The sequence below is a fragment of the Equus asinus genome, chromosome 20 (genome assembly GCF_041296235.1).
Source record: "Equus asinus isolate D_3611 breed Donkey chromosome 20, EquAss-T2T_v2, whole genome shotgun sequence".
NCBI lineage: Eukaryota > Metazoa > Chordata > Mammalia > Perissodactyla > Equidae > Equus > Equus asinus.
The window spans coordinates 15,773,422-15,892,083 of NC_091809.1; the positions used below are offsets into that span (position 1 = coordinate 15,773,422).

A 118,662-nucleotide genomic window follows, 5' to 3' on the forward strand; every position below is an offset into this window, starting at 1 on the left:
TGGCGGCGTCCCACATACAAAAAATAGAGGAAGACTGGGTGCAGATGTTAGCTCAGGGCCAATCTTCCTCACAAAAGAAAAAATGAAGTCGTAAATAGATGAGAAATAGATGAAAGACATTCTCCTTGCAGAAAGAAAAACAGTAATGCAATGCAGATAAGGCTAAGGTCGTATCTGATGGCCCTCCTCATCTATTTGGTAGGTTTTTATTTTGTTGTGAGTAGAGTCAATCTTCTTTATTTGCAGATTCCATGTTTGCAATTTTCCCCGCTCACTAGAATTATTTGTACCCCCAAATCAATGCTCCTGGCGCTTTTGTGGTCATTTGTGGACGTGTGCCAAGCGGTGAAAGATCTGAACGGCTTGATGTGCACCATTTCTGGCTGAAGGTCACACAAGGTGATCTCTGCCTTGTTGCTTCAGCTCAGGCTGTAAATCCACGTCCTTTGGGGGGGGGGGTCTATTTAGTGCCACGTTTTTTTGCATTTCTGTGGATGATCTCGCTGTTGAAAACGGCCCCCAAACGGCGAGCCAAAGTGCTGTCCAGTGTCCCTGGGTGCAAGACTGGGATGTGCCTGATGGAAAAAAAATACGTGTTTTAGACAAGCTTCGCGCGGGCGTGAATTACGGCTTGTTGGCCGTGAGTTCAGCGTTAACGAACCAACGTTGCGTATTAAACCAGACGAGCTTGAACAGAAACACACGTAAGACCGGGTTATGTACCGACGGGTTGATAGAAATGAAGGCTGCGGCCAGTGGCTGCCAGGAATGAATCCTGCATATCTCCAGAACGATAGGTCGGTATTTGCTAATTCAGTGTTTGCTGCGACCTTATAGAACATAATAACCCCGAATAATGAGAATTGACTGTATATAAATGTACATGGATATGAATGTATGTAAAAGAGACAGCTTTCCTTCCAGGTAGAAACATAGATGCGTTATATGTTGATGTCCATACGTGTGTGTGTGTGTGTGTGTGTCCTCACAGACGTATGTATATGCACAGACACACGTGCATTTCCTTAGCTCCGTCTGCCCTGAGGGTCTAGAAGCAGCAGCACCCAGCGGTGGTGAGCACACCGAATGCCCAGACCTTGGTTTCTAAATCTCACCTAGTGCTGAAAGGAGCCAGGGCTGTTTGGAGAAGTTCTGATTCCGGGGCTGGCACAGGGAAAATAGAAGCCGGAATATCTTGTGCCAGAAAGCAAGGAAGCTGCCCCCCCACCCCCCAAACTGGGGACCTGTCCAAAGGGCAGAGGAGCCAGCCCACTTGAAGGGCCTCCCACAGGCCGAATCTGGGGCAACGTGAGCATCAGGACAAATAATGCTAGTAACGGATTAAAACCCACTGAATAATGGGACCCGTTGACAATACGAATCCAAGCAAATAGAAAGTAATAAATGAGTCGGGGAAGAGGGAAGCACTTCCTTACCACAGAAAGCCAACCGACCTAGGTTTGGGGGAATTAGAAAATCTCCACGTGGCAACCATTACAGGGGCGGCTGATTCGAGTTGGAGCCATCAGTGGCTGCTATGGTCGTGCTTCGAGATTTGATGAGAGGGGGGAATATTGGTGTCATCCGAGAATACCTCCCCACAAAGATCTGATCAACTATAAAGGGGGGAAACATGAATCTAAGGTGGGGGAGCCCGAGAGACACCAACGTGACCCGGTGGTCAAGGTTAACGTCACCAGGGTGGGACCGGTCGTGCCCCCTGATACGCTGCACTGGAAAGAACATGGTTTCTGCCATGTGGCTACCAGGAGGGCTGTAGCAAGGTGGAGGAATTTGGGGGTCGAGTGCGAAACATGACGTGACCTCAAGGTGGTGGCAGCACAGACGAGCTTTCTTGGGACGGGTGTGCGTGCAGGGGAGGCGCCTCACAGCACGAGACCTTCCAGAGGCAATGGCCAGGGGCCACCACCCAGAAGGGGAGGAGGGCAAGGGGCCCCCCAGGGGAGAGGGGATGGGAAAGGGGGCTCATGAGTCTAGGTGATGCTGCCCAGCGGCCAGGTGGGGGTCTCCGGGTCAGAGAGCTCCGAAGGGCAGCGCCAGCTTGTGACTTTTACGGTTCTGGGGTTTATCTTATACACGACATGTGTCAGGTGCAGTTTCACGTGACATACAAAGCAGGCAGGCTCTAAATGGCTGAAAGTCTGCTTATTTGGGCAATATTTAAAACAACTGGATGTGTAAGGACGTAGGTTTGCTACCATCTTTCCCTTCCAAGGGTGTCTAACGTTGCAGCCTAACTCGACACGCCCTTGTGCCCCAGCAAATCATCTCTGCCAAGTTAAAAGGAGAAAACTGAGTTTGGCACATATTTGCAAGCGAACGGCCTCAGGTGAGGTCATCAGAAGCAACTGGAGCAAAGGGAGACCAGCCTCGTTAGACGGAAGGAAGGGCTGCTTTGGCTGGCAAGGGAGGCTGAGCGGGATTTGGGAGCCCAGGGCACTCAGTCATCGAAATCCTCCCAAATTATACCATTCCAATCCTCAGGTACCGCTTTCCTCAAATGCCCTAACTTTCACACAAAGATCTGGCAAGGTTGTGATAATTCAGCAACCTGCACCCGAAAGAGGTAAGAATCATTGGAGGCATCCACAGAAACGGATTCTCTGAACGTGATTTGAGGTGAGAATTTGAACTCAGAGTTTTTTTGTTTTTTGTTTTTTGTTTTTTTGCTGAGGAAGATTTGCCCTTGAGCTAACATCCGCCGCCAATCTTCCTTTTTTTGTATGTGAGCCACCACCATAGCATGGCCACTGACCAACGAGTGGTGTAGGTTCGTGCCTGGGAGCCAAACCCAGGCTGCCAAAGTGGAGCATGCCAACTTGACCACTAGGCCACCGGGGCAGGCCCATCAGAGCCTGCCATTTTGTAAGCCCTCCCGTGCTGTTGTAGATAGCCTGCCTACTCTAGTCCTTGTAATTCTGGCATCTCCCATAACAATCTACTCTTCCTGTCCCTCAGCCCACCAGACCCTTGCCTTTAGTAAAAGAACAAAGGCGGAAAACTTTTGATCTGACAACTTACTATAAAGCTATGTAGTCAAGACAGTGTGGTATAGCTGTGAAGACACACACGCAGATCAATAAGACAAGAGATTCTAGAAATGAAAGCAGACATTTACAGTCAACTTTTTTTTTTTTTTTTTTGGTGAGGAAGATTGGCCCCAAGCTAACATCTGTTGCCAATCTTCCACTTTTTGCCTGAGGAAGATTGTTGCTGAGCTAACATCTGTGCCAATCTTCCTCTATTTTGTATGTGGGATGCTGCCACACCGTGTCTTGATGAGCAGTGTGCAGGTCCACACCCGGGATCCAAACCAGTGAACCCCAGGCTACCGAGGTGGACCATGTGAACTTAACCACTATGCCACCGGGCTGGCCCACAGTCAACTGATTTTTGAGAAAGATGCCACAGTGGTTCAATGGGGAAAGGACAGTCTTTTCAACAAATAATGCTGGAATAAAATGCAAAAATAAACAAATAAAATGCTTTGGAAACTCAGTCCTTTACCTCACTTCATACACAAAAATTAACTCAAGATGTATCATACACCTAAATGTAAAAGCTAAAACTATAAAACTGCTCGGAAAAAAAAAAGAGAAAATCTTGGTGCCCTTGGATTAGGTAAAAATTTCTTAGACACAATACCAAAGCAGAAACCATAAGTGAATGACAAAATTGGACTTCATCAAAAGTAAAAACACTTGCCCTCAGAAGATACTGTCAAGCAAATGTCAACTTTGAAAATGAAAAGACAAAGTATTTAAGAACCATGTATCTGCTAAAGAACTTGTAGCCAGAATATATAAAGAGCTGTTACAAATCAACAACAAAAAGACAAATGACTCGATTTAAAAATGGGCAAAAGATTTGAACGATATACAAATGGCCAAGAGGCACATGAGAAGATGCTCAATGTCATCAGCTATCAGGGAAATGCAAATCAAAACCACAATGAGGGGCCGGCCTGGTGGTGCAGCACTTAAGTGAGCACATGCCGCTTCAGTGGCTTGGGGTTCGCTAGTTTGGATCCTGGGTGTGGACATGGCACCGCTTGTCAAGCCATGCTGTGGCAGGCATCCCACATATAAAGTAGAGGAAGATGGGCACGAATGTGAGCTCAGGGCCAGTCTTCCTCAGCAAAAAGAGGAGGATTGGCAGCAGTTAGCTCAGGGCTAATCTTCCTCAAAAAAAAAAAAAAAAAGAAGACTGAGATAACACTTTATATCCACTAGGATGGCTAAATGAAACACCTGATAATACTAAGTGTTGATGAGGATGTGGAGAAACCGGAACGCTGCTCCGAGCTGCTGGTGGGGATGTAAAATGGCACGATCACCTTGGGGAGCAGTTTAGAAATTCCTTAAAATGTTAAACATGGAGTTACTATATGACCCAGCAACTCAGCTGCTGGGTAGACGCCCAAGAGAGATGAAAACACAAGTCTAGACAAAAGTTGTACATTGTACACGAATGTTCATAGTAGCATGTTCAGAATCACCTAATACTGGGGGGAAATCCACACGCTCATCAACTGATGAATCGGTAAGCAAACCATGGCTCATGCAGATAACAGTATCACTCAACCATGAACATGAATCAACTATTGATACATGCAGATGAACTTACCCTAAACGGTGGAAGCCAGACACAAAAAAGTACACATTGTATCATTCCACTGAGATGCAATTTCTAGCAAAGGCAAAACTATGGAGACAGGAAGCAAGGCTGGGAGGAAGAGGATGGATCGCCCACAGGCACAAAGGACCTTTTGGGGTGACAGAAGTGTCCTACAACTAGATTGTGGGGATGGCTTCACAAGTGTACAAATTAAAAATCGTACTAAAAAAATCATTTTACTGTACTCTTACAAGGGGTGGATTTTATGGTTTGTAAATTATAGCTCAAAAACTCATCCCTGGGGCTGGCAGGGCATGCTCCAGGGGCCACCCCCGGTTCCCCGCTCGAGAAGGCGCCATCATCTCTACAGCAGCCGACGGTGGAGTCACACCGCCCCTGCGGTAACCAGGAAAACCGCTCACGCCCAAGAAGCTGCTGAGTCAGGAAACGGCTGGGCAAAGCAGAGCACTGACGCCACCGAGGCTGGTCCCAGAACCCCATCGTTTCGGCCAGGAACCACCCTGGCTCTCCCCACCCCAGGACTCGCTTCCAAATCGGTCATGATTAGTGGAACCCAAGTCATGTCCAGAACCTTCCCTGTGTGGAATTCTGGGGAATAGGTTTTAGCTTTTAGCCTTTGCTCATTGGAACGGGGTTGGGATCTCCGAGCCCGGATTTTTCATTCCGCTTCACTGAACTGCCTAAGATGCGCAATCTTCTGTGTCTGGCATCTTCCAGGTAGCATTAAGTTCATCTGCACGTATCAGTCATTCATTTACACGGCTGAGTAGTATTCCATTTTATGCATGACCATATATATCCATATGTATATCTTCTTTCGAGAAACGGCTATTCAAATTCTCTGCCCATTTTTAAACTGTTATCTTTTTATTGTGCGAAATAAGAGTTCTTTATGTATTCTGGTTACAAGTCCTCTGTGCTATTTGAATTACTACAGCTTTATAATATATTTTGATTTGGAAAAGACAAACTCTCCCTTTTTCAGGTCCTCCATGCTATTTGAATTACTACAGCTTTATAATATATTTTGATTTGGAAAAGACAAACTCTCCCTTTTTATCGTATTTTCCTTGCAACTTATTGTCTATGTAAACTTGAAAACCAACTCCTCAAATACCATAAAAATTCCTGTTGGGATTTTTACTGAAATTGCATTTATATGGATTAACCTGGATAACTTTCACAATGTTGAGTCTTCCCATTCATGAATATGGTATCGTTTTCCATTTATTCACGACTTTTCTTTAGTAAACTTTACTTTTATACCTAACTATCCAGTACAATTTTTGGTGTATTTAATTCTAGCTTTTGTGTTTCCATTGTGGGTGTGATTTTCCTTTTTTTAGGTAGTTAATGATATAGAAGAACATTGTTGATTTTTGTATATTAATATTCTATCTGGACACATCACTGCTGACCTATTTCTCAAGGTGTTTACGCTTTTTACAAAGATGAGCATATCTTTGACAAATATTTTTTCACTTCAATATTCGTTCCTCATCAAGGAAATACAAATAGTTGATTATGTTGTCCAAAAAATGCTTATGCACAGTAGAGAAATATATGTATTTTCTCAGCGATTCTCACCCTGGCCTCATCATTCTGGCTGTTGTTTGAGAAATGACAAGAAGCTACTAAGTTCAAAAAAGCTTTTCTTTTTATTTTTTTTTAATTGTGGCAAACATAAAATTGACCATTTTATGTTAACCTACCATTTTAACCATGTTTAAGTATACATTTCAGTAGCACTAAGTATGTTACATTGGCTGTGCATGTTGTAACACTGAGACTCTGTCCCCATGAAACACTGACTCCCACCCCTCCCCCAGCCCCTGGCCCCCCATCCTTTCTGTCTCTGTGGCTGTGGCTCCTCTGGGGACCTCCTGTGAGTGGACCACACGGTTCATGTCCCTGAGCATCACGTCCTCCAGGTCCACCCACGTTGGAGCAGGTGTCAGAATTCCTCTTAAGGCTGAATAATCCATTGTATGGATGGACCACATCATGCTGATCCACCCATCCATCGATGGACAATGAGTTGCTTCCTTTTGGCTATTGTGAATAACACTGCTGTGAACACAGGTGTGCCAGTATCTGTTGGTGTCCTTGCTTTCAATTCTCTTGGGTATGTATCCAGAAGTGGAATTGCTGGATCACACGGTAACTCTACTTTTAATTTTTTGAAGAACCAGAGAGGGCTTTAAATGATTTCTTAGTTGATCAATCTCAACAGCATCTAACGATATTTGAAAATGCAGCTGGACACACATCTGGGAGACTATCCTATCCACAGATCGTGCCTGGTGGGCAAATGAATTCATGAGCCCCCAGGCACAGCGACTCAAACTTTCCGACCTTCTGGGAGCCCCAGGTCCTGCTGACCCGGCCCTGCTTTTTGAAACATTCTGCTTCCTTGTCTTCCGTGACGTCCCACCTTCCGTGCCTGCCTCCTCTACCTCATTACTCTTTTTCAGGCTGCCTCGTGAACTCTTTCACTCAAAACCAACAACACTGGGCAGAGACTGTGGAGTCCCTCCAGCTGCCAGACTTGAACCCAAGACTTTGTCACCAGCTCCTCCCTGGGGACTGTCACCTTGGGGCCAATGCGTGAAGGGCCTTCTCAGGTGGACCCCAGGCCCCTAAGACTGGCCGCTGCAATGGGGCAGCAGACCATGTGGCCATCACGGCTTTGGGCTGTGGAATTCACAGTGATGTCACAAGGGCTGGCCACGGCCAGGAACGTTCTGCACCGTACCCCCCTCTGGTTAGAGCAGGGGGGTGATCATTGCTGACAAAAAGAAGCTGGAGACAGGAGGCGGCATGGCCTTCCTGACAACAGAGAGGGGTGCAAATGTGCTGTGGGTGGAAGGTGGGGGCTGAGCACCCAGATATTTCAGCTTCTATCAGCGAAGCGCCAGTCTGCACACTGGGTGGGGGCTGGGCATAGAAGGTACCAGAAAACAATTCTTTACTAACACAGCCAGCAAGACCCCATGTCATCTGGCTCTCACCACCTGCCTTGTTTCATTTCCTTCTATGTCCCCCATTCTTCCTTATCCTCCAGCCCCAATGGCCTTAACCACATTACTCTCTCAGATGCTTCTTTCTCCCTCCTCCGCTGGGTTAACTCCTACCTGTTATTCAGAGAAGCCTTCCCTGACCGCCCCCATGACTGGGTGGGACCCCCTGTGTCCCCACCCCTCCACTCAGCTGTAATTGCATTACAGGAATATCTGTCTGCCCAGTCCCAGGAGACCAGACATCCTCCAGACTGACAAACTGAAATGGCAAGCAATAGGACATATTGGAGTATATGAGGAAGCCATTTGGTGTAAACCTAATTTGGCCTGACTTTGTTTATCCAAAAGGGCCTGACTGTGGCCATTGAGCATGCACTGTCTATCTGCTTAGACATTTTGAGATAAAGATGCAACTTCCCTCCCCCTCCCAACGTTGGCACCTCAAAGATTAAGCATCTTTCCTTAGGCTGGGAACTGATCGCAGCGCTCATCTGGGACCGCCCAGCTCGAGGCAACAGACCTGCCACCCTGCTGTGTTCGCAGAGACAGCAGGCCTATCTGCTGTTTCCATCAGTCGCTGTGCCCACAGAGCAGCCTTGTGACTAGTGTAAAAGGGACATTTCAATCATAAGTGAAACATCCTCTTTGAGGGTATACAACCACCCTGTATACCCCCACTTCTTTGGAGTGCTCTGTTCCTTTGTGGAAAGACTCTCCTGGGTTATAATCCTCACACTTTAGCTCAGAATAAACTCACCCAAATTTTCATTTATAGATTGGTTATGCATTATTTTCGTCGACAAGACCATGAGAACAGAGGCGCAGGGACTCTGGACACCGTCCTCATCCAAGATACTGAGTCCACTGGAGGAGAGAGCTCACGGGGCAGAGATGAAAGCCAGAGGCCGGGGGCTCCTCGGGCCCTGGGTGTGGCTGGTGGGAGGCCATCAGCGAGGCCAGTTTGACGGTGGGGGTCTGGCCCCTCGGGGATGAGCAAGGTCAGGACTGTGTGTGTGTGTGTGTACGGGGTCGGGGGGTGCTGCCTCTCTGCAGGGCTGGGAGTAGGGGAGGGGGGTTGGGAAGGTGGTCAGCAGTTTTCAGAGGCGCCTGGTCCTCGTGGGGCCACCGCAGGGACAGCAGCCTGTTACCGAGCTGCCTGCCTGTTGGTGGGTTTGCTGCTGGGGGCATCCGTCGGTGCACCTGTCCCTGCGTCCTCTCCCGTATCTCCCTGCTCATCTCTGCCTTTCTCCCTCCATCCCTGCGCCCCCTCCTCCCACTCGCCCCCCACTTTCTCCGGCCGCCTCTGCCTCCATCAGAGCCACGCATGCCCAGCCCCTGAGCCCCGGCGTGTCCCTCCCCTCCTCTCCCCTCCCCTCCCACCGGGGCCCGGCCGCCCCTGAGCCTCCCCCTCCCCGGCCCGCAGGCCGCCGCTACTGGACCAGCCGACGCCACGGCGAGGTGCACCTGCGGCAGGAGAGGAACTCCTTCGCCGGCGAGGCGCCCCTCACCGTGCACGACATGGTCATGGGCACGGCCATCAGGTGCACCACCCAGGTCGCGCTCGGCTCCAAGCACAGCAACGGCTGGCACCTGCTCACCTACATGGAGTACTATGAGCAGTGCCGGCGTGCTGCCAATGCCTTCCTCAAGGGCCGGCCTGCGCTTCTGCGCCTGCGCGCGGCGCCGTCCCTCCTCCTGCGCCTGCGCGCCGCTCCGACCTTCTCCCTCCTGCGCCTGCGCGCCGCTCCGACCCGCTCCCTCCTGCGCCGGCGCGCCCCTCCGACCTACCCCCCCCCTCCTGCGCCTGCGCGCCGCTCCGACGGGCCCTTCTTGCGCCTGCGCGCCACCCCTTCCGGCCTCCAGTCCTTTCCTGCTGCGCTTGCGCGCTGCTCCTTCCCTTCCGCTCGGGCCCACGTTCCCTCTGCGTTCTTAGTTTGGCTGGTTTCTGTTGTTTAGGCTGCCTGAGTTCCTGAGTTCGAATCCCAGCCCCGCCAATTCCCGCGTTTTCCTGCTCAAATTACTTAGCCTCACTCATCAAGATATATACATTAAATACGTGGGCTTGTTTGTTAAAAAAAATTTACATAGCCTCACGTGCCTCAGTTTCCCCATCTGTAAAATAGGGATTTAACATATAAATAGGTAGGTATTTATATATGTATAATATAAAAATGTAAAAATTTATATATGAACATACCCATTTAACATTTTATTTTAAATTTAATATAAAATGTATTCTTTTTGTATTGGCATGTTATATATAAATATATAAAATAAAATATATATAAAATATACATTATATATAATGTGTATTATATATAAACATAAATTTAAAATATAAATATATAAATACGTATATTTTATATATAAAATAAAATATAATAGCACATAGCACAAAGGTTTGCTACAAGGATTCAGTGAGTTTACAGGGATCACATGGCCCCTGACACACACGAAGGATTGTATCGACGTTAGCTGCTTTTCTCACGATCGTTGTTATGAATTGTGCCCCTTCTCCAGTGTGGCTCATTTCTTTAGCGAGGGGGCTCGTGATCACCCTGGCTACCCCCACCCCCGCCCACTCTCCATCACAGCCCCTTTTGACGTTTTCTGCCCAGCTCTCAGCGCCACCTGGTGCCCTGGTTGTATCGTTGATTTCTTTCGTTGGGCGGTTCCATGAGGGCGAGGGGCCCGACTGCCCCGTTCAACTGTGGGCCCCCAGGATCGGGAACAGCAGCAGCCCCCCGGATGTGTGTTCAATGAATGAACGCCCATTTTTCAGATTAGAAAAGGGGATAAGAGACGTCAGGGACTTGTCTGATCAATGTAATAGATGAATAAATTATGTGGTAAGTAGATGGGGATCCGGAGAAAACTGAGTCAGGGAAGAGGGTAGATGAGCCATGAGTGGGGGGTGAAATTTTAACATATGGTGGCCAAGAAGAGCCTCCCTGAGAGACGGTGATATTGCAACAAAGACGTAAATGAGATGTGAGCTAGGGGAAGGTGTTCCAGACATAGGGCACAGCCGTGCAAAGGCCCTGGGGCAGGATCATGCCTGGCGTGTTGGAGAAACAGCAAGGAGGTCGTGTGGCTGGAGCAGAGGGAGGAGGGGGAAAGAGGGAGGAGGGAGGGCGGGGAGGGGACGGGCAGGTCGTGAGAGGCCTGCGGGGCTGCAGGGAGGACTCTGGCTTCTCCCCTGAGGGAAGGGGAAGCCTGGAGGGTTGTGGGCAGAGGAGGGTGAGCCCTGACTCAGGGGCTCCAGGGCGCCCTCTGGTGGGAGCTGCGGGGAGAACAGACCGGGTGGGAACAGAGAGAGAGTTGAGGGTTGAGATGAAGATGGTGTCGACCTGGATGGTAGGGGGGAGGGAATGAGAAGTAGATTCTGAAGGCAGAGGTAGCAGCGTATCTTGACGGGTTGTGCGTCCAAGAGAATGAAAGGTGCTGAGGGTGACCCAGATCTCTGGCCTGTGCTGCATGCAGGTCGGAGCTGCCGTGAACTGGGATGGAGGGAGGCTGGGGCGGGGGTACCACCAGCCATTCCATTCGGGCCACGTGGCATCTGAGACGCCTCTTTGACGAGGACACACGTGGGCAGCTGCATCCCAGAGTCTGGCGTGGAGGGGAGAGGCCCCACCCGGATCAGATGGAATCACCCAGTGCCAAGACCAATGAGTGGCGCGCCATCTTGAATTTTCAAGTCAGATGTTGGCACAAATAATCTCGCACAGAGGCGGAGCTGGAGCTACGGAGATGTTCACCCCAACACTTTACCTGATAAAACTGGGGGGAAAAAACTAGAACCCACCTAAGTATCGGGGGGATCATTAAATCATGACATTTCTGTACTACACCCTATTGCAAGGGTGTTACATTCGATACCGTAGAGAAACATTTAAAGACAGGGGAAAATAGTCAAGATGTGTGGTTTTGTGAACAACGATAACCTGTGCACAGTACTGCTGTGGTTTTGTCAAATACTGCTGCGTAAAAATGCCAGGGGACATTTTGCTTATATTTTCTCTGGGTTTATCAATCTCAGTCCTATTGACATTTGGGGCCGGATCATTCTCTGGGGTGGCGTCTGTCCCCTGCATGGGAGGCTGTTCCTCAGGATGCCTGGTGCCTACTCCCTCCATGGCAGCAGCATCCACTCCCCCAAAATACCTCCAGATGTCGCCAAATGTCCCCCCGGGGGGCAGAATCGTCCCCATTGGGAACCCCTGCTCTAGAGGAATCTGTGGTGGCTTAAGGATGGGAGAATGGGTTATTTTGTCTGAGAACAGAAGCACAAATGGTCCACAGAAAAGAGGGCGCCCGGGGTCCTCAGCCTGAGGCTCCTGGGCGGGTGGGGCGGGCGCTGGCTGAGCGTCTGGGTCCCTCACGAGCGCCTCCTCCTGCAGCTGGGCCTGGAGCGCTTCCACGGCGTGGGGATCATAGGCCTCAACTCGGAGGAGTGGGTCATCGCCAGCATCGGGGCCATTATGGCAGGGTAAGAGGAACCTGGGCTCTCCCCAGGGTACATGGAGGCAGGAAGCTGCCAGCCTGGCAGAGGCGCATCCCCCCTCTGGAGACTGTTGGAGTCCCAGCAGAGTCCCCACTTCAGGGAGCAGAGAACGACTGCCATTTAGTCTGTGCTCAGTGGCATTTGTCGAGGGCCCCGCCGTGGGCACCACCCAGCTCACTCTTCCTGACATTCTCCACCTGGTAAACTCTTATACATCCCGTGAAGCCCGGCTCCCATGCCCCCTCCTCCAGGAAGCCTTCCTTACTCCTCGGGGTTCCCCAGCACTGAGCCCTCCCTCCACCCGTCCAGACCACTGGGGACCCCATGGAGGGCAGAGTCCAAGCTTGGGCTGTCCCAGAGTCCCACCTTCAAACGGGGCACGTGTGGGTGCCAGGGTAAGTCTACCACACTCTATGCCCCACCTGAGGGACTTGCTGTCTCCCCTTTGGGCAAAACGGGCCTCCTGGGAGTGCTGCCATGTACCAGCAGGCCCTTGCCTCTTAGCTTCCACTTCCAGAGGCTTCTCTGTTGGCATCGTGTGCACCAACTCCCCAAAATCCTGCCAGATCATCGCTGAAAGCTCGGAGGTGAACGTCTTTATGGTCGACACCGACAGGCAGCTGCGGAAAATCGTCCAGGTCACTGACGCTGGATCCCGTTGTTACCCGCAAGCTCGGAACTGTGGATTCAACGGATGGGATGGTCCCCGAGTTTCCTGAGAAGTGGCCCCCTAAGGAGTGCGCTGTTCCCGCCATGTGGCCCACCCACCTAGCGAGGGAGTGGTGAGAGATCCACGGGCACATGGGGCACCCGGAGGAGGTGGACATCTGAGTCCTGCCCACCCCTGTTCGGCCGCCCCAGGCTGTGGACCTTTTCTTCCCTCCTTCATACACCTATAACCCTATAGCATAAGGAGCCAGCGATGGTACAGCCAAGACCTCGGGGTCAGTGCCTGCCTGTGCCGCAGCCTCAGCAACTCCCTGTAAAATGGGGACCCCAAAAGGACCCACCACACGCGGGCAGAAGCATGCAGTCAAAGACACCACGACACACCCACTTGGATGACTCAAATTTAAAAACGGACAATACCAAGTGTTGACAAGGATGTGGAGCAACCGGAACACTCCTTCACCGCTGGTGGGAACGTGAGATGGTGAGGCCACTTTGGAAAACAGCCTGGCAGTTTCTTATCAGGTTAAACAAACACCTACTCACTGGTCCAGCCGTTCCCCGCCTGGGTGTGTACCCAGGAGAAATGACAACATCCGTCGGCACCTGCACGTGAATGTCTGTGGTTGTTCCATTCACGGTCACCAGGAACTGGAAACAGCCCAAATCTCCATCAACTAGGACCCAGTTGTTTTTCCACAATCTGGAGAAGAAAAAGTGGTTTATCCACATCCCTGAGCATCAGAAAGGATTGGAAGCTCGAGACATGAAATGACGTGGCTGCATCTTAAATGTGCTGAATGGGAAGACGGGAGGCTGTGTTCTGTGTGATGGCGTCTACACGCGGCCCCAGAAAAAGAAAAGCCGTGGAGCAGAAATTAGATCAGCGGTTGCCAGGTTGAGAGGAGGGGGTTGGCCACAAAGGGGCCTGAGGGAACGTTTGGGGATGATGCGAATATTCTGGGTCTCGATGAAGGTGGTGGTCGCACCACCATATATTTGTCGAGGCTTATAAAACAGTCCATCTCAAACAAAGGTGACCTCGGCGGCGTGGAAATGATTCCTCAGTGAATCAAACGTGTGCTCCGGTGGTGGGAATGCCAACTGGTGCAGCCGCGACAGGAAACGGCATGGAGGGTCCTCGGAAAATTGAAAATAGAACTACCCTGTGATCTGGCGAGCCCACTTCTGCGTGTACCGTGCATCCCAAAGAATTGAAAGCGAGTCTCGAAGAGGTGTTTGCACACCCGTGTTCGTAGCGGCATGGTTCATAGCAGCCGAGAGGGGGAAGTCGCCCAAGTGTCCATCAGCGGATGATGGATCAACACGATGTGGTCCATCCAGACAGTGGAATATTCTTCAGCCTTGAAAAGGAAGGAAATCCTGACACATGCTATGACACGGATGAACCTGGGGACATTTTGCTCAGTGAAAGAAGCCAGACACAAAAGACCACATACTGTGTGATTCCTTTTGTGGGAAATGTCCATTATAGGCAAATGCATAGAGACAGAAATAGGATTAGCGCTTACCAGGCAGTGGGGGAGAGGATTGGGGGTAGGACTGCTCATGGGCTTGGAGCTTCTTTTTGGGGGTTGATGGAATGTTCTGGAAGGAGACAGAAGTGATGGTCACCCAACACTGTGAATGAGCTAAATGCCGCTGAACTGCCCACTTTAAAACGGTTTAAATGTTCCATTCGTGTGTATTTTGCCACAATAAAAAGGAGATCGGGGACCCCCCTTGGAAGAAGTGTGGGGGGCTCGGGGCTTGGCTGTCGCTGCTTCCATGTCCTGCGCCCACTAAGCCCCCCGTGTCTGGTGGGTCCAGGGCTACTTGAAGCACCTCAAGGCCATCGTCCAGTACAAGGAGGACATCCGCACCCGGCTGCAGAACCTGTATTCTGTTGTCCTCGCCGGGAGGTCGGGGTGGAAAGCCTTGGCCCCCGGAGTGGAGGCCTCGGGCTCAAGGGGGCCGCCAGGGGCCTCACCCCTGTGAGCCCGCCCCCCGTCTCTCCACAGTGGAGGGGGTTCCTGGACCTGGCGGGCAGCGTCTCGGATGACAGGCTGGACCAGGTCATCGACTCCCAGAAGCCCACCCAGTGCTGTAGCTTGGTCTACAGCCTGGCGGCCACGGGCCCCCTGAAGGCCGTAATGCTCAGCCATGACAACGTGAGTGTCGCGCCGGGTGGGGGGGGGGCGGGAGGGGCCCGGGGGAGGTGACTTTGTGGCTCTGGGTGTCATCTGGACGCAGGAGAGCTCGTAGGGTTGAGAATGAAACGGGCTGCAGGTGACGGCTAAGAGCCTTGCAAATCACCTGGGCCGCAGCAGCCATTGCCCGGAGCCTGTCTTACGAGCGTCCCCCGGAGGAGCAGGAGGTCCTGCTGAGCCACCTCTCTCTCAGCGACATGGGGGCCCAGATCTTCGACGTGTGGATCTCCATCTGCGTGGCCGGAGCACTCTAGCTCGCCCAGCCCGAAGCTCTGAGGGTGAGGGGAGCTCCCCGGCCCCATGGTGCAGTGGGAGCACGCAAGGTTGGGGAGGGTGCCCGATGAGGGGTCTCCCTGAGTTGGGGGCTCAGCCCAGAACTGGAATCCTTGGCTTGCCACCCAACTGGCTGTGTGATCTCAGTCCTTCCTTTCCTTGGGCCTCAGTTTCCCCATCTGTGAAGGGGATGGAGGAGATGGGAACTGGTGTTGTGGGGGAGTGAGAGGCAGACACCCCACTCCTATTAGGGGGCAAAAATTGCCAGAGCAGGAGGCTTAAAGAGCCACTAAAAGCACATGAGCGGAAACACCCCGAGTGTCCACCAACAGATGATGGATACACAAGATGTGCTCCATCCGTGCACTGGAATATTACGCAGCCTTAAAAAGGAAGGGGATTCTGACACCTGCTCCAGCATGGGTGGGCCCTGAGGACATGATGTTCAGTGACATGAGCCAGACTCAGAAGGACACACACTGTGTGGTCCACTCACAGGAGGTCCCTAGAGGGGCCACATCCACAGAGACAGAAAGTAGATGGTGGGGGCCAGGGGCTGGGGGAGGGGTGGGAGTCAGTATTTCATGGGGACAGAGCTTCAGTTTGGGAAGATGGAAATTTCTGGAGACGGATGGAGGGGCTGGTGGCACAACCTTGTGAATGTGCTTCATGCCGCTGAGCTGTGCACTCAGAGTGGTTAAGATGGCAAGTGTCACGTGGATTTTACAGCAATAAAAGTAATAGCACACGAGGTCACTGACATAACATGGTGAGACATGGGTCACGGGTGTGTTCGCTCTCAACGCAGAAAATCAGACAGGAAGTGCTTTAGGCGCCAGGCCAGGAGGCAAGACTGAGGCCAGTCATGTAGGTACTTAGGGGGAAAAAAAACCCAAATTTCTGCAGATTTCTCAATGAAGAAATGGAAGACGCTGTGGACACGAAAATTTGAATTTCATGTCATTTTCGCGTGTCACAAAATATTATCCTTCTTGGAATTCCTCAGAGCCGTTTAAAACTGTGAACGGCACCTCAGCTGGTGTCCGGAGCCCGCTGGCCCCATCCCGGCCTGGCGAACAGCTGGCTCGGTGGGAACCCTGGTTCACGGTGCTCGTGCCCGTCTTAGGCCCCCGCATTTGTTGTTAATGGTTTGGTTGCGGTCCTTAGGGAATCTTTCTTGGTAACAGAGAAGATTTGGAAATAGCGACAAAACCTGAGTTTGTGCCCCCAATTCCCCACAACTGGCCCCCGGCTCTGTCTCTCTCCCCTTCTTTCTCTCTCCTTCTCCTGCCCTTTCTTTCTGTCTCTTTCTCTATCTGTGTCATCTTCTCTCTCTCTCCTCTGTCTCTGTCTCTGTGTGTCTCTCTCTGTGTCTGTTTCTGTCTGTCTCTGTGCCTGTTTCTTTGTCTCTGTGTCTCTCAGTCTCTGTGTCTCTCAGTCTCTGTGTCTCTCTGTCTCTGTGTCTCAGTGTCTCTACTTGTCTCTGTGTCTCTCTGTCTCTACTTATCTCTGTGTCTCTCAGTCTCTGTGTCTCTCTGTCTCTACTTGTCTCTGTGTCTCTCTGTGTCTCAGTGTCTCTACTTGTCTGGCACTAGTTGAGGCGACGTGCGCAGATTTTAGTCTGTGACAGATTTAACACTGCTGGAGCGGGGAGAGGGGTCCAGGGAACGGGACTCCACTGCTGTTCGGGCAGAGGTGACCGGTGCCTCAGAGGGAGCACGAGGGAGTCGGGCATGCCGGGGACTGGGGCAATCCGGCAAGTGGAAATTCACAGAAAGCAGGAAGCGGGTGCATTGACGTGACCGGGCCACTAGGGCTTGTTAAGTGGCGCTTATGCAGGAGAAAGGAACCTTTCGTAGGTGCAAGGAGGCAGGCGAGGGTGCAGGTGCCAGCAGCGTGTACACGGTCCTTGGGCCCTTTTCCTCCCACGAGGATGGGAAACGTTTGCATTTCGAACAGACGGCTCTCGGGTCCCTGAGGAGACAGTTCTGGGGGTAGATTTGCATCCAAAGGGCAAAGAAAGAGCTTCTGTTGCAATCTTCCTAAAGCGACTGCTCTAAGAGCGGGTGCAGGCGCCTGTCTGCCTATGACCGGCTTTGGGGCTGGAACAGACAGTAAATTCTCCTGGTGGCTCCGAGCTTTCTCAGGCGGGAGCTTTAGGGAAGGAAGCCGTCCTGGGGATGCAGGCTTGAGCTGTTAGAAATGATGCCCACGTTTGTTCAGGTCTCGTGTGTGTTGGAGGTGGGGAAGTGGAGGAACCGATCGTTTGTGCTCAGAGTCCACAGTCCTTAGGGCCCACGGCCGAGGTCTAGTCGAGAAGAGGGCTCAGAGGAGCCTGAGCCGAGTTTGGGCGAGGGAAGAGTCTTGTCACCATCTAGAGAGAGATCTGGGCTGTGGGGAGGTGGAAGCAACTTCCATCAAGGCCAGGACGCATGTCCCAAGGGCAGAAAGGGAGACAGGCGGAGCCCGAAGGAAGAGGTGACTTGCCAAGGCCATCGGCCAGCTGGGAGGCGGCATTCAGAGTTCCCTTTCCACGGACCAATGGCAGTTTCTAGGAAACCCGTTCTTGCACTGGACATGTGTTGCGTGATCACCGCCTGCCAGCAGTGTCAGGACGCTGGGGTCACACTGAACGTCAGAATCCCTGCTTCCTGGGCGTGGGGCCTGCTTTTTGCCTGAGGAAGACTGTCGCTGAGCTGACATCTGTGCCCATCTTCCTCTATTTTCTGTGGGACGCCACCACAGCGTGGCTGGACGAGCGGTGCTGGGTCCTCATCTGGGATCCGAACCTGTGAACCCTGGGCCGCCAAAGCAGAGTGTGCGGACTTAACCACCACGCCACTGGGCTGGCCCCTGGGGTCTCTTTTTAAAGGGCGCTGATCCCCTCAGGAAGGCCCCCCTCTCAGGACTTCATCTAAACTTAATCATCCCCAAATGCCAGCCCATGGGGGGTTAGGGCTTCTAACACTGGAACTTGGGGGGGACACAATTCAGTCCATGCAGGGTGCGGCCTGGGTGTCGGCCAGGCCAGCTCTGAGGCCCCGCCCTGAGTTTCCAGACAGCCTGGGGAGAAGGCCGGGTGGGCACTGCTGTCCAGGTGGCCTGGCGGGACCCTGGAGCTTTGAGAGGTGAAGCGCCGGCCCCTCTTTCCGAGGAGATGACAGGCTACTGAGACCCCTCATTCTTCCCTGGATTGTGTAATTGTTCTCTGTCCTGCCCAGACACCTTCAACAGCAACCGGTTCCACCCAAAAGGTGTCTTGAGTTTATCTGCTTCTTGCCTCGTCCCCTTTGCTCGCCTGTGGGCTCCCGGTGGCCAGGGCTGGGTGGTGTGGCGTGCCCGTGTGCACTGCGAGCTTGGCTTCAAGTCGGGGCTCAGCCAGGCCCGCCCGCCCTGGGGGCCCATGCCCTGTCTTTCTTCTCCGTCTGCCCCCTACTTTGGATCTTTGGGACCCTGGGAGCCGAAAGACAGACAGACAGACAAGGCCTGGGATCTGAATGGTTGTGTGCATGCGGGAAGAGGGGCGGAGAGCAGGGGTGTCCCCACCCTGGTGGGGGTCTGTGTCTGGCCATGTCTAACACCCCCCTCTCTGCCCCCAGCTGCAGGAAGTCTCTCCCCAGCACCCACAGGCAGGTGCAGAAAGATGAGGAGGACATTGGGAGCATCCACATTTGGGGCCGGAACGTCTTCATGGGGTACCTCAACGACGAGGAGAGTACCCAGGAGAAGATAGATCTCCACGGCTGGCTGCACACGGGGGACCTGGGCTTCTTGGACACTGATGAATTCCTCTGTCATGGGCAACGACGGGGGTGAGTGAGTGAGACAGGGCCGCAAGCTGCTCTCTGCCACTGGCCGGGCTCCGCAGGGCTGCCGTGGCCAGTGGTGCAGGTTGCACACAGCACAAGGATGAGGGAGCGCTGAAGTCCAGGTTGGAGGAAGGGGCATCCTTTGTCTGTCTGGGATCCGGAAGCCCCCTTGCAAGGGGGCCTGCCTTGGGAAGGTATCCCCCGTCCCACCCCGAGCCCTCACCAGAGCTGACTTGATGTGGCTTTTCAGAGACACAACCTTTCCCTCTTTCCACATCCAGATGTCATCACACTCCGTTCGGGTGAGAAGATCAATCCAAACCCCATCGAGGAGCAGGTGAAGAGGCACGTCCCCATCGCTAGGTCATGCTGGTGGGCCAGGACGCCCCCTATCTGTGCGCCCTGCTCACACTGAAGGTGCCTTGGGGCTGTCTTTGAGCCTCACAGCAATCTGGGACGGCAGCTTATTCAAGATGGGGAAACCGAGGCTGGGAGAGGAGAGGCGACTGGTCGGTCGCTCAGCACCAGGTCCTGGGTACCAGGCCCAGGGCGCTGGCCACACCCTGTTGTGTGGGGGGTTCCGGCCACCCCAGAGAAGGAGCCTGTCATGCTCACCCGAGAAGACTGTCTCAGATCTCCCTCAGCGAGCACTGTGCTCTCACAGGGGTGCATCTTGTCCCCCTACACTGTCTCTGAGCAGGGGGCCATGTGCGCCTGGGGACCATCCCCTCCCAGCGTGGGCCCCGGTCCCGGAACCAGCAGTGTGAAACGGCAGATGGAGCTGAGTCTGGCCCGCCCAGCCCCTAGGGTCTCTGGGGCCGAGCCTCTGTTTTCTCCTCTGTACAATGAGGATGGGGACCCTGGCCTCCCAAGTCGAGGTGAGAGGGACACGTGACCCATGAGGGTGAGCCCTCGGCTGCGGGAGCTGGTGGTGGGGGCAGGGGAGGTCCACCTGACCCCTCGTCCCCGGACGACAGTGCCAGTTCAGCGCGGACACTGGGGAGCCTCGGGACGCACGTGCTGACCAGCGAGGCCATCGCTTTCTGCCGCAAGCTCAAGAGCCAGTCCACCAGGCTGTCGGACATCGTGGACGACGGGGACCCGGTGATCATGGAGTTCATCCGTCAGGGCATCGACGCCGTGAACGCAGAGGTCACCTCCGACTGTGCCAACATCGTCCAGTGGGCCATCCTCGATAAGGACTTCTCCATGGCTGGGGGGCGGCTGGGTGAGCGGGCGCGGGCCGTGGAGGGCTCCTGGAGGGTTCGCACACGCCCGAGACCCCAGGGTGCTCGTGAAAAGGCCGTTTCCCGGCCACAGGCCTCCAGGGGCTGCGTTGTTAACCAGCGTCTCCTCCAGCGAGGCTCACGGGCAGCGCAGGCCGCCGCCCCCTGCGGGGGGCCGAGTGTGGGAGGGACGTTCTCAGGGCGCCTCGGGACGGGCCACTGGCACCTCTTGTCCTCAAGCGAAGCCTCCTGCTGCTCAGACACCACTCGCCCCTCTGCAAACTCAGCCCGCTGACACCTCGTCCCGTGGTGAGGGGGGCTCCTACTGGTTGGGGGGAACCCCACCTCGGACTGGATTCAGTTCCAGGGCCTACCACGAAGCTGAATAGGGCTGTCATGGCCAAGATGTACGAAGATGAGAGTGAGAGCTTTAACGCAGCATCCTAGCAGCCACGAAGGCCTCAGTGGCTTCCTTCTCCATGGAAACCACTGCCACCTCCTCCCTCCCTCTCTCCTATTTGAGCCTCAAGGAGCTGCCTTCTAGAGAGAGGACACTGCTCCCAGGGAGGGGCCCGGCTTTAAGGAAGATGCCCCCGTCTGGGGAAGCGTTTTCAATGGAAATGTCAAAGAATAAAATTGGTTTCACTATAGCGCTGGCTCTTCCCCGGGTGGTCCTGCCCCCCAGAGACACTCGGCAGTGTCTAGTGACATCTGTAGTTATCACGCCCGGGGTGAGGGGGTGCCGCTGGCCGTTGGTGGGGGCAGGCCGGGGGTGCCGCTCAGCGCCCCACAGTGCCCAGCGCGGCCTCCCACACCGGGAAGCATTGCCTGTGCCCGGACTGTCCTTAGTGCTGAGGTGGGCGAGCAGTTTCACACCGAGGGCTCCGGAAGAGTCAAAAACTGACGTGGGAATACTCTCAGGCTTCTGTGACTTTGAAAAATATGCACACTCTTTGAGTGGCTGAGGGCTTGCTGCACAGGCTGGAATCGTCTCGAGATGGTCCAGGAGCGTCTCCTGGCTGTTCGCAATTGCCCACAGGGGCATCCGAGGGCGGGGAGGGCTGCCACCAGCTCCCGTTGACGTAAGGAGGGGGCCGGGGTCCAGGGGCTCACACATCAGGCTCTCTCAGGAGAGAGAGGCTGGACACAGAAGAACTTAGAGCCAGGGAAACAGAGCCATTTCCTTGGAGAAACACCAGGAAATCGCACCTGAGAAGCAAACACGGGGAGTTGGATAGAGTGGTTGACGGCCTGACAGGTCAAGGGCGTGGAAGTCATCACTTCCATCCTCACGAGAAAGATGCTGGAAAACTGGAAATGGACAGCTCTTCCTAGACCCATCAGAGAAGTGTGGTCACAGAGCAAAGCACTACCCCCAAAATGGGAGAGCGGTGGGTGCAGAGAGGGAAGGATTCACGCTCACTGGGAGCAGAAGCCCCCGCTGGAGCCAGCACTGCTGTGAGGGACAATCGATTAATTTCTGGACTCTCTGGAGACCCAGCCTGCGGGGGTGGGGGGAGTGGGGTGCACACGGTTGTGAGTTTTCCTTCCAGGAGCCCCACCAGGTCCTCACGGTGAAGATCTGAGACGGACTCTCTGGAGCTTCTGGCAGGACGGGGGGAGAGTAACTTTCAGGAAAGATGTCCCGAGTGTTCTGTTCTCCTTGACAAAGGCCTGCCCTCAAGGGAAACTATTCTACCGGAGCCTGACTGAAGTGGGGTTTCTCAGCTTAACTGACCCGGGGAAGGAAGCACTCAGCCCCAGCCCTCTCCAGCCTACCTCTCAGCTAAAGGTGGAAAAAAAAAAAAGCTGAGAAGCACTTGTGAAGGTCGCAGTGCTCGGGAGATGAAAACAAGGACTCCTGAAGAAGTCTTAGCTTAGGACCCCTGCAGCTGCAGCAAACTGTGAATGCAGACTCACTCTGAGCCGGAGAACCATCTAATCTCACCGGAGAGGCCCGTTTACCTCAGTTCCTTTTACCCAGGATATCACGTGCAGCTTCCGACAAAAAATGACAAGACGTGTGAAAAGGCGAAAGACAGTCTGAGGAAACAGTGAGCATCAGAACCAGAGCCGGATGGGGCAGAGATTTGGAATCATCAGACTGTGAACCTAAAAGGACTGTGATGAATGCACTGCGGGCCCTCCTGGACGGCACGCAAGGACAGGTGGGCAAGGTAAACAGGGAGGTGGAAACGCTAAGAAAGAATCAAAAGGAGACGCTGCAGATCAAGAACACATCACAGAAACAAAGACGCCTTCAGTGGGCTCCTCAGTGGACTGGAGGTGGCTGAGGAAATAATCGGGGGGCTTGAAGATATGTCAATAGAATCCTTCCAAACTGGAAAACAAAGAGAAGAAAGACTGAAAGAGAGACTTAAGAAAAAAGAAACAGGAACAGAATATCCAAGAGCTGTGGGACCGCTACAGAAGGCGTAACACACGCATAACGGGAGATGGTTAGGGACCTGAAACGTGAGCCCCGGAGGCTCCAACTGACATCGTAGGACGTCCAGAAGGAGGAGAGGCGGCATCCGAAGAGATAACGGCTGAGACTTTTCCAGGACCCCACCAAACGCCAGCCAGGATACATTTTTAAAAATTGGAATTAAAAACAGAATGTTAACGTGAAACTTCAGCACAACGAGATAAAGAAAAATGTTCTAAAACTTAAGCTGATTAGGTCATATGGGAAAACAAACATGGAAGAATATCTGGGAAATTTAAGAAGGATGCAGGGGGACCCACCCCACCAGATAGTATGCAAATTACAAAGCAGTGGTCATTGAAGGCCCAGAGATAGGGCATCTACAGACATGCAGGGTCAGACACAAACGTACATGGGAACTGAGTAAATGCAACAAAGACGGCCTTTCAAATAAGTGGAGGAAAGACAGATTATTCAATAAATGGAGGTGGATTGCCTTGTGTAGCTATTACAGAAATAAGATGGGGGCCCTACCTCACAGCAAAATAAATTCCAGATGGAACAAACTGAAAGGTGAGAAAGAAAAAAAGGGAGGGAGGGAAGAAAAAGGAAAAATATTAACTTCCTGGGAGAAACCATCAGAGAACTGTTTTTTTTTTTTTTTGATCATCCTAGACAAGGAATAAGAACCCAAAAGCTGTTGAAAAAAAAACCCAAAAAAGCTTAATACGTAAAAATATAAGACTTCAGCATGAGGGGAAATGCCATAAACGAAACCGAAATACAAACCGGGGAAATACAATAGATTGCAAAGGTTACATTTCATATTCCAGAACAAGCTCCTGAAAATGCAAACACCAGGAAACCCAATAGAAAAAACAGGCAAGTCCGTTGCCAAAGCCATTGCTTATAGATCCAGCCACACACCTGCACGCACGTGGTTGTGGTATCACGGAAGTGAATGAGGGAAAGCGGTGAAGTGCCCACCAGTAAGACTAGTGATGTAAGTTATGGTGCATTTACACAGCAGACTAACTTGGAACGAACTCTAAAATATATTAAGGAAAAAGCGTGTATGTTTGCCGCCATTTGTGAGAGGAGCTATGCCTTGTTCAGACACAGAGACTGGAACCTTGGACTTGTGCATGCGTCAGCAAAATATAAATTTAAGGTTTGAAGAAACATTTAAAAGGGACAGAGATGCCACTGATAAAAGAAACAAATCACCAAAACGTATGAAGCTGTTTCCGACTAAAAGGCAACAAGAAAAGGAGATGAAAGAGACATTATCCTGAAAGGGGCAGCAACGAAACTTAACGGTTGACTGCTCAGTGGAAACAATGGCAGCCGGAAGATGATGGACTGAGCTTGGAAAGTGCTGGAAGGAAATTCCTGCCAATCCAGAATTCTATGCCTAGCAAAAATATCCTTACAAGATACAGATGACCACGACTACAATATACGGCTATATACTGGAGGGGCTTTGGGGAGAAGAAGAAGGAAAAAAACCCAAAAGATTGGCAATAGATGTTAGCTCAGGTGCCAATCTTAAAAAAAAAAAAAAGACGAAAAAGATGAAATGAAGGTGTTTCTGGATGAGCAGAAGTGGAGCGAATTCATCACTGCACTAAATGAAATGCTAATGAGAATCCTTCGGGCTTCAGGACAATGATCCCAGGAGGAACCATGGAAAGAAAGGAGGAGTAATTACAAGGGGCAATTATGTGGGCAGATGCAAATAAATTCTGACTGTCGCAAGCAACAACGACGCATACCCGGGCTCGAGTCTCGGAAATGCGCCTACTGGCTGTAGTGTTTTAGGCAGGTCAGCTCTTCAATGCCGTTCCTTCATCTGTCGATGCGGATCCTGACAGCAGAGCCAACCTCATCCACCGATTGGTTGTGGAGTCTGTGAGGTCATTGTTAGCACAGCACCTGGCCTGGACTGAGCCCCGTTGTATTTTTAACATGGCAAGTAGTCCTTCCACTGCATGGTGGGGCTCCGGGAACTGTGGGAGCCACTCTAGACCCTCTTTCACTGTGTCCCTACTTTAGGAGCTCAGACCGGAGACTGTCCCAAAAGACGCGAGACTCTCTCTCTGGTAGGAAAGCCATGGGCAAGGGGGGCCACGACCCTGATGCTGGAAGTGGAATTTGTGGCTACGACCAGAAGGGAGAGGAACCACCCCTGAGCACCCTGGCGTGGCCACTCGTCTCCCAGCTGCTGAGTGACCAAGGGATCTTAATTAGGTGCAGCACTCGTAGGTCAGGCGGCCAGAGGGTAGTGACCTGCAACTCTGACCACTCAGGAATGGGACTCTGCTCCTCCAGTGGGACCAGAGCCCACAGAGTGGACAGAGCTGCTTTAAATGGGGCCCGCAAGAGCTTTGTCTCCTCGAGGTTCACTCAGCTCTGCCACAGAGTCCAGAGCAAAACCCACCAGGGGAAACCGGCAGATGGGAAGCCCGGCTCCCGTCAAACAACATCTTTTCCCACATTTTTCTATCCATCTGTCTATTATCCACCTACCCACCCATCTATCTCCCCGCTCACCCATCCATCTACCCACCCACCCACTCACCCATCCATCCATCCACCTATCCACCCATCCCTCCATCCACCCTTCCATCCCTCCATCTATCCATCCTCTCACCCACCCACCCATCCCTCCATCCTCCCATCCTCCTACCCCACATTACTCACCCACCCATTCACCCACCCGTCCATCCGTCCGTCCAGCCATCCATCCATCCTCCCACTCGCCCATCCTGTGCAGTCAAGTTTGCTTTTCAACCCAGACCTTGCTGCCACTTCCAAGGAAAGAAGGTACCATGAGAAGCGGGACATGAGGCTGAATTCTCCACCAACTCGCCCTCTCGGATTTCTGGTGACACCATCTCTACTCTTCCAGGACACCAACCATGCTCACACTCCCCATCCTCACTCCTGCTGCCCACCAGGCTCGGTCCCAGCAGTTTCTTCTCTTCCCGGTCACTGATCTGGGACAGGGAGAGGGGACAAGGGGCCCCACGGCACTTGGTGCTCCCCCCACCAACTCCACAACAGGAGGAACCGAGCGGACACACCAGGCTCTATGCGGAAGTCTGCTTTCCCATCTGACTTTATTTCACTTTTTTTTTCTATAAAACTCCTCCATAATTTCACAATTTAACAAAAAGTTTAAAATCCAGGACAGAAACAATCCTGTAACTTATTACAAACACGATTCTCCTTATTCCTTTTATCCAGGAGTTGGTCTCGGGCCGATGAGTGTCCTGGTTCCTAGTGAGACACATTCTTCGTAAAAACCCCTGTGGGTGAGGAAGGTATTCGATACCTCCTCTTTCGGGCGTCGGTTTACACTTTGCTCAAAGACAGCAGAACACATGGACGTGCACCGGGGGCAGGGGGCTGAACACTAAGCGCCGACTCACGGAGTGCGGCCCCTTCCTATGGAAGCGCCCCCAGAGCCCTCGGGGGCCCAGCTGCCGGGCAGCCGGGGGGCGTGGAGGAGCAGCCGGGGCGGCTGCGGGCGGGGCCCTGGCTGCCTGGCACGTCCATCAGGTGGTCACGGGCCAGTGGGGGGCCCAGGGCAGCTCCAAGGGAGGACAGCGCTGGGGCCTTCCAGCCGGAGGAGGTAACTGAGAAATGGGTTGGTGCTTCCGAAGGCCCTGGAGACAGCAGGAAGGGCCAGACGGGAGAGCCCGGCCCCGGAGCAGGGGCTGCCTGGGTCACCGCAGCCCTCCGCAGGAGATCCTTGTGAAGGAAAAAGGCCAGCGCCCTTGGGAGCACAGAGCGCCAGGGAGCTGCTGCCTTCCGAGCAGCCCACCACAGGCCCGTTCCTTCCGTCCAATGTCGTAGAGAGTTTCCAGAGAAGAAGGGGGGCCCACTTTGGAGTATTGTTGGCCTGCCTGGGGAAGGGGACAGTGACAGCACGGAGCCTGCCACACAGGCCTGCCCTCTTCCTAATACCTCAAGGCAGTGGGGCTGGGAGAGAATGAGAGCAGACGGCGAGGAGTGCCGGCGGCCTCCCGAGAGCTCCGAGGCCTCCCCGAGTTCTGGGAGCTCGCCAGGCAGGCTGGAGTGCGGGGAAGCCTGGGAGGCAGGCCTCCCCCCGGAGCGTTCAGGGTCTGCCTGACAGACAGATCGGAGCAGGGACACGAGAGCCAAGGACCACAGGGAGGGAAGCGTGGCGCTCCCCACGTCAGAACACAGGAGCTGGGGGCGGAGGGGCTGACGGGACTGGAGAGAGAAGGCGAGCCCACCTCGGGACCTCAGTCCTTCTCCCCACATCCTGTTTGGGCAAAAGTGGGGGGCGACTGGAGGAGCCTTGAGTGGAGGACTGGGGGAACAGACGCCGAGCAACAGGCCCCCAGGGGCCCCACCAAGGGGGCTGACTCTGGGAGGGCACTCGGGGCCTGGAAGGAGGGCCCTGGAAGGAGGAACGGCCTGGCCCTTGGAGAATTTCAGGCGTGCGAGGAGTCGAGTCTCCGGGCTCTGGACCGGCGTGAACTGCAGGGCGGGGAGGGGCGGGCGGCCCGGGAGGACCCAGCTAGCCGCCCGAGCTGGCTCCCAGTCCTGACGCTCCTCAAAAAGCGCCACCAACGATCCCACCTTATTTGGCAAAAGCTCATTTTGTTCAAAGTTCGAAGACTCGATTAACAGGAAGGAGGAAGAGGATCCTATGGGAGGAGGAGGCCGAACCGCGGGGCGGACACGAGCCGCGGCCTGCGCCTGGCTGGAGCCCGGGAGCTCGGAGCCCCTCGGCGCCGAGGACCTGCTGCCCCCACGTAGTGTTCACTGGAGGACGAGGCGCCCCTGGAACCACAGAGGGAGGCTTCCTCCCGAGCCCGCGGAGGGACAGCTGGCGCCCCGGCTCGGCCTCCAGCCCGACGACACCACCAGAGGAGACATCTTAACCTACAAGTCCCGCCTTACGCCCCCCCCCCCACCCCCCACGTGCACTGCTGCCACGGAAACGCACCCCGGACCCCGCTCTGTACCTACAGTGCATACATATATATATAATAGAGAGACAACTATACAGCACGGAGTCCCAGCACAGTGAGAGCCGGCAGAGGGCCCGCGTCCGGCTTCCACGGGGGACGAGCCGAGGCCCAGCCTGGCCCCGTGGCCGCACACACACAGCCGAAGCCCTCTGTGTCCTGGGGCAGCGGGGGGTGTGTTCCGAACCATCTGGGGAGGCTGCAGGTGGCACCCCGGCTGCTCAGAGAGGCCTGGGCAGTGGAACTGTGCCACATGCCCGCCACGGAGCAGGATCCTGAGGCCGGGTGAGGCCCCCCGCCACCGGGCACGTGGCTTCCCCTTTGGGAGGGAGGCCCGGCGCTGCCTTCAACATAAGCCGCTTTCCAAGGGGGGCCCAGGTGACGGCCCCTGAGTGTCGGGGAGCAGCAGTGCCGGCCCGGGCCCCCTCAGCCCTAGGGCTCCCGACGAGGTGGTGGGGAAGGCTGGCCGGGAGCCGTCGAGGAAAGTGCAGCTGGCCGTGTGGGCCGAGGACAGGGCGGTCGCTAAGGCAGTGCTGCGGGCGGGCGAGTCGAGAGAGAGGAAGGCAGGCGGGGCCCGGACGTGGCCTCCCAGAACCCCGGTGACGGGGGCCCAGCACCCGGCCCAGGGTCATGTGGCCACCGCCTCCAGGTAACTCTGCAGCTTGCGCACGGTGGTCTCGTCCAGAGAGAAGAGGTCAAAGTCGAAGGTGGTGTTGGTGACGTTGAAGTGGCCGGTCTCCTCGATCAGGTTCACGATCTGGAAGGTGGTGGCAGGGTGGCTTCAGGGGACAGGAGGCGGGCTGGGGTGGCCCCACCCCAGGGGACTCGTCCGAGAGCACCCGTGTCCCAGCCAGGACAGCGAGGGCTCCGCCACATACCTGCTGCAGCACGTTGCGCTCACGCAGGGCCATGAGTCGCCGGTGCAGCTCCACCAGCTCGTCTGTGTAGGCCTGCGGGAGACGCGGGCTCAGCGGGTGGCAGACGGCCTTGGCCCGACTGCCCAGCCCTATGGCGCCCACCTCAGCTCAGGGCCCCAGGACGAGGGGGGCCTGAGTCCCGGGACCAGCACCGCAGCACGCCTGGCCTTGATGGGCCTGGTGGCTGCTCCAAGCAGTTCTGGGGGCCCCGCGGTCCCCTCCCGCTGCCTGCCCTGCCCTGCCCAAGCCCCGCCACCTTGTCGTAGGTGCCCCTCTTGAGGATCTTCTCAGGCTTGCTGCCGGACTCCGGGCTCCTCCGCCCAGACGCCTGCAAGGCGAACCGGGGGCTGCTCTGAGCTCTTGCCCACACGCTCTCCCCCAGCCCACCAGAGGCCCTCCAACCCCCCGGAGCAGCTGCTGATGGCTCGGAGCCAGCCTGTGGCCCTGGGCCCACTCACCCTCCCTCTGCACCCACGACCCTCAGACCCTCGGAGACCCATCAGCCCACCTCCAGGACGTGGAGGGCAGGGACCTGACCACCGGAGAGCCCTCCTCCTCCTCCGGCGAGCTCCTGAGCAGCCCCGGGCTCACCTTGCTGTTGGGTGGGGGTGGTTTCTTCGGGGGAGGTGGCTCGCGGCTGGGCAGGCAGGAGTCGGCACTGTTGTCGCTCTCGCTGTCACTGAAGCTTAACCTGGAGGCGGACAGGGCGCCCATCAGGCATCTGCCACCCGGGGGCCCAGCCAGCAAACAGTGCTCTGGAACAGACCCCATGACACCTGGCCCTAGCCCGGGGGACAAGCGGGTGCCCGACACCCTGGGTCCCATGCTCCCCCAGGGAGAGCAACTCGCCGGGCTCTCCTGGCGACTTAAAGAAACAAGGACATGTCTGGCCGCCCTTGGGGATAAACAGCCCGAAGAGCAGCATGTACATCCTCAGAGGGGCTGTGCGGCGGCCCGTGGGCTCCTGTCACCCTGGGAGGGTCTCTCGGGGCCACAGCAGCAGGGCGTGATGCCCCTGCAAGTCAGACGAGGGCTGCTGGGTCTTGCTCCCTTAATGCGCTTCTGCCCGCAGGTCACTGAGTGGAAGGGCAGTTCCCACGCCAGCTGGCCGCAGCCAGGAGCATCAGCGCCCTCGGGGGCTGGTCCCCACCTGGGGGCCCTGACTGGTGTGTCTGTGGCGGCTCGGGGTCAAACCTCCCTGGGCAGGGCACCGGACAGGTCCTCCACCTCTGCCTCCGTTTCCTCAGCTGTCAAATGAGATCACTGAGAAAACTACGCGAGGATGGGCTCTCACGCAATGACAAAGGCCACTGCTGTCGCGGGAGGGGAGGGCGCGATCACCCTCGCCCAAAGTCCCTCTGTCTTGCAGTCCCACTTCTCACACCATCCCAGACTGCACAAAACATGTTGGCTTGTTTCTTTCAGCTTCTTCCAGAAGCTTCCGCGGCACAGCAAGGGGGCGTGGGAGAGGGAGCAAAACCCCCTACAGCCTCCCCAAAGCTGGAACGGCCCTGCCTTCCCCCTGCTCCCCTGGGGGCCGGCCACACACGACACACTCGGGGAGAGTCTCCGTCTGGGATCTCCAGTCCCTCGGGGACACTGGGGGCTTGATCCAGAGAGGGGAGCCCCGACGATGCCACTTCTCGACACACCAAGAGGGTGGACCCCGCCTCGCCACCTCTCCCCTTCTGCCAGAAACAGGCCTCGCTGTGAACACAGGGCCAGGGCCCCCGCCCTCAGGGCTCCTGTCTTCTCCCCCAAGGTCAAGGGTGTCCGGCCCCCTGGAAACCTTCTTCCACAACGAGCACGAGGCTCTCTCCCCGACCGCCCGGCCCCGGATCACTCTGGGCAAAGGCAGGCGTCTGTCCCCTCGTTGCCCAGGTGATGTGACTGCGTCAGCGGGGCCCAGGCGTGGCTCACCGCCCTGCGCACCCCTCATTCCCCCTCTTCCCTGGGGCCAGCAGGTGGCAGTGGGGGCAGTGGGGCCATGGCAGACTCTGGGCCTCCCCAGGTGGCAGCCCAAGACGAGGTGGGGCTCTGCAGCTCACCGAGCAGCCGCAGCACCAACATCGGGGCCTGTGTGGCCCCTTCCCTGACGATGGACGCAGTGCCCAGGAGGCCCACCCGGGGCAGAAGATGGGAGCACGTCTGCCAATCCTCTCGCCTGCCTGCTCCTGGTGTCTAAGCAGGAGTCCACCCTGAACGTGGCCAGCACCGAACAGGGCGGGGAGCGCCATCCTGTCCCGGGCACTCCCCCTGCTCCCTCCACAGCGAGGTCGCCGTCCCCACCCTCGGCCCCAGAGAGAGCTGGCGTGTGCGGAGGGAAGCTCGCGAGGGACTCTCCCCGTGCCAGAGTGCTGGGTTTCATGGGCCACACTAACACAGAGCGCCCATGAGCCCCTGAGGCCCCCAGCCCCTGGCACCCATGACCGGCCGCCTTAGAGGGGAGTCACTGAGCCCAGAGGCCCTGGCCTCAGCAAGAGGAGGGGGCTGCATCCCGACAGGGCTGCGGACCCCGTGTCTGCCCACACCGCAGGGTCCAGGGCCCAGGCCAGTACCTGCTCCGGGCTGGAGGGTGACAGCACAGCTGTCCCTGAAGTGGGCCCACTCTGAGGGGCTGGGGACCTGGAGGTGTCCAAAGGAGGCACGTCGGTTCACTCCACCCTGGGGCAAGGCCACGCTCTGCCTTCCCCAGGCCAGGGGTGGCCATGGCTGCTCCCCAGGCTGGGGTGTCTGCGGGTCACTAGACAGCTCTCAGAGTCTGTCCTCGTCCCATGCCACAAATGTGGGGAAGGGGGAAAAGGTCCCCTGGTCCAAGAGCAGAGGAACCAGGGCCCCTGCCACATGCCTCGGACCAGGACGGGCCCCCAGGCTGCGGGGCACTGCCTCGCCCCTTCGCTGACAGTGACCGGGCTTCTCTCCCCACCCCTTCCAGCAACAGGAGGACGGATGCCACCTGAGGCCCCTCGGCTTCACCGAAAAGGAGAGAACGCACGGTCCCCAGGCCCCCTTCACGCCCAGGCGCAGCGCCATCCGCCGGGGACACTCGTGTGCGGCCCCGGCTCGCCCCCACGCCCGCTCAGCCCGGCCCGGCACCTGGAGTCCCGTCCTGCGTTCGTCTTGCCGGCAGCCTCCTCGCCTGAGGAAGAGTCGTCCTCGTCGGACTCCTCGGACTGCAGGTCCTCCACCATGGAGCGCAGGGGCCCTGCGGGGGGGTCGGGGGGGGTTACAGATCTGTCTGCGTCTCACAGGGCCCCCTCCACCCCCAGGGCCACATGGAACTGCTCGACACCGTAACCCCTGAAACACAGCCACGCAGACCCACCTCGGAGGTCCCTCTGGCCAGGTGGGGCCTGCCGCCCATCTCCAACAACTGCCCCCGCGGCGGCCCCCTTTCTTAGGACCCTCTGACTCCCCCCACGCCCCCCTCCCTCCTGGCCCTGTTCGCAGGCCTCTGGCCCCTGGGCCCCGGCAAGACCACAGGCCCCCTCCATCGCCAAAGCCAGAGGAGCAGCCCCCTCTGCTGCGGGTGCGGAGATCAGAGCCTCTGCCCAGAGCCAGCACGAGCCAGCCCTGGCCGGCAAGGGTGAGGAGGCCGGAGCCGGGGCCACAGAATACCCCGACCAGTCTGCGCCCCTACTCGGGCCTGCCTAGCCCCTCAGCAACCCCCTCCGCTGCCCCTGGCCCCCCGTCCTCCCCTTTCTCCGGAGGCACACGGTTCCAGTCCCCTACAGACGGCATCTTGGTTTATATTCCTGTTACCAAGGCAACAGAGGGACACAAAGCCCTCAATTACCTTGGTCATGTGATCCTGCTTCGGCAGGTTCCCCCTCCCTTCCCTGTAGATAAGAACCCTTGGAGAGAGTGTGCGCTTCAAGCACCCCAGCCCCCTTGGCGGCTGCGCAGCTGAATTCCAGGCCAGACCCCCCCAATACGATCCCCTCCCCCAGCGCTCCCCAACCCTCAAAAGAGGATTCCAGGCTGTGGGGGGAGACTCGCAGTCCAGTGTGCCAGCAGAAATGCTTCCCCTGTGAGGGCGGGCCTGGCCGCCTCTCACTCCCACCCAAGCCCACCGTGGACGTGAGAAAGGTCCTCCCAGCTCTGGCGCAGCCAGGTGGGCCTGATGCCCTTCCCCCGCAGGGAAAAGGTAGAAAGGCAGACTGCTGGGGCCTTGACCCGAGGGCCAGCCACACACACAGCAGGAGCAGAGCGTTTCCCACCCCACCCGGCTGTGCTAGGACGCAGTGCGGAGGGGTGAGTGGGGGCCGGGCAGGGGAAATGACACTGTGGTGGCCAGATGAGCCTCCTTCTGGAGGAGCTGGGGAGGAGGGTGTCTGCCATGGGTAGGGCCAAATCAGAAAGGGACCCTCTCCACTGACCCCCAGTGCCAACACTGCATCAGCACAGCTCCAGGGTCCTGCCACACGCACGGGGCATATCTGAGGGCCCAGGGACAGACACCAGAGACAGCAAAGATCACCAGAAGGAGCAGCACTTCTCACACCTGGATGACAGTCAAGTGATCTGCTTCCATTTTGCTTTTTAACACAGACTCCCTGAGCCTCCACAGACCTACCGACATGTGTCTCTGGGGCTCAGTGTGGGAAAGCAGCCGTAAACTGAAGAAATGCCCAGGGCAAGTTCCGCCTCAGCAGAAGCTGCCCCCGGTGCCCCCTCCCTCATCGCTCCAGGCCCTCCCCCATTACCCCCTTCCCCACGGCTCTAGGCCCCCCCATCACCCCTTCCCCCACAGCTCTAGGCCCTCCTCCATACCCCCTCCCCCATCTATCTAGGCCCTCCCCCATTGCTCTAGGCCCTCCCCATCACGCCCTCCCCACCGCTCTAGGCTCTCCCCATCACCCCCTCCCCGACAGCTCCAGGCTCTCTGGATCCTCCCCCTCCCCCACGGTCTCCTACCCTGGGCTAGGCTGTGAGTTCTCTGGCAGCGCCGCAGCTCGCAGACTCGGCGTGTGCTGAGATTCTGGCATGCAGCGAGCCCCCCACCAGCCAATGAGTTTGGGAAATCACTTGGGAAGCCCTCTGAGTCACTAACAAGCCCAGCACCCCCGTGGCCTCCGGGGGGCTTGGGGGGCAGCAGTAAGCCTTCTCACGAGGACACTCCCCATCTCCCTTCGTCACGCACCTTGACTGTGGTTCTGAGACGGCTCGAAGTCCGAGTCCGAACTGGAGTCAGAGCTGGAGCTGGAGTTGGACGGGCTCGACTGGGCGGACTTCACCCCACAGCGGGGGGGCGGGGCAGCGGGAGAGAAGACAAGAAGAACCTTTCAGTCCCAAGAGGAGGGGCGGGGCACCCAGCCGGGTCTCCCCAGACCCACACTGGAAAGGTCCCAAGGGCGCCAGACCCCGAGGAGCCTGGCCGGAGGCCCACAGGGCAGCCTGGATGCTCCTGAGACCCCGACTTCCCGTCCAGGCGGCCCACGCCTGCCTCCTCCTGCAGCCCCAGGACACCACGGTCTGCACTGAAACGCAACCGACGCCCTCTCGTTCCCACGGAGGGCTTTAAATTTCACGTCGTTCCAGGGGCTGGCCCGTGGCCTGGTGGTTAAGTTCGGCGCGCTCGGCTTCGGAGGCCCAGGTCTGGTTCCCGGGCGCGGACCTACACCACTTGTTGGCGGCCATGCTGTGGCGGCTCACATACAAAATGGAGGAACACTAGCTCAGGATAAATCTTCCTGAAGCAAAAAGAGGAAGACTGGTAACACATTAGCTCAGGGCCCATCTTCCTCAGAAAAATAAATGTCCAGCAGCTCCGGAAAAGCCTCAGAGCACGTCTCTGGTCTTCCGTTTGCTGGGCAGGAGGACAGAGCACGGGCGAGCTCTGGACACAGGGGAGGGGCGGCACATCGTGGCTGCCCCTTGGCTCATGCGTCTGCTGCCCCCCGGCGGAAGCCCCAGCTGGCAGGGTGGGCTGTGCACCGCAGGGAACAGCTGAAAGGTCTGCACAGGAGAGGTGGGTGCAGAGACCCGCTTCTCCTTCTGCCCGTTTCCTCGCTGCCTGTCCCGAGGCCAGCTGATGACACAGAGATGCTGTCAGCCCAGGTGCCCAAGGGGACAACAAATACGCGTGCACGTGACAAGCAGTTGAGGATACACTGGACTGGAGCCTGGCCCCACTGTACCCAGTCAGTCACATCCTCCTTTCTGCAGGTGCCACCCCAACTCAGCCACCAGGGGGCAGTAAGAGTTAAGACTAGGACACGAGGCCGTGGGACACAAGCGGGTGAGGTGCCCTGGGGGCTGTGCCTCTTGGGGGACAGATGCGTCACTTCAGACACCGGAATGGGGAAGGGCTTCCGCCCTGCCGCAGGGAGAGCTGAGCCACACGGGGGGCGGCGTCTGCGCCAGGCCCTTGGTTTCTGCCAACAGGCTATTCCAGGGGTGCACACAGCAGCCCATCTGTGCCGGCCGCAGAGCCCCGGCCACCTGGAAGCCACCTCAGAGCCGCCAGGCCTGTCCTCGGACCGGGGGCAGTCACGAAGAACGGAGCAGCTTGAGCAGTTGGGGACCAGCCCCTGCGGGCACCTTCCCTGGTCTAGAGAAGGGAGGGCCAGGAGGTGGGCAAGAACTCAGCAGCGTCTGCTCTGTCCTGGCCTGTGCCACGGGAGAGAGACCCCAGAAAGGGAGCCCCTGACCCGCTGCGGCTCAGGACAGCCCCTCCCGATGGCCTGTGCAAAAAGGGCAGCCCCCAGGCGGAAAAAGGAGGCCCCGGAAGGCACAGGTCTCTCCTCACTCAGCAGACACGGAGAGAGGCCAGGCTGCTGGGGCCAAGGCCCTCTCTCCTGAAGGGCTGCAGGGATCTTGTCTCGAGGGCTTACCCAGGCCTAACCCAACCTGCTCCAGGCCCTGCCAACGTGCCCCTGCCGACTCCCCGACTCGCCCCTTCACACGGGCACACGGTGTTCCATGGGAAACCTCCCCAGAAAACCTGGCCTAGGTTGCCATCAACCACTCTCCACTATGGGGTGCCACACAGACCAGTGTGACCCCTCAAGCCCCAACGAGGGGCCTGCTGGGCCTGGAGCCACGTGGCCCCTCCTGCGTGCAGATCCGAGTTCTTCTTCAGGCTCAGGGTCCTGGGTTCTGACCCCAGTTCTCTCACCCCCTGGCCCAGGCGGTCTCTGCTTCTAAGCCTGTTTCCCGGTCCATGAAGGAGCTGCCCTGCGGGCCTCTGCCAAGCACGCGTGCGCACCAGCGGCCAGCCCAGGGAGGTCGACGTCCACCGAGCCTCTGGGCTCTGGGGCACGGATCCCAGACAGAACTCCAGGGCAGGCGCATGAGTGGCAGGGTCTGCGGCTGACACAGTGGCAGCAGGGATGACGGCAGCACCCAGTGGTGAGACCCCGGCCAGGCCTGTCCTTCCCGGGGCATAGGAAGGAGCCTGTCCCGCCTGGCACCTCCACGCATGCTCTCACTCCCGGGGGAGGCGGCACCCGGTGTGCGGGCTTGGCTCAGCGACTCTGGAAGTGGGAGTCACGCCAGCCCGGGCCCTGCACCAGGGCAGGTGAGCGCGAGCACTGTCCTCGACAGAGCAGGTCAGAGCTCCTCAGATGCACCTGTCGCTGTTCCTTCCACAAAAATCCGAGGGGTAGGAGGGGGAAGAGGATCCAGAAACCGTTTCGGCCAAAAGAGCCTGGAGGCAGTGAGTCAGAAGGCCCACGACGGGTCGCTGTGCGCGCTGCCGAAGCGTCCCCATGCTCCGGCCACCAGAGCATCCAGACGGAGGGTGGAGGGGCCTGCTGTGCTCCCAGCACTCCTGGGCCCGGGCCTGAATGGGCTGTGTGGTTCAGGACTGCCCCCCGGCCAAGGAGACCACAGAGAAGGAGGCTGAGGAGCTGGGGAGCTGGCCCGGGGACTCGGACAACCAGGTTTCTGGACACGTCTGTGGGCCCCGGGGAGGAAGTGACTCAGGTTCGGCGTGGTGGTCAGGGCTTTCCGGTGGTGGTGCTCCACGTGGCCTCCAGGGTGGGACGGCCTGAGACGCTCTAGAGAGGCTGGGGAGGCCCGGGTCTAGAAGGCTGTCTCGCCTCCTCCACCACAGACGTCTGTGCCTTGCCAAGGTCCCAGGGCTGGGGAATGTCAGCGAGTCACCGTCCAGCAGGCCTAGAGGCCCCCAGGCATCCTGAGGGACCTCGAGTGGCTACGGCTCGTTGTTCAGAAGTCTCTCAGGCCATTAGACGTGCCTCTTCAGCCAAGAGACACCCAGGCTTCCTTGAGCAACTCCAGTCTCTGGTCGCAGCGCCCAAGGCCACAGACGCCACTGTTCAGCAGGCCCGCTCTGCGCAGCAGGGCCCGGGGGAGGAAGCCTGCCGCAGAGCGTCCCAGGTGCTCAGGACGATCACAGGAGGGCGCCAACGTGGAAGCCAGCACCCAGGCACCAGCTTGGGCGGGCCCCAGCAGAGGCCTCCACCTCTTCCCAACGCAGGGAGACCAGCCTCGGGCGCAGGAAGGCCACGCCTGGGGTGGACAGGAGGAAAGGGCACCAGCCCAGAGCTCTGGGTTCTGAGCAGATGGAGGCGACAGACCGGGGCGCTACGAAGCACCCAAAGAAAGTTCTCCAGCAGCTGAGTGGGCTACTGAGATGGCCCTGGATCTGCGGGGGTCCTGCCACCTTCAGGCTCACCGTCAGACAGTGTGCCTGACCGAGAAGCACTGGCCAGTCCCACGTGTCCCTAAGCCAGTGGGACACACTATTACCCGTGGGCCGAATCATCTGGCTCAGCCAGCACTGTTGCCTCCAACGGGGTGTCCCCTGGAAGCCACATGCTCATGACATCAGCGCTGTGGACACAAACCACCCCTAGCTCACTCTCTGGGAACCCCCCTCAAAGTCACCATGGAGGCCCAGGAGGCAGTGCTGGAGGCAAGGCTTCCGCCTTTGAGAGAATGAGGATTTAGAAACCGCAGATGGCCACCGAGGGCCAGGGCAGGTGACAGAGGTGTGGAGATCAATCACTCATCCATCCATCCACACACCTGTTCTCTGATCACTAACGCCAAACACAACACTCAGAGGTGACACCGCCACCCGAGGCCCCAGTGAGGTCTGGCCTCCTAGTCACAAGCTAGCGACTGCTCCTCTGTGGCTCAAGCATCTCTGACGGCAACTCCGAGGGCCACTGGAGAGGTGCTGCAGGAGGAGCCCAGAGCCTCTCATGGTGACCGGGCGCCCCCAGCACACGCTCAGGAAACGAGCCTGCCGACGTGAGAGCCCCGCAGCCGAGCTGTGCGTGCAGGAGCAGGCAGGTGGGAGGGCGCGGAGGCTCGGACCCCACCAGCCAGGTGGGAAGGGAGGGAGCGAGGCGCAGGGGCCCACATTAACCTTCCAGACTGGGAGAGTGGGACGAAGACACAGGGATGCCCCACCCGTGGAGGGAGTGAGCTCCCTGGCAGACTGGCCCTGTGCTGGCCAGGGAAGGGGCAACAGCGAGACACGATGGCCCACTGGACCCCAGAGAAGCCACCTAAAGCATGGCCCATGCAGGGGCTGCCCAAGGAAGAGAGCTCTGGATCCAGGGCTCACACTACCGTGCTCTCCCAGAACCATCCACCCCGGGGACCGCCTCCACAGGGTTCTCACGGGGCAGGCCTGTCACCCCGACAGGAGGGGTAACTGAGGCTTAGCAAGCTGTAGAGGCTTGCCCAAAGCTACAGGAGCAAGTGGAGGCTGGGGACCCCTGTATCCTCGTCTAACGCGGGGCGGCTCGGAGCCGGGGGAGGACAGGACGGGGTGCGGGGCAGGAAGGAGCCGCCTCACCTCTGTCTTGAAGGAGGCCTCGTCCTCAGAGTTGGACTCCTCCACCTCCGGGGGCTTCTTCACCTCCCTGGGCTCGCTCTCGGCCTTGACCTTCTCCCCTTTGGCGCTGCCCTTGTCCTTGGCCGGCTTTCTGTCCGAGAAGGAGGAAGACGAGGTGCGGGGCGAGGTGCCGGGGGCGCTCCGCGACCCCTTGGAGCTGCTCTTCTTCTGCTTTTTGGCGCTGGGCTTGGGCGAGTCGGCGGCGGCCGGCCGCTTGCTGGAAGACTTGGCAGGGGGCGGCGGGGGCGGCCCGCCCTTGGGGGACATGCTCTCCAGTTTGGTCTCCTTTAGTGCCATCTTGGGCTCCTTGAACGCGGCCTTGGGCGGCGGGGCCTTCTCCTCCTTGGGCGGCCGGCCCTCGCCCAGCTTCCGCGCGGCGTCCTTGGTGCTCCTGGGCTGCTCGCGCTCCGGCTCCTTGGAGGGGCCCTTGCTCTCCGAGTCCTTGCGCGGCCGCTCCCGGTGCTCCTTGGTCGTCTTGTGGCTCTTGCAGGCCTTGCTGCTCTCCCTGCTGGCGTCCTAAATGCCGGGCGGGGGTGGGGGAGAGACACGGTCAAATGGCATCTCGGGGCCGCCCTGCTCCGCCTCCCCCGACCCCACAAAGCGTAATCCACCTGATTCAGACTCAGCTAGAGAAAATCTTCCATAAAGCGAAAAAGTAAGGCAGCAGGTGAGAGTTTTAAATGGAGCTGTCCCTTTAAACTACTAGGAAGTGTCAGCAGGTCCCAGACGACTGCAGGCTAAGATTCCCCTCTGAATGAACTGACATTCCCTGAGGGATTCAAGAAGAGTACACGGTGAGTCAGATACGAGACAGGCAAGCCACATCGACCCGCTCCCACTCCAACATCTTACAGCTGCCCACCGGGCCCAGGGAAAAGCGGAGGCTCGGCCTGGCGTGGGGGCGCTGGGGGGCGCCAGCGGGCGGGCCTCGCCCCTTCTGTCCCCACCACAGAGCCTGCGTGCCTCCTGCCCGGTCGCCTCTGGGGCCTTCCTCCCCAAGTGGCCCCCACCTGGCCTGCACAGCCAGGCTTGGGCCCGTCCCATGTGCGTGCCCAGGCACAGGGTCCTCCGACCCCGCAGATGGCATTTGCTGAGCGCCGCTGGGTTCCCGGGCGCTGTGCAGGACAGCCAGCTGCTAGCCCTCTCGGACCCGAAGCCAACCGGGCAGCTTCTCTAGAACGTGTATGACTGCTGGGTCTCCACCTCGGAGACTCGGAGGGTTGAGGGTGGAGCCCGGACTCTGGCACTGATCAGCCAGGTCATGGAGCTCCTGCTGGGGACAGATGCAAAGAGCGGCCCTGCTCCAGGCTGCCAGGAAGGCTGGGCCAGGTGACTCCAACCCTGTGTACTTGCACTGCCTCTGAGCAAGCGCAAGACCACCTACCTCACGGGCGCTGGTGCAGGGCCTGGCAGACAGCGAGCGCTCGACCAAGAGGGCTGCACCCCCCATGCAGCTAGCGGGCCCTGCAGGCAGGAGCCCCCCGACAGCTGGTTTGGGCCTCCTCCCGGTCAGCACCCCACCATCACCATGCACGCGCAGGAGCGCTGGGCGGGCGCCTGCTGCAGTCGGCTGCCGCGGGCCCTGCCCCCACTTGGTCGGCCAGGTGCATGGTCAGGGCCACAGGCTCTCCAGCTAAAGGCTTACCGGGACACCAACAGCAGGCAGACCCAGAGGGTGGCCTGCACCACCTGGGGGGCTCCCCAAAGGCAGCCACACTTTACCAGCTCACCCCGAGTGCCAAGGAGGCGGGCTGGAGAGTATGGGGGAGGCAGGGCGGGAAATCAGGTTCACGCCCAGCAGCGGGCCCTCTGCTGTCTGCTCTCGCAGCCCACCCAAGGGGCCAGCGATGGAACCCTCCCCGCAAAGAGCCACAGGCACAGATGGCACAGCCTCGACTGCCTCTGATCTACTCAGGTCACCACTTTCTTACAAATCCACGACCCACATCAGGGCTAGAGGTTCGGGGTCAGGCCCTCGTGGCCATGGGCTCCTGCCGCCTCCGTGAAGAGACACTGGCCCTGTGCCCCAGCTCCTAAGTCACCAGGGCTGCGGAGAGGGGTGCTCACACCACCGGCCCCGAGCAGCCTGTCTAAAGGGGCGACCCCCTTGGGGCTGGCATGTGAAATGGGGCCAGTCCCTGGCGTCTCGGCTCCCCAGCAAGCTGCTCCTCCAAAGAAGGAGGCAAGAAAGACCCCACGTGCACCTCCAGCCTCTCCTTGCAGCATCCACGCAGCCCCCTCGGCTGCGGGAGCTGGTCCCAGGAAGAGGTGGGATGAGAGCACATGACAGGTAATGTGGTTCCCGCCGCGACCCCCAGCCCCAGGTCAGCCGAGCCTCCGCAGCTGCCCAGAGCCTGCTCGACTGTTGGGAGCCTTCGGCGCAGCACCTCTTCACCAGGGTCTGCACAAGCGCCCGAGACCACGGGCTCTGTGAATCACACACTAAGTTCTGAGCATCAGGTGGACGCTCCTAGGGCTGAGAACCCATTGCAGTCACATACTCAAAGCCATCAATGAAAACAGCTAAAAATCAAGTATTAGAGAAAGGTCAACCAGGCTAACTTGCTGACATGGCACAGGGAGAAGCAGGGCGCCCTGAAACCACAGGTGTGCAAGGCCAGGGGTGCCACTGGGCGGGAACCAAAGGGAACAACCATCCTCACAGTGTGAGCCTTCTGGGGGTCCCGCTCCTCTCCCAGGAGGCTCCAATTCCTGCGTGCCATGCTACCCTCCAGGGGGCTATGAGGTGGGGAGCGGACCACCAGACACCGATCCAGCCAGGGCTGTAACAGCCACACTTTCCAGGGGTCCCAGAGCTGGGGGATCCAATGGGTGAGGCCATGCAAGGACCCATCCCTACCCTCCCGGCCCCCTCTGCCTGGAGCACGTGGCCCGGCAGCAGAGAACCAATTTGGGGGGAACAGCCAGTGCCCAAAGGAAGGTCCTCAGCTGGGAGAACAGGCTGGTGCACAGGCCACGCCTTCCAAGGAGACAAGAGTGAGGCAATGACTCAGATGCCAAGACTGCGACAACAGGCAAGGGGGCATCTTGGAGAGCCATCAGCAGAGAGGAACGTGCTTCTGCTGCCTGAGAAAGCTATGCAGGCGCCTCCTCAGTCACACCGCCCAGGAGGCTGGAGAAAGGTCCTGGACAGGGATGGCGTGGGGATGGCGGAGACGGAGGACCCTGCCTACAGGCCGCCTGAGCCTGGCAGATACGCCTGTCTGGCTCAGGGGCTCCAGGGGTCTCAAAGACACTCCAGTGTGCGACGCCACGAGCAGCCCCAGCAGACACAGCTTTGTCGGCCACCGGAGCATCCTCACCCTCTGGGGGGCGGTTCTTTGCAGAGTTTAGGTGACTTATAAGTGACACGTACAGAAGAAACGGCAATTCCTCCTCTTCCTCTTTTGCAGACTTCCAAAAAACGGTGGGTGGCTGAGAGAGAAGCTGCCAAGATCTCTAGCAAGAATTTTTCTTCCATTTAATCTCCACAAGTTCAGGGCAAGACAGGCCCGGGAGGCCGGCGAGGGGGAGACCCCCAGAGCTGCACTCCGTACTTAAGACTGGCCTCCTGCGTCTCGAGGGCTCAGTCAGATGAGCCTGAGGGTTTCAGAGACCTACTGGCCTGTGGCAAGTGCCAGGAAGACCCTGCCTGGGTGACACGGCTCTCCTCCAGTGCAGCTGCTGAGGACAGCTGTCAGAGAGCCTGAGCTCGACCCGCCCCACCTGGGGTACCCCAGGCCCACGACATGTAACAGGTGAGTGAAGCAAGAAAAACGCAAAGATGAGAAGCGGATGAACTCGTGGGGTCAGTGACACGATAAGAAGCAGCCGCCCTGAGGGCCAGCAGGAGCTCGGCCTCTGGGACGCGGAGTGTGGAGGCGGCTGCAGGAGAACGGGACGCACGTTCACAGGTTTATAAGTGCATCGTGACACCATCCGAAGGGCTCTGGCAGCCACTCCGGCAGTCTAGAGAGAGAGGTCTCAGGAAGGCAGAGTGCCACCTGCCCAACAGGCCTGAGAGAAGACGATAAAGCATTTCTTCTTGGGGGACATTGGCTCGGTCGCCCACGGCAGGGCACCTGGCCCTTCCCCCAAGTCAGCTTTCTCTGCCACAAGCCACTGCCACAGGAAGAAGCGAAGCCTGGAGCAGCCGAGGGCGGGAGCAGCCAGCCCTGGCAGACGGGGCGTCCTGGCCACGCTCAGGAGCCTGGGAGGTAGGCGGTCGCTGCTGCGGTGGACACACTCTGTCCACGGCCCCCGGGCACGCGAGGCACTCAGGGCTCTGTCTGAGCAGTCCTGAGACCCACTGACTCAGTGCGAGGGGGTGGACGGGGCAGGCCCTCTGGCCTCAAGAGGAAGAGAGTGAAGAGCTCACGATTACTTGGCTGTTCCACGCACTCCAGGAGGGGCGACTCTCCTGATTAAGTGGCAGAGAGCAGCGAGGGGGAGGCCAGAGCTCCAAGAGGAAGATGCCAAGGGAGCGGGTCCAGGGACAGAAGGCCCAGCTCTGCAGAGGGGGCGCCCTGAGCCCAGGCCCCACCGCGGGGCCCCAGTGCTCCCACATGACTGGGCCTGCCAGCTCACTAACCTTGGAGCCGTGGGGCGGTTTGGTCTTCTTGGGGTCAGAGAAGGCAGAGAGTGGAATTGTGGGTAACATGGGGTAGTCAGGGCTGGGCCTGGACACCGTTTCTGCTCCTTCGGGCATTACCATCACCTAGTGATAAAGAAGAGACAGACGTTATCAATGAGCAAGGAGGCAGGCTGGAAATCCGACTGGCAAGAGGAAGGCAGCCTGCAGAGTGTGGCGAGGGCCGTGGGAGCATCCTCCTGGGGCAGCGGGCGAGGGAGGGCTTGAGCCTCACTTTCCCAAAAGAATCAAAGGCAGGTCCTCTGCGAGGCGCTGGGTGCCGAGCGCTGGGAGCAGAGCGCTGGGAGCAGAGCAGGCTCAGCGGTGCAGAGCGAAGAGAAGCCAGGGCCCAGGATGGCTGGGCCCCGGTGCTGCCGTGAGGCTTCGGGCAGGAGAGCCCCAGGCATGGCGGCGGCCGGGAGGGCCGGGCCAAGAAGGCTCGCGGGGTGTGCCGAGGAGGACGAGAAGGCAGCCCTGGCCAAAGCTGACCTGCACGCTGCAGTTAGGAAAGATCAGAAGCATGAAGGCAAGAAGACAGCCAAGACACCCACACCGGGCAGCCGCATGGTGGAGCGAGCAACTTGTGATGGACGGACGCGTGTGTGACTTTGCCGGGTCCCACATGGCCGGGGGATGAGCCCCCTCACTCTCGGGCAGCTGAAGCTGACGGAAACAGGGAGCAGGCAGCGAGGCCGAGGCGGTGGGCGCCGCTCTCTGCAAAGGCCTGCTGCACGGGCCTTGGGGGGTGCCCGCAAGCTCTGCTCTTTGTTAGTAGACGATGGAGGAGGGAGGGGTCCTGCCAGCAGGCAGATGCTCCGGGGAACACCTGCCCAGCTCCAGCAAGCCTCCTGTGGCACCTGCAGAGGCAGAGAAGGCGCAGGGGCAAGTTCTCGAAATACCGACACTGCAAGTGAACACTACGCGGTCAGGCACCCAGAGGCAGCCTTCCAGGTGGCGATGACACACAACAAAGGAATAAAGCACACGCGGAAGGAAGAAAAGAAGAAAGCGTTTAGCGTGGTGGAACAAGCACCATTAATAACTGAGCACCTGGGATTCCTTGATGAGCCAAGCTTTCATCTGAGGCAGCTGACGGGACACCTGGTCACGGGCCCAGGGACACCGGGTGACAGGAAGGCAGTGGAGCCGTTCGTGTGCCGGCGCCCCGCTCCTGACTCGGAGGCGGTGAAGCCCGAGGCTGAGATGCTCATCGGAGCCTGTCTGACCACAACCCTCCTCAGGGCGGCCCCCAGAGCCTGCCCGCGCCCGCGATCACTCGTTCTCAGGAAACCCGCCAGGCTCCGAGGCCGGCAGGGCCACGCGGGGTTACCGGCAGCCCAGCCGGGAGGCAGACGGGATGAGGCCTTAGCGCGCTGGCTCCAGACCTCCTCCTTCCACTGGGGCTTAATCTCTCTGCCCTCCCTTCAGACTCACGCCCTAGACGGACGCTGCTCCACGACAGCGCCGTCGACGCTCTTCTGGTCTCTTTCTCACAGCCCACCGAGCAAAAGGTCAAGTGAGTCAAAGGATCTGCTGCCACCTCTGCCCCGGGGACTCATGTGGCACCCGAGGGGAACACAGACCCTCCGCCGCTGAAGGAGCCTCTGTTCGATGCAGTTCAACTGCCACCGGGGCAAAGGAGGAGACACAACGCCGAGGGGACCGGCAGTCACCTGCCCCGGGCTGGCGTCTGACCACACAGAAAAGCGGAAAAGCCCCTCTGGTCCCTAATGTGAAAGGGTCTGAACCTCACGCTAGGAGTCACGGAACTCCAAGTGACCCGCTGGCGAAGGGCGCGGGACAGAAAGCAGTTCTCATGGACTTACGGCTCGCTCTGTCCCTCCAGCTCTTCTTGCACCGACATCAACGCGGGCAGGGTTGGGGGTCATCTGCACTGGAAGGCCACTGCCAGCCCCCCTGGGGACACTCAGAGCTCCAGGACGGCTAACACAAGGATCACAACTCGGGTCTCAGGAGCCACCGTCCCGTAAAGGTCTCGGGCAGCTCCGAGGCCCAGGGCCAGCCTGCAGGGCCTGAAGCCCCAAGGGCGAGAAGGCTGTGAGCATGCAGCCTGCTCCCTGGGCCGCCCTCACGGGGGTGGAAGTCACCTGGCAGAGACCACTGCTCAGCCTGCGGGCCTGGCTCTCCTTCCTCCCTCCGGGGCCGGCCCTGCCCAAACTGCGAGCTGACCTGTCTTCCCAACCTCCGCCTGGGCTGCCTCGTGCCTCCTCCTCCTCCCCCGCCCCTCGGTTTTATTTGTTTAGATGATGCTCAGCGAGCCTTCATCTCTTCAGAGCAAAGGCAACCTCCTTGCGTGGGGAACGGAGGGGGACGGTCCCCTGGCCCTGGAGCTCTGGGAGGCCCCTGGCAAGCTATCTGTGTGTCTGCCTCCTAAAGAAACGTGGCCACGGAATCCTTGTGGGGACACCCAGGAAGACTCGGAGAAATACTGTGGAAATACTTGGCAAGGAACATGAGGTGGAGGAGCAGAGCTGGGAAGACAGTGAGAGCGGGCAAGCCCTCCCCACGGCCCGGTCCCCATGGACTCGGGGCACACGTCCACACAGACGTCTACGTAAGTGCATCCAGCACCTCCCGCTCTGCCGCCCGGCTCCACTGGCCGCCACTCGCGAGGGCAGAATCGCAGGCCAGCCTTTACTAGCAACACGGCAGAGCTCGGTCAGTGTCTGCAATGAACAAATGCTTTTTTTTTGCTTTTTTTTTTCAAAAGTTCATAGAAGACCCAAGTGAATTAAATGAAGAGGAAAGGCCTGTTCCACGGGCCCAAAGAAACTCAACCCAAACTGCCCGTACTTACCGGGGAGGTGGGCCTGCCCCCATAATGTGCACACATGCACGCAGACGCACACACGCGCACACTCACTCATTCTCGTGACCCTGGCCCGATGCCACCACAGACACCAGCTGGCACCTAGGCAACTGCTCAGTGACTCTTGCTCACTAAAGATGGCTCTGGGACGTCCCATGTCCTCAGCCGGCAGCTCCCTCGGCACACACGGTCCAACGTGCAGCCAAGCGCCCCTCCTCCTTCACAACCAACCGTCCAACCGCACCGACCATCCCCACCCCTGTTCTCCAAGGGCCTCGAGACATGCTCCCAGGGATCTGCCACCACACCCGGATTGCTGGCCACACAACTCATTAGAGAGACCCAGGTTCTGAGAGCTGACGCTTTCGCCCGGCCTCACAAGGCCTCACAAAACTGCCAGGCAGCGTGCATCATTGGGGAATCCCGTGGAGAGCCACGCTGCCTCTGCAGATGACGTGGCCCCAGCACCACCTTGCCAACCCGGCTGAGGGCTGCTCCAGCGCCTCGCCACGCTGACGGCCTGGCCTCACACCCCTCCCTCCCCCTGCCCACCGCGCCATGGAGGAAGATGCTAATTAACTAGAGCTAACCAGGAAGCTGAGGGGATAACTAGCGACTAGTTAGTCATTCACCACTGACAACGCCCCAGCACAGACTCAGGACACCTGGGTCCTACCCAGTGCTGCCGGCTGCTACCTGTGCAACCTGCCAATCCAGGTCCTGGGCGCCCAACCACACGCTGGAGAGACGTGCCCGAGACAGCCCCAGGCCGCCCAGCACAGGAAGCCCATGGAGCCTCGAAGGAGCGGCCGGCGAGCAGGGGCGGGGCCCGCCCAAGGGGCTCACTCACCCCGCCTGCCAGCAGGAGCTTGTACCGGAACTCAACCGTGGGGTTGTTGAAGGTGAGCTTCTCGCAGCGCAGGTGGTTGACAGGCGGGTTGCCCTCCAGGTTGAGGAACAGGTCATAGGTGAAGCAAACCTTCCTCGGCTCCTCCTTAAACAAAGAAAACAAGGAAGTCCGTTTCAGAGGGCGGGTGGGCTGCAGGGACAGCCACGGGACAACAGCCACGGGACAGAGGCGGCCGCGCTCCCACTGCCAGCCCCTGCCCTTCTTCTCGTTGGCTTGGCCTCCATCTCTCTCGCCTCCGCTGCATCTATTCCGTTATCCAAAATAAATTAACTTACTGCTCGCAGAGGACCCAGCAAAGCAGGCTCCACGAGAGAAGCAAAGACACAAAGATCATTAAGAAGGTTGTTCTCGGACACCTGATGGAAATACTCCTGCTGAGGGCGCATACCGCCCCACGCAAACAGCCCCCCTTCAACCCTCACAGCGCCAGCCAACAGACGGAGAAACTGAGGCTCGAAGACACACAGCTGATAAGTGACAGTGCTGAGACCGGGCCCCAGGCTCTGAGGCCCTTGATCCTAGGGCCTCAACCCCTGCTCCTACCCTGGAAGGGAAATTTCTCCAAAGATACGTACAAATGGACAATGAGCACAGAAAAAGATACTCAGCATCACTAATCTTTAGGGAAATGCAAATCAAAACCACAAGATACGACCTCACACCCACTAGGATGGCAACACTAAAAAAAGGGAAAAGGACAAGTGTTGGTGAGGATGTGGGGAGATCGTAACCCTTGCGCGTTGCTAGTGGGCATACAAAATGGTGCAGACGCTCTGGAACACCGCCTGGGAGTTCCTCACAACGTTAAATACAGAGTAACTGTGTGGCCCATTTCTCTCTCCTAGATAGAGACCCAAGAGAAACGAAAGCACGCGCTGACAGCAAAACGTGCACACCTACGTCCACAGAAGACGATTCACAATAGCCAAAAAGCGGAAACACCCTGCGTGTCCATCAACAGAGGAGCGGATAAACAGTGTGGTCCGTGCGAACAATGGAATACTACTGGGCCATGAAAAGGAGCGAGGCCCTGACACAGGCGCACGTGGACGGACCTGGAAACCACGATGCTCAGGGAGAGAAGCAGACACACGGTGTGTGATCCCATTGATGTGAAATGTCCAGAACAGGCAGATCCACAGAGACAGAAAGTGGATTCGTGGTTACCAGGGGCTGGGGAGGGAGACGGGGAAACTGCTAATGAGGACGCGGTTTCTTTCTGGGGTGATGAAGGTGTTCTGGAATCAGACAGCTGTGACTGCACAATACTGTGAATGTACTAAAAACCACCAGATACGTATGCTCTAAAAGGGTGAATTTTCTGGTATGTGAATTACACCCCAATTTTTTAAAATGCTCTCTCCAATGGGGGAGAAAAAACTACGAGTGTGGGGGGCTGGTGAAGGTTCGACGAAGACCTCAAGACAGGGTCGTCAGGGTAAGAGGGAGAGCAGAGCAGCCAGCCCCTCACACGGGCATTCCCCTGCCCTCCCGCAGCCCAGACCAGCAGGTTTGCAGTCCTGGGAGAGACAGGGAGCGGGGACAGGGGCCAGACCTGCTTTCCGCCCCTTCCAGCCACGGCCAGGGGCTCGAGCTGCCTCGCCACCCCCTCCACCACCCCAGCAAGCGGCAACGTCAGGCTTTTCAAGCTCTGGTGAATGGGCGACGCCTGCGAGTGGGAACAAAGGGGACAGGAGTGGGGTCCTGCAGTCGCATGTGAATGACTCTGTGCCCCACCAACACGCACACCAATTCAGGCTACAAAGGTGGAAGGTGCACCTGTCACATGAAAGAGCCGCAGACCCAGCCCTCCAGGAGCCACGAGTCTGGTGGTGAGCAGACCAGTAAACAGGCCTTCTCGAGCCAGAACCAGCTGGTGAGGGGACACCGATCTTGGCCCCTGCCCCGCAGCCCCTGGTGTCAGGAAGAGTGGGTTTCTGCCCCAGCCATCTAAACCAGACTTGGATATGGTTCCTCTTCTGCAAGGTGGACGTGTGACTTAGCGGGGGGTGATGAGATGTAAGGGGGGCCAGCCTGGGGAGGGCCTTCCTTCCCAAATGAAAAACAAACAAAGGTGCACGGAGGGAATCTCGGCGCCCCTCTTCTTCCTGTGGGACCTGAGACGCGACGCCTGAGGGCAGCGCCAGCCGCGGGACAAGCGAGGAGGAAGCCCACGCGCATCTCAGGTAGGCAGCCCGGCACGTGGCCATCAGCCAGCTCCTCCCGCTTCTTGTGAAGGAAGAGGAAGACGCCCCCACATTAAGCCCTAAATGTTCCAGGAAGCGGGCAGGGTGTCTCGACCGGGAGCAGGGTTTGAAACTGGCAAATAAGTGGGGGGCAAGAAAAACCAAGCATCTCTCTTGCCTTTCCACGGGGCAAACACCCAGACGCCAAGAGGTAAACACGCGTTCCAGCGAACGCGTGATGAGGAGCGAGAGCACCACGGGTCTGGGACTCCTGACGCGCAGTCACCTAGGCCTGTCAACTGCCGCCAACGCCACACACACAGACCGCCAGACGACACCGATGTGCCGCCTTCCCGAGGATCTCACCTCCAGATTCAAGTTCAAACTGACAGGGAGCACACAAATCAGAGGCCTATGTTAAGTAATGAACACCACAGGAACAAGCAGCAAAAAGCCAGCACAAAGCACACTCTACAGGACAAATGACCCAGGTTCTTCAACAAATAAATTGCAAAAAAAAAAAAAAAAAAAAAGAAAAGGTAGGAGAATGTACAGACTAAAAGGGATTGAAGAGACAAACCCATGAACCACAACGTGAGGCTCTTATCCAGATCCTGACGCAGCAGCAGAACTTGAAGCACTAACTGGATTTTAAGGAATTAAGAATTGCTAGGTGTGATACTGGTATTATCATCATCATCTTATTAAAAAGAAGTCCTTATCTTCTAGAGAGACATTCTCAAATACTGACACATGAAATGATGATGTCTGGGATTTGCTCCAAAATGACACGGGGTGGGGGCCCAGAGAGGACCGCGCTTGGCTTACGGGAGAACCGCTGGAGCCGGGGGGCCACGAGGGGCCCGTCACCCCACCCTTGCTGCTTCTGTGGATGTTTCTAACTGTCTCGGATAACTTTTCTGAATGGACCCAGGGCAGCGAAGATGCACACTGGGAGGAGGAGCTCGACTAAGGCAACGTGTCCGGGAGGGGAGGACGGCCGCGGCCTCAGGGACACCAGCGGGAGGTGGCAGGGGGTGAGACGAGACCAAGGCTGAGAGGCCGGGGCCTCCCGCTGGCTGCCCCTCCCGCATCTTGGCTTCTTCAATTGTAACGTGGGAAGGATTCGAGGACATAACGTGGCTACACCACTGGGCTCTGTGCCATCAAGAAACAGAAACTGCTGTTTTTGCCAGGAAGAGGTCTGGGCTTGAGGAGGGCACCTGAGAACTCACAGGGACACTGAAAGGACGCTCCACAGCTCTCCCCACTGCCAAACATGCGGGCGCCCCGAGGCTCAGAGCCAGGCCTCCCTCTGCTCTCTGCCCTCGCTGGGGGGCCCCAGACAGGCACAGCTTTCCGTTCCGGCTGCTCGGTGAGTCCAGCCGCTCCTCACACTCTCCCCGGGGCCACTCGCCACCTCCTCACCATCCAGCTGCTTCCATGACAGACACCTCTCAATCCACAGAGTTTAAACCGGCTCATGGCTCACCCCCAAACCACTCCTTCCCAGCGCTCCAATAGCTGCCCTCCGAGCCTCGAGTACAGGCCAAACCACCCCCAGGGCCATTTGGGACGCTGTCCTCCACCATCCTCCACCCCCCATCCCCCCAGCTCTCCCAGGCTGGCACCTGTCCCTCCTCGGGCCTTCTCTGACCATTATCCCCAAGCCCAGCGGGCAATTCTCTCTCACGAGTAGGATGGATGTCTGTTTTCTGGACCTGTACCCCACAGGACTGTGAGGGACCCCTCTTTGTTCCTGGGGCCCAACACCGACAAGCACACGTCTGTGGAATGTGCCTATGTACTCGTTTACCCTACAACCGTAATGTGTGCCTACCATGTGTTCCCAGCAACACCCAGCACCGAGGAGGGGTCTCTAACCTTAGGATACTCGGGGTCCACAGGCGAGGGGTCAGGGCAGCAGTGATACTGACATGACACTGACTATGCTGTGTAATGTAACACTTGTGGAGCATTTACGTGGCCAGGCACTTTTCCAAGCTCTCACCACGTATGAATGCTTCACAGCCCAAAACACAGGAGCTCTCACTGTCCCCATTTCACAGATGAAGAAACTGAAACCGAGGCCGCTCACCTGCCCGGTGTCACGCGGCCGGTCGGCAGGGCGCCAGGACTTACTCTGGGCAGGCGGCGTTCTCTGGAAGCCCTGGCTCTTGGGCGGTGTCTCACACCCACACAAACCACACAGAGCAGGGCACTGGCCTGAGACAGAAGACCAGGGAGTGTTCTTCCCGGCTCCCAGAGACGGGCGGTGCGCAGCAAAGCCGAGGGGGTGGGATCCGGGCCAGGCAGAGGCCCCCCAGCGAGCCCAGCAGATCCTGCTCCGTTGACCTGGGATCAGCTGCTGGCCGCTGCTGCGTGCAGCACAGCACACTGACAATGGCTGATCGGAGCTCCCTCCGGATAAGACCTCAGGCCTGAGAAACTTAGAACTTCCAAGAGGGTGACAGATTCCTCCCTGACACCCCCTCCCCGGGAAACCAGCCTCCTGAGAAGCTGAGACAGCCAGCATGCAACACCCCCGAGTCAGCAGCAGGCTTGGTAAGGAGTAGCCAAGTTGAAGGTGTGCCGGGCCCGCGATCCCAAGAGTAACACCCTTAGTCATTCCAGCCAGACTCCACACACGCCCCGCTCTCAGCAGAGGCAGCCACAGCTGGCCTCCAGTGTTCTCAGGCCAGGCCATGGGCAGCTGTCCACTCCCTAGGCCACTGGCCACAGGCCAGTGTCTCTCTCCAGCCTCAGCAAACTAAGATGCGGAAGAGCTGGCCAAACTGGTGCACCAGCGCCCAAAGCCGACAGCTCACACGCCCGTCCACAGCGCGAGGGGAGGCCAGGCCGCCAGAGCCCGAGGGGCAGGCTGGCCCTGGCCTGGCACACAACAAGGCACACAGCCCCCAGCCTGGGGCCAGCTGACCGCACGTGGAGCTCCTGATGCTGCCCGGCCCTCTTCTGTGGCTGGCAGGGCTGGCCCAGGAGGAGCCCAGGCTTATAGCCCCACCCTGGGTACCACCGGCAACCTGGGAACTCACTAGTAAGGAGGTCGCCTGGCTCCTCAGGACCCGGGGGCCATCTCTTCGCCGTCTCTGCCCTGCCCACGCTTGTCCCTGGGCCTGTCTGACACTCCCTGTGAGAGGTCCTGGGTTCACATACACTGGGCTTAAAAAAAGCACAGTTAAACCTGACTGACAATGGCCCTAGACCTAACTGCCGGTTTACAGGCTGCAGCCAGCAATGTCCCTACGGGACAAACAACAGGGCTTCTTAAAATACTTCGCAAGGGAGAAAAAGAAGAGAGAGAAGGAGGGAGACAGAGATGGAGGGGGAGGAAATATTTAAAGAGCTTAAGAGAGACAGCAATCCACAGCAATGCACTGACCTTAGGTGAACCCTGATCTGAACTCACAAATTATTAAAAATACTTATCTATGAGACAATGAGGGAAACCTTGACAATACCAGATATTTGATGATCAATTTATTAATTGCTAGATACGATACTGTGGTTAGGTTGTTTTTTTTTTAAGAGTCTTATCTTTTACAGACACAGGCTGAAATATTTAGAGATTAAAAGACAGGATGTCTAGGATGTAATTCAAAATACTCCTGGGGTAGAGATGAGAAAACACTGCACACAAGCGAGTGATGAAGCGGCTGGCGGCTGCCGTGTGATGGTTTGCTCTGCTCTTCCCTCCACTTCTGTACACGTTAAGTTTTCTGCATTAAAGAAACGTAAACACACACGCTCGGCTCCCCCCAGCCTTCCTCGTGGCTCTGCGTCTGAGTACCCCTCAAGCATCTACTATGAGCCAGCTCTGTCCTGGTACCGGGGACGAGGGTGCAGACAGGCCAACCCCCCCTCACAGAGCCCAGAGGAACCCTCCATCCCTGGGTCCCCGGGAGCCTCCTTGGCCACTGGGCAAATGCCTCCCTGGGCTTCAAGCGGCCGCCCCACTGCCAGCACCATTTAGGGAGCCCTCCCTAGGGCCAGGCGTGTGCTACAGGCTTACATAGCACCTTATTTCATCCTTGCAAATGCTCTGAGAGCTAGTCACTGTCTCACCACCCATCAGGAGGGGAAACCAAGGGCCAGTGGCATTTGTCATTCGCCAAGGCCACACGGAACCAATGAAGGCAGGCCCGCGAGTCTGCGCACCACGGCCTCTGCAGCCTTCCTGCAGCCGCAGCGCTGACTCACCCGGCCCTCTGCTGCCCCGGCCCACGGTGAACCAGAGCGGGATGACCTCTAGGGCCGCCGGAGAGACCTACCGCCCGCCCAGCAACGAGAGCCACGCGGGAAAAGGAGCCCTCGAGCGAACACCTCCAGATCCGGAGTCCCACGTCCAGGATTCGATCCCACCCACCTGGTAAACAGAGGCCGGAGGAGGGTCCCTGAGGTGCTGGCCCGGTCCTGAGAGGCCCGGAGACGCCAGTGACCCTCAATAGGAGACGGCACGTAATTCGAGCAGGTCTAAGCTGGGGGGCACGCAGAGCAAACACCACAAGAACAAGGCAGAGTTCTGTGTACTGACCCGGGAGGTCCACGGTTTGAAATGCACACACATCACAGAAAAAGATGTTTCTGGAAGGACTTACACCTAACGCTTACAGGGGTGTTTCAAGGAAGCAGGCTGGAGCCAGGACCTCAACTCCCTGCACCTCCGTGTATCACCTTTGTAGTCAGAAGTAGAAGAAAAGCCAGCGAGGGCCCTCAGAGCAGCACCCCTCCCTCACTTTGGGGGGGCAGGGAGTGACAGTGCCAATGACTCAGTTATACAATTTCCATCTTTACAGGAAACAAATCAGTCAGGAGAGGTTCTCAGGGAAGCTGACTCCAGGCCAACTCCTCCGTCCCCTTCTCGAGGAGCCCAGGAGAGGGCACCAGCGGGGGAACCGAGCGGGGGTGCGGACTGCCCCTCCCGGGGGTCCCGGGTGACTGTGACCAGCCGCAGAGGTGGGCTGCACCTCTTCTCGTGCACATTTGCTCTCTCGAGGCGCTTCCCCACCCGGCTCCGGACACCGCCCTCTAGGAAACACAGATGCTGCTGGGGTCCCACACTGAGGACCAGAAAGATGCTACAAGGAAAGACAAACCGAGCCGCACAGCTGGCTGCATTCATGTGGCTTGTCACACAACTCGGCAGCCCCCTGACCTTTCCCTGGGTCTCCTGGAACAATGTCCCTTCTGTTCTGGCTCCTCGGCAATCTACCAGTGAGGGCCAGCCCCCTGGGCCGCATCAACCAGCCAATTGTCCCTGGCGCAGAGCAGCCGCCACAGCCGCTCCACAGAGCGGCTGCCCGCCTCCTGAACTCTGGGAAGCCCCAGAGAGCTGAGGAGCCACGAGGGGAGTGTGCGCGGCGGGCGGCTCCCCGCCAGCCGACCCGGGATGAGTGAGGCAGGGGGACGAGACAATGGTGACCCCAGAAGGGGCGTGCTGAACCGGGAGAACCCAGGCTCCCTGCTTAATCACTCGAGCCCGGCTCTCGCCACTTAGGCTCAATTTAAAGCGTGGGCAAGTGGGAAAAGCCGGACCCAACCACGTAAGCAGGTTTCGGCAGCCCAGAGCCATTTCCGCCTCAGAGGGCGGGGAGGGGCGGTGGACTGGCGGCCGGGACCTCCTGCAGCAGGTCACCAGTCCCACCACACTGCCCACCCGGCTGCTCCCCCCAACACAAGTCAGCCAGGATGTGTCTAGGAAGATGCCTCTGAGGGTTTAGGGCACAAGCTGGCCAGCGCTGTTTTAAGTGACTTAAAAAATTTTTTTAAAAAGCCCTTTCTAAAACTTCCTAGTAAAATGTACCACAACGACCTTTCTGCGACTTCAGATGACGGCAGTCGAGTAAAGCCACGGAAAGTGAGTGATGCTTAGGGCTCAGCATCCAATAACAGCTGGTCACAGGGGTGGGGTGCACGGCACGGAGGATGTCTATTATTAGCAGCAAATAACCAAAATAAACGTCTCCACATTTTACCATTTCTGAAAATTGGGCTGTCTCTTAAAGTCAGCGTGCCCGCTTGACATGTTTCTTTTTCTCCTCCCAAAGAGCGTCATTAAACTGACAGTACATCTCGCAGTGAAGGGAGGCCTAGACCAGAGGAAATGGGGTCAAGGTCAGCTGCAGGGGAAGCTTCCACGCCCCAAACAGTCAAGCTGTGGGTTGAAGACCAACATGCGCCCAGGCCAGCGTTCACTCCACAGCGCACAGGCGGGGCTACTGGAGATGCGGGCCTGGGAAAGGACCGAGCAGGTTTCTCTGAACTCAGACCATCTCTCAACCTCATCCTACGAGTGACCCCTTATCTCCTCTCGGTTCTGCCCATCACACCAAGCCAGAAACAGGGCTAAAGGGCAACCAGTTTTAATTTGGAAAAAGAAAAAGAGTCGATGAGCTCCCCGCACCTGCTCACACCCAAGACCAAGCCCCCCAGGTCAGCCCCAGAGCCCCATCCCTGGTGGGCCCCTCCGCCAGCACCCACCCCGCTTCCCAGCCACCCTTGGACACAGACAAGGACTTCCTGCGGGCAGCCGCTGAGGGACCCCAGGAAAGGCTGAACCAGGGAAAGATGGCGATGTGCGGAACAGGCACGAGCCGAGACAGGGGCCCTGCTGGGGGCTGTGAGGCTGCAGCCACGAGATCCCGTGCCCAGAGAGGCAGATGAACCCAGAGGGGTCAGAGGGATCGGCCCTTCATGGAGGGTCTAAGAGCACACCCACTCGCCACACACGGGCCTGACAGGTCTTTTTGCAAAGCAAGTGTGATCATGTCACCCCCCAGCTGAACTCTCATGAGCTCGGGATGAGCGCCCTGCCAACCTCGCCAGCTCGTCTCCTCCCACGCCGGCCTGGCCTCCCTTCTGAACCCAGGCGTCCCTGACTCTCACCCTCACTCCCCCTCACCCCTCTGCCACTCTCACCCAGGACGGTGTCTCCCTTTCCTCTCTGCCCAGCTGACTCCTATGCACCTGTGGGATGGAGGAAACCTCGCTTTCTAAGGTCAGCCTTTCCTGCACACCCCCCAACCCTTCTAGCTGGGCCCCCTGGAATGCACGTGCAGCACCACGCCTCTGTTCCAGAGCACTGATGACTGGTCCGATGTGTCCACTTCCGTCCTTGTGGTTTACTCTCTCTCACCCCTGTCAGTCTGGAGCTCCATGAGACACGGACCGGATCCACTGTGGGCCTCAACGTGTCCTGGACTCAGTAAATACCTGCAGTGTGAATAAGGCAGTGTAACAGAAGAAAAGCAATTTTCCCTGCTCACTGTAAATAGGTTTTTCTAAAAAGTCCTCAACTGCAAAGAATAAATGACAAAGGCACCCCCTACCAGACATCATCTTCCTACTGGCAACTTCCTTCTGCCTCTTTAATCAGTAAAGCAAAAAGAAACTCACGGGCCTTGGGTCTGGCCAAAGGTTTTTAGATACACCAAAAGCACAATGCATAAAAGAAAAAACAGTGATAAACTAGACTATCACAATTTAAAACTTTTTCTGGGCAAAAGATATTGTTAAAAGAATGAAAAGATAAGCCACAGACATGGAGAAAATACTTGCAAATCATTAACCAGTTAAAGAATTTGGATCCGAAGTATATAAAGAACTCTTCAAACAAAACAATAAGAAAACCAGCCCAATTAAAAAAAACGGCAAAAATTCTGATCAGACACTTTACCAAAGAAAATATGTGAACTTCAAATAAACACATAAAAAGATGCTCAGCATCATCAGGCACCAGGGAATGCAAAAGCCAGTGAGCTAGCAGTTCACGTCCACCAGGATGGCTACGGTGAACAAGACAGGAAGGGTGAGCGAGGATGGGGAGAAACTGAGCCCTCGTACACGGCTGGTGGGAACGGAAAATGGTGCAGCCGCTGTGGAAAACAGCTCGGCAGCCACTCAAAAGTTACAAGGGATCAACCAAGGACCCAGCAATCCCACTCCTAGGTACATGCTCAGAGAAATGAAAATAGATGTCCACAAACAAACTGGTACGCGCAACAGCTAACAGGTGGAAAGAAGGCAAGTGCCCATCGACTGATGAGCAGATACACACAACACGGTCCATCCATACATTAGAACATCACTCAGCCATGAAAAGGAGTGAAGCCCTGACACACAGTACAGCGTGGATGGACCTTGAAAACATGGTGCTCAGTGACAGAAGCAGACACAAAAGGCCCCAGAGTGTGTGATTCTATTTCTATGAAATGTCCAGAATAGGCAAATCCACAGAGACAGAAAATGGATTAGTGGTTGCCAAGGGCTACGGGGGGTGGGGGTGAGTGACTGCTACTGGGGACAGGGCTTCTTTCCGGGGCGACGAAAATGTTCTAGAATTAGTGCTGATGGTTGCACAACTGTGAATCCGCTAACATCCAATGAAAGGTACACTTTAAATGGATGAATTATATCTCAATAAAGCTACTTTTTGAAAAAGAGAGATGCCACTGTGCACCCATTAGAAAGGCAAAAGGAGACAGTCCAACCCTGCCATGTGCTGGCAAGGATGCAGAGCACCGAGAGCCCCACATGCCACGGGTGAGGGTGCGAAGGGGGACGGCCACTTTCCAGAACCGCCGGGCACTTCCTTATGAAGTGAAACACGCCTGTTCTGTACGACCCACAATCCCACTGCTGAGTATTCGCCCAAGTGAACAGGAAACTCACACCCACACAAAAACCTGTGTGCAAACAATGAGGGCACCGTCACTCTTAATCCCCAACAAGTGGACACCACGAGACGTCCTGCAGCGTGGAACGAATAGACAAACGCGGGGCGGCCACACGGTAAAGGCACGGACGATGCACTCTAGCTACAACATGGATGAATCATAAATGTGCCTTGTGAAGTGAAGGAAACCAGACACAAAGGGCTGCACGCTGGGCGAGGGTACTGAGATGACATTCTGGAACAGGCAGAACCACAGGGCTGGAAAGCAGATGAGTGATCGGGAGGGGCTGACTTGAAAGGGACAGGGTGGGGGGTGGGGAGGACAGAGCTGTTCTGTGTGGCACTGTCGTGAGGGATGCTATGCGGGTCAGAACCCAGAGCGAACTTCACTGAACACAAACTACAATCATCGTCATCATAATAACAACCAGATGGGCGGGGAGGGGACCCAACTCGGGACGCAGACTCTGACTAATGAGTCTGCATTACAGATGTACAAGGTGGAGGCAAAGTCAGAAACACCTTTGGAAAGCAGAGTTCTCAGCAATTGGACACTGCAGGCCAAAGACAAAAAGAGCTGGAGGCACCGTCCTCGAGCTGGTGAAGTTACTTCTCACAGGAGGCCTGGTTAGCAATTCTGAAACTACTTTCGAGGAATACTAAAGTTAAACAAATAAGGAAATCCACTGTAGATAATGAGAGCCAGCCCTCTCCCTTCAGAGAAAGAAGTTAAACAAAGCAAGGGAGGGTGGCAAGAACAAACTCAGTGGTGCTCAACTGGAGTCGGAGGCATCGGCGTGAACGGACGTTCATTTTAATTTATACCCAGACAGAACACAGAGAGACAAACAGATAGGGCGGTCAGCATTCACACACACGTCTCCCGGCTCTCTCATAGGAGGGGCCCAAAGGCAGTGACACTCCAGGGGCAATGAGCACACTCAGCTCCCAGATCATGGCTTTTAAATACCATTCTCCAAGAAAAGGGACCCGGGCTCCTTGGAGAAATGGCTGATTCGAAGGCTGTGGCAGGGAAGAACCAAGATGAGCTTGGAATACCTGTGGCACCAGAAAGTGAAGAAGCACCCAAAAAACCACGGGGACACGATGAAAAGGCACAGGGACCAACCTGAGAGTTCCCATCAACCAGAGTGAGAACAACAAAATAAATAACAATAGGACTAGATTATAATCCAAGGGAAAAACCAAATACCCAACAACCCATGCTCTTATAAATAAGTGACTGAATAAATACACAAATGAGGGAGACAGGACAATTCTTTGTTACAGAAAAATTCTGGTTAATAAGCGCAGAAGGAATGAATGAACTGGAAATCACCACAGCTCACCGCTGATGGAGGGCGACACTAGTCATGAATCGTGAAGAAGAAACAGGCGCTCTGCACAGTGTCACAGCATCTCCCCCTAACAGATGCAGTTACTGCCGCGGCTTTGACTCTGCCCACCAGGATGCGGAGCTTCGTTTCTCTCCCGAGTGTGGGCTCGCTTCTAACAGCGTCCAGACGGGCACAGAGAATGGAGGAACGGGGCAGACAGCCCAGCAGTAAGTCAACGTACGATCAGGTCCGCCCTCACATGATGTGACGAGGGGGGGCTCTTTACCTCGATGGTCTCCTTACCAAAACCTGCAACCCCGCCTAAGCACGAGGAAACACCAGACAAACCCACATGGAGGGGCATTCTTCAAAATGCCCAGCTAGGACGTTTCAAAAAAATGTCAAGGTCACGAAAGCCAAGAAAAGCAGAGAAACTGTCACAATCCACAATGGAGTGGATTCTAGAACAGAAAAGGAATGTTGGTAGAAAATGGGGAAATTCAAATAAAGTCTGCAATGGGAAGTCCTGTACCAAGGCTGATTTCTTCGTTAGATCGTGTCCCACGGTCACAGAAGAGGATGACACTGGGGGAAGCTGGATGTGGCCTGTGTGGGAACCCCCTGTGCGATCCTTGCCACTGTTCTGTCTAAAATTATTTCAAAATTAAAAGTAAAAAAAAAATCATGACTATGAGACAGTCCCTCCTCGGCTGAGTGATGAGAAGATCTTTACATGTGTCTGGAGCAATTCAGGTTTGTGAACCTGCTTCTTTCTTTGCCTGCGAACATTATGGAACTGAAACACAGATCGGGTCTTTCTGATAAAATTTAGTCCCCAATTTGAGATGTGCAGGAAGTGTGATACACATACCAAATTTCGAAGAAGTAGCGTGGAAAAGAAAGTAAAATACCTCAGGAATTTTTAAAAAATGATAATGTTTTGGACATATTGGGTTAAATTAATTTTACCTGTTTTGACCTTTTTTAACGTGGTTACCAAAAACTTTTTAATTACACGCGTGGTTTGCATATTTCTATGAGACAGCCAGGGGACAAGATGAAACTCACTTGTTGGAAAATGAAGGGCTTCAAATACCCCTGGCCACTTCGGGGACAACAAGCAGGCATCAAGGGAGCATTTCAGCCGGACTCCATTCACCTGCTCGGTCCTAGCTCGCCTAGGACCCCATTCACTTGTCCTGGACGCGCAGCCTCGTTCTGCGGCGGCACCCAGCACACTCTCCCAGGCCACAACTAACCCCAGTTCACTTCGCAGATGCGCGATTCAGCCACAGGTTGTAGAAGCTTCTGGGTTGACAGGTGATCGGAAGGCAACCATCTAGATCCCCACTGATGAGCTCGAGCTCCCAATTCAGGGAAGTTCATGTCACCCATTTATGCTGCCCAGCAACGTGCATATAAAAACAGGCACCTATCCAGAACACGTAAAGAACTCTCACAACTCGACAACAAGAAGGCAAACTGTCAATTCAAAAATGGGCAAAGGACACCAACAGACGTATCTTCAAAGAAGATACACAAATGGCCAACAAGCACTGAAAAGATGCTTGGCATCATTAGTCCCTTGGGAAATGCAAACTAAAACCACAATGAGACACCACTTCTCACCCAGTAGGATGGCTCTAATTTTTAAAATTTATAAACGAAAAAAGGAAGTAAGTGTTGGCAAGGATGTGAGGAAACTGGAACCCTCACGCCACTGGTAGGGTTGTAGAATGGTTCCGCCATGTGGAAAACAGTTTGGCGGTCCCTGAGAAAGTTGAACATAGAATTACCATATCACGCAGCAATCCCACTCATAGGTATACACCCCAAGGAACTGAAAACCAGTATGCAAACAAGCATATGTACACATGCTCATAGCAGCACTAGATTACGGCACTAGGCAATTCACAATAGCCAAAAGGTAGAAACAGTCCAAATGTCCATGAGCGGATAAATGGATACACTGACTGTGGTATATCCATACAGTGGAGTATTATTCAGCCATGAAGAGGAATGAAGTTCCAATACATGCTACAATGTGCATCAACTCATAACTAAGTGAAAGAGGCCAGACACGAAGGTCACATGGGGAACAAGTGCTTAATGGGTGCAGGGCTTCCTTTTGGGGTGAAGAGAATGTTCTGGAACTAGATGGAGATGGCTGCTGTACCTCACACCCATTATTATGCATACCATCAAAAAAAGAGAAAACAAGTGTGGACAAGGGTGCAGAGAAACTGGAACCGTTGTGTACTGTTGGTGGGAAAGAAAATGGTGCAGCTGCTGTGGAAAACATCTTGGTGGTTCCTGAAAAAATGAAAACTAGATTTACCCTATGATCCAGCAATTCTATTTCCGAGTAAATATCTGAAAGAATTGAAAGCGGCGTCTCAAAGACAAAGCACATACGCATGTTCACAGCAGCAATATTCACAGGAGCTAAAACATGGAAACAACTCAAGCATTCATGGATGAACAGACGAGCAAAATGTGGTCCATCTGTACAACGGAATACTATTCAGCCTTAAAAAGGAATGAAGCAGTGACACACGCTACAACTCAGACGAGCCTTGAAAACATGACACTAAGTGAGAGAGGCTGGACCCAAAACAACACGTGTTGTACAATCCCTTTTATGTGAAATATCTAGACTAGGCAAATCCACAGAACAGAAAGCAGATTAGAAGTTGCCAGAAGATGGGGGTGGGAGGAACGGGGAGATGAAAACTCTGAAACTAGAGAGGCAGTGACTGCACAACACTGTGAAGGCTCTAAATGCCACTGAACTGCACACTTCAAAATGGTTACCTGTATGTTACGTGAATTACACCTTAATTAAAAACATTTGTTTTTAGGGGGCCAGCCCTGTGGCCAAGTGGTTAAGCTCATGTGCTCTGCTTCAGTGGCCCACGGTTCACCAGTTCAGATCCTCGGTGTGGACCTAGACACCGTTCACCAAGCCACGCTATGGAGGCATCCCGCATAGAAGAGCTAGAACGACTTACGACTAGGATATACATCTATGTGCTGGGGCTTTGGGGAGGAAAAAAATAAAAGAGGAAGATTGGCAACAGATATTAGCTCAGGGCCAATCTTCCTTCCCCCCGCCCCCAAAAAATTTTGTTTTTCCAATTGTGGTGTCGTAGAAAGATATTTGGTCTTTGTCCTCAGTTCCTGGCACAGATCTGCTAAAATCCTTGGAATTTCCTGAGAGATAGGAGCGTCTTTTGTTCTAATGAGGCGACTCTCGGTGGGCCCCTAGACAGCCTCAGGATGGGGCTCGTCCCCAGAAAGACAATCTTGATGAGAAGCTCGGAACTTTCTTCCCCACCTCCCGACCTCCGGGGCGGGGAGAGGGCTGGAGATTAGTCCCCAGTGGCCAATGATTCAATCGACCAGGGCTGCACAATGAAGGTGTCCTAAAACCCCTAACCTGAGGGCTCGCAGGGCTTCGCAGAGGTGAACACGGGAGGTGCTGGGGGCGGGGCGTGGACAGGAAGGGCGTGGAAGCTCCGCAGCCCTGCCCTGTCCCTGCCGTGCATCTCTGCCCTCTGGCTGTTCTGGAATTGTACCCCACACAGTAACCCGGCAACAGTAGGCAAGTGTTATCAGTTTTGGGGCTGTTCTGGCAAATTACAGAACCTGCGGAGGGGGTCGTGGGAAGCCCCGATCCATAGCTGGTCCGTCAGAAGCGCGGAGGCCTGGACGTACGACCGGCATCTGCAGTGGGGACAGTCCCGTGGGGCTGAGCCGAACCCACGGGGTCTGCGCTGGTCCGAGTAGACAGGGTCAGAATCGCACTGGCCTGCTGGACCCTCTGCCGGCGTCTGGAGTCGGAGAGCTGCAGAGGCGGCGTCGGAAGAGACACTGTGCACTTGGTGTCAGCAGTGACGGGAGGAGGAACGGCTCGACGACGCACGTGTCGTGCGTCTGAGACCAGACAAAGCCCCCATGTTCTTTCCTCTCAGGAAAAGAGTGATTTATCTGTAACAGAGCGTCCTGCTGACAGGTCGAAAGGCATGTGGCCTCAGAGGAGCCCCAGCGCCGCACACCACGTCCAACAGAACCCCTTCCCTCCACAGGCGGTGCCACGTCCAGGGTCAAGCACGGCCAAGAACACCTCGCACGCATGCCAGGAAAGGTCCCGGCCTGAGACAGCCTTTTCTGCTCCGGGTCGAGCCGCCCCCTCACCAGAGAAGCCAAACCCCCGCCTTCCCGTCTCTGGACCCTCCAGCTGCTCTGGGCCTGGGAGCCTCAGGAGGGGCCGCCTCCTCCACGCGGCCTTTCACCGGGTCAACGGGGAAGAGGCCACACATGCTGCTGAAGGGCTGGACGTGCTGGGGACTGGGCCGGGGGACCTGCCATCTGCCTCCCTCTGAACCTTCTCCACAGCCCCGAGGAACAGATGCGGTGAGGAAGCCCAGCTCAGGGCCAGAGAAACTGAGGCCCAGAGCAGCAACCTGTCCAGTCACTGCCCCCTGCTTACGTCTGCGAGCCCAACTTCCCTTAGCTGCGAATGCAACCCTTGCCCCCGGGAGGGGAGAAGATTACCAGGTCACTCACAGTGACCCTGTTCCAACCAGGATTCCAACTGCGGAAGCTGCTTTTGCAAAAGCACCTTTTTTCGTTTTCGCTTTTCCACAACTAGTCTGATCTTTACAAAACTTCTAAAGCAGGGACCCACCTTTAGACAATATTTGCACAACACAATACATAAAATAATACTGTGCCTGTTGCCCGAATGTAAGGAGAAACCAGACTTTGTGACGGCTGTCATTCCAGGTCACGTCTGCCTCGGGGACTTAAGCAATGGGTGTGCACACACGACCACATGCTCTGCTGGTTCGAATCCCAGCTCTGCCCATCACCTGGACCACGTGACTGGGTACCCCGAGCTCCTTCATCCCAGACTGGGGATCGCCTTCCTCTGTGGCTTGCCCGGAGGCTAACCAGCACCTGCTAGCAGAGCACCTGGCACCGTGCCACACGCCGCCCTGCAGGACCTATGACCTGACTCGCGCCCCAGGCTCCCTGTGCTGGGCCTCGCCTCCCAGGTGCCCTCAGTGCAGGGCGGCCCTCGACAGCTCGGAGGGCAAAATCGCTACCAGAAGAGAGGATTCCAGTCACAGGATGCAGGGCACAGGAGAGACCCCAGCTCTCGTCCTGAGCGAGAGAACACGCTGGGGCTCTGAGGACAGGCCCCCGTTGTCCGCACACGCTGCGGAGAGCTTTCTACAGGGGGACTCACGTGGTCTCCCCATCACCCAGGGGGCGGGGCTGCTGTCACCATGCTGTGTCCACAGCCTCCCACACCCGCCCCGGGACTTGCCCAGCACCGCTGCCCCTGCCTTCACAGTCCGTGCCCCGCTTCCCCACGCTCCCGACGTTTCCCCCAGGCGCCTGCCGAAGAGACACGGGGCTCCTGCCCGCGCAGACAGCCTGCTCTTCTCTCGACGGGGCCGGTCCCCAGGCCTCTCCGGCCTCGAGTCTACAAAAGCCTCGGGATCACCCAGGCTTCTGTGAACTGGGCCCGAGAGGCCCCACAGCAAAATCCCGCTGAGTCGCGCCTGCTAAAATGTCACCGGGCTCCCAGCGGGGCAGCACACCTGAGCCCCATCCCCAGAGGCCCTGGACGCCAGGTGGTTTACAGAACAACCCGGTATAAATAAGAGACTGTCAAGTGAGCAGTGGCATCCGTGGGCGTCCCAGGGAGGCCTCGTCCCTGAAAGATGGCAGAGCTGGGCCTGCAGCCAGTGTAGCGGCACTGGTGCCTCGGCCAGGCCACCTCTGAGCCAGGCAAGGTCATGCTGGCCTCTTGGTGGCGCCTGTGAGCAGAAGCAGAGGCAGGCCGCCAGGAAGGGAATTTTTAAATTTTAATTATTGGGCTTTGGGGAAAAAAAAAAAGCTATGGTCTGAATGTGTCCCCCTAAAATTCACGTAGACTCCCACCCCCCAATGTGATGGTGTTAATAGCCGGGGCCTTGGGAGGAGATCAGGTCACGGGAACGGAGCCCTCATGATGGCGTCAGCGCTTCTCTAAAAAGAGACCCCATGGATCCCTCAACTCTTCCACCACATGGGGACACAGTGAGAAGTTTGTGACCCCGAAGAGGGCCCTCATGTTACCGTGCTGGCACCTTGATCTCAGACTCCGGGCCTCTAAGACCTGGAAGCCAGAAACGTGCGTCGTTTACAAGCCGCCATGTCTGCGGTATTTTGTTATAGCCGCCCGAACGGACTAAGACGACACGCGTATTCCTTCTGCTATAAATGTGTAGGAAATACGCGTGGCGGAAAATGAAACAAAAGCCCCTGTGATGCCACCACTCAGATTACCCTCGCTACCATTTCTGATGTATACAATTCCTTTTTTCTATAAATAACATACAGATAACTTGCTATTTTCATTTGACAATACTAAAAACACTTCCCCCGGCCCCAGGTTACCAAAGATTCTGTTCAGAAGATGCTCCATAAATTTAGCCCCAGTCACATCCTGGTGGACATTTAGGCAATTTCCGGATCTTTGCCACTACTCAGGCCCGGTGACCAACCCTCCAGGACCATCCACGGAACCTGGCCTGTCATGGCAGGTCGCTGCTGACTCAGGGGACCAGGCACGTTTTCAGGGCGGCTGCACGGGAAGTGGCCCGGGAGCTCCCAGGAAGCCCTCCTGCCTGCCATCAGAGCAAGCCCGGGTCGCCAGCCCCGCCTTCCAGGGGGAGATGGACACACTGCTTCGCCCACCCGCGCTCTAACATGGATGCCTCTGCCTCCGAGATCCCAACGTCCTGGCGGCCGCCCCTCGCTGGTCTGACTTCCTGTGTGTGAAGTGTGCATCCCTCGGCCACCTCTCCAGGATCCTACCTTGTTTTTGAAGTACACCTCGATGGGCATGATGAAGCCAGCGTAACCCGACTCCTCCACCTTGTAGGGGGGCTCCTTGCACACTAAAAAGGAAGGGAAAACGCATGGTCAGCTCCCCGCCTGTTCAAAGGCCCCGCCGCCAGCAGCAACAGCGAACCACCCTCCCTGCCTCTTCTCTGTGCTTCAGAGGCCCGCTGGACTGAGGATTCTCAGAAGGCCGGCGCCCCCAGGAGCACCAAATCCCCCGCCAAAGGGGGCACCGGAACAAGAAGGGCAGAGGAGAAAGGTGAGCTGGTCACACCCCAGATGGAGAGCAGAGGGGGCCGGAGACGAGCTCAGGAGAGCAGCCGAGCCAGCCACAGCCGCGCACGGGCAACCGACTCAGGGCATGTGAGTGTGACTGGGGCAAGGGGACACCCGGGGGGCCAGTCGCCCAGGCAGGGCAGTGCCCTCCACAGCATCCACCTCCTTCCACCGCTCTCTCAGACACAGGACGTGATGCCGGGAGATGGAGGCGGTCCTGTCCCAGCCTGCGACTCCCTCCGGGTTCCATTTTAGTGCATGACAAAAGCCTAACCGACTCGTTTACCCCAGAGATTGAAACAACAATGAAAAATTGAAACCCAGAAGAACAGCAAAGTATAGGTAAAATAAACTCTCGCAAGCTCGCCCTCCAGAAGGAACCGACAATGTTTTGACACTTACGCTGTCACTGTGCAAGTAACATGCAACATTCTTCTCCCGCTTCTAAGAAAAAAGTCAGAACACTACCCATCGGATTCCCGTCCTCCACCCTCCCTCCCAGGAGGCAACGACTGTTGGGAGACAGAACACACACCCTGCACTGCCTAAGCCCTTCGTGCACGTGTGTCTGGACTGTAAGGTAAACCTTAAGTGGGCCAGAAATTGCCAGAAAACAGCGCATGGAACATAATGAAACATGACTTTTTTAAATTAAAACACTACAAGAGTTTTCTTAAAAAAAAAAAAAAAAAACTTCAGCTCTCAACTATCTCGTCGAGTATCATGTATCTCACATATCTCCCGGATCTCAGATACCGTCCAAACAAGGCTGGCAAGCAGGGGGGTGTGGGATACCGAGGGCCCCTCGGGCTGGCTGGGCAGCCTTGCACCGGCCCCCAGTCCTCGGACCGCAGGCAGCAGGGGAGCAGCCCGGCCGCCAGAGCCCCACAGTGCTCTCAGTGTGTACCTACGGTTCCAGCCTGCACCCCTCTGGAGGCAAAGCTGCGGCGAGCAGGACCATGCACGCAGCTGGGGGGCGAGGCCTGCTCAACTGACTGCCTGCCCCCCCAGGGCGGGGGAAAGGCACTCCTCAAACGGCCACAGGACCCACGACAGCACAGCCTCCTGGAGATCAGCAGTGGCCCCGGCTGCCTCTGTTGAGCAGCCTCTCAACACTGTCACCTGCCATCAGGACCTGCACATGAATCCTTATTGCCACCAAGCGCAGCAGTGACTGCGTTCCTTCATTCATTCCTTCACTCCACCATCACAGTGCCAGGTGCAGGATGTTGACACAGGCCAAGTAGGGGACACCTCTTGTCCCTCGTAGCCTACTCTCGGGGGTGGCATCACCCTCAGTCAGTGGCATCACCTGCAAGTAAGGAGCAGCTCTCCCATGGGACAACGGGCCAGGTCAATAGGTGGTTGACCCAGGTAACCTGGGGATGCTGTCCTGGGTGACCCCAGCCCAAAATCTCTATTCCAGCCAGTCTCTTCCTGCTCCTAGGCCATCGTCCCATGGGTGCTGGATGGGAACATCAGATGCCGCCCATCCCAAAGCACCTCCTCATCCCCTCCTAAATCTGCACCTCCCCAGCGTCCCGCAGCTCAGGACCCAGGCTATCCGCCACTCACTCAAGGCCTGAGGTCACGCACACGCCTCCCTCTCCCACAGCTCCCCGCAGCAAGCGCTATCAGGCCCGCCTAGAGAAGACTCTGAGCGCGCCCCACCACCCCGGCATCCTGTGTCTCTGCTCCAGCCCACGCGCCACCTCTCACGTGGGTTACTGCCCGGCACCTCACTGGCCGTCCTGCCTCACGCTCGTTCCTGAGCATCCTCCGCACAGGCAGCTGGAAGGATCATCCTAAATCACAAATCTGTCCCCTGGTGGCTACCCACTGCCCTCAGGGCCAAGTCTGACCCCTCGAGGGGGCCTGCCAGGCTCTTCAGCACCTCCAGCCTCATCTCTCACCAGCCTGGCCTTGAGTCCTAGGATCCAGCCACACTGATCCTCTGAGATCACAGATCCCCTCCTCCAGGACCCCTTCTCTGAGCAGCCACCCCATTTCCAGGTCATGTGTCCTGTGTCACTCGAACACAGGCCTCTGTGCTTGCTCTGTCCACTTTTCTCAGTCCCCACCTCTGGCCTACAAGTGCCGGCTCACTCAGCGTTACATCCACAGGGATGGAACCAGGGCCAGACCTTCCGAAAGCATTCAAGAAACATCTGTCAAATACTGCTGAGCGGGCCGCACGCCTCCGGTGGGTCCTCCACCCAAGTGAGGCGCTGGTCCAGGACAGGAAGTAACCTGGACAGAGAGGCAGGTCACGGCCGCCTCTCTGCAAGTCTCTGGACCGTCTGAGCAGACTGAGAGGGAAGTGGGGTCTCTTAGGGGGTCCGCACGAGAGCCGCCCGCCTGGTGCTTTGCTCGCCCATACCGACTGGGCGCTGTGTTGTCTGTCCGTTGCGCCCAGGGTCAGCCCAGGGCCGGAACCGCGGGCCCTCGAGTACTGAACTCATGACTCCAGGATGGAAAGTGGGAGACGAGCAGGCGGGGATGGGGCCTGACCTCGCTACACAATCCCCCGACCCAGGAGGGTGGTGTGAGTGGTCCAGGCCCGCGAGGGGCCTGGGGACTTGCTGCACACTGGGCCCACGCCCACCTCCTCCCCACCCGCCCCCAGGCTGAAGGCCGTCAGCCCTTAGGGTCCACCTCCTGGCAGGGACAGACCTGGTTCCCCCTGCCCTCTGACCTCCAGGTCTCCTACTTCCGCTGAGGGCAGTATTCCTTCCAATACACACGTCACATCTGATCTCGACGTCCCTAGCAGACTACAAAGCCCTCCAGGGAAGGGACGCTGTCCTATGCTTCTCAACCTCCCTCCAAACACGACAGGCCCTCCAAGGCTGAAGAATGGCCATCCCCTCAGAGACACAGAGGAGGGGCCGTGGAATATGGGCTTCCGGACCAACACAGAGCTGCACTCGCCTGCTGTCCCACCTGAGAGCCACGGCCACCAAAGTGAGACAAAGATGACACGAAATAAAGCCAGTGGGGTGAAGAGGGACAGAGATGATGTGAGCAGTCGAGAAATTTCTAGAAGGCAGAAAGTGGATGAGAGCATACTCGGCAACGAGACAGGAAGAAGAAGGTACAGCCCAGAACATGCCATGGGGCGCTGTGGGGCAGGCGAGAGCCCGCTGGTGCGGAACCCCGAGAGGCCTGGGCGGCGCCTCCACGGGCTCCAAGTTGGGGGGGGGGGGAAGAGGCTGCCGAGGGCGGGCAAGGGGTCTCTTCCTGGGGTGAGGAACATGCTCTGGAGCCAGTGGTGACGGCTGCACAACTTCAGGAACACGCTGAAATCATTGAATCGTACACACTACAAGGGGGAAGTTTATCATGTGTGACTTCTAGCCCAGTACAGCAGCAATTAAAAAAGCCACATGGAGAGGCTCTACTCAGAGCCACAGCCCCAGGGATGCCCCGCCATCTACCCCGACCCAGGCTCGGGCAGGCAAATTCCCCCTGGGGAAATCCAGATGGTTCCACGTCTTGAGAGCAGAGTCAACCGTCCGGAGGACGTTACAGCTCACGGTACAAAAGTGAAGCCCAGAGCAAAGCCCTGCTCGCTCAGGACCCTGGGGGCCTGGCTCCTGACCAGAAGCCCACTGGTCAACGGGACCCGCCCTGCCCTAAATGGAGCGCTCAGGAAGATTCCACCTGCAGCAAAGAGCCCAAGGAGACAGGAGCAATTTGGTGGCCACAAGAGAACTCGGGAAACAGCAAAAAACCCCAAAAACCTAGAGCTAATGTCCTCAGATCCGAGAGACGCCCAACAAGTAAAAACAAGATACTTTAAAAAAAGAAAATTGGAGGTAAGAAACGGCTCCTAGATATTGCAAACACGGCTCTTACAGTTTTATAACACAATGTCGAGGAAAATAAAGTCAAGGAAATCTCCCAGCAGGCAGAGCAAAAAGACTCTTTTTGTAAAGGGTGAGATCCGGAGACACAATTCAGCAGATGAAGAACGGCTAACAGCAGCTGATACTCACAAAGCACCTACTGCGTGCCAGCCACGACTCTCAGCGGCGCACACGCATGAACTCATTTAATCCTGACAACCACCTCACGAGGCACAGCCAGTTGTTCCCATTTTACAGACGAAAAGATTCAGACGTAGGGAAGTTAAGTAGTGAGCACCCCAGCAGGAGAAAATAAATGGACAGAAAGAAACTGTCAAAGAAACAGAAGAAAACTTTCCAGAGCGAAAATGAAGGACACCAAATGTCCAACACGGTGAACAAACAAAGAAAACCCCAGACACAATGTCATAAAGAAGCCCTAAATGCTTCTTGAGGGAAAAGAAACAGGTCATCTGCAATAGCATGAGAACCTGCTGGCATCAGACTTCTCAGAAGACGTCAAAGCGATACTGTCAAAACTCCTAAGTCGGGGGCCAGCCCAGTGGCGTAGTGACTAAGCTCGGGCGCTCCACTTTGGCAGCCCAGGGTTTGCAGGTTTGGATCCCGGGCGTGGACCTACACACCACTCATCTAACAAGGCTGTGGTGGCGTCCCACAAATAAAATAAGACGACTGGCACCAATATTAGCTCAGCGACAATCTTCCTCAAGTGAAAAGAGGAAGACTGGCAACACATGTTACAATCTTCCTCACCAAAAGAAACCAAAAAACAAAAAACCCAACTCTAAGTGATGGTCATTCTCAAACCAGAATATTATATCCAACCAAACTCATTCAAGTGTGAGAACAGAGTAACAGCCCTTTCAAATATACTAGGTGTCAAAGAGTTTATTTCCCACACACCTTTCTAGGAATCTGCTAAGTAATTAATCTCTTGGGACATTACTTGAGAAATTACTCCAGTAAAACAAGAAAATAAACCAAAACACAGGGTAATAAATAAACTCCCCAGGAGAAGCGTACAGGAAAGTCCCGGGGCAATGGCTAAAGAGGTGGCCTGGCGAGGAGCCAGTCCTGATTAGAGAAGGAAGATGGAGAGAGCCAGAGGAAACATCCCGGCGAAAACACGCCACCGACAAACGAGATGAGTGGGAGGACGCGAAACAGGTGAAGCACTTTAGACGACAAAGACACAGGATGAGGGGCAAAAGCAACAGCAGAGCGTATTCATAAAGCCACGGCCCAAACGCGACGCAAAGGAAAGAGGGCCACATTTTAACCTAGAAGGACAAAAAAAGAACCCATCTCATTTTGACATGACCTTGAGCGGCCTCCCGGGGGGCCCAGAGTTCAAAGGGAGGATGTGGGAAATCCTGGCATCCCGACCAGCCTGACAGTGAACAGAGTCAGGAAAGTCGACGCTGTTTGCTGGTCTCGAACTTTCACACTCAGTCTCCGAGCCGCGAGCAGAAGGCTTGGCTCCTGTTCAACAACCTCAACAATGTCAAGTGTAGCTCCCGAAAGGAGAGGTGTAAGGTTCAAGGAAAGATAAGGGGGCACACTACCTTCTCTTTCTGAGCGGAAAGTCAGAAGACATGGACCAAAGCTGACCCGGCTGAAGAACCCACCCATGCGCTCAACAAACATTTAGTAAGAGCCTTCTGCCTCCTTTCGGCTCGGGGGAGAGAGCAGCACAACAGAGCAGACACAAAGCTCCCACCCGGGGGACGGGGCAAGATGGACATGATTAATGAAACATATAATACGTCAACACGGTGCTGAGAAGAGCAAAACAGAAAGACGGCTCAGAAGCATGTGGCTGAGTAGGTGCTCTGAGCAAAGAAACTTCGATTTAGACCCGGCTTCTGCGGAGGGTCCCGAAGGTAAGCAGGTTCGCTCATTATGCAAAGTCACAAAGACAATTGCAGCAAAATGAGTCCCTGGACCCTGAGACACTTAGAGGCGGTGGTGGACAAAAGGTGTCGGAGCTTACGGAAAAGCCTAACTTTCACGCCCGGAAGTTAATAAACGCTTTTTTTACTTGAAAAATCAAGAACTAAGAAGCAAATTAGCTTCTATTAATTTAAGGTGTTAAGGAAGGACACCATCCAGAAAGCACCAGAAGGCTGCCCTGGAGTTTGGAGAGGTAGGGCTGCGATGGGACGGGAAATGCCAATTTCCCACCTTGCACACTTCTGCTCCGTTTGTTATGTGTTTTATTTAAAAGATACTTTCTGGGGCCGGCCCGGTGGTGTAGAGATTAAGTTCGCGTGCTCCGCTTCAGCGGCTCAGGGTTTGCAGGTTTGAATCCCGGACACGGACCTAGCACTGCTCATCAAGACACGCTGTGGCGGCATCGCACATAAAATAGAGGAAGATTGGCAACAGATGTTAGCTCAGGGCCAATCTTCCTCACACAGAAAAAAGGAAACAATAAAAAAGAGATACTTTCTAAGTACATAAGCTATCATTTCAGAGGCTGGAGTCTGGTAAGAAATTCGCTCCTCTTGAACCTGACCCATTTGTACTGAGGACAAACAGTGAACAGGGCACTCACTACTGGATACATTTGAAGCAGCGGCCGTCTGTGCACAGGCTGCACACAGGCTTTGCGACAAGCACCCTGCTGTCACGAGCAGAGCCCACGGCACAGAGCGAGCGATAAATACGGCCACTATTAATGTTTCTTCTAGCCGCTTGGTCACTGACCCGGTGGCGGATGAAGAGGAAATTAACAGTCTAAAGGCGGCTGGAAATCACCATCCTGGACCCATTCTGGAGAAAAGGGGAGAGGGCGGGTGAGGGAGACGGCGAAGGAGGACCTGGAGGGGAGGCTGCCTGAGCAAACGGGCGAGGGAGGCAGCCAGCCACAGCTTTTACTTGGCCGTCAGCACGAAGGGGACCACAGACGACGCCTGGATGAATGGGCGTGGCTGAGAGCCAATATAAACAGGCAGCGCCCACCCAGCCCGGGCCCCAGGGTGCGGACCCCTGCTTTAAAGCTCAGCGGGAGCCTGAAAGCCATGTGCCCACGTCAGCACTGTATCCACTCTCCTCCACGAGGCTCGGAGCGGAAGGAAGGAAGAGGGGAGAACGGGAAGGCTCAGAAGAGAAGTGAGGGAAAGGGGTAGCTGAACGCTGAGGGAAGGCCCCAGAAGAGAAAGAAACGGCTACCAGGCCACCAGGAATCTCGAGTTGACGTCCCTTCTGAACCAGAAGTTTCTGCTTCGGGAACATGTGTCATTTCCCCACTCGACTGTGAGCCACTTGCTGGCCCAGGCCCCCAGGCCACTTGCTGCTCCTGCTTCAGTGTGAGACCATCCACGCTGGCTCAGGGGTCCCCCCCCAGGGCCCTGACCCACTGGCCTGCAAGCCGAGGGGTCAGCAGCCGGGCAGGGGCTCGCCTGCCCCCAACGGTGGGGACTCAGTAGCCAGCAAACACACTCAGCCTCGGTCCCCAGAGCTCACAGGACGGCCACCAACTTTGTTCCCAAATTCCCCGTCAAATTCCCCAGGAAGTGTTCTCTGATCCCCTGAGCTATGAGAGTTCCCATCTCAGCCATCAGGCTGCCAGGCCCCCGGGCCCCCAATCTTAGTGGGAGGCGTGAATGAGGCCCTCATGCTTAACAAGGAGCACCTCTCATGCTTTTTTTTTTGGAGGAAGATTAGCCCTGAGCTAACATCTGCTCCCAATCCTCCTCTTTTTGCTGAGGAAGACTGGCCCTGAGCTAACACCCGTGCCCATCTTCCTCTGCTTTATATGTGGGACGCCTACCATAGCATGGCGTGCCAAGCAGTGCCATGTCCGCAGCCGGGATCCGAACCGGCGAACCCAGGGCAGCTGAAGCAGGACATGTGAACTTAACTGCTGCACCACCAGGGTGGCCCCCTCTCATGCCTTCTGCCCCAAACACCATGACTTCTTCAGATGGCCTCTCACGAGCGTGGGTCCAGGAAGCCACCTCCGATCTCTTACCAGGCGGGCACCCGTGGCCCTTCCCACCACTACCACTGACTCCACTCTCTGGACACTCCTCAGAGCCCGAGTCTGGGTGATGACACAAGACACGGTCACCACCTGCTTTGGGTTTTTCGTAGGATTAAGTCAATGGCCGAAGGAGAAGCAGAAAGGAGGGAGGGGGCCCGTGTTAGGGTCAGAGGAGGGCCGCATCCCAGCTGGGTGGCTTCTCAGCAGCGTGCGGAGGGCCCGAGCCGGGAGCTCACGGCGTGGGCCCTGCTCTCCCTGGGGAGGGGAGGGGGGTGACCGGCTGGGGCTGGGGCACTCACCGCGCTTGGGCTTGGGGAAGCTGTCATGCAGCCGGAAGACCACCTTCTCCACGAAGTGCTGGATCTCACATTGCTCGGGGCCGCGGACAAACACCATCCAGTCGTGCGTGAACCCCTCCGTGGTGGGCTTCTTGCGCAGTTGGGCGCGGTGTCCCAGCTCTAACTTGACCTGGACAGTGCACTGGCGGGAGAAAGGCGAGCACAGGATCAGTGCGACGCCCAGAGCAGGGGACTGCAAGCTGTCCCACCCCGTCACCTACAAGGGCCACAGGAAATGAAAAGACCCCGAGCAGTGCCCCCAGGCTTCCGAGCCAGTGACCCCTCCCCGTCCTCCCTCTCATCCTCTCCATGCCGGCGCACGGCCTCGCTGCTATTCCTCCAACAAATGCCCAGTTCATTCCTGCCTCAGGACCCTGGCACCTGCTGCCCCCTCTGCCCTGGAGACTCTTCCTCTAGGCCTTCCCATGGCTGGCTCCTTCCAGTCACTGAGGTCTCAGTGGCTCAGCTGTTGCCTCCCCAGGGAAGCCTTCCCTGACCACCCAATCTGAACACAGTTCTGTGTCCCCCCGATGCCTGTCACTCTTCATCACATCGTCTGCAGTCTCAGATTTTTCACTGTCGGAACTCATCATGCGGCCCGGAGTGCAATTACCTCATCTGCAGGTGAGGAACCCCACCTGTAGAGTGAGCTGGGCAGAGGCACATGTGAGGTGGCTCAGCTGGCAGGGGGCGGCCCGGATTCAAGCCCAGGGGTGTGTCCCCCAGGACCTGCTCCCTTGGCCCCTCTGCCATCGTGCCTCCCTGGTCAAGCCCCCCAAGTTTCTTAGTAAAGCATTTTCGTCCTCCTCCGCCCTCCAGGGTGCCTCCTGGAGAACAGAGACCCTTGGGGTCCAGAGCCCTTGCATCCACTTGGCACCAAAAGCAGAACAGTGGCTCACAGCGAGAATGGAGGGGCAAGAAGCCCCCTGGGGCCAGGTCCCAGGCGGACCTGCAGCCTCGGCTGCCAGGTTCCCCTCTTTGAAACGTGTCTGATGCTCTGCCTGCCCTGGAGCATAAGGCAGCTCGTACAGGCTCCACTCCACTGCACACAAAGCCACAGACCTTCAAAGCACTCGCTACACCCGGGTGGGCCAGCACCTCTCACGAGGAAGCTACTGCAAACACCCACTCTGGTCCGTCCCATCCCCCCCGACTCCTCGTGGACACAGACTGACACCTAGTATCCAGTGCAAGAACGTTACGAGGCAGCAGAGGCCACGCGGACACTTGGTCCCAAGTGCTCCGATAACCAGGAGCAGGCCAGGCAGAGGCGGCAACCCCACACTTCCCAAACGAAGCTCCCACGCTGGGCTCCGTCAGCTGGCCCTCCCTCCAGCCAACCAGGCTCCCGGGCCCCAGCCCAGAAGCCTCCCGCTCTGCATTCCCACCCCCTTCCCACCCCGTGCACCCCATGGCCAGTGCCTCCTGTGCCTGCCTCTGCTCTGACATTCCCAGATCCCGTCGAGACCCCACCAGCAGTGTCCTCTCTCCCTCTTCGCCCTCCTGACAGCAGGACAGACGGAGCCTATCGCTCACCTTGTTTCAAAGCTTTCAATGGTTCACCACTCCCTCAGAAGAAAGCCCAACACCTCGGCCTCCTCCCTCCGTCTCCTCGGCCTCCTCCCTCCGTCTCCTCGGCCTCCTCCCTCCATCTCCTCGGGTCTCCTCGGCCTCCTCCCTCCGTCTCCTCAGCCTCCTCCCTCCGTCTCCTCAGGTCTCCTCGGCCTCCTCCCTCCGTCTCCTCGGCCCTCCTCGGCCTCCTCCCTCCGTCTCCTCAGGTCTCCTCGGCCTCCTCCCTCCATCTCCTCGGGTCTCCTCGGCCTCCTCCCTCCGTCTCCTCGGGTCTCCTCGGCCTCCTCCCTCCGTCTCCTCGGCCTCCTCCCTCCGTCTCCCACCTGTGTGTTTCCTCAAGTCTGATCTGAGATGCTCATCATTTTCCACTTTTTAACCCTTTTGAGGTCGGAGTGTACCCTGCAATGCACATGGAAGTTTCATGTACTGAGGGCCCACCCAAAGCACATACACACACACACACACACGTACGCACACACACGAAGCTGCTACTAAGCTGGTGGCATGCCTTACAGGCTCAGAACTGAGGAAGCACGGCAAACGCACACACCACATTCCAGCTCAACGGGTCACCAGCCATCCCAAAACACACCCGGAGCGTCCACCCTGTCCACCTCCACTCCCTCTGGCCTGCAGCCTGGGCGCCCTACACTCATTTCTCTGCTCATGGAAATTCCACCCATCCCTTAGGGCCCGGCTCAAGTGCTACCTTCCCCAGAGCACCCTCTGATTGCCACGCTGGAACCCACCAGCCCCTCAGAGTCCCACAGCAGTCTGTGGACCAACTCCGTGTGCCCACTCTGGCCCGCTTCGGCTGCTGGGCTGCCCGCTGCCATCTCCTGGGGTCACACCTCGCTTGTCCTTTGAGCCTCTATCTTGGAACCACAGTACACGAGGCATCAACAACGCTGCATGCATTAAACGAGAGCCTTCCTAGCTCAGCGAGCTCCGAGCAGTGCTCTCCAAGAGAGAAGGGCCAAGGTGGCAGATAAGGCCAGGGTGGTCCCGACGTCTGGAAGAGCTGACAGGAGGCTCTGGGTACCGAGCAGGCCAGCTGTAAAAACAGGGACTTCTTCGGCATAGACGACAGTGGAGGGGGCTCCACGGGAAAAGAGCAGGGCCTCGCGGGGGCCGGGCCCACTGGGAGGAGGGGCAGCGACTGGGAGGGAGCGTTTAGATTCAACACAACAGAAATGACAGCCAATAGCAAGCGGCTGATGGATGCGAGGGAACAGCATCTGAGTAAAAGTACGCCAGCCATTCGTCCCCAGGCTGCGCTGAAGGCAGAAAAGGACAGATCAACAGCAAAAACAAGCCTGCGAGAAGGCGACCAGACGGAGTGGCTGGAAAGAGAGTTTAAGTCTAGCCTGAAACGGGAGAGCTCTGAAAAGAGTGGAGGAGGAGAGACGAGGACACTCAAATAACTCCACGAGCCAGGTCACTGGGATGCTGCCGAAGAGAAGCCATGGCGGGGCGGGGGACTGGGACATCCAAGAGGAAATACCCCACCAAAAGCTAGAGAGGGAGGACGAACGGTCTGGATAAACAAGTAATGATCACATTGACCACAAGCATCGCTGTGCAGGGCGTTGCTCACGGACGACGAGCAGCATAAACAGAGCCAAACAATATTTACATTATCCCGAACGGGCTGCAAATCACCATACACACTTCTGTGTGTGTCACAAACTCTTTCTCCCTACAGTCTTCACACTGAGAAATCGGGAGCGAATCCCTGGACCGCCGGGAGGGTTACAGGTGGAAAAGCAAATGGGTAGAATCGTAACAACAGTAACACACTTTGCAGATGACTTTCGCTTCTTTCGCGTTAACTCCTACGTAATGAGACACCTCCTCCGAGTCTGTTATTCACGGATCCGGCAGGTCCAACCTCGGCTGCCTTCCCGGCACGTCTGATTATGTGGGGGTCCCACCCAGGGCACAGGAGCGGCAGAGCAGTGATTGTGAAAGAATGGAACACCACAGTGCCATCGGAGAGAGGGAAAACGCAAGCGCCAAAAAAACGCTCCGAAGGCCAAAGTAAACAGGAAGGTTCCGAAGCGGCGCTGGGGAATCTTTGCAGCCGGCAGGCCGTGCCCACAGCTCTGCCCGGGCAGCATCTATGCCCCAGGGGGCTGGCACCAGCTCAGCCCCGACAGCCCCCCAAGTTCAAGGTGCCAATGCCCGGCCTTCCGCACCCTGTGTATGCTGGTAGGGTCAGGAGAAGAGCACGCCCTCGAATTCTGGAATCTTCTAGGAAATAAAGGTGCAGGATTACACGGACTCTGGGCCACTATATGAAAAAAGAAATCACTGATTCAGTAAGACGTCCAAGCTACACTGAACTGGAGGCAAGCAGGCAGCTGAGCGCTGGCCTACTGCGTGGACTTGTCGAGTCTCGATGGTTTATTAGCATGGCTAGGCCGATTCCAGCCCCAAGGTGCTCCCGTCTCCTGCCTTCTCCACCTGGACTTCCTCCCTGTCCCCCAGACCAAGAACAGAAACCAGTCAGTTCCTCTTTCTCCAGGAAGGGCGCCCGGGTAGAGGCTCAGGGCTGGTCGGGGGAAGCTCACCACCACCTCGGAATGGCGCATCTCACCAGTCCCGCCAGCTGCTCGTGGAACCTCCAGAGTGGAGGCTGGAAGTGGCCGGGCCTCAGTGCCTGCCATGTCCTGGCATCTTGGGGGCCACTGCGCCACCCACTGGCCCAAGAAAAGCCCAGAACAAGGGGAACCTTCCAGGCCTGTCCCGGAAAGGGTTAACTGTTTCACTTATGGGAAATGTTCCCAAAGACCTGCAGATGAACGTGGAGCCTCAGGGGCTGTGAGAGCCATCTGGGGATGGTCACGCTTGGGCAGAGGACCTCAACTGGGCACTGCCCTCTCTCCTGGCCAACTGGCAGAGGGCATGTGGAACCCAAGGGCTGGGATCCCGACTCCTGTAAGCCAGGCAAGGGGACCCAGGAGGGCGGCTTCCCAGGCACTTCTTCACTAGAGGACAGACCCCTCGGGCATGGACCCATGGCCATGACCTGGCAAAGAGGAGGAGCCAGCCTGGGGCCACCAGCTCCTCCTGCCTCAAAGCCCTTTCATCGGATCCTTCCTGCATCCCACAAACCCCGCCCTCAGCCAGGCCCCAGAAGGCAGGTCTTTAACACCGAGTTCGTCTGCACGACTCCCCCTGATTTTCAGGTGGGGATTCTCTAACAGATGCCTTTCCCTCTGGGAATCTGCACTTTTCCAAGTGGTATAATTACACCCGGAGTCTGGCAACGGCATCTGATTGCCTCCCGTCCCAGGAGGAGAACGCGTGGATGGGCCTTTTCCCTTGTCAGCCTGCGCCGGCTGTGCCAAGTCGGAACGGACCCAGCAGGGCTGCTGGCAACGTGGTCCACACAGGCACAGATGGGACAAGGTGCTGGTCCCACGGAGCGACAACAACTCCAGACCAAAGAGAACACTCCATGCAGAGCTTTCTCCCTCCAGACCCAGCCGGGCGCTCTCGGGAGCAGCCCCTGGACGAGAATGGGACGAAGACGGAAAAAGACCGATGTCCCTCGACCTCTCAGTGACCGCTGCGTAAGGCCCTGGCACACAGAGGGCTGGCAGCCAGCACCTACACCCCTCTTCTGGCTCCACTGTGTCCTTTGACCCAGGGCACAAGGTTAATGACGAAGGGGCTCAGTGAATGGCCCTCTGGAAACGCTCTAAGGACAAGTGTGCAGACCGTGAGGACAGGCAAATCCACCCACAAGCTTTAAGCTTTCTGCTTCCTGGGAAGACGACGCTCCCTGCGGAGGCGTGGGACAGGGGATTTTTAGATATATGTGAGATGCCTGGAGATGGCGCGCCGGGTGGCCCCGGAGTTCTCCAGGGAGCAGTCTTGCGAGACTTTTGAAGCGCCCAACCCCAATAAAGGCATCTGCCGCCAGGCCAGGTGGGCCTGGTTACAAAGGAGATGATTCCTAGTTATTTTTATTTAACCAACAGTTGGCAAAGCTAAGTGCAAAACTTCGAGTTAGAGACTTCGGGGGACATGAGGGAGGAGGGCTCTGGTCCCTGCCCTCAGGACTTTATACCATATTAACTTTAGGACAAAAAACTGGGCAGGTGGGCTGTCCGGCCATAGTTTCAGAGCTGGGTTGGGGAGAAGCCCAATGACCCACGCTCTCTGCACAATTCTGAGCTTTTTTACACAAGGTTTGGGGGAAGAACGGAGCTCCCTCAGAATCCCACCAGGCCCTCCATTTGCACATCTGTAAAATGGGCCATTGCTGCCTGAAACAAACCTCCCCTTCGGAAACAAGAGAGCATGGTCACAGGCGGCCGTTCCCAAACGCAGACTTGGGAGAGCCTTCGCGAGAACCAGGAGTGTCGGTTCCACTGTCTCATGCACTGGGTCGACGCTTCTGTGAGCAGAGGGCTCCCCGGGGCTGCGGAGCACAGGACCACCCAGACGCTGACACCACTTCCAGCTCCCTAGGCAACCACCGTCCCCAGGGACAGCCCCTCCCCCCCCACGCTCTTTTCCTGATCTTTCCGGCATCTGCTCAGTCTTCATCCGTGCCCATTCCTTCCCCACCATCCTTGGAGAGAAATCACACGCCTCCCAGACACGACCGCAGGGTGAGCAAAGACCTCCCCACAAAAACTACATCAGCTCTTCCCCCCAAAGGACATACGAGTCTCACGGATGATGGACTTCTAAGTACAGGCTTGGGGTCGGGGAGAAAGCAAACAGATGGGTGAGGGTGACAGGACCAGACTTTTTCCAGAGAAGGTGGGAGCCCAGGGCCAACAACGCAGAATCCCCCTTCTTAGCTGGGCTGAAAGTTCTAGAGAGTATGGCAGGAAGGTGGAGAGAATCAAGGCTCCCAAGGCAGGCAGGCCCACGGGGGAGAGTCCTGTTGTTTCCCATGAGACAGAGGCACTAACAGGTGTGGAGCATCTCGGGGCAGAAAAGGAAAGCTGGGTTCAAAGCATTTCCCATGCCCCAGAAGTCACTCTTGGAAGACTGACAGGCAACTCACCTACGTGGGTAAAAGACACCATTCTCTCCTGTCTCCCGAGGGGCCACCATCCCTGTAGGAAAGGGACAGAGCTCCTGGGCTCTCCCCAATTTGCATGAAAACACAGCTGGGGTTGGAGCATCAGACTAAGGGCTGGCACATGCTCCCGTGCAAATGCTTCGGCAATGTTCTAGACCAGCACTGCCCAAGGGAACTTTCTGCCACGATGGAATGGTTGTCTCTACGCTGCCCAACGAGATGGCCCGTCCCTCAACAGTGGTGGTTACTGGGCACTTAAAACATGGCTGCTGCGACTGGGCAACTTTTCATTGTGGTTCGTTTCCATTTAAACAGCCGCGGGGGCTAGTGGCTGCCGCACCGGGCAGTGGTGACCTCACTCTCTCGGGTCGAGTGCGTTCACCAGTCCAAGACACCAAGGCACCAAGACACCAAGTCACCAGAGCAAGACGGTTATCTCCCAGCCTGTTCCCCACTGCACTTACATAAATGACAACGGCCCAGCCAGCCGGGGCCCAGCAGGTCACAAGGGGAGTGGACACACCTGGGCCCAAGGCAGCTCCCCGGGGACCAGCGGGTGGGTGGGAGGCGGCAGCCATGGTCTACGCCTGTGTGCGCCCAACAAGACTTTCCCAGAGGCGGGCTTCGCTGAAAGTGGACCCCGGAGGTACATTTTGTCTTGTCTTTTTAAGTCAATACAGAGTTGGGGCAGCAGGCTTTGTCCCTTCAAGGGAAATGAACTCACACCAGGCTGCAGAAATCCACCATTCATTGACTGCGATAAACTCCTCACCTCTCCACTGAAGCCTAAAGGTTAATCATAGTGAGAAGGGGCCCCAGGCTCGTGCGTCGGGGACCCTGTGCCAGCACGGGCGGCCGGGATGGGCAGGGGGGAGGTCTCCTGCCCCCCACCCCTGAAACCCTGCAGCCCCACAGCGCCTTCCCAGACAAAGCCGCCGCCTCAGTGGCGCCAGCAGCCAGGGACGCCCCAACCTGCCCTTGCTAACGGCGGCGATTTCAGCTGCCACCCCCACAGCCCCACGCCGCCCTTCCTGGCCTCGCGCCCCTGGAAGCCAGGGGCAGCACAGGAGGATGAGGAAATGAACGACCCCATGTTGGGGGCCGCAGTGGTGCAGGGTTTGAGGAGGGAAAGGGGCTTGGGCACCGAAGCACAAGGCTGGGGAAGGGGGGACCGAGGCCAGAAAGGCCTGAGGTTTACCAGTACCGACAGGACTGGCTCCAGGTTTCCGGATCGAGGGGAGAGTTCAGGGAGACTGGGGACCCACCTGGGTTTGGAGCAAGGCTCTCGGGGGAGGCTCTAAGATGCTGGGGAAGGCAGGGAAAATGGGGTGCGGGGGAGACAGGGCAGTGGCTACAAGTGACAGCATGAGGCTGGGGGTCGTTGGGACCAAGTGGGAGACCCTGAACGTAAGGAGAGAGGCATGGGGGTTCTGGGGAGACCCCAGGTTTGCGAAGGGAGGCCGGCGGAAGCTGGAGGAACCAACTGAGGAGAGAGATCTGAACTAGGGAAAAACGTGGGGAAGCGGACATCAGGGTCCGAGGGGCAAAGCAAGCCCAAGCTGAGGGGGCTGTGGCATTCGGCGTCTGGAGGGTATGGGGGCTCCAGGTAGGAGCAGAAACTGCGCCCAGGCCTGGTCTAAGAGGAGAGGGTCTGAAGGTGAAAGAGACAGTCCCCCAGGCTCTGGGAGCCTGACCCCAGAGGGGGCTGAGGCAGCGGGGTGGCTCCAGGTCTGAGGAAGCGAGCCCAGGTCCAAAGAGGGGGACACTCAACACAGACCTGGGTACTGGTGGGAAAAGACACAGGCCCTGGCCAGGGTCTCAGGGGAAAGGGACGTGCAGGCTGAGACAGGGACAGCACCAGCGGGGAGACAGGGTGCAGGCCTGGAAGAGGGTGAGGAGTAAGAAGGTTTAGGGTGGTCCTGGGTTCCAGGAAGGAGGGGTCTGCAGATCAAGGGCCCAGGGGTTCTGGGGGGACTCAAACCTCAGGGTCTAAGGGAGAAGACGCTGCGGGCTCAGAGAGGGAAGGAGACACAAACCAGCCCTGGATCCAGAGGGGAAACTTGGTACAGGCTGGATCTGAGCAATCTGAGGGGTCCCCAGGGTGCCTGTGGGAATCTGGGCTGGGCTGGGGTCCCGAGGCATATTCCAGGGGGGCTCCGGGCCCAACTGGGGTTGCGAAGGGCATCCCAGGGGGTTCTGGGCTGCTTATAAGGGCTCCGAGCAGGAATGGGGTCTCAAGGGGCATCCCAGGGGACTGTGGACCAGACTGGGGTTCCGAGAGGCGTCGCGGGGGGCTCTGGGCGGGACTGGGGTCCCCAGGGGGGATCTGGGCGGAACTGGGGTCTCAAGGGGCAACCCAAGGGGGTCTGGGCCAGACTGGGGCTCCGAGGGGCGACCTGGGGGGCTCTGGTCCGGACTGCGGTTCCGAGGGGCGACCTGTGGGGCTCTGGGCCGGACTGGGGTCTCAAGGGGCGTCTCAGGGATGTCTGGGCCGGACTAGAGTCCCTAGGGGGGCCCTGGGGGCGGGTCTGGGCCGGACTGGGGTCTCAAGGGGCGTCTCAAGGATGTCTGGGCCGGACTACGGTTCCCAGGGGGGCCCTGGGGGCGGGTCTGGTCCGGACTGGGGTCTCAAGGGGCATCCCAAGGGGATCTGGGCCGGACCAGGGCTGCGAGGGGCGTCCCGTGGGCGCCGGGCCGGGGTCGCGGTGGGGGAGGGGCGCCCCCGCCCCACAGCAAGGCCGGGGAGCGGCGGGCGGGCGCGCACAAAGCGGGGCGGGCGGGGGCGAGGAGGCCGGGACCGAGGAGGCCGGGCGGGAGGGCGGAGGGAGGGGAGGAGGGGGCCGGGCGGGCGGCGCGGGCTGCGCTGGGGCGGCGCGGCCGCTCCTCACCTGATTGTCCATGGCTGGCGCCCCGCCCCGCCCCCGGGCCCCGCGTCGCTCGCCGCCGTCCCCGCCGCCGCCGCCGCTCAGCGCCGCCCCGCCGCCCTCATTGTCTGTCAGGCGCCGCCGCCGCCGCTCCCGGCCGCCCGCCCGCCCGCCAGCCCCGCGGAACCGGAAACCGCCGCCAGCTCGGGTCGCGCACCGACCCCGGGCCCCCGCCGCCGACTCGGGCCCGCCGCCCCGACTGACAGCCGCCTGGCCCAATCCGCGGCGCGGACGGCCGCTCGTGGGGCGGGACTTCCGGCCTGGCGGGGGCCTGCCGGGCTGCGGTCGGAGGGACGAAGCCCGCAGCCAATGGGAGGCCCGGACCGGAGGGGCGGGAGGAGGGAGGGAGGGAGGCGCGAGGCGAGCCCAGCGGAGGGGAGCGCGAGGTGTGCGCCGCACGTGGAGGGGGGCGGGGGCGGGACGGGCGCGCCGCGCCTGCGCACTGCGGCCCGCAGGGGGCGCTGCCTCGTGGCCGGAGCCTCCCAGAGCCGGAGCTCAGGTCGCGGGTTCGAGCCCAGGGGAGGGAGCCCCAGGGACACTTTTGTTTCTGGCCGCATGTCGCTACTATATGATGGAATGAGCCCTGCGCTCTGGAACTGCAGGTTAATTTTCCAATCTTGGGTCTGCCTCGTGGCAAGTATGGTCAACTCGCTTCTCTCCCTGAGTCTCAGTTTGCCATCTGTGAAATGGGGACAATCACAGTCCGGTGTGATGCTGGTTTATGCTCATTTGAATGATGCAAATTTGAAATCTGTTACATTAGAATGATCAAGAAGGTCTCCTTTTATCCACGAAATTCATAATGCTACTCCCTCCAAAACCCAATTTTTAATTTACCCATGATCCTATAATTCCACAACGACTTGTAAACTGTGTTTAGATCAGGTATAGACGCATCGCCCCATCTTTTTCAGGATCTTGTAAGCCACTTGTCTCTCGGACATTAGGACTTCTGCCTGAGATTTGGGGACCTTTGCATTGTTATTTTAAATTCCTTCTTAGAATTAAAAATCAGTGTTTTTTTGTTTGTTTGAGGTTTTTTTGGCTCTCTACTTTTCGTTTAAGTGTCAGCCAAGCGTTCATTAGGTGATGGGGCCAGTGCTTTGCGCTGAAGCGTAGCAGCAGAAAATCAGTAACTTCAGATGGAAAGTTAGTCCAGACAAAAACTCTGAAGGATGCCAGATCATGTCATAATAACACCGTCCTTTTTAATCTAGGACAGGGTGTACTGGGTTGGGGGTCAGGGATGGAATGGAGATCATGCTAAGAAAATAAGCAGCAACTTGCATGTGGGTACAACTTTATTTTATTTTATTTTATTTTTAGTCCTGTAACTGGATGTAAGTAGATCAGAGATCCTTGAACCAGCAGATTCAGCATCACCTGGGAACTTTGTTAGAAATGCAAATTCCGTTCTCCCTTGATTTGTGGAAGCAGAAACTCTGGGTGCGTGGGCGGCCCCCAGAGATTTGGTTTAACCAGCCCTGCAGACGATTCTGAGTCTTACTCAACTTTCAGAACCACTACCCTAGGTAAACGGACAAAAATGAGGAGGGTAGCAATTTATTTACGATGGAAACTTGCCGTGAGCTGCAACTGTTGCAAAGATGAGCTTCAGAAACTCACCCTCCCCCCTTATTCGTCTGGGAAATTATCCTTAAATTAGGTTCTGAACTGTTGAGGGTTTTCAAAACTATATTCCTGGAGCCGCCACTAGGTCAAGTGTAATCCTTTGAGCATCAGGAAGAATAATGGGGAATTAACCCAAGTGTCCATCAATGGATGAATGGACAAATAAAATGTAGTATATCCCTACAGTGGAATAGTATTCAGCCTTTAAAAAGGAAGGAAATTCTCACCTGGGCTACAACATGAATGAACCTTGAAGACGTTATGTTTAGTTAACTAAGCCAGGGAAAAAGGACAAATGGAGGTGTCAGATTCATAGAGATAGAAAGTAGATGGTGGGGACCAGGGGCTGAGGGAGGGGAATGGGGAGTCAGTGTTTTATGGGGACAGAGTTTCAGTTTGGGAAGGTGAGAAAGTTCTGGAGATGGATGGTGGGATTCACAACCATGTGAATGTGCTTTATGCCACTGAACTGTGCTCTTTTTACAGAAAAATGCCAGCCAATAACGTTGAAAGGATGATAGGGGAAAAAATCACTATTTTGAAACCCCAATGAAATAATAATTGCAGACAAGAGTCATCGTTGAATACTAAAACATTAACTGAAAGGTTGATGAGGGACTGGATAGTCTCATGTCCACTGAAGATGCAAAAAGGGGAAATAAAATAACTTTACAGAGGAAGAATCATGCCATCACCCCCATAGTCCAGTGACCACACTTAGCAGTGTAATAATGGGACAAGCAGAATGACTAAAGCTCCTACAAGCTGTGATGGGAAGTACGCAGCACCAAAAAGAAAGTATTCTTGCTCAAAAAGTTTAACTCGAACTGAATCGCACCTTTAGTCCTAACTTCCAGTTTACTGGAGAAACACATGGATTGAAGAACACGAAAAGTGACACCATGAAAAGCGATCAGACCAATCATGAAGGCGGAACCCTCAGCAGCCTGGTTTCCTCCAGTTGACAGGATGGAAGGAAAGAAATGAGGGCTGCCCGGGATTATAAGAGATGGTGTCACAACCAAATGCAGTGTGGGGTCCATCATTGGATTTTGGGTTGGAACAAACCAGCTATGTCAACTGGAGAGACCTGAATATGAATTATGTTGAATGATGTTTAAAAATGTGTTTGGTTAGGTATGATAATGAGATTGTGGTTGTGTAGGAAAATGTCCTTATTTTTTAGAGATGCGTGAGGCAAAATGCCACCATGCAAACTGCCTTGAAAATGCATTAATTTAAAAAACATAGATGAAGCAAATATGGCAAATGTTAAGAATTGTTCAATCTAGGCGATGGGTGTATGGGATTTCATGAAACTATTTTCTACACTTTTCTGTAGGTGTGAAGTTTCTATAATAAAAAGTAAAAATTTAAAAAAATGTGTCCTTTGCCTCAAATAGGACACTGTATTCCTTCCTCCAGGAGGTCAAGAGAGGGCTGCCCCATTTTCTCATTAGTGGCGGTCATGTCACAGCCAACACCTGCTGTGCGTGAACTCAAGTGGACGAATTTTGAACTCTCGTTGTCTCATTTCATCCTCACGATGCTAAACGGTAGGTGTTGTTGCCCCAAATTTACAGATGAGGAAACTGCAGCTCAGAGGAGGTAAGTGACTTCCCCAAAGTCACATGGTGAGACAATGGCAGAACCAGGGACCTTCTCAATGAGACCTACACTGACCACCCCATTTAATCCTGCCCCCTACCCTAGCTTCCCAACCCTCATCTCTCTGCTCTAACTGTTCCTTTTCTGCAACACTTAACACCTCCAAATATACACATATTTTCTTATTAAGTCCACTGTCTACCTCCCCTGGCTAGAGTGGAAGCTTCAGGAGGGCAGGTCTTTGTCTTGTTGACTGATACATCCCAAAGATGCTGCCTGGCACACAGCTTGATAGATCCCTGATGCATGAAATGAAATAATACTGAATCACATGGTGATAAAGTCAGTTCCTTTTCATTTCTCTCCTAGTCTTTCTAATTCCCTCAAGAAGAAAGTGTCAGCTTGGCGTTCATGCATCTTAACCTCCTGTCTGGCGTCTTCTAATCTCCCTTGATTGCGAGAGAACGGATCTGGAGCTCAGAGATTGGGACAGGCGACTGGTGCAGGGCTTCTGGACCCTGCCTGGACATTGCATCTCTTAAAGAACTTTAAAAAATATTGGTACCCGAGTCCCACCTTCAGAGATCCGGCTTTCATTTATCTGGAGTAGAACGGGGCCACGCCCCCACTTTTTTTTTTTTTTTTTAGTTTATCTGGGGTTTCTTATGTGCAGACTGGGTTAAGAATCATTGAGCTGCGGTGAAGAACCCTTTTTGTTGTTACAGTGTCTCGTTCGATGGTTACTTTTGATCTGTGACAAATGACTTATTGAAGTGACACAACGTTTCCTATTCAATTACAGCAGCGTGAACCGAGAGAGTAGATTTCAAGAAAAACTAGTAAAGCAAATAGTAATTTGAGCACGTAGCAGAATGCATGCTTGATAGGTTATCCTGATGTTACGAACAAGGAAATTGAGACAGGCCGGGGATAGGACTGGCCCACGTCCCACAGCTAGAAAGTAACATTTTGGACCTCCGGGAGTCTAGCTTGCTGTCTGTAATTCAACCGCTACATCAGGTCTCTATCGCCCTCTAGCGGTCCAGTTTATTTGCACCCAAGGGGAGGGCTTGGCATTAATTCTGCTTTCCCTTGTAGATGGTTCAGCCCTTCTAGGATTTTTTGGACTTCTCTTTTTGGCTTCCAGCGTGTTCCCTGTACCTCGAAGTTTCTCACCACCACATATGAGCACACAGCCATTCATAGCAATATTGAATATGACCAAGCTGGAGCAGAGCCCGGTGGCCAGCTGGAGACCTACCCCGGATTAACTTCAAATCAGAGCAAACCTTGCACGTCACCCTGAGGCATTTGACCCTTATCCCATGGGCAATGGGGAGCCATGAATGGTTTTGGAGCAGACCGAACATACGTGCACCGAGGCCTCTCCCTGGAAAAGGGCAGTAAACTGGACATTTACAATTTTTCTTCCTGATCTGAGGCTTCCTCCCAGGGCCAATGTAAGCCTATAAGGTCCTTTAATATGAATTTTAAGTTGGCAGCCCTTCTAGAAGAATGCCAACTCATGACCAGGCACAAGCCTTGAGGGAGGGCTTCAGCCCCCACTTGCCTGCTGCTCTCAGACCCGTAGACAGAGTGGGGTTCTCCCCTCCACCCCAAGGAGGAAGCACGGGACCAGACCTGGCCCTCTGGCTGCTGGGATTGGGTGGGGGGTGGGGCATCACCTGAAACCAACCGAGAGTGACTCTGGGAGCTTTACTAACTTTTAATTGAGGTAAAAATCACATGGCATAAAACTAACCATTAGCCATATGAAAGTGTATAATTCAGAGGCATTTAGAACATTCACGGTGTTGTGCAAGCAGCACCTCTGTCTAGTTCCAAGACATATTCTAAACCCCAAAAGGAAACCTTGGCCCCATTAGCAGTCATTCCATGTTCCCTCTTCTCAGCCTCTGGCAATTTCTCATCTGCTTTCTTTCTCTATGGTTTTGCTTATTCTGGGCATTTCTTATCAATGGAATCACACACTATGTATCCTTTTGTGTCTGGCTTCTCTCACTGAGCATCATGTTTTTGAGGTCCATCCACATTGTAGCGTGTCAGGGCTTCACTCCTTTTCATGGCTGAGTAATGTTCCATTATATGGATGGACCACGTTGTGTTTATCCATTCATCCATTGACGGACACTTATGCAGTTTCCACCTTTTGCCTCTTATCAATAGTGCTTCTAAGAACATTCTGTACAAGTTTTTGTTTCAATACCTGTTATCAATTCTTTTGAGTAGGTGCCTAGGAGTGGAATTGCTAGATCATATGGTAATTCTATGCTTAACTTTTAAAGAGCCACCAAACTGTTTTCCACAGTGGCTGCGTCATTTTACATTCCTACCAGCCAGGCACAAGGGTTCCAGTATTTCCACATTCTCTCCACCACTTATTTTCTGTTGTTTTAATTATGGCCAACTTAGTGGATGTGAAATAGTATCTCTGTTTTCATTTGTATTTCCCTAATGACTAATGACATGAGCATTTTTTCATGTGCCTTTGGGGCTTTACTCTACACTTTTCAACTTGGAAGGATGTGAGCCTGGCACTGCTGGCAGACACCATCCACCCATGAGGTAGGCCAGAGGGATAGAGGGAACCTGGCCCTGGTGACATCATTTGAAGCCTGGATCCAGCCATACCTGCAGCCTGATCTTCAACTTCCAAAGTAGATATGCTGATTGTCCTTTGGTCATGTGAATTAGCTGGGGTTGAACATTTTGCCCTTTGCCACCAAGAGTCCTCCCTGATGGAGACTGAGACTTGCCAAGGTCACACAGCTAGTTAGAATTACAGATGGGACAAGTGTCCAGACCTCCTACCTATCTGCTGCCTCCATGCCCCAAGAGGAGGCTGTGAGGAGGGGTCAGCAGGGGCCAGGAGACAGATGCTGGGGACAAATCATGGCCGTGCATTTAGGAATAGAGATGTGGGGGGCAGGAGGCAGATGTTTGTCTACATGCCCCCTCCGGAAGGTTTTGAGCTGAGGTTCCTCACTTTTAGGGTGTCAAAAACCCTTTTAGAGAATCTCACGGAAGCACAGCTCCTCTTTTCCCAAAAACCAGCAGGACAAACAACATTTTATAGATGATTTCACAAGTTCACAGAAACTCCCACCCTCCCTACCCCCTCTTCCCACCATGATCCATCCTGGGGCCAGAAGTGAAGAACTTCTGATTTCTAAAACAGGAAAGTCAGAAGGACCCAGAAGCAGGGAACCTGGGGTCCAGGTTCAATCTATCCCCTGCTGATTCACAGTGGTGCAAGGATCTTTGGAGAAGGATAGACCTGGTTGAAGTCCAGACTGTGTGGCCCTGGGCAAGTTGCTTGCCCTCTCTGAGTCACGTCTATAAACTGAGAATATTCTCATCTATCTGGAGGGGTTTGGGAGGGCCTTAGGTTCCATGATGTGCGCCACAGGCATACAGCCCATGGTAGCCACTCAGTAAATAGGAAGGGTCCCTCCTCTTTCAATTTCTCCATCTCTCTAGCAGGCCAGATCGCCTTGCCTCTACTCCTTTCGGAGTGAAGCACTCCGGAGGCCTAGATAACATGCGCAGACCGTGATGTTTGCAGAGAACGTCAAGTGACCCATGGATGCTGAAACCCACCCCAGGCCCCTAGGTTAAGAACTTCCGGCTGTGCACTCTCTGCCGTTTACTAATCTCCAGCGACAGCTTTCTTTCCAATGCTCTGGTTCCTTCCCACCCTAAGAGTCTCACACCTGCCATTCTCTCTGCCCAGAATGGTCTCAGGTCCCAGTTCTTGGTGTGGCTTGTTTCCTCCTGTCACTGAGGACTCAGCTGGAAAATGCACTCCCCATTGACCACCCATTTGAAAGGGCTGCTCCTCCACCCTGTCGTCCTCTAGAACATCATCGTGCTCTCTCTTTTCTGCAGCACTGTCAGGGTCTGGAAGTGCCTTGTGTGTGTGTCTTTTTAGTTGTCGAACTTGTGTCTCCTCACTAGGGCTTTCCATGTCTTTGTTGTCTTGTATCCTTGGGGGATAGTGTCAGACATAAAGTAAGAACTCAAAATATATTTGTTGAAGAGATGAATGAATGAGTGGATGAAGGGATGAATGAAGAGGTGGGAAAATAGATAAATGGAAGGATGATTGCTGATATGGATGGATAAATGAATAGATAAATAGATGGCTAAGGATGGATGGATGGATGGATGGATGGATGGATGGATGGATGGATGGATAATAGTTGGAAAAATGGATGGATGGAAGGATAATGAGTGATGATGATGGATGGATAATGGATATATGAATGGATGGATGAGTGGATAGATGGATGGATGGGTCAATGAATGGTTTGATGGATGGATAAATATATTAATGAATGAACAGGTGGATAAGATGATAAATAGATGAAAGGATGAATTAATTAACAGATGGGTATATTAAAAGATAGATGGATGGAATGGTTTAATGGAGTTCAAAGATGAATGGATGGATGGGTGGATGGATGGATGGGTACCTTAACGAATGAACAGATGGGTAAAAAGATGGATAATAGATGAAAGGATGAATTAATTACCTTGTGGGTAAATTAAAAGATAGATGGATGGATGGTTCAATGGAGTTCAAAGATGAATGGATGGATGGATGGATGGATGGATGGATGATGGATGCTGGCTGGCGGGATGGATGGATGGATGGATGGAGGGAGGGATGGATGGGTGGATGGATGGATGGATGGTGGATGGATGGATGGATGATGGATGGTGGATGGATGGATGGATGGATGGAAGGATAAGTTAAAGGATGAGGTGATGGATGAATGTTTGCCAGACTCCAGGCTGAGCACTTTATACACATTATCTTGTTTTATTCACACAGAAATCCCATGAAGGCAGGAATATTTCCATTTTGCAGACAAGGGGCTTGAGCTTCAAAGGCAGGAAAAATCACTTCCCCAGGAAATGATGCAATAAGACTCAAACTTAGGTTGCCTGACTCCACGCCCTGTGCTCTTAACCGCCGTGAAAACCATCCTCCCCTTCTCCCTTGCTTTGAGACCCTGGCCCCCTCCTCATGCCCATGCCCCAACAGCACCCAGATTTCCCAGTCCGGCTTCCATGTTGCTCCATCATTAACCAATGAGATGGCCCCACAAGTCTGTGGGAGAGCACATGGGAGTGTGTGTGAGGTCTCTGCACACATGTGGGGGTGTAGAATAAGGTAATTGGGAAGCATGTCCATTCTCTCAGATGCTCCCTGAGCTCCAAGGACCAAGCCACAGTCTGAGGTCATTCAACGTAGATGCCAGGGACTCATGGCACCTGGTCATCCAGCCTCACCAGGTCATGTGACTTTGGAGAAGCAGTGATCGCAAAGGAGGAAATGAAAGCAAGCAGCAGCAGGTCATGGAGGGGAGCTCTGCCAGGCAGCCTCCCACCCTAGGATCATCAGGTTGCTGCACAGAGAGGTCATGAAGTCCATCCCCTGCCCTGGGGCGGGGCCGTGCAGGAGAAAGAGGGTGGAGCAAGGGAGCTGGAGGGAGGAACTCCTGGTCCAGGTCTGTCCTCCAGACACAGGTTTGGCAGGTAGTTGGGTAGTCAAGAAGTCAGCAGAGCTCAGCATTTCTTGTTGTCACTACTGATTTCCACATAAGGCAGCCCCACTGGCCAAGTGTCCCAAGGCCAATAGTGGACTTTGAGGGTTTTGTCTGGCAACTCGTACCTGGCGTCCAGCAAGGCCATAGTGACCATGCCATATGGGAATGTGACACTAATGAGCAGGTGCCTGTGGGATGCAGGGAGAGGATGGTGAAGGCACAAGATGCCCCTGCAGCCAGCTTGATGCCTCCAGCACCCCCTCAGTCCTCTCCTTATTTCTCATAGATCCTGACCATTCACAGGGACCTTCTGGACCTGACCACTGACTGCAACCAGCATCCCGCACCCCCCACACCACCACCACAAGTCCTCGTATCTGTGCCTCCCTTCTCCGCCCCCAGGCTCCCACTCCAAGCTCTGGCATCTGAGATTTTCTGCTTCTGGAGCCCCAGACCACAGGGTGGGGGTTTACCAGATGCTGTGCAGGTAGAAAAAGTGAATCCGCTGCCAGAAACTGCAGAAGACGCGGTCGCTGACCCAGCTGGTAAAAGCAGAAGCCCATAACAGAATGGAGACCTCGATGACATGACAAAACTCCTTATTGCTGGTCCTAGGGAGAGAATGAGGGAGATCAGAGTCTGGCTCCGACAGCAGGACCTGAAGGGGTTGATGGGAAATTCCTCCATCCAAGGAGATGAGGCTGGGAGGAGGGAGCTAAGATGCACAGAGGAAGATGCCAGATCTGTGCTTGTTTCTGACGTTTGCTGTGCAGTTCCTACAGGGCACCAGGGGCCATTCTTAAAGTCCTTTTGATGGAAACTCAGCCCTCACAACAATGCGATGATGTCCATTTGGTAGATGAGGAAACTGAGGCATGCGTGATTAACTCATGCCCCCCCCCCCCCAGCTCCACCCCGAGGTGACACAGCTAGTCAGTGGCAGACTGGGATCTGAACCAGGTTTGGCAGATTCTTAACCCACAAGACCCTCCATGTTTGTGCGTTTGAGGTGTAAGTGCGTGCACACCTGGGGGTCCATGCACAAGCACGTGTGTCTGTGTGGCTATGAGAACATGTATGTCTGTGTGTGGAGGGGACACTCTCTGGGCGCCGTGTCTTGGACAACTCAAGATTAGAATCTGTGTTTCCACGACAGCTGAGCCAACTCAGTGTTGCTTGGGAAAGAACACATCGGGGATTAGTAGGCAGTATCTCCTTTATGATTAAAAGTGCAACCTCTATCCATGAGCCTAGAATGGGACAGTTTGAACATCAAAAAAGAATAATGAGTAAGAACTGATGAAATCGGAATATAGTGTGTGTCTAGTTAACCATATTGTCCTGTTGCCGATTTCCTCCTTTTGAGCTCGTCCTGTGGTCACATAAGGTGCTGCCATTCGGGGAGTCTGGGTGAACGGTACACAGGGCTCTGCTATTTTGGCAATTTGCTATGAGTCTGTAGTTATTTCAAAATAAAAAGTTAAAAGGATGGCATAGTAAACTGCGATGGATTGAAACACTTCAGAGAAATAAATATCTATGAGTTCATAATAATATTTAAAAAAAAAAAAAAAACACCTCATCAGTCCCTACTAGAGATGGCTAAGGCAAGAACTCAATCCTCCGGAAATTGATCAATAAAGGGAGAGAATCAATTCTCTATCTTGTCTTTCTTGTTCAAACTGTCTTTCCAGGTTGAAGAGCGCAAGTTCTTCTTGATCCAAGAACTCCAGGTAATCAATGCAGACGGAATAATAGAATCCACAAATCTCCATTTTGCAACCCCTAATGAGATGACGGATTGAGTCAGAGGGCATCAGTGGCTGTTGATATCATTCGATGAAAAGTGGGTAGAAATCTTTATCGTGAAGGGACTGGATGACACCATCTGAATGCACTGATGAACCTTAACAGCACTCAATGTGGGATGACCGCTCATTATGAGGTCCTAATGGGATGGAACAAGAAATACCCAATGCCGCACATGAAATATTCTGGCTTAAAAAAAATTTAAACCTAAATTTGTATCTAACTATCAATTTGCAGGAAATATCAGAAAATAAGGAAACACAATGAAAGATGCCACAGGAAGCAGTCAGCCAAATCCAGAATGTAGGAGGTTCTGCAGGGCAAATATCATGTTTCTATTGCCAAATCAGAGGCATGAAGAAATAGGGAGAGAGGGACTGTTATGAAATAAAGAAGACCTAAGAGACTGTGTTTGGATTCTTTTTTAAACAACACCAGGTGTAAGAAGGCAACTTTAAGAAACTGAGGAAACATCGATGGGAACTGGGTAGTGGACACTATTTTAAGGAAGTATCGTTAATTTTGTCAGAAGTATGCATGCCATAGCTTTCATTTGTCCCTCTAGATCCTTCTCTACCATTATCCACTCTTCCCTAGGCCCCAGGGGACTAAGAATTGTGGACTGAATCCAGGGGCTCCCTTGTCTTGAGCTTCCAGTTGGGTTGGCCAATGGTTTTCTATTGGGTTGGCCAATGGTGTCCAGTTGGATTGGCCAATGGTTTTCTATTGGGTTGGCCAGTGGTGTCCAGTTGGATTGGCCAATGGTTTCCATTTGAGTTGCCCAATGGTTTCCAGTTGGGTTGGCCAGCAGTGTCCAGTTGGGTTGGCCAGCGGTGTCCAGTTGGGTTGGCCAATGGCTTCCAGTTGGGCTGGCCAATGAGGAGCCCCAGCAGGAAACCAAAGGGTGGAGGGAGAATATTTATTTCCAGAGTTCCTTCCTTGTGGGGTTGGCTCAGGCTGGCTGCAACCAACAACTGGAGGTCACAACTCCTGCCACAGAGACCCTCTCCATGGGCTCTCTCCTTCCAGATTCCTGCAATCACTGCCTCCCTTCAACCCCCATCTCAGGTCTCCTGAGGGTAATAGAATCTCACTCTACTAGCACAAGGGTTCTAAACAATCCTGAGTGACTTTCCTACACCCTGCCTTCTCTTTTGTGAGTAACTCTTTTCCTCAACTCTCCTCAAATGGCCCTCAAATTTGAGAGCCTGCCCCCATCCTACTAAGACCTGGCATGAGGTAAAAAATAATAATTCTTTATCAGGATAGTGAAATCCTGAAAAATTAATAGGTGACATTATATAAAGTGGGGGGGGGATCTATTAATGCAGATTGACAAAATGCTGATGGTTGTTGGGGCTGGTTAGTGGGCACTTGTAGATTTATGGTGCAATGCTTTCTGTTTGTATGCATGTTTGAGGTTTTGATAATAAAAAAGGCCAGCTCTGCAGTCAGAAAACCTTAGGTTCCAATCCTGGCCCTGCCCTTAGCTGGTGAATGATCTTGGGGAAGGGACATCCCTTCTTTGAACCTGGAGTCAAGGAGCATTCCATTCCCGGAACACAGTAAGTATTGGGGGGGTGCTTGAAAGGGGGATGGGAGCTACCTCCCCAAGCACCTGCAGCCACCACTCACTTCCTGTACTCCTGGAACACAATGTAGACGATGTGCAGGGCAATGACGTTGAGGACGTACGCATTGATCGTGGGCCTCAGGAAGGACAGGAAGGTACTGACCACGGTGGTGATGAAGACCAGGCGGGTGAACTGGGACCTGGGGGGAAAAGGGCTCCGCTGTGGGTGGGTGGGTGGGGGGACCCAGGGGGGCTTAGGCAGGGTCTGGAGATCATGTGGCAGAGGTGGATGAGAAAGGGGAAGAGATGCCAAGGACTCAGAAAAAGGTCTTGAGGCTCCCGGCTGGGCTCAGCAGAGGGTCCTGGGGCCCAGGTGAGTCAGTGAAGGGTCCCCGAGCTCAGGTGAGGTTAGGCAAGGAATTCAGGGGTGCCCAGCGGGGATTAAGGAAGGAACTCCAGGGATGCCAGAGGCTATCAGGAGAGGGATCTTGGAAGGCTCAAGTGGGTCAAGAAAGGCCAGGATAGAGATTCGGGGGAGGGGGGTCTGAGGTCAAGAGAAGGGCCCAGGAGGATCAGATGCAAGATTCCAGGGATCCCAGGGGAGAGGCTCAGGGGAGAGGTCTTGGGGGCCCAGGGAAGCTTAGGCATGGGGTCCCAGGACCCCCATGTCGGCACAGACAGGGTCTGGAGAAGGTCCCAGGCTATCCAGGTAGGATCAGAGGAGAATTCTCAGAGGTCCCAAGTACAATCAGAGGAGGGGTCCCTGGAGACCCAGTTAAGTCAGGCAGGGTCAGGAGAAAGTCCGGGGGTGGTCGGAGGAGGGATTCCCAGCCCCCCAAGAGGGCTTGGGGAGGGGACCCAGGAGCCCGGGTGGAGTCTGTCAGAGTCAGCAGAGGACCAGACCCCACCCCACCTGTTTTCCCTGAGGAAGGCGGGAAAGTAGCAACGGGGCAGCCAGATGCTGTAGCCACTGGCCAGCAGCCACAAGATGGAGATCTCGTCCAGCAGCTGGCCCAGGAAGCTGAGGGTCATGTGGAAGTACATGGAGAACAGGCCTGGAGCGAGAGACAAAGGCAGGTGGTCAAGAGGGCTGTCCCTTCCAGCCCCCGCCGCCCCGCTGTCACAGACCCCCACCTACCTATGACCATGAAGAGGATACAGAAGACGTAAATGCTGCAGGAGCGTTTCTGCGCATAGGGGTGCATCAGATACATCATGAGAGGCCCAAAGATGAAGAAGGGGATGTTGCTGAACTGCAGACAAGGACACAGGGAGGGGTTGTCAGACAGGGAAGGCGGAGGAGGGCTGCCCCTCTGGCCAAACGCTCAGTCCGTAGCCAGTTGGTTGCCAGCCCCCTTTCAGCCTTGACAGTCAACTGGTCATCAATAGATCCGTTACTCCATGCATTATTATATGGGTTCATTCATTCCTTCAATGAATGTGGCAAAGACTATCGACAAACCTTCTCCACCTATTCTCCCCCTTTTCCTTTTAGAAATAGTATCCCCCAAGTTTTAGCTGGGCACACAGCCACTCCACTAAAGACTACATTTCCCAGCCTTCCTTGCAACTCACAGCACCCCTGTGACCCGTTTTGGCCAATAGGATAAGAATGTAAATAGAATGAACCTATTACTTCCAGGTCAGTCCTTACAAAGCAGCTTAAGGCTTGCCCTCTACTTCCTGTGGACCGAAATGCAAATGTGATGGCCAAGAATTGGCCTCGGCCTTGTAGACAAGGAAAGGCAATGAGATAGCCTGATGACTCGCTTCTAAGAAACGACGTGAAGCAGAGTGATGCCGCGTGACTTCCGAGGTTAGGTCCTAATAAGCACTGTGACTTCCAGCCGACTCTCTCTACTCAGAACATGAGCTTTTAGAGCGCTGGGCCACCATGCAAGAAGACTGGTACCCTTGAAGCTACTGGGCTGGAGAGACCACATGGAGAGACCACAGAGAGATCGCGAGAGATGCTGGAGGAGCCCTGGCTGTTCCAGTCCCCAGATTGATTCTTCCAAGCCCAGCTGCCCCATACATGAGCAAATGAACCTTCAGTTGATTCCAGGCCCCTCCCCTCAGCTTTCGAGTCACCCCAACTGATGCCAAGTGGAGCAGAGATGAGCTGTCCCTGCCAAACCCTATTTAGATCACGGACTCATGAGCACAATAAAAGTTGTCACTGTTTCAAGCCACTAAATTTTAGGGTGTTTTGTTATGCAGCATTAGCTAGCTGAGACAAAGAGGAAATATTATTGTGGGCTGGGGTGGCTAAGAAAGACTTGCTGGGATAGGAGGAGGGGACATGGAGGCCAGTAGGTATGGCTACGCCCTGTTCAGAACTCCCTGATGGCAAAGCTATGCTGCTTGATAAGGTCACCTGTGGATCAGTCAACTGTCTCCCCATAATTAGACACCTGCTGTGCTCTAGGCCCAGGCAAGGCTTATTATTCCCAGAACCTTATCCCATCCTCAAAAGCACCCCTCCAGGTGGGTATTAGCAGAACCACGTTACAGAAGAGGATACTGATGCTCAGAGTGGTCAAGTGGTCCAATCCAGGTCACCCAGCCAGTAAGTGGTGAATCCAGGATTTGAACCCATATCCCATGTGGATCTCTCATGGGAAGGCCCAGAGTCCTGTCTGTCACAGCAGCAGAAACTGTTTCACAGGCCTCCACCAAGGTTTGATGACTAACACAAGTCAAAGTAATAACTAACTATGACCACCAAGAATATGGCGGTTCTGGTCGAGCGTGGGAATTAAGCACTCCACCATCATCCTCCCTTCTTCTGCATTAACCAAACTGTGATTTGATGCAGTATCAGGAGGACATGTCCTTCTGGGGAAGCAAGCCCCAGACCCAGGAAGGGAGTAACCACCAGGGCTAATCTGATTCTCTCATTCTTCTTTTGTAATATGGCTGCTCAGCTAAAGACTACATTTCCCAGCTTCCCTTGCAGCTACACATGGCCATGTGACTAAGTTCTGGCCAATGAGACATGAGCAGAAAGGATAAGAGCGGTTTCCTGGTTGTGTTCTTAAAGGGAAAGACGTGCCCACTCCTTCCTTGCGTGCTACTGGAGTGCAGATGTGGTGGGGTAGCTTCTTGGACCACATAGATGAGGACAATGGCCTGGAGATGATAAAACAAAGATATAGAAGGAGGCTGGGCTCCTGAAACCATAGAGCTTTCACACCAGCCCTGGGAAGCTTATGATTGGGTTCTGTGTAAGACAGGAATAAATGTCTGTCTTCATTAAACTACTTCTGTTTTAGATCTCTGCTACAGCCTCTGAACCCATATCTTAAGTTATATATACCCCGTTTCTTCCTTACTAAATAAACCCCAATTTTTTTTCAGGCATCAGGAGGACACAGCCTTCAGGAAGGCAGGATTTAGTCCCAAAGCAAAAGTCATCCTCATTGCCAAGGATTGGTTAAGGAATGAATGTGTGATACAATTCTGGGCAATGGAACATGATGGAAGATGTGATGAGGGACTTCTGGGAAAGTTCTCTTTATGGAAATCAGGCCCAGTGAAAAGGCCTTCGGACACTGTCATGATGTTTAAGATGTGGCAGCCATTTTGTGACCATGAGGAAACGAGGCTGAAAGCAAAAACAAATACTCAAGGACAGTGGTTGTCAAAATTCTTGGTCTCGAGACCCTTTTATATTCTTAAACATTATCGAGGATCTCAAAGAGCTTTTGTTTACGTGAGCTGCGTCTATCAGGATTTACTGTATTAGAAATTGAAATCGAGAAATTTTCAAAACACACGACTACGCAAGCACACATTCCCTTGGTCATCAGAGAGAAGATGCTGTCACATGTCATGTGGCCACTGGAAGATTCCATCGTACCCTTGTGAGATAATCAGAGTGAAAAAGGCAAATAATATCTTCACAGTGCTTTGAAAATAATTTTGACCTCGAGAAACCTCCGAAAGGGTCTCAGGGACCCCCGGGAGTGCCTGGACCATATTTCGAGAACCACTTCTCGGGGAATAGTAGAGCAGAAAGATGGAAAGAAGCAAGTAACTTGATGACTTTGGGCTGCCGAGTTGACCTTTTCCAGAACCATCTACCTCCAGACTTCCACTTAAAAAAATAATAAGATATTGTCCCTTCTGGTGAAGCTGTTTTCAGTTGAGTGTTTCATTCGAAACCAAAACACCCCAATGAATGGGCCTTGGGATGCAAGTGATGAAGAATTTGGTCCACGTTCCCTTGCCCACTATCTGTGGGGCTCTGAGAAGGTACCTCCAGTCCCCAACCCTCCATCTCCGCATTTGTGACATACGCATAAGCCACGGCCTCTTTGTGTTGTTGACCCAGAGATCCCCAAGCCTCATCGGCCAAATCCAATTAGGGTCTCAAGAACATTTGCACCCGAATTTGAAAGTCCCGAATTTCTGACGCAGGACTTCAACGCCCCTCAAAGTCTCTCCCAGATGTGTCTGGGCCGCAGGACGTTCCACATGAGCTCAGAAACAAGTGTTTGCGTGGTTCTCTCGCCTGCCAACTTGAGGTCAGCCAGCTTGCTTGCTCAGTGACAGCGCCCTCCCTAAGAAAATCTCCCCCTTGTCAACTTCTCAGTTGCCTGTGTCCCATCTTAGAAAGTGAAGAAACAGCTCTCTGTGCATTAGGGTGTCCTGTTATTTCTCGGCACCCTGGTCTGAAGGATGCTTACTCAACACTGCAGAGCACGGTCATGGTTGTGGGGAAACCATTCGCCACACAAGGTCACCTCCTACAAGCCTGTAGGCGCCTGTGCAGGCCCCCAAGGCAGGAGGCCTCCGGGGTCCGGGGAAACCCACAGCTCTCCTCGGGTGATGACAGAACCAGGTCAAAGGTCGCGATGTAAGCATTCCGCCACGGCAAACTGGTTTCTCAGCTCGTGGTTTCACCCATGTCCTTGGTTTCATGCTAAGGTCTATGGTGCCCACCGATGGCCAAGGTCAAACACGTCTCTGGGGCAGCCACCCAGTTCACAGTGGCTACCCTAGAACTCTGAGGTCATCCCCCACTTGCTCTTCTAGTCCATCAGACCCCACCCCAATGGAGTAGACACCTGTATCCCAAACCAGGCCATTCAGATTTTCTCTCTTGGGAATTTGAAACTGGGAGCAGACACAGAGCCTGGGAGTCACCAAGAGTGGGTCACACCATTGGCAACTCTCTAAAGAGGCGTTGGGATATTGTCGCAATGTTTAAGACATGGCAGCCACCTTGCCACCATGAGGAGGCAAGGCTGAGAACAAAAGCAAATACTCCAGGGCGGTATTTGGCCTTCTTCTGAATCCTTCACATATGCCCTGGGTCCCAGCCGTCCCAAGCAACTTGTCTTTCCATTTTCAGAGCTATCTCAGTATCTTTCCAGTGCATTCTCTCTCTCTCTCTCTCTCTCTCTTTTTTTTTTTTTTTTGCCTAAGCTAACTTTTTATTGCTTGAATCCAACAAAACCAACACCATTTGTATATTAGTTATGGTTCTTTGGGAACGAGCAACAGAAGATGAGTCTGGTGAACTTACCATGAATCTAAATGTGTGTATGCGTGTGTAGTTACTTCTTTACTTTATTCATTCACTTATTCCCGGGAGCTCATTCATCAAAGGAATTGCAGAAGACAAGGAAAACCAGAAATCAGCACAGCTCTGAGCCTCGAAGGGACGTTCTCTTCAGGCGGCAACTTTGGGCACGAATGAAAACGACTGTGTTCAGTCTTACAGCCAGGCCCAAGATTCGAATTCTGGAGAGTGTAGCCGGGGCCACACCCCGTCGAGACCATAACCAGGAGGGAGGGCCAGTTGGCTGCTGATGGGCAAATGGGGCCGTGGCTACAGAATGGGCAAAATCCCAAACAAGCCTGATGTGCCCTCTGCCTTCGACCAAACGCCAGCTCTTGGGCGAATTAACGCGTGCCTGAAGGTGCGTAGCCAGCCAGTCTCACAAACTCTAGACCCTCCATTTAAAACTCTTAATCTTGGTTCATAAACTCCCTCCATTACTCATCTCTCTCCATCTTCAATTTTATCATCAGAGTGAAAGGCTAACTCAGTTCCTCCGAATGAACCGTACTGACTCTTATCTCCAGGAGTTCACACATTCTGTTCCCACTGCCTGGAACGCTCTTCCTCCCCACTCACCCGTCTTTGCCAGGCCATCTTTCCGCCGGGCATCGCTTTCTCCCAAAAAGCCTTCCCAATCCCCCAGGGCAGGTGAGGACCCCCCCGCCTGCATCCGTTCCACACGGAGCACCAGCCACAGTCCCTCCCTGCAGGGTCTTAGCTGCACGAATTAAGATGCACACAATTAATTGTTACTCACTCAGTAACGAAGTGGCCTCGCAAGGCGGTGGTTAAGTGAGGGGTTCTGGGACCATGTGGCCGGGGTTTTGCCCCAGCACTTCCAGCCTTTGCAACCTTTGTGCACTTGCGATTTACATGCTGTGCAACTCTGGGAAGGAAACGTACCTTCTCTGAGCCTTTGTTTCCTCCATCTGTCAAATGTGGAGGATAAGGGTACCTACTTCATAGAATTTTTCTGAGGACTACAGTAAGTGCTATTTGTTAAACAGGATTAATACATGTCAAATAAAATGGACACATCACCTTCACATCTCTCTAATAATAATAGCTTCAAAGTATTAAATACTTAGGATGTGCCAGAAGCTGTGGGGCTTTTTTTATATCTCTATTTTTAAAATTGGAGATATATTGGGGCCAGCCCAGTGGCACAGTGGTTAAGTGCGCATGCTCTGCTTCGGTGGCCCGGGGTTCGCCGGTTCGGATCCCGGGTGCGGACACGGCACCACTTGGCACGCCATGCTGTGGCAGGCATCCCACATATAAAGTAGAGGAAGATGGGCACAGATGTTAGCTCAGGGCCAGTCTTCCTCAGCAAAAAGAGGAGGATTGGCAGCAGATGTTAGCTCAGGGCCAATCTTCCTCAAAATAAATAAATAAAATTGGAGCTATAATTCACATACTATAAAATTCACTCTATTAAAATGTGCAAGTCAGTGGGTCTGAGTCTAGCCACAAGGTCGTGCAACCACCACCTCTATCTAGTTCCAGAACATTCTGATCACCCCAAGAAGAAACTCCATCCTTATTAGCAGTCACCCCCACCCCCTCCCCAGCCCCTGGCCCCCACGAGCCCGCTCTCTGTCTGTGGATCTGTCTGTTCTGGACGTTTCATGTCCATGGGGTCACACGCCGTGTGCCCTTCTGTGTCTGCTTCTCCCCCTGAGCGTCGTGTGTGCAGGTCCGTCCATGGTACAGTGTGTGTCCTTTTCATGGCTGAGTAATATTCCGTCCTCCGGATGGCCCACGTTGTGCATAGCCATTCAGCCGTTGACAGGCGTATGGGGTGTCCTCTCCACGCTCCTATGAGGGAAGAGCCACAGCATCCACCGTGGTCCCCTTTTTGAACAGAATCTCAGTAACTATTTGCTGAATCAGAGAAATGAACACGTGAGACTTTCTTCCCCAGCACATGCCACCGCCAGGCACCCTGGACCCCTGACTTCTGTTCACTGTCTGTCTCCTCCGTCCCCGGGGACACAAACCCCACGAGAACTGGCATTTTTGTCTGCTCTGATCGCCGCTGTCCTCAGAGCCTTACGCGGGGCCTGAGTCAATCAATTCCCAGTGAACGAAGAGCGAAACGAAAGGGTCCTTGTCCTCATGAACGGGACCCCTCCATCAGCCCGAGGAGGCCAGCGGGGTGGGGATCACCAATGTCACTTTTTCCAAAGGAGAAAAGAAGCACCCTGCAAATCTGGGCCCTGGATGTGTAATCGGCACGATTACCAGTTTCATGTGTAATTATTCTGCTAACGGAGTCTGCCCTGCTGGAGGGCGGGGACTGTGGCCTCCTCCCTTTCCGTGGGGCCTGGCGTACCAGAGGCGCCCTGTCACTAATTGCTTGTCTGTGAATGTTGATGAGGACGGAGGTGGGAGAGGGAGATGTGGCTCAGAGCTCATGGGACCTGCCAGGGGGCTCAGAGAAGGACAGATCTCTGGTCTGGGTCACACAGCATTCAGGGAAGAGAGAGATTGGCATCACCAAGTTGCAGAGGCCCACTGTGGGGACAGCTGGGTCAGAAGAGGAGGTGGGGAGGCTGTAGGAGGTTTGGGCATTGCAGCCTACACCCCCTGTACTCTCTGTGCTGATCTCCTCGCCCAACCCCCACCTCTTTGATACCCTCCCCCAACCTCCATGCCTCTGCCTCAGCAGTTCCCTGTGCCAGGCATGCCATCCTTTTATTCTGTCCCCAAGCATCTGAGAGGGAACTTTCTGGAAAGCCTGAAATGCGGAGCTTCTAAAGCTCTGGCAGGATCCCAGGGGAAAAAAAGTCAGCTGCCTCCAGGAGCCGGGGGGCCTTGAAACTTCTCCCCACACACTTGAAACTCTCCTTGGTTATCAGTAGCCCCGAAAGAGGCCACGCCTAGAGGCCACTGGGCCAAAGGCAGCAGGTGCGAAGGGAAGAAGCCCACACCTTGACTTGTCCCCAGCACCACCTGACCCCAGTGCCTCCCACACCCCTGACTTCTGCTCCCATTGGATAGCCTTTCCTGGTTTTCCCGGGTCTGTCTGTGAAATGCAACTGGCCGCCCCCACGCCAGTGACTCTCGCACGTTCAAAAGTCACCCATGGCGCCCTCGCAGTGGAGCACACCCTCCTGTGCCTGGCATTCCTGATCCGGCCCCTGGAAACCTCACCAGCCCTTTCTTTTACTCCCTGGACTCTGGCTTCAAGCCACTGGCTGCTCTCCTTCACCCCAAGATCCCTGCATATGCTGTTCCCTTTGCCCCATAGGCCTTGGAAAACATTTACTCATTCTTTAAGCATCGAACTTCCTCCCCACTAAGCAGGCGGAAGCCTCATGCCCCATCCCCGTGCCTCCCCGCCACTCACTTCTGGCCCCTTTTTCCTCCTTTAGCCACAAACTAACCGCGGGGGGTGGTCCATTTCTAATTCTGAACCCCCCCAAACACAGCCTGGGGGCACAGAGCCTTTCTGGGACCCCAGGATCACCCAGTATGGGTTGGTTTACAGCATTTTTCTTGAATGAATGAGTGAATCCCTCAGTGGATATGGGATATATTTCAAACACTCCAGCCCAGCATTCAAAACTTGTTCCTCCCTTCCCGTATGGTAGCCACAGACACATACTTTCCTCCTTCCCAAACTGGCCCAGACTCTCTTTTACTTCCAAAACTTAATACATCCTTTTCCTCTCTTCCGCTCCCTTTCTCTGACTCCTATTCCACTTAGCGAGCTCCTATTCATCCCTCAAAGCCCAATTCCTAGGTGCCCTCCTCTACAAAGTCTCCCAACACCTGGGCTCAGTCCTCTAGTGTTTCCCTCTTCTCCATCCTGACCGTGGGGGCTGGCCTCTGCCCCCCAGACTCCTTGCAGGAAGAGCAGCGAGAAAGCAAAAGATTCTTCAGAGAACAGAGTTTTCCAACTATGGGTTGTGCCTCCTAAGTGGATCATGAAGAAATCCATGTGAACAGATTTTTAAAATTTTTCTGCTACATTTTTTTGTCCTTCATTGATATATCTGGATCAAAAGCATGCTTTTACATAGCTGCGTAGTATTTCACGAGAATGCCTTCAGCCCTGTCTGGATTAGTGAGAATGTTACGGCTTCCTTTTCATTTATCCATTTGTTTCTTGCACCCACAAATGACTCAGAGATGATTTTCACTTTGTACATAAATCTTGCCATCAATAGAGATTATCTCTTTGACGAAAGCTCCTAGAGGTACAGTGATGGAGACAAGTGGAGGGGGGTTATTTGTATCCATGTCTTGACACAAGTTATCAAATGGCCTCTGGGAAGCTGCAAAATGTGCGTATGCCCACATTCGCTACAAAATAAACTCATTTTTAATTCCCGATTTGAGAGGCCAAAAAGAAAAAATCTTATTGTTTTCTATTTGACTAGTTATTTTTTATATATATATATATATATAATTATTTCAGAGACAGGCAAACTATGACCCCTGCACCAAACCCAAATCCAACCCACCGTCTTGTTTTGTGTGGCCCGTGAGCTAAGAATGATGTTAACTTTTTTTTTTTTTTTTTTTTGGAGAGGAAGATTGGCCCTGAGCTAACACCTGTGCCCATCTTCCTCTATTTTGTATGTGGGACACCATCACAGCATGGCTTGATGAGCGGTGTGTAGGTCCACACCCGGGATCCAAACCTGCAAAACCCAGGCCGCCAAAGCGGAGCACACGAACTTAACCACTACACCACCGGGCCAGCCCCAACATTTTTAAAAGACTGAAAAAAGTAAAAGAAGAAGAATATTTTGTGACACATGGAAGTTACATGAAATTCACATTTCGGCATCCGCACTGAGGTTTTCCTGGCACACGGCCACGCTCATCTGTTTACGTCTCATCGTGGCTGCTTTCTGGCTACAACCACAGAGTTGAGTCGGTTCAACAGAGACCATATGGCGCCCCCAACGTCAAAAATATTGACTGTTGGGTTATAGCAAAAGTTGGTCCAGGGGCCGGCCTGGCGGCTCAGCGGCTAAGTGCACACTTTCTACTTCTCGGTGGCCCGGGGTTCGTCAGTTCGGATCCCGGGCGTGGACATGGCACTGCTTTGCAGGCCATGCTGTGGGAGGCATCCCACATATAAAGTAGAGGAAGATGGGCACAGGGCTAGTCTTCCTCAGCAAAAAAAGAGGAGGATTGGCAGCAGTTAGCTCAGGGCTAATCTTCCTCAAAAAAAAAAAAAAAAAAAAAGTTGGTCCACTCCTGAAATACGTGACTTATTAGCTATGGCGATGGGTTTGGAATACTGAGAAGGGTGTTGGAGGACAAAGTCTTGGGGAAATCCTTTACAAAAAAACTCGAATTCAATTCCTCATGCCCTGACCTGTTTGCCAGCGCCGTTCCGATAGAACAGACGAGAAGATATCCAAGTGTGTTCACACCAGGCAAAGGTGAGGTTCTGTGAAACCTCTGCTGCTGTTAGATCAGTATCTGGACATGCAGGCACTGGGGGCTGCTGATGTAGAAATCTTGTAACAGGGATCAGGAGCGGAAAGAGGTGGAGAGCCGCAGCCTGGGGGCGGCATCTGCTGCTTGTCGAACTCCCCGCCTTGCGAGATGGGCCGAGGGAGGCGGAATGGAGGAGACTTTTGCGTGAGAGCACACAGCTCGACCCGGGCGCAGCCCGCCGTGGCGCCCTCCCTCGGCGCCTTCTGTGGGGTGGGCCGAAAGGAGAACATTCTGGATTGCAGGGACTCCCGGGGAAGGCAGAGAAGAGGGTTCCAGAGCCCCAAATCCTCTTCTCAGCCTCCAGGCTCAGCACATTCGGCCCCCTCCCATTTTTCAGGTGAGAATACTGAGGACCAGAAAGGGTCAGTGTCTCCGGCCGGGAGGGCCAAGAACGGGGGTGACGACAGGCAACCTTTGGGTTTCACGTTCCTGCCTCCCAGGCCACGAGGTCGAAGGAGACAGGATCAGAGCACCAGGGGCCTCCTGGGCCTCAGCTTCTCCCCACCCCCACCCCCCAAAACTCTCCTGGACCTGCCAGGTTCAAATCCTGGTTCTCAGCAGCATATTGCCAGCTGGAAAATGGGATAACTCTGTTGGGAAAATGGGATAACATATTTGTGGTCGCCTCCCAATGTCAGATCCAATGAGATTTTGCACAATGCTTAGCATGATGCCTGGTACACAGTAAGCGCTCAAGAGAGGTGCGACGGCCTGACTCACCATTTATTGAGCGTGTAATGTATGCAGAGCACAGCATGAAGCTTGTTGCCTGCATTACCCACCATCCCGGGGGCTCAGGAAGTCAGGCAGGTACCCTGTCTCATTCAGCGGGGTCCCCAGACCCCGCACAGTGATGGCACAGCCCCTGGCATCTTTCAAGCTTCGGTTAAATGCCACTGTCATTCAGGCATCCAATATTTTCGAACCCTTCCAGTGTGGCCCCCCTTGCAGGAGGAAGGATCACCAACCATCGTGGTCTGCCCAGAACTGAGGGGTCTCCGGTATGTGGGACCTCCAATGCTGAAACCAGGACAGTCCCCAGCAAACCAGATTGAGTTGGACAATGCAGGCTGGGGGTAGAGCTGAGAATAAAGTGGACACAGCCGCCTCCTCCAGGAAGCCCTCTCTGATCCACCCTCTCCCCCACTTGTGGAGGCTTAGGGGGCCTCCTCAGGGTCCCCGTGTGCCCCCCATTACAGCCCCATCCCCCTGGGGTCACAGCTGTGTGCTCTGGCTCCTTTCCTGGTCACGACTACACTACAGATAAAGACAAATGAATGAATGAAAGGCAGCGCGCTGCCTAACAGCTGAGTAAACGGAGACTCAGAGAGGCGAACCGCTCCAGCAGGATTCCCCAGTGAGGACGTGGAGGAGCCAGGGTTGGAACCCCGATCCTGGGGAGACCCCGCCACCCCCAGCACTCCGGCCCGGCCCTCACCGTGTTGTAGAACTCAGCCACCAGCTCCGAGTGCTGGAAGTTGCTCTCGCACCAGTCCACCTCGGAGCTCTGATAGGCGAAGATGCTGGGCATCCTGATGCAGCGTCCGCCGCCCGCTGGCTGCGTCTGGCACAGGGGAGCATGCCAGCCGAGGAGGGCCAGGCCCAGGCGAGGCGGGGAGAGGACAGCTCGGGGAGGAAAAACCTGCTGGGCCGCTCCCCTGTTGCACCAGGCTGGCCTGGCAGTGGCGGTGGCGGCGGCGGCCGCCCTGGGCATGAGCCGAAGGAGGGCTGGCACGGCGCAGGAGGGGCAGGGGTGGGTGGGGCAGGGGCCTCCCCTCCCCGCCCACTGGGAGTGGGAGTTCCCGGGGACTGTTTATAGAACAGTAATTAAAAATGATAATAATACCGAGTCCGCCGAAATGAGGACTCTTGCTGGCCCCACTTTACAAACAGGCAAACCGAGGCAGAGAGAGAGCCAAGCCATTTGCGTGCTGGGTGGTAACGCCCAGATGTGAAATCAGGAGGGCTGAGTCCTGACTCCGGGCTCCTGGCCCTCTTAACTGTGACACCGGCAAAGCTCCACCGCGCTGTGGCTTCTGTCACTGGGGGCCACAGCTGCCTGCCCACCCCACTCCGCTCCCTTGGAGTCCTTGGTTGTGCATCCTTGTCCAGTCGTTCCTCTTCCGGGGACGTCAGTCTCCCTGTCTGTGTTATGGGAGGTTGGGCTGAATTGAAGTCATTTGTCTCGGGCGGTCAAGACCTCATGAGCCTAGACTGTCACAACGTTCACCAGGGGTCACTTTCAAAGCCCCCAGGAGAGGGGGGGTTAATCTGCAGAGTTCCAGGTCTGGGGTCCCCAGTCCTGACTTCCAAGGGCTGTGGGGCACGCTCTGGTTTTAACATCAGACAGGCATGAGTTTGAATTTCGAGTTTCTCTCCTTCCCAAGCTGTGTGACCTTGGGTAAGGGAATCTACCTCTCTGAGCCTCAGCTTGCTCATCTGTAACATGGAGAGGATGGTGATGGATGAACTGTTACAAAGACACACAGAGACAGAACAGGTTAAAGGCTTCACTCGCTGCCTGGCTCAGAGTGGGCCCGCAATAAATGGTAATAGATTTCCTTCTTGTAGCTGACCCCGAACTTTAAGGTGACCTTACAGGCATAACAGCGGCACACTGTTACCGACTACTCACCAGTGCCAGGCTCTTTTCTAAGCACTCATCATTCAGTATTATCTCATTTAATGTTCTTAACAACCCGAAGAGAGGGGGACTATTGTTATCTCCATGTCGCTGGCAGGAAACAGAAGCCCAGAGAAGTTAAGCAATTTCCCCCAGGTCACACAGCTCGAAAGTGAGAACGGGCAAGCCACTTCAGCTCTGTGAGCCAGTCTCCTCACCTCTAAGATGGGAATAATAACGATAAGAAGAGTACCTCCTTCTTTGGCCGTGGGGAGGGTTTAATGAGCTTCCATTCACGAGGAAGGTGATTTTCTGTGACACGCGGCCCTCCATTCAGAATCAGTGAACTGCGTGGCAAGTCATCGCCTCCCTCTTAAATTCTCAATAGTCCAAGGAAAGGGGTTCAGTGGGGGCCAATACATGTTTATACCTCTTAACACTTAATCCCTTTGTTTGATACAAAGCAGGCAACTGCCCCAGGCAGCAGCATCAGCTACCATGTAGTGACTTTATTTACGTTGTATTTATCTTTATAGAAGCTCCACTTCGGTTGGTCACATCCACTTTCCATTCACGGCAGGCTTACAAAGTTTCTTTTTTAAAATAAATTGGTTTACACTTTCTAATTCCGGAGGGGGGTGGTCCACGAATCTGGACGCGTGAAGAATTGGAGTGGAGACGTTTACACGCACACACACGCACGCTCGTAAAAGCTGTTGAAATCTGAGCGAGGGCTCTAGATCGTATCGATGTAAATTTTCTGGTTTTGAAATCGTGTGGTTAGATAAGACGTACCTTTGGGGAAAACTGAGTAAATAGTACACACGACCTCTCTGTGCAGTTTTTGCACATTCTTGTGAGTGTAGAATTATTCCAAAACAAAGCGGGTTTTTTTTTTTTCTTTTAAGTCATTGATTAAGGTTTTAACCAGCAGAGGAATGGATCAATAAAATGCAGTCTGTTCATTCAGTGGAATATGTTCTGGCCTTAAAAAGGAAGGAGATCCTGACAGCTGCTGCCACGTGGATGGACCTGGAGGACGTGATGCTCAGTGACGTGAGCCAGACACAGAGGGACACACACCGTGTGGTCCACTCACAGGAGGTCCCCAGAGGAGCCACATCCACAGAGACAGAAAGTGGATGGGGGGCCAGGGGCTGGGGGAGGGGTGAGGAGTCAGTGTTTCATGGGGACAGAGCTGCAGTTTGGGGAGATGGAAAGTTCTGGAGACGGATGGAGGGGGTGGTGGCACAACCGTGTGAATGTGCTTCATGCCACTGAGCTGTGACCTTAAAAGTGGTTAAGATGGCACATTTCGTGTTTCGTATGTTTTAACCACAATTTTTAAAAGTAATGATTTAGACTTTTAAATATGGTCTCATTTGATGGAATATCTTAGGTAAATGAGAGTTCAGGTGGGAGGCGGACATAGGAAAATCCTGAGGGGGGTCTGTCGAGGTCAAAAACTTGGGGATTACTGAGGGTGCACCTGCTGAGGGCTCAGCCCAGAGCTGGTGATTAATGAAAGAGGCTAATGTCTATTATTATTATTAATCATCTATGAGGTATTGAATGCTTTCTTTCTTTCTTTTTTTTTTTTTTGAGGAAGATCAGCCTTGAGCTAACTGCTGCCAATCCTCCTCTTTTTGCTGAGGAAGACTGGCCCTGAGCTCACATCCGTGCCCATCTTCCTCTGCTTTATATGTGGGACGCCTACCACAGCATGGCGTGCCAAGCAGTGCCATGTCCGCACCCGGGATCCGAACCGGTGAACCCCGGGTGCCCGAAGCGGAACGTGCGCACTTAACCACTGCACCACCGGGCCGGCCCCTCAAGTGCTTTCATGTTCACACTCTGCCAGGTGCCCAGAGAGCCTCCTTTGAGATCCTCTGGGGAGATGGGAAAGACGTCAGGTTTGGAGATGAGAGAAGAAGTTCCCAGAGCCTGAATTAAAAGCTCTACTTGGGGGCCAGCCTGGTGGCATAGTGGTTAAGTTCACACGCTCCGCTTAGGGTTTGCAGGTTCAGATCCTGGGTGTGGACCTACACACCGCTCATCAAGCCATGCTGTGGTGGCGTCCCACATACGAAGTAGAGGAAGATGGGCACAGATGTTAGTTCAGAGACAATCTTCCTCAGCAAAAAAAGGAAGATGGGCAACAGATGTTAGCTCAGGGCCAATCTTCCTCACCACAAACAAACAAACAAAATTCTACCTGACTCTCCATTCCCCAGGGGAGCAACAACTCCACCACTTAGCCCTAGCCTTGGCCCCAGATCCTCTCCCTAGGTGGGCCAGAAGCGTGTCCCCCACCCCACCCCACCCCCACCCCAGCCTCTCCCAGCCCAGCTAGAAGCAGGGAGCCTGACGCCTTCCTCATGGAGGGACCACGCAGGGGTGGAGCAGATAGCCTCTGAGGTTCCTCCTTTCTCAGCTCTGGAGTGGGGCACAGCTCCTGGGATCTGGCTCCCTGAACCTTGGTGAAGGGTTTGGCTTCTGGAAGCAAGGTGGTGACAGATGCCACACCCAGCCCAGCCTGGAGAGTTTGGAAATCAGCCTGCACAGAGCTGACAAGGAAAGTAGGCCAGCCAGCCAGGAGCGTGGGTGCTGAGGTTGCACTCTCCCTGTGCTGGGGGGAGAGGAGGAGGCTGGAGAGCCGGTGGGAAGGGCCGGAGCCCGGGACGATGGGTGTATGAGTTTCCACGGCGGCTGCAACATGTGAGCACAAACAGTGGCTTAAAACAACACACGTGGGGCTGGCCCTGTGGCCGAGTGGTCAAGTTCGCGTGCTCCGCTGCAGGCGGCCCAGTGTTTCGTTGGTTCGAATCCTGGGCGCGGACATGGCACTGCTCATCAGACCACGCTGAGGCAGCGTCCCACATGCCACAACTAGAAGGACCCACAATGAAGAATATACAACTATGTACGGGGGGGCTTTGGGGAGAAAAAGGAAAAAAATAAAAAAAATCTTTAAAAAAAAACAAACAAACACGTGTATTATCTTCCAGTTCTGCAGAGAAGGAGTTTGAAATGAGATTTTTGGAGCTAAAATAAGGTCTCCAGAGCTGGTTTCTAGAGGTAGCCTGCATCCTTGGCTCGGGGCCCCTGCCTCCATCTTCAAAGCACGTCATTACTTCTCCTGATTCCGTCATCACGCCCCCTTTGTCTGACTCGGATCCTCTGACAAGGCCCCTTGTGATGGTGTCAGGTCCACCTGGACAAGGCAGGGTAACTTCTTCCTCTCAAAGGCCTGAATTCAGTCACCCCTGCAAGTCTCTTTTGCCGCGGGAGGTAACATAGCCCCAGGTTTCAGTACTGAGGCCCTCTGTGTCTGGCTCATATCACTGAGCATCCCGTCCTCTAGGTTTATCCACATTGTAGCAGGTGTCAGGATCTTCTTCCTTTTCATGGCTGTGTAATATTCCAGGGCATGGATGGACCACACTGTGTGTATCCATTTATCCATCAATAGACACTTGGGTTGCTTCCATCTTTTGGCTACCGTGAATCATGCTGCTGTGAAAATGGGTGTATTTAGTCAGAGTTCTATCAATCCACCTGCCACGGCGATGAGGAGATGAGGCTGGGAACAGCGGGATTGGGGGCTGGGAGCGGGGCTGGAATAAATTTGGGCTGAGATGGACGTGAGGATGGAACTGGGGGTGAGGATGGGTATAGGGTTGTGAATGGAGATGGGGAGCAGGACGGAGCTGAGGCTGGAGACGGAGCTGGAGGTGGGAATGAGGTTAGGGGTGGGACTGAAGATGGGGTTGACGGCAGGACTGGACATGGAGGGGTTGGGGACATAAATGGGAATGGGGGTAGGGTCAGAATTGGGGATGAGTTTGAGGACAGACTTGGGACGGGTTTGGCATTCGGATGGGGTTGGGGACCTCATCCCGTTGGAAGAAGAACTTCGGATAGAGTCTGTCCACCCTGGATCAGCACCCAAAGGGACTCCCATGGGACTTGAAAAGATGGGAGCTAGACACCAATGGGGTGGCAGGTAGGCTGCCAATGTGCCGTGACTTTTCCCCATCTCCACTCACCCAGGCAAAGGTCTGGTGTCCTCTCCTTGCTTCTGGGGCTCCCTCCTACTCTTCCTTCTCTCTCCCATCCTCAACCCCATCCTCAGGTTTGGACCAGCAGTCTGTCCTTGGTTGCTATCAGACGTTGGTGGCCACCTGGGCCAGGGTAACTGTTGGTGAAGACCGCGAGAAACCCCGTCGCCGCCATGACGCTCGGTTGCAAGGCCATTGGCAGCCTCTCCCACCTCCATTCTCTTCTCTCATCCTCATTGTGAGCATCAACTAGAAAGAGACTGATGTTTGTCTTTATCCGAGTTTTCGTAACCATCAAATAACATGTGTGCATCACAGCAGACACAAGTTAGCAAAAAGAAAGTTAAACTCACCGACAATGACAGTCCCGAGATAACCGCTGTTCATGCTGAGCTATTTTCAGCTTTTCAAAATTCATTGATATTATTTCTTGACAAAGATTTGGATGGTATTGTATGTTTGTAACCTAATTTTTTTAACTTAAAATGTCATTAACGTTCTTCCCTATTTCGAAGCATTCTAGACTATATTTTTTAAATTTGATTATTATTTTAATGATGGTAAAATACTCATAACACAGAACTTATCATCTTAACCATTTTCAAGTGCACAGCTCAGTGGCATGAAGCACATTCACATGGTTGTGCAAACATCCCCTCCATCTGCCTCCAGAACTTTCTCATGTTCCCAGACTGAAATTCTGTCCCCATGAAACACTGACCCCTACCCCTCCCCCAGCCCCTGGCCCCCCATCCACTTTCTGTCTCTGTGGATGTGGCTCCTCTGGGGACCTCCTGTGAGTGGACCACACAGTGTGTGTCCCTCTGTGTCTGGCTCATGTCACTGAGCATCACGTCCTCCAGGTTTATCCACATTGGAGCAGGTGTCAGGATTTCCTTCCTTTTCACAGCTGCGTAATATTCCAGGGCGTGGATGGACCACACTCTGTGTATCCATTTATCCATCAATAGACACTTGGGTTGCTTCCATCTTTTGGCTACTGTGAATCATGCTGCTGTGAAAATGGGTGTATTTACTCAGAGTTCTCCAGAGAAACTGAATCTATTTGTCTGTCATCTATCTATCTATCTGTCTGTCTGTCTGTCTGTCTGTCTATCTATCTGTCTGTATATCTAGCTAGCTAGCTAGCTAGCTGTATACCTATCTGATTATCTATGAGGAGATTTACTATAGGAATGGGCTCACCTGATTATGGAGGCTGAGAAGGCCCTTGATCTGCCATCGGCAAGCTGAAGATCCATGAAAGCTGGTGATGGAATTCAGTATAATTTCAAAAGCTTGAGAACCAGGAGCACTGACGTCTAAGGGCAGGAGAAGAGGGATGTCTCAGCTCAAACAGAGAGCAAATTCCCTCTTACTCTGCCCTTTTGTTCTATCCAAGTCCTCAATGCATTAGATGGTGCATTGGTGAGGGCATCTTTTTCACTTAGTCCGCTGATTCAAACGCAAATCTCTTCCAGAAACACCCTCACAGAGACACCCAGAAAAAATGTTGTACCAGCTTCCTGGGCATCCCTTAGTGCAGTCAAGTTGACACATAAAGTGAACCATCACAATGGATAAGTCACTATCTTTTTGACGGCTGTATACTATTCCACTATATGAATGGATGCACCTCGTATACTGAACTGACCTTTTATTGTTGGAAAGTTCCTTTTCTTTTATGAATAATGCCATTGTGAGTATCTCTTAAGGCTTAATCTTTGAGCCACAAGTAATGATAAAGTCCAATGCTTCTGTGTCCAATATGGCAGCTCCCGGCCACACATGGTTCCTAAGCCCTTGAAACGGGGCTAGTGCCCCGTGTTGAAACAATAATGTTTTGGATAGATTGGGTTAAATAGAGGATATTATTAGAGTTCACTTCAGCTGTTCCTCTTTACTTTCCAAAATGTGGCTACTAGAAAATTTTAAGTTATGTATTTGGCTCATCCAGGACTTCAACTGGACGGTGCTGAGCTAATGTTGGTTGGCAGGACCAAGCCCTGTGCTGGGAATTACCTCATTTTGTTGTCCCAGATTTCCTGGGAGTGCCAGAGGATGCAACTAAAACGGTGTCTCTGCAGTATTTGCTCTTAATCATCAAGGTTCCCCTCCTTCTTGTGGGATAATATGTCTTCCCATCTCCCAGAGGAGAAAACAGAGGCTTCTAGACGTTTGAGTGACCTGCCCCAGAGTCACACACAAGGAGAGGACACTGTTTCCCAAAGTGTGGGACATGCAGCTCTTTATGGCCTTAAATAACACGGGATCCCATGGTGAGAAAGTTCGCCTCTTGGCTTCTCTTTCTGGCTGATCCAGCCAATGAGAAAGACTCCCTTAGGTGCTGGTGTGTCTCCAGAGCGTCTCTGACAATTCCTTGTCTGGGCTAGAATTTGAATACGACCATTGGCTTCTCTGTGTTGATTTTTAAACAGCTCAAATGAGGTATAATTGACCTAACAATAAATTGCACATGTTTAAAATATATAATTGGGTATGTTTCGACAGAGGACACACCCGTGTAACCACTGCCACAATCCAGATAACGAACAGATCCATCTTAGGATAGGTTTCTATAGTTGCTTCCTGTTTAATTTTCTGTCTTGCCACTTAGGAGAGCAATGTGAAGTTGCCTTTTGAAATGAATGTATGCATTAAAGTTTTGGAAAACTGAGTTCATATAAAGGTGAGGTTGAAGTGAATCCTGGTTACAGGGGCAGATAAGCAGAAGTTTGAGCTCTGAAAGTGCCCAGGGCTATGATTGGGCAACTAGTGCCATTTGAAGATGGACTGTGTATTAGGTCATAGTATTTTATTGGTGGGAGACCTTTGAACTTGATTAATGAATTGTGGTTACGTAAGAGAGTGTCCTAGTTCTTAAGGATGCCCAAAAATGCTTGGGGCAAAGATGTCTACAGCAAAACCACTACAGAGAAAGTACCTAGGACCCTTTCTGACAGAGCAGGCTGCCTCTGCCACATTCAGTAGAGTGGAAAATGAACACTCGGGGCCGGCCCGGTGGCGCAGCGGTTAAGTTCACACATTCCGATTCAGCGGCCCAGGGTTTGCCGGTTTGGATCCTGGGTGCGGACATGGCACCGCTTGGCAAGCCATGCTGTGGTAGGCATCCCACGTATAAAGTAGAGGAAGATGGGCACAGATGTTAGCTCAGGGTCAGTCTTCCTCAGCAAAAAGAGGAGGATTGGCAGCAGTTAGCTCAGGGCTAATCTTCCTCAACAGAAAAAAAAAAAAGAAAGAAAACGAACACTTCCTTGCAATCACAAACTCCCCTCCTGGATTTACGTCCCCCTGAGAAGGTCTCACACATGGACCCAGGATTCACATACAAGATTATTCAGAGCATCTTTGTTTGCCATAGCAAAAGTCTGGAACATTCCTAAACTGTAGACTAGATAAACAAATGGGGGTGTCTTCCTTCCACAATATCCACGTAAATAAATGAACAGCAGGCACGTGCATCGGCATGACTGACTCTCAACAAGATAATGAGCAAGAACAAAGCTTTAAAGCATGTCACAAAACAACACATCTGCTCATAGAATGATCAAAAATAAGGCTACATTAAATAACCTTCAGGGTGCGGCTGCCACTCAGCAGTCACGCACCTGCACGGACATATTCCTTGTTAAAATATCGTGATACCAGTTGGTGACTAGCTGGGGCTTCAGACCTGCCTCACTCCAGTGCGTTGCTTGACCACCCTGGTCTTTCCCCAGTGGCCCAGGGACTGCTTCCTGACCCAGCAGCCGAAGAGTTGAGATCTGGCAAATATTTTCCATACTGCCTTAGGTTTAGGGAGACACGCATATGTGAGAAAAAATGCTTTCAAAAAAGCAACACCAAATCCAGAAGACTGGTCGTCTTGGTCAGAAGATCATGGGAGAGGATGCATCTAGAAAGAGTCACTTATGGGTTTTCATTGGGGTCGGCGCCTTCCTTCCCGTTTATCTCCCCATACATGAGGAGAGCAGAGGGAAGATGTCATTAAACCCCATTAGGAGCCATCCTCCTGTGTGAACTTCTGCTTCAGCCACGTCCCCAAACGGCCTCGAAGTTTCTAGAAATCCCTCAGTCTCCTTCTAACGTGGCTTGACTCCGTTACTCGTTTGGACAAGGGTTGCCACATTAAATGCCAGACGCTCAGTTACATTGGAATTTCTGATAAGATCAACAGTGAGTAATTTTTAGCCTGAGTGTGTCCTAAATATCGCGTGGGGTCAACTTCTATGAAAAAATTATTCCTCGTGTATCTGGAATGCAAATGGAAATGGCCGTCTTGTATTTTTATTTGCTCACTCTGACAATCCTAATTTGGAAGTATCTCCTTAACTGACTCGCTGCCCCGTTTCTCCCTCCAAGAAGAGAGTTCTGGAAAGTTTATCTTTCATTGTCTCCTCTCCCAAAATCTGACAACCCCGATGATTATTCTGAGGTTGATCTTTTGTAACGCTCCGCCCCCTATTCGTCTAGAGGGAAATGGTGACAGTTTGGAGGACTTTGTGCCATCTGGGATCTCTGCCAAACTTTAAGGTTCAAAGATTTGAGGCTTTTAAATGTAGTGTTAAAGTCCAACATTTCTCTTCAACATCACAGCCAAGATCACTGGGGTCCAAGGGAGAGACAAGGAAGAATTCTCCCCTATGGGTTCCGGAGGAAGCGTGGCCCTGCCGACACACCGATCTTG

General features: G+C 54.9%; 2 protein-coding genes across 4 annotated transcripts; both read right to left on the minus strand.

Moving 5' to 3' along the window:
* Window positions 1-25,892: 25,892 nt before the first annotated feature.
* On the minus strand, window positions 25,893-84,217 carry MLLT1 (MLLT1 super elongation complex subunit). 2 transcript variants are annotated; one of them, XM_044753197.2, is made up of 12 exons: window positions 84,002-84,217; window positions 74,456-74,636; window positions 65,997-66,079; window positions 46,849-46,992; window positions 43,130-43,255; window positions 38,500-39,054; window positions 33,868-33,955; window positions 31,821-31,929; window positions 29,316-29,415; window positions 28,981-29,052; window positions 28,686-28,757; window positions 25,893-28,564 (listed from the first exon to the last, which is right to left on the minus strand). In XM_044753197.2, exons 1-12 carry the CDS (start codon window positions 84,011-84,013, stop codon window positions 28,436-28,438), a joined length of 1,671 nt encoding a protein of 556 aa, XP_044609132.1. In that variant the 5' UTR covers window positions 84,014-84,217; the 3' UTR covers window positions 25,893-28,435. The 2 variants fall into 2 exon arrangements, with proteins under 2 accessions (XP_044609132.1, XP_044609134.1); XM_044753199.2 differs by lacking the exon at window positions 43,130-43,255 and having other exon boundaries at window positions 84,002-84,162.
* Window positions 84,218-92,104: 7,887 nt separating this feature from the next.
* ACER1 (alkaline ceramidase 1) lies at window positions 92,105-108,969 on the minus strand. Of its 2 annotated transcripts, XM_014843623.3 has the most exons (6): window positions 108,709-108,969; window positions 97,374-97,488; window positions 97,149-97,290; window positions 96,298-96,435; window positions 93,327-93,464; window positions 92,105-93,041 (listed from the first exon to the last, which is right to left on the minus strand). In XM_014843623.3, the coding sequence occupies exons 1-6, from the start codon at window positions 108,799-108,801 to the stop codon at window positions 92,873-92,875; spliced, it is 795 nt and encodes a 264-aa protein (XP_014699109.1). In that variant the 5' UTR covers window positions 108,802-108,969; the 3' UTR covers window positions 92,105-92,872. The 2 variants fall into 2 exon arrangements, with proteins under 2 accessions (XP_014699109.1, XP_070347922.1); XM_070491821.1 differs by lacking the exon at window positions 96,298-96,435.
* Window positions 108,970-118,662: the final 9,693 nt, after the last annotated feature.

Coding starts and splice junctions, on each gene's coding strand:
- MLLT1 (XM_044753197.2), bottom strand. Junction 33,956..38,499: donor AGGCCTCCTTCAAGACAGAG/GTGAGGCGGCTC, acceptor TGTGGGGTGAAG/TCCGCCCAGTCGAGCCCGTC. Junction 28,758..28,980: donor AGAGGGGCACCTACGACAAG/GTGGCGGGGCTT, acceptor CGTCTCCCGCAG/GCCTACACAGACGAGCTGGT.
- ACER1 (XM_014843623.3), bottom strand. CDS start 108,801: ATGCCCAGCATCTTCGCCTATCAGAGCTCCGAGGTGGACTGGTGCGAG. Junction 96,436..97,148: donor GCCTTCCTCAGGGAAAACAG/GTGGGGTGGGGT, acceptor TTTTCCCCCCAG/GTCCCAGTTCACCCGCCTGG. Junction 93,465..96,297: donor GTGTTCCAGGAGTACAGGAA/GTGAGTGGTGGC, acceptor TTCTCTCCCTAG/GACCAGCAATAAGGAGTTTT.